General features: G+C 52.1%; 1 protein-coding gene across 1 annotated transcript; it reads left to right on the top strand.

Annotated features, from left to right (window-relative positions):
* The first annotated feature begins 30,663 nt into the window (after window positions 1-30,663).
* Window positions 30,664-115,091, top strand: NKD1 (NKD inhibitor of WNT signaling pathway 1). The gene is made up of 10 exons (XM_065899311.1): window positions 30,664-30,688; window positions 30,811-30,843; window positions 31,525-31,658; window positions 86,244-86,310; window positions 101,086-101,192; window positions 104,965-105,060; window positions 111,300-111,447; window positions 111,935-112,019; window positions 113,351-113,478; window positions 114,499-115,091. Exons 1-10 carry the CDS (start codon window positions 30,664-30,666, stop codon window positions 115,089-115,091), a joined length of 1,416 nt encoding a protein of 471 aa, XP_065755383.1.
* Window positions 115,092-141,687: the final 26,596 nt, after the last annotated feature.

Raw genomic sequence — 141,687 nt, forward strand, 5'->3', positions numbered from 1 at the left:
GCTATGTATAGGATGTTAGAAGATGACCACTAGGGGCTTCCCTCCTGGTGGCGCAGTGGTTGAGAGTCAGCCTGCCGATGCAGGGGACGCGGGTTCATGCCCCGGTCCGGGAAGATCCAACATGCCGCGGAGCGGCTGGGCCCGTGAGCCATGGCCACTGAGCCTGCGCGTCCGGAGCCTGTGCTACGCAACGGGAGAGGCCACAACAGTGAGAGGCCCGCGTACCGCAAAAAAAAAAAAAAAGAGAGAGAGAGAGAGAAAGAAAGAGAAATGATGGGGATGGGGTGGGGTTAAGGGAACTCAGAATCTTTGAGCAAGAATAATGCTAGACAAATGGGAAAACTGAGGTCCACAGAGAGGACAGAACCCATGTCTCCTAGTCTGGCTCTGAATTGTAGGCCTTCTTCTAGGGTTTGAATCCCCCACAACCAAATAAGGCCAGTGAGGGCAGTATACTGAATTCTTCATAAAGCTTTTTATTCTGAGTCTGTCCTTCATATTTTTGGTGTTTCAATGTCCGTTCTTTTATGAAATCCTGGTGATAATGAATAATTGCCGAGTTCCCTTTTCAATGGACTTGCTTGGCATAAGATTTAAATGAAAAAATTGGCAACATCAAATTGATAAGCCAAGTTTGGGGGAGATCTGACTGTTGCCCAACAGCCAATGTCTGCGAACGTATGCCTCCCAGCACTCTGAGAAAACGCAGACCAGCATTTGCTGAATTCCTCTCCTGACAGGGAGCTCCCTACCTCCCCTGCAATGTGGTTCCACGGAGCACAGGCTTAGGGAAGCCAGGGCTCACAGCTCTCACTGGCCCAGACCCGGGCCTGCGGGGGTACCCAGAGCCCCACTGCAGGAGGGACTTCACAGTTGAGCCCCAGTCACTCTGATTCCCAAGGCCTTACGTCACTGTGGGTCAGAAAAAGAAGGACCAGATTTTTCCAACTCATTCAGTGATCATGAATGATGTTTCACTTTCTTTGCTGTGTTTTACTATTGTCTGAATTTTACAAGGAGCAGAATAACTTTTACAGCCACCTCCGATAAATCATCTCTAAATTGAAAAAACTTAAGCCCGTAAACCTTTGCTCTCCAATTTTAAAAGTAATAATTGCTCGTGGCACTGAACTGGAACATCCAGGGAAGGATCATGAGAACGACTCCCCCCGCCCTGCTCCCACAGGAGAGAATGGCCAGGATTTTGGGTCTCTCCTTTCCATCCTTAGGACCACTTAGAAATGGAGGACACAATTGGCTGTTCTGTGGATGGTCGTGCAGGGCAGGTAGCAAACACCTTTGCTCTGGGAGGACCCCGGTGCCGAGATTAGGTTTGCTCCCTCTGGGGGCTCCCCTCTCTCTTCTGCTCGCCCACCCGTCCTCCACCGACCTCCCCGGACACCGATGCCAGCGCGGCAGGGAGCTCTCCTGCTGAATATTTGTGGAGCTGAATAAAGAAGCAGCAGAGAAGAGCTAGCCCTCGAGGTGTGCCGCCACTCCCGGCCCCCAGGAGGACTCTGAAGGACTTTGACAGACAGGGGTTTGTTTCTTCACGTTGTTTAGCTCAAAACAGAGCTAAGAATCCTAATCGTCTCAAATGACCTGAAATGGTTTCCCAAGCAACCTGGGCAGACCCTGGGGGGTCCAGAGGGCATTCAGGGGCCCTGGGCCTCTGGGGCTGGAGGCCTGCCCGCCCCTGCTCGGCCTGACACAGATTCCAGAAGGGCAGCAGACGCCTGGTGCCGAAGGGCTGGGGGAGTGAGAGTGTGTGCTCCTTGGTGTGGGGAAGGGCTAGGCGGGGAGCAGGGGCTCCAGCCTGGGCCCAGGGCATTGTCTGCAGGGGCAGGCAGGAGGAAGTGGCCTGGGGTAGCTGGGAACAGCGATGAGCCAGAAGAATGGGGTCATTCTTCCAGAAAGTTGAGTGCTCAGAGCTGGGGTAACTCCCAGGGGTGGGGGGTCCCGGCCACCATTTGCACCGGGCAGGGCAGGCTGGGGGTCAGCACCAAAGCATGGCTGGGGGTGTCCTGCTGGAGCGGCCGGTTCCGGAGTGGAGGGGGAGCTGGTGCTGGCACCCCATGTTGCTCTGGGACCTGGGAGGCCTTGCAGTGGTCAACAGGGTGGGGAAGCTGAGCCCCAGGGAGGAACAAGGACTCTCCTCATCTCCCTTATGAGTTAGTGGCAGAGCTGGGACGTTAAGCCCAGAGATGCTGGAGATCTGGGTTTGAATCCCAGGTTGGTGGCTTATGAGGTGTGTGTGTGAACCACGGGGCCTCAACTTCTCTTTCTGCAAAATGGAGATAATTACAGTCCCCCAAGGAGCCGATGCAGGACGCAGGGCTAAGGTGTGCGAGAGAACTTCCTTGCATGCTCTTTATAACTGACTCCGAAACCTAGTCTCCACACTCCTGCTTTGTCCTTAATGGTCCCTCACAAATGCTCTTTCCTCCTCCCGTCTCCTCCGTTCAGCTTTTCTTGGGGACAATGGTTCTTCCCCTGTTCTTAGTGGAGGACTGGTTTTTCTCACCTCCCTACTCACCTCCAGTCTTTGTGGTTGCCCTTTCAAAATGTATGGCTGGGACAGAAGCCTTTCTTCCAGTTCTGGGAAGGGCTGATCAGCTAGGGTGAGAAGCAGAGCGACTTCCCAGGGACCGAGGTGACTTGTCACCTGGGTTAATGGCTGCTGTGCGTGGGGGAGTCTCCGCGAGGGAATCAGTGTCTCTGTGCACCAACCATGTGCCTGCCACAATAGGGTCATTTAAGCCTCACAGAAGCCCTGTGATGTTCATGGTATGTATCCCCGTTTTACAGATGAGGAAACTGAGGTCTGATTTGCCAGAATCACTTTCCTTTGGATGTTTTGTATCTATTTAGCCTGAGTCCTCCAGGCCTTGTGCTGGCACTCTGTCCTGTTTCTCACCTTGACTCGGCAGGGCCTGAGTGCCCTCTTACTGGCCAGAACTGACACTAGGCCGGTTCAACACCAGTTATTGGTGAGAGAAACAGAATTGGCATGATGGATGTAGACTGGTCAAGATTCGTCCTGAAGGTGAAGTCCAGACACTCTCTAAGATCCATTACCTTAGACCTCTACCCTGAGGAAGAGGAGGGAATCTCCCTTATGTATCTATCTATCTATCTCAGACACATACACACACACACACTTGTTTGTTTGATTCATTTTTAAAGCACCTATTTAAAAATTATTTTTAAAATTCTGATTCTGGTGCCACCCCCGAGATTCTACTTAATTGGCTGGGTCTCACCTGGGCTTCAGGACGATTAGCAGCTGCCCAGGAGATTCCAACATGCAGCTGGGTTGAGGATAGAACATAAGACACCTGGGCTGGTTCACATCCCCACGACTACGACAGCCAACACTCAGTATTATTTTCCCCTTTGCCGATGGGGTGGATGAAAAACAGTACCTCCCTGCTGTTTTAATGGGCATTTCTCTGGTTACTTCTGAGGATGAGTACCCTGGTGTCTCCCCGACCCCATGATTTTCTCCCCACACCCTTGCCCATCTCATCCCTCCCAGAGCCAGAGCCCTTCCATATTCCTGTCTCACTGGGTCTCCTGGGGTCCCTGAGGTCCAGGCAGCAGTGTAGGTCCATTTCTCATTTTAGAGGAGTGGACATAAAAACCCAGGAAGGACCAAAGGACACATAGGGTGGATAAGAGGCAGACGTGGGTTCACACCAGCGTCTTCACACTTAGGTCCACCTCTGTTTTCAGGACGCTGATAGTTTCTGAAAATTTTTACGTAAGGAAGGAATTCTTTTTTGACATCTTACGTGTAACCCTAAGTGAAAACCAGAGGAAAGGGCTGTCACTGGGGAGCATGGTTTAAAGTGTTGCCTCTCTGTCTCTCTGCTCCTTGAGGGTAGGGGCTGGGTCTTCCATGGCCCCCCTTCTGTTCTCCATGACGCCCAGGACAGGCCATGGGGCTGGATGTGACTCGTGGTGCTGCTGCTTCGTTTGGCCCACAGAGTGATTTTTGTTTTATTCGCCATGTTTTATTAAGGTATTATTGTTTTATAAGGTATAATTTTATTATACAATTTACATAGAGTAAAATTCATATGGTATATAGTTCTGTGAATTTTGACAGACTACCGCCATAAGCAATGCATAGATCATCTCCATCACTCCCCAAAATCCCCCGCATGCCCATTTTAGTCTATTCCTGCCCCCATCCCCAACCCCTGGCAACCACTGATATGTTTTCTGTCCCTATACAGTTTTGTCTTTTCCAAAATGTCATGGAAATGGAATCCCACATTAGGAATCTGTTGAGTCAGAGCTCTTTCACTTGGCAGAATGCGTATGAGATTTCGCAATTTTGTCGCATGTGTAGGTGGGTCATTCCTTTTATCGCTGACTAGTACACCACAGTTTATCCGTACCCAGTTGAGGGAACATTTGGATTGTTTCCAGTTTGGGTGATTACAGATAAAGCTGTTATAAGCATACACTTACAGAGTTTTGTGTGAGCATAAATTTTTATTTCTCCTGGGCAATACCTAGGAGTGGGATGTCTGGGTTGCATAGTAAGAATATGTTTAACTTTATAAAAACTGCCAAATTGTTTCCAGTGTAGTGGCACCACTTTGCATTCCCATCAGCAGTGTTAAGATTTCTAGCTGCTCCACATATTTGTCAGCACTTGGTATTGTCAGTTTTTTTATTTAGCCATTCTAGTGGGTGCGTAGAGTTATCTTATTGTGGTTTTAATTTGCATTTCCCAAATGACTAATGATGTAGAACATCTTTTCACATGCTTATTTACCATCTGTATATCTTCTTTGGTGAAGTGTTCAGATCTTTTGTTTAATTTGTTTTTAATCAGATTTTGAGAGCAATTTATATATTTGGGTATGATATAAAGCGTTTCGAAAAATCAAAATTTGTTTATAGTATTTAAAAAGATTTCATGTAAAAGTTGCATTTCCGGTTTAATAAAAAATTGGAAGATCTGGCAAGTTTGAGCCCTGTATTCCATGAGGCAATAGTGGCTGAGGCTGGGTAGTGCCTGCATCTTTACATGGGCTGCATCCTTCAGTCTCCTGCCTCTTTTACTTGCCAGCCTGGTTCCTCTAGGTATTTGAGTTTGAGACCCTCTGAATAACATGGTCTTTTGTTTGACCTGTGATGTGTTGGCCACATAGACAGCGCCCCCTAGGGCTGAGTTCAGGTTTTGCACTGTTTTTCTTCTCATCTTCCCAATCACCTCTTGCCTGGGACGGAATCCCCAAAACCCACGTATTCAGGTGACCACAAGAGCCCTCCTCATGCCCCCTGGTTCCTTGATGTTCCCCACTTGGTCACCATGTTTTGCCATTCAGGTGGTAGTTTATGTGCATGGCGCCCTCTGGAGTTGTGCAGTGCACGACCCACACTGCCATACATGATAGGCAAGTCCTTTGTGCCCACCTAGCCCAAGACTCAGGTGTTTATTGTTTGCTCTCCAGGTGGGAGGATGCCATGCAGCTGAGACTAGAGCCTGACGTTGTCTCAAGACAGTCCCACTTTCTTGGGTTTTGGTTTTAAACTTATTAATTCACTGTAATGATTATACTGGACCAGTGGTTCTCAAACTTTAGCATCCATTAGCATCACTTGGAAGCCTTGCTGAATCGCAAATTGCTGATCTCCACTCCCAGAGAGTCTGATTCAGCAGGACTTGGAGGGGCCCAAGAATTTGCATTTCTATCAAATTCGCAGGTGATGTAGATGCTGCTGGCCTAGGACCACAGTTTGAGAACAATTGTCCTAGATCATTCCAGAGTGAAGGAGTGGGAGGACAGTGATTCTGAGTGGGGGAGGTTGATTCGGGGAGAGGAGGTGATAAGAGGAAAATTAAATTCCCTGAGGGAGGAAAGGGCTGTGTGGAATTCTCAGGTCCTTAAAGTAACAGGACAGAACCTGGGGACAGGGGTATGGTAGCCCCTCCGAAGGAAATGGCCACAGCTTGGGCTGCTGGACTGAGAGACTCCAGACCTTGGCCAAGATCCCATGCCCAGGTGTGGCTGGAGGCATCCGAGCTGCAGCCTCTGAGGGAGTCTTTGGGGTTGTCCAGCTCTGCCTTGGGATGGGGACAGCAGTGACCAGGGACAAATTTCTAGTCAGGCTGCTGGGAGGGTGCTTGGAATCATGTTTAATTTGATTTTAGAAGAATAAAATAAGAATTTTTTTTTACACATCTAAGATCATGGAGTAAAATTCACACCTGCTCTAGATGATTTAGTTGTAAGCACCTCTGTCTCCACGATTGTAGGGTTTTGCTACTGATAAATAATTCCGTCTTTCCTGAGCATATGCAGAAACCGATGATGGAAAGACATCAGCGGACAATAAAAACTAAGTTGTGGATACTCTGCAAAGTGGAATAGTCAATAGTTGGTTGAAATTACTGCTTGTTCTCCTCATCACTAAAGATTTCTAATGTAATGTAACAATGATGATAAAAGCTCTGGCCAGGTGCTGGGGCTCTGCTGCATTAGGTCCTATGTACAAGGATCTCCAATTACATTATTTATTTTGAATCTCCGAAAAGCCCCATGAGGTAGGAATTTATTTCTCCCGCCTTATAAATAGGAGAAACTAAGGTTAATAACCTGTCTAAAAGCACACGGCCAGGGGCAAAGGCAGGATTAAAACCCAGCTCTGTCTTACTCTGTTTACCTGGGGGATTATATGGCTGTAAGGACAGATAATCTCTCAAATCACCTTAAATATAGAAAGATGCTCCACAGGAAGGATACAGGGCGATGTCAAAGGGCAAGGGGCCGGTGAGGCTGCAAGACCTGTACACAGAGAGCAGAGGCTCCTCCCTCCGCTCTCTGGGGCCATCTGGGCTCAGCCTCTGTTTCTTTCTGCACATCAGCTTCATCCTTCTTTCCTTTCAGACATTTCATCATCTTGCTTGCCTGTGGTCCAGTTTTGGTCACCTCAGCACAGCTTTTCACAACTGGACTCCAATCTCCTCTCCCCAGGAGGAAGGAACTGATTGGCCCAGCGTGGGTCAGGTGTCCACTTCTGGCCCAACTGGCTGTTGCGAGGGAGGGCATAGTGGGGGGGAGACAAGCAAGGCTGCGGGTGCCTTGGGGGTAGGGAGGTCCAGTCCTGGGTGGAAGGGCTGTCCTCTGTGCAGGCAGCCCCCATATTATATAGGAGAACCAGAGGCTCTGAGAAGTAACCACGCAGCTCATGGTGAACCCAGAACAGAACCACTCAGACAGGCAGACCTGGGTCTAACCATTGTACCCCCTGGGTAACCTTGGGCAAGTCCTTGAGCCTCCAAATACTTAGTTTTCTCAGTTGTGAAATGTAGAAACTATAACTCAGCTCATACGATTGTCGTGAAGAGTAGATGATGCCTACTCAGCTCCTTGCACAATAATACACCCCAAGTGTTAACCTCAAGCTTCCCTACATTACAGGAAGACGCTTTCATTGTGCTTTTCTTTTCCAAAATAGTTATATTGGCCATAATATCAAAATAAGAGAGGACAAATAAGTGTTAATTCCCTTTGTCTCGTAATTTCTACTTCTCAAGCCTATCATTACCCATTGTGTGACCTCAGGCCAGTTATCTGAATGTCACAGGGCCTCAGTTTTCCCACCTGTAAAATGGGCACAACCGTTTCCCCACTACACCCTACCATCTCCACAGACAGGGCTTAGATTCTGGTGGGCCCAGGGATACAAAAGCAGGAACTTCAGGGGAAACAGTAGTTTAAAGCAACAGTTTAAAAAAAAAAAGTCACCTGAAATGCCCCATGGATGCCGATAGGATGAGGGAAAAACCTTTAGAAAGCTGGTTAGCTCACTCCCTCTGCAGAGGCCCAGTATTGCCAGGTATTCTGATCTTTAAAAGAAAGGAAATAGAAGGGAACTACTCTATTTGTTTAAGAAATACTTAAGCATCTGCTATATTAAAATTTTTTATATATTTGAATTAAATATTTAAATAAAAAGTCACCATGGGGGTCAAATAAGACCTTCCCGGGGGGCTGCCAGTTTGAAAGCCCTCCTCGGAGTCAGGCAGGGAGGTTTGGGGTCTTATTCTGAAGGCCGTCCCCCACTCAAGCTCTGGTCCAAGCCTCTGGCCAGGCTACAGCAACCCCTCCCCAGACCCCCTCCCCTCCTGGTGCCAGGGATGACTTCAGCTGGAAGACAAAGGGGCCTTCATGTTCAAAGGCCGGCAAGACGGTTCATCCTCCGTCCTCCACAAACAAACAGGGCGGCTTTGATCTGGGCGGGGGTGGAGGCAGCAGCTCCAATTAGGAGATCAGCCCGTGACTGGGCTAAAGAATGTTTGTAATAAAATAAAAGATCTAAGTGGCGGTAATGAAGGGTAATAGAACAATGGTGTCACTCGGGATTCTCCCTGAGCTGTCCCATTTGAAGTGGATTAACTGACTGGTACAGGACAGGACAAGGGGCCAGTGCCCAGAGCCCATCCCGAGACTCCGCCTCACCCCCAGTCGGGGTGGGGTGGACCCTCCTGGGTGCGTACGGAAGGGCACCCAGAGGAGTCTATTTTCTGAAGCACGCCCCTCCTCACCTTTGCAGACACTGCCCCTTCCACCCAAGTGACCGCCTTCCTTCTGTCAAAGTGTGGGAGTCCAGACCTTCTCTGGTGACCTTCCTGTAGAGAAGACACCTCTGTCTTGTCCCAGCCTTGTCCCCCTCACCTGCTGTGGGTTGCTTCGCTCTGTGGGGCCTGACCCATGGAGTTTGGTTCTGCGTTACAGCAGGACTTGGGCTATTTCCTGCTAGAAGCGTTTGTTCCTTGAGGGCAGGAACCCTCCCAGACTGGAGATGGCCGTTCTTCCTCAGCGTTGGCATCCGCCGTACTCATTACGGAGGAAGGTGCACAGGAACGACTTTGAGTTCAGGCTGATGGTTTGGTAGGTAAGCTTACCCAGACGGAGGCACATGGGTGGTATCTCCAACGTGCCAACTGTTTTACGTTCACCATCAGGGCCGCCGCAGACGGTTGTTCTGACTGTGCACTGCACCATCCTAGGGATGCCATTTACAGTCTAGGGATTGCCTGTTCCCACCATTCCATTTTTCTTCATGATAATGCTGCAAAGCCGTCGTTTTGATTCTCAAATGAGGGAGCTGCGGCTCAGAGGGGTTGAATGGTATCCCCCAAGCTAGATGACTGAGCTGGGAATGTGGGTCCTCCAGACCCTTGAAGTCCTTATGTTACCACATCAGGATACGACACTGAAGATGACAGCCTGGAATAGGTATTTATTCAGTAGACACTATTCTAGGGCTCTATGTATATGAGCCCACTCAATCCTTACACATCCTGACGACGTGGTTACTATGATTATCATCTTCATTTTATATATAAATGAGGAAGCTGAGGCAGGGGGTGGACTTCAAGTAACTTGGACATTTAGCAAACAGAGTTGCAGGTATTTGAACTCAAGGAGCTGGACCCTCAAAGTCTTTGATGTTACCCACTCCACCATCCTGTCATAATTACTACCTTGCGTCTGGCTACTTGGTCTGATTTTCTGGTCTTGGTTTTTTCCCCCTTTTAAATTGGTGATTCCATTCACCTGAGAAAGCCTTGGGGAGAATATTTCTTCTTTCCTAGACCAGGTTTCTCCCTTCCATGTGGGCAGGGACCCCTAGGCAGGAACTACCTGGGGTGAGGGGTCTTCCTCCTTCTTGGCACCCAAGCCATGAAGCGTGCCTCTCCCTGCTCTGTCCCTCTCCTCCTCCCTCCCTGAAAGAAGGTCCTACTTCTGGGGAAAATGCCCAAGGACAGTCTGGATTTATCTACAGTCTATAAAATGAAGGCAATCCTTTCCTTGACACGGAATTCCTTTAGCTTTTATTTTCCTTTTTCAGTTTCTAATTATTAACTTCAACTAATTTGGTATGACTTGATATCCACTCCATTACCGGTGAGTAGATGTAATGGGGATATTAACCTTGTTCCTGTTTCCTCCGTGACATGAAAAGCAACTCTTTAAGAGTTTAAGGCAGCTGTCTCCCATCCTCCTGGTGGTGGAGGAGGGAGAGGGCTCCAGGGAGGCAGTTCTGGAGTTGTGACTCTGATCTAGCTCTTGAAACAGAGGGGATTTTTGAGCCTGTGTGGTCAAGCCAGTTTCTCTCTGAGCAAGCATAAGCAAATCCAGGAGGTCACTCTGGAGGCAGCTTCCAAAAGACACATATGTGTGTTTTTCTTCATGTGGGTCACAGATTTTTTAAATCCATCAAACTTTTGAGTTACGTTCACAAAGTCATACCTCTGCCCACTCACACGGCAGCCACGTTGCTGAGCGTAAATCCAAGCAGACTCAAAGCACAGTGAAGAGGGTCTCTGCCCTTTCCAGGATTCTGGGTGCATAAGGCTCCTTTGCTGGCAAATTCCACCTGGCATTCCCACCCACATTAGTCAGGGCAATCTGCCTTACTCAGTCCCCACCCCCCGCCCCGATTCAGATGTTAATCTCATCCAGAAAGTTCCACACAGACACACCCAAGCTAGTGTGTGACCAAATGTCTGCACACCCTGGAGCCCCGTCAAGTTGACACATGCAGTTCACCATCACCGCTGCCCACAGAAGCCAACTCTTTAAAAAAGAGATGGACATTTGTCCCTGTACTCGCTGGCTTGGCATTGCTGACGGAAAGGTTTGTGCACAGGGAGAGACTTGAGCCATTCTGTGTGCCGCTGTGGGAACTTTTGAGGGTCAATCCAATTTCACCATCCACTCATGAGACCTTAGCACCCCCTAAACTGTACTCCCGCCCCCCTGGTTGTTGTGCTTTCCCCATCCCACCCCTCAGGCCTGCAAGTGCTCCCCCTTACCCTCACATCCAATCCCAGAGCCTCGACCCTGGGTGGTCCCAGCCGCCCATACCTCCCGGTTGACACCCCCCTCCCCTCTTGCCTCCCAGAGGCCTCCTTCTCCCTAAACCTCCCTGGGCTGCTTGGGTGGCTTTCAAAATGCCCTTCTTCCATTCGTAGACCAGTGTGGTTATTGGAACTGGCAGGGTCTTTAGGGATGGTGTATCTTCTCCAATCCTCCTCTCCTTCCTTACAGCTGGGAAGCTGAGGCCCGGGGAGGGGAAGGGACTTGCTTAGGGTGGCTGCCCTGATCCCCGGGCCATGGTCTTCCTGTGTGTTCCCAGGAGGCAAATGCGGGAGTAGTGAGGAGAGGGCTGTGGGCCTGATGCGGAGAGAGGATGTAAGTAACGTGATTAGGGGTGGAGTGGGGAGTATGTGAGTGTGAGGTGGAGGTACGTGACACATACGTGTGCCGTGTGCACGAGTCGGTATGTGAGTCCGTGCAACTAATACAAAGTGACAGTGGATGCTGGATGGCGGGGGTAGGGGTGGGGAAGGGAGATGGGCAAGGGCCAAGCAGTGTCAGCTAGTTAATAACTCAAACCGATTCTCCAGGAGGCTCGTGATGGGAGATCTTCACCCCCTTCAGACACAACCCACTTCCACACATGCCTCACTGGGGGCTTCCAGGAGGGCTATTCTGCTCCCAGATCTCCCAGGAGGGATGGGGCGGGTGTAAAATCTTACCTGGGGTCCTCCTGCCAGTTGGTGCCTGTCTGGAGGCCAACCCAGGGTCCAGCCCCATTGAACCATGCTTAGCTGTGCCCCTGCTAGCACTCAGTCCTCTGGGGAGTAATTTCTCTCATCTGTACGAGAAGGGGTGTGTCAGGCCGGAGGCGGTTTCTAAACACCCGTCTTCTATGCCAACATCTGCCCCCTGGTCTTGGCAAAACCAGAAAAGGACAGCGCAGTGAGCTGTTCATAAATCTAAATGCATGGAGTTTAATGGGCTATCCTTTCTTCTGAGATGACGTCCTTCTTCTTTTTGATATTCAAATGCCCTTTTAAAAATCAAATGATAGAAGCTGTGAGTGTGTGTGTGTGTGTGTGTGTGTGTGTGAGCGCACGTGTGCACATTTGTATGCTTATGGAAAAAGCCAGTGAAAGTGAATAGTGAAAGGCAGTGCGTATCAAAGTGTGGTCTGAGAATGCCTGGGTCCCTGTCAGGGAGTCTACAAGGTCAGAACCATTTTCATAAGAATACTGAGATGCCATTTGCCCTTTTAACTGCTTGGACATTTGTGCAAGAGCAAGGGTGGGTAAACCTCCTGGCGCTGGAGCATGAATCAGGCTGTGATACACTCATGGTAAAACAAACAAACAAACAGAAAAAAAACAGAAAAAGAGACAGTCATCATGTAAGAATGTCCTTGAAGCAGGAAACTTGATTGATCTGTTAATTTCTTGACCCTTGAGTACAAGCCGTTTTCATGTTCTGTGTGACCAAATGCATAAAGCATTTCTCCTGCTGAAGTACAGTAGTTGTCTTGAAAAGAAGTACTGGGGCAATGGTTTGAATTGTGAGCTGATCTAACTGAACTCCATTTTTACTTGGGAAAAAACGACTAAAAGAGAAATTATGGTTATTCAGACTTGAGTATTGGAGACATTTTCCCAAAAAGGAAGGAAGCGTGCCTGTCACTTCAAGGAAAAAAAATGGACAGTATTTGTTGTCAGTGATGTAATTCAAGCTTTCAAGATAATGGATGCCTGGACCAGAGCGGGTATGCAATACATGCTAGCCTTCCCTCTTCCCTGCCCCCAGTTCTCTCCTTCTTTTCCTCTCTTTTTGGTGGGGATTAGCTCCTGGGCCATGGCTGGCAAAGTGTCTGAGGATTTGGTATGAACTGGAGGAGCTGTCAGTTAGGGCACAGGTACGCGGCTGTAAGAACAGCACCCCCATATATGGCAACTTAAACTAGGTAGAAGGTTATTTCTCTCAGGTAAAACTCAAGTTAGGAGGTGGTCTGGGAGTGGAGGACAATTGCTCTCCATGAAGTGGGTCAGGGGCCTAAACAACTTCCATCTTGTTCTCTGCCCATCCCCATGGCTGAAGCTGGATCTCTACCCCATGTCTATGTTCCAACCTGCAAAAAGAGGGAAGGACAAGGTGAAGGGCAAACACACATCCCCTCTGCTCGTGTGCTGCTCACACAGGGCCATGCTTAGCTGCAAGGGAGGTGGGAAAATGGTGTCTGGAGCTGTGCGGCCATTCTCTTACTAAAGCAAGTAAGGGAGAGTGGATACTGGAGTAGAGATAACTCTTTCTGCTACAGTGGGAATGGTGTAGGATCAGGAGAGAAGAATGTGGGAAAAGCAAGAATATGGCACGTATAGGCTCTCGGACACGAAGAGATTCTCAGGTGAAAGCCCAGAGAGGCCTATGTAGACTCAGCACACGGGCATTACTAACTCTCCTTACCTGGTCGGGCTCTTCATGTGATCTAGGCCAGGTGCATTCATGTTTGCCCCAAACATCTGAACCTGTTGGATTTAGAAGAGACCTCAGAGATACCCTCCATTCTCTAAAAGGGGAGCTGAGCCCCAGAGGGGGAAGACTCTTGCCCAGTGACTCACAGCGAGTCAAGGGTGTCACTAGAACCAACTGTCCTCCTCCTGGCCTCTGGCTTTCCTGCTGAGCCACTCAGTTCTCTCTGTGCCCTCCTGGACACATCAGGTGACTCCCTACCTGAGCCGACCACCTGATTCCTTGTTCTGTGTTACCTTGCAAAGGACTGACGTACTTTAAGTAGGAAAGGAATGAAGCAAACCTGTAGCACACAATCAAAAAGAACGAGCAGAGAGATGTGGCTGAAGAAAGGTCATCCACGGAAGGGGTTTTCCCACCCTGTTTCTCACATCTCTCAAGATCTGCTTGGCTTCAAGGGCAAAAATTTCACTCATACTTGCTTACATAACGAAGGGGCATTTATTGGCTTGTATACTTACCAATTCCATATATATATTTTTTTTTTTTGCGGTACGCGGGCCTCTCACTCCTGTGGCCTCTCCCATTGCGGAGCACAGGCTCCGGACGCGCAGGCTCAGCGGCCATGGCTCACGGGCCCAGCCACTCCGTGGCATGTGGGATCCTCCCAGACCGGGGCACGAACCCGTGTCCCCTGCATCGGCAGGCGGACTCTCAACCACTGCGCCACCGGGGAAGCCCCCAATTCCATATTTTAATGGAAATTAAATTAGGTCACTTTCAACACCCCACTCCTGGTAACAACTTCTATGTCACTCCAGGTGTCTTGTTGATAAAATGGAGCAATGGGCTCTGGCTAACCTGAGCCTTTTGGGGACTTTTATCGGAATAATCTTGGGGTATTCTCAGAGGATTGAAGATGGGGCTGAACAGCTGGATCTGGAAGTTCTATCTCAGAGGATGTCAGCAACAGGAGTGTCTGTCACCTGATGTTTCTTCTGCAGCCACCTTCCACCCCTGAGTTCAAGGGCCAGGTGGGCGGATAGGAATTCTGATTGTATGCCCACCTCTATCTGATACCAGAAAAAGTTGGGGTGAAGAGGGGAAGCTATGCCTGACAGACAAAAGCAATCACCATCACAACTTCCATCTCCTGTAGATGTGCCCTATTATCCATGTTTGTTTAATGGATTGGTTATGGCTTTTTTCCCTCAAGTTTAACTTATAGATATGTGTCTAGACCCTACTGATGGCATCTTTCTAATGGAAGGCAGTACATATAGCAGTTAGAAAGCTTGCTCAACACTTATTAACTATATAACCTTGGGCAAGGTACTTAACTTCTCTGAGAGTCAATTTCTTCATCTTTAAAATGGGGACAAAGATTCCTTGCAAGGTAGTTGAGAGAGTTAAAAGATAATTCACGAGAAGATCTTGAAGTAGAGTGAACATTCAGTAAAGGACAGCTGCTTTTCATTGTTTTAATTTCCCTCCCTCTCTTCTCTCTTAGGTCGGGTTCCCAGAAGCAGATTTCAAAAGAAGGAAATGTGTAGGGGGTTAGGTAGGTGAGGCCAGGAAGGGAAGGTATCAGGGCACAGATACCCAAGCCAGGACGTATTATCTAGCAAAGGTGTGATATCAAACAAGGTCCTCCAGAGGGTAATTTGGGGCCACTCCCACAGAGGAGATCTGTAGTCATATGAGCTGCGTGAGCTGGGGTAGTGATACTCCCAGACTGACGGACATTGGCTGAGGTCTCTGGTTGCCTCTGGGTCAGAGCTTGCCCACCCTGTGGCTCCAGGACTCTCCTCTTGGAGCTGCCGATTTGCAAAGCCCTTCCAAGTAGGAGGTGACCTGTGCTCAGCTCAAAAGCTAGCAGTACTCGTTTGAAATCCCAGCCTGAGAAATTAAGGATTTAGACCCAGAGGTCTATCGCACTGTGGCATTTCACTAGCAAGCCCTGGGCTGGGCCAGGCTGCATACGTATATTAGCCCAAGCTCAAATGGTGTTCCTGCTTGCTCACATGTTGAGGGTTTAGAGGCAGTTGGGGCTCTCACAGTTGGCAAAAGGCTCCCTTGCTCAGCCATTCTCCCAGTACTTCCTCAGCACCCACCAGGCACCAGGCACCGGCCTCAGTGCCCGGGAAGACCTCAGGCCTCACAAGGTCACGGATGACTTCAGGTCCTGCCCAACATCAGAACAGAAGGGCAGATCAAGCGGGTTGGGATGCTGAGGAAAGAGATGCCACTTCCCACCTGGGGCTTAGGGAAGGCCTCAGGCAAGGATGGCTTCTGAGATAGGCTTGAAAGTATCTGAACTTGCTGAACTGGGAGAAGGCAATCAAAAAGGCCTGATTTAGCCCATGGCCTAGAAATTATATCTTTCAATATTTATTTGAGAAACATTCATATGGCACTATATGCTAGAAAATTTCAAGAGCTTTGCAAATGTGAACTCATATCTTATTCACAGGGAGTGTGGAGGTTCAGGGGATGTCTGTGGGGATTTGGATGCCTAGAATCTGACCTTGTCTTCTTTAGGAGTCCCGCCTGTTCTTTCTCTAGTATCAGCTAAGGTGTGGCTGCACCAGCAGGGTGCTTCCCTCTCTAAAGAAGCAGGAGAGCCAAAGATTCCCCCTCTGCAAGCAGTGGCTTAAAGATCTAGTGCCCAGAGTCCAGGTAACCGGTGGTGCTCCCATTTTAACTATGCCTCTTCTGACCTTGGCCCAAGCTGCCTGATTTTCTTGCTTTCTGCTCATTTTCTCAATCTGATTTTACAGGTACCTCTGAGTCCCTTTACTGTTAGGGTTCATCAGGATTGGATTCTGTTTTAGCACCCAGAGTCTTGACTGGTTCAGAAGAGGAAGCTGGGAGAGAGGCCAGAGAGATAATTGGGAGTCAGACCAAGGAAAGTCTTGAATACCAGGTAAACATTTGTGGCTTTATCCTTCTGGCCAGTGGTTCTTAACCAGGGGTGTGCTTCAGAATCACCTGATGTATTAGTTAGCTATTACTGCAATAATGCTGTGTAACAAGTGACCCCTGAGGCATACAACAACAAAGATTTATTTTTCTCACTACAGGTCTGCAAATCAGCTGGGGTGACTCTGATGAACTTGACTGGAATTCGCTGAGCTTGAGTCCACACTGGGGGTTGGATTCAGGTCTGTTCCATATGTCTCTCATTTGGGGGCCCAGGCTGAAAGGGTAGCAGCTATCTGGGGCATACTCTTTCATGGGGAATGGCAGGAGTGCAAGAGGGAGGAGTGGAAATATGCAGTGCCTCTCAAGGCCTTGTCTTGGAACTGGCATGGTGTCGCTTCTGTCCATATTCAATTGGGCAAAATAAAAAACATGGCCAAGTCCACTGGTGTGGGAGCATTCCCTCTGCTCACTGGGACCCATGGTACAGGTAGGCAAGGAAGAATCATTGGCAAATAATTTAATCTACCACACCAGGGGTGTTTTTTCACCATCTGATACCCTGATTCCAAGCCTTTGCATGAAATACCTGTATTTTGATAAAGATGCCCTGGTAATTCTGACATGCACTCCCTAGGGCTAAGTACTATTGTTATGGCCAGTGAGAAGCCGTTGAAGGCTTCTGAGCAGAAGAATGACACCCTCAGTCCTGGGTCTGGAAAATAGCCTTGGGAAATAGATGGGTGTGGAGGCTTCGAGATCAGTTAGTTAGCAAATAATGCCAACAGGAAAGATGAAATCTTGATCCTGGTGTTCAGGTACTTATTGCTGTGAAACAAACCACCAGAAAACTCAGTGACTTAAAACGACCATTTTATTATCTCTTGTGATTTTGAGGGTTGAATGGGCTCAGTGGGGTAGCTCTTCTGCTCATGTGAGGTCGACTGGGACTGCTGTCATCTGGGGACTCTTTCATGCTAGACGTCCAAGATGGCGCACTCCCATGGCTGGTAGTTGTTGCCGGCTGTCGGCTCGAAGCTGAGCTGGCGCTGCTGACTTGCAGAGATACATGACCCCTCCATATGGCTTGGGCTTCCAGCATTGCAAATGGGTTCTGGGAGGGAATGTTCCAGAAGTGAGCATTCCAAGTGGGAGAAAACAAAAGCTGCCTGTCCTCTTAAAGTCTAGGTCCAGCACTTGCAAGGCTCACTTCTCCCACACTCCGTTGGTTCAACAGTCACAGGGCCAGCCCAGACTCAAGGAGGAAAATAAACACCTGTGCTCCATAGGGAGAGTGACAAATCATGTGTGGCCATCTTTAATCAGTCACACCTGGACAGTGGCAGCGTGGAGGGAGGGGATGCGGATCTAAGGGAGATTTCAAAAGAATGGACAGGAGCTAGCACCTCATTGGGCATGGAAGGAAGACTTGGGATGCCCAGAAACCCTGGCAATGAGGATTTATTGAGGTGGCCACTTCAAACCCTAGGGCCAGCCTAGGGAACAATCCCTCTGTCATGTATTAAGTGTGTCCCCTGGGGAGGAAAGGCGATTGGCACTTTTCCCTAGGACAACTACTATCATTCCAGCGGCATCAGATAGATTAGCCGGGCTCCTGGTAGAGCACTAAATGAAGAGGCCACAGGAGAGGTAAGTTTGGATAGCAAAAACGTAGAAAAGGAAAAGTACTGGATGCTCCTGGGAGAAGAGGGTTGCAGAAACCTAAGATGTAGTGTGAGCGGTTCAGGAAGAGGGACAGAGACTGGCCTCTGATTATTCTGAAAAGTAAATTTCTTGCCTATATCACGAGAGACTGAATTATTTGCCCTCAAGGGTGGCACCTGGCTTCCTCCCGGCGGTGTCAGTCGACCCAGGTGATCAGTTTTGATGGCAACGTCCACTTCATCATTTTCCTCCATCTTTGGAGGCCCATGCTCATCTGGAGAGGGAGGGCTCATGGTCCTACTCGACAGGAGAGAATCCAAAAATCCTCTTTCTCAACATCGAGAACAGGCCTCGGAGGGCAGCCCTGGGTCAGGTATGATATATATTTTTCTATCCTTTTTTCACTAAAGTATTTTTTCCCCCTCTGGTTCCCTCACCAAACCGGCTTTCCTTTAGACCTGAGGATTCTGGTCTCCAAGTCACCTGTTTCAAGGTCAAGGAGAGCTGCTAACCTGCTCTTCAATTCGCTCGCTCTCTCATTCCTGTGTCTCTACTATCTTCCCTCTTGCTTTCCCAGGGGTCAATTTCAAGAGGTCGAGTTCACCCACTTAAAAACTTTTCCAGAGATCGAGCTTGGCTCTGGACACAGCTGGGCTAGCCCAGGCAGGCAGCCAACTACGTTGAGGAAACGTGAGTGCCTGTGTGTGGTCAATCTTTCTCTTCTTCCTGAAGAAAGAAAGGGATTAGATGTGAGGAAAACTATGGAGGCAGACGTTCCTAGACTGAGTCCCTGGGCCACCACTTACAGATCATGTGACGTTGGGCAAGTTATTTCATAGATTTGAGACTCACCTTCCCCATCCATAAAGTGAGGGTAATACCTCTTTGACAGGCCCTGAGTTCATGTATTGGAAGGGTGGAGTTCTGAGGACATTCTGACTTCCTCAGGTAGGATAATGTCCCCTTTTCCCCCTTCCTTTAGGGGACTTGCTCCTTCTCATCCATTGTTGTCATGGAGATGGAGCTGCCACTCAACTCCATCTGGCCAAGAAGTTGGCCATCGGACGCAAGTTGGACCCACCAAACTCCTCTAGTGATTGGTCCAGGAATGTGTACATGACCCAAGCTAGACCAATCAGGGTCCTTCCCCAGGATTTTTCTCATCTGAGCGGGGGGAGAATAATTCTTTTTTTACTCTCAACCCAAGGTTGTCAGGTTATAAATTGAAGCTGCCCATGATCTGTCCTCCCAGAACCTGGGTTATGTGAGCCCATAAAGTTCCTTTTTGCTTGGATTAGTTTTAGTGGGTTTCTGTCCCTGTCACTTACAACCAAAGAGTCCTAAAGAAAACATTCTTTTTTGGTGTCCTTATAATAATAATGACGAGATCCCTTGTACCGCATGTCTGCTATTTGCCAGGCTCTGTGCTAAGCCTTCCCATACCTTAGCTCATGAGTCACCTCCATCCATGCTCTTGTGTGCTCATCTCCCAAGGTTGGGTTTGTCTCAGCACTGCCTAGAGCACCCAGCATGGTGCCTGTCCTGCACTGGGTGTAGGGCAGCCTGATGACAGCCCCCTCAGTGGATCACCTTGAACTTAGCATCCAGTGTATGGTGGGTGGGGTGGTCAGTGCAGACACCCTGTCACCACACGGGTTCCACAGGCTACATGGAGTTGGTCCTCTGGCCAGGAGTTGGTTTGGGACTCATCTTCAGAGGGTAGCCACTTAAACGTGGGATGGATCCCCATTCTTTGCTCACCCTGCGAGCCCCAGCCTCGGCACTTCCTTTCTGATTAGTATGTTAACAGCTGGCCCCAGAATTCCATCTGGGGGCTGTGAGAGTTGGGGGTGAGTAAGTGTGTTATTAAGCCACTTGGGTCGAAGGAACGAACTCCCCAGGGCTCCAGCTGGGGACTAAGACAGGAGAAGGACTGCTGGTTTATAGAGGAAGAGGTGACATCCAGGCTGGGGCTGAAGGATGAGCAGGTGGCCGGAGTGGGGACAGCAGTGAGTGGGGCAGCAGCGAGAGGACAGAGTCAGGAGGCCACCTGGGTGTCTGAGGAGCTGGCCAGAGGCTGGAGCTCAGGGAGGCCTGGGCAGATGAGAGGGAGAGTGGGCATCCCAACACTTGCCTCTGGCATGCCGGCACATACTGCTAATTTTTAAGAACAGAGAAGCTGGCATTTTTCTTGGCATTTAAAAGTTTTTGAAAGCTGAATGATTTTCGTCTGAAGTTAGAGATATTCAGAATATTACATGTGCATTAAAATGTTGACTTGTGTAAAGGGGGCACCGGGTTTGAGAAGGACGACAGCTCTCCTCTGTTCAAATCTCTTTCAAGATACTCGATTGCTGTTTAGCTCCCATTCTCCAGGATTTTAGTGAGGCCGAGGAGCTTTTTAAAGGTTTACTAGCCCTCTGCATGTTGCCTGAACCATTTGGGCCCCTGAGAGCATCCTCCTACAGAGAGGGAGGTTAAGGGTTTAGGGGAGGAGCAGGGAGCAGAGGGCGAGGGGTTTCTGGGCCCAATTTTCAGCCTTTCCCTCCTCTCTCCTTTTCTTTCTGAGGCCAGTGGCCTGACCTGCCAACCTTGGATAAAGGGTTTTGACCAGCCCTCCTCCCCAGCGTCCTCCCTGGAGAAATCCGAGGCAATGGATGGAGGAGCCTCAGCCCTGGCCCCAGCCCCCCTGCTCAGGGGAAGAGCACCCCAGGTTGGAGGGCAGCTGACACGGTGGGCCCAATCCCACTTCACCCTGTGTGGGAGCTCTGTCACATTACTCCTGTGTTGCAGACGTGAAAGGTCAGCTGTGCTGGGCAGCCCAGTGAGTCCTTGGAAAGAGTTGGTCTGATGCCTGATGGGAGCGGGAACCATGGGATGCTTTTATGCGGGATGGGGGCATGGCCCCTCCGGAGCATGGTCCCGGTGGTGGAAGGTCACAGAGATGATGATGATGACAACAGTTAGGCAACATTAACGATGGCTGATGCTTACCGAGAGCCCACCCTGAGCCGGGTGCCGTCTGCCATTTTATAGATGGAGGAAGTAAGGGTAAGTAGCAGGTCAAGGTTACCCACCTGGCAGGTGAAGAAGGCAGAGCTACCTTGTTTAGCCTAGAATCCCTCTCCAGTTGTTTCAGGGATGTTAGAATTACTTCCTAGCTATAATCTCCATTTACAGATGAGAAAACTGAGGGCAAATATTGGAGCCAGGAAGTGCTAATGTTCTGCTTTGCTTCTTTCAGGTACCCATGGAAGGTGGAAAGTCTGGGCAAAGGAGGAAATTTTTTCTTCTCAAGGAGCAAGATTTGTGCTGGGAAGAGGTTCTCAGGGGAGGCCCCAGCCTCAGCATTCTTGGGCTTTATATATACTTTGATGAACACTTAATTTGTTGTAATTTGTCTGTTCTACTACAGGGTTGGCATGTACAGTTGCACAGGTTACACACTGCACAACACCAAGAGTTATGTGGCATAAACCTGGGTGATCCATCTTGCAGGTCAGTGTATAGTAGTGGCCACAGGCAAGGGCTCAGCTGGCAGGCAGTGGGGAACCTAGTCTCTGTCACTTTGTTGAGAAGTTCTGTTATTCTTCTTGAGCTCATTTCCTCATCTATAAAGCGCGGATGGTAATCATCGGTCCCTCCTCCCCAGGGGGTTGTAAGGATTCTGTGAGGTAACGAAATGCATATAACCCTTCACACAGAGCCTGGCAATAGTGAGCCCTCAGCAGCACAGCCTAGCTTGCCATACTTCTGCCTGCTTGCCTGGACTTACAGAGTCCTTTCTGATTCGTTCCTGTATTCCCTGCACCCAGCCCAGTCCTGGCACATTGGAGGGACTTGGTACCCATTTGACGAGAGATTGGAGGAATAATGCTGATGACAGAGAGGGTGTTTGGGGGACACTGGGGCAGGAGGCACCACTCTGCCTTCATCTCCCCTCTTGTCCCCTTTTGGAGAGAGCCTGGGCCTGGTCTGAATTATTGCCTTCCCCCCACCTTGCCTGTCTCCAATGTACATTTTCTCTGGATGAATCTACCTAAGCAGAGGGTGAAGCTGGTGCCCAGGGGCTGGATCCTAGGAGGAACACATGTTTCATTTGGCCTACACTATGACTTAAAAAATTTTAAGTTAGCTGCCGATATTTTAAAATTTGGAGATTTCACTTAGAAACCTGGATTTGCAGCTACTCCTGAAAAATCAAAAGCTCCAGCAACTATGGGCCCTTGGGCTGGCGTTGAGCTGCAGCTGGCCCTTTAGACTAGGCAGATGCCACCAGCTCTACCTGTCCAAACCCCTCCTTTGTGTTTCCTGACCTTCCCCTGGTGTACCTGTGGCCGCTAGCTCTGTGGAGCTCCTGGGCAGTCCCGGTGACCTCTCAGGTCTGGGTTTGGCAAATCATGGCCGTGCCAGGGCTTTTGTCCGTGTAACAAGTGTACCTCACCAGACAGACTCAGCAGAGGTTCTCTCCGAATGTGTCAGCCAATGTGCTGATGCTCACGGCCAAGCCTCCGCGGTAACCGTCCTGCTGACTTTCCCTTCCTCTGCTCCCCGCGCCCCCGCCCCCCTCCACCCCCGGCTCCATCCATCCAGCGAGGCTGCTGCATTGTTTTGGGACACAAACATACACACGTTATTAGAACCCCAGATCAAAGGCGGCGTCCCATGGCCTGCCTCTCAATGGTCCCTTTGTGCAGACGGAAGCCTGTGAGAAAGAATCAGAACCCAGGGAGAGAGGGAGGGGCCGAGGAGGGGGGCTCAGTACAAAGATACTTGTCACCCAGAGAAGTCCGCAGACAATGATGTTAAAAGAGGCGCCAGGTGGAGGATGTACCCCAGCTCTCTGTTGGAAGATGCAAATGGAGACTTCTCCTTTCTGTGGAGAAGAAAACCCTCATCCCAGTGGTTTCAGAGAGATGGGATGATGGTGGTGGGGTGTCTGAGCACCTCCGTGGGCCTTCCTGCCTTGGCTGGGGGTTGCTGTGATGCGGGTAAAAGCTGCTTGGAGCAATAGAGAGCCAGCGACCTTCTCTTGGGCACCGAGTCAGAAGAAACAAAAGTGATGTGGGAGGGGATTTTGGAGAACTCCGGGAGATGCCGTGGGAGACAGTGTCATCCCTGGTCAGACGGGCCCGTTTGCTCAGTCATTCTTGCCTACGGTGAACATTTCTAAAGCCCCAACTGTGGGCCAGGCCCGCGGTGGTGTGAGGCAGTCGTAGGCATGGCTGACTTGGGGAGGGCAGGGTGCCCTGCTCTAAGTACCTCATCAGAGACAGCTGGCATCCACCGTCCCGAGCTGGACGCCCGGAGCGCTTCACGCACATTGTCTGGTTTATCTCTAGGGCTGGTTTGAACAAAGAACTGCTTTGAGACTTGAGATGCTGAGCCAGGAATCCTGCCTGCTCTGGGGAGCGGGGGTGGGGGTAGGGTGGGGGGGATGGGTTAGGGCTTCAGGGGTGGGGTGAGCAGGTGTGAGAAGGATTTACCGAGCAGGGGGTTTTCTAGGAGGGCAGCCCATGTAAACTGGATGGGGGTCAAGAAGTTGCGGAGCCACTGAGATTCCGAGGAGATGGGCAGATACTTGCCAGTCCCTGAATTTGCTCTATCCTTGGCCCTCTTCTGTTCTCTGTCTGCACTCATTCTCCTCACGGGATCTCATCCAATGTCAGGCTTTAAATTCCCTCTCGAGGTTTAGGACACCCAGGTGCAGCTCTCCTGCCTGCAGCTTCTGAACTCCAGGCGCATGGATCCAACTGCCTACTTGATCTGGCTGCTCAGATACCCAAAAGGCCTCTCAAAATAACGTGTTCCAACTGAGCCCCGAGCTCCCCTGCCCTGCAGACAGCTCCCCGCACAGGCTTCATCATCTCAGTTAATGGCAGCTTCTTTCTCCCAGTGGCTCAGGCCAATGATTTTGGCAATTTCCTTAACTCTGCTCTTTCTCTCCCACCCCATGCCAGTGTATTAGCTACTTGTTGCCACTAACTTCCAAATGCATTCAGCCTCTGACCTCTCACCTCCTCCACTGCCATCCCCCTGGTCTAAGCCACCATCACGTCTTGCCAGGGCTGCTGCCATCTCCTCTTGGCTGGTCTCCTTGCCTCTGCCTGGTCTCCTGCCACCAGCCCCACATCCACACTCTGCTCTCAACCCAGCAGCCCCTTCACTCCCGGTCACAATCCTCTAATGGCGTCTATCTCCCTCCAGTAAAGCTGAAGCCCTTGCCAAGGCCCACAGGGTTCTTATGATCTACCTTGTCACTTCCCAACCTCATCTTCCCCGCCCCCCTCACTTTCTCTGCTTCAGAGCCACTGGCCTCCTTGTTCCCAAAATATTCCTGGCATGTCCCCACCTCAGGACCTTTGCACTTGCTGCTCCCCCTACCTGGACCTGCTTTCCCCTGGTGTCCTTATGGTTCCTTTCCTCACTTTCACATTTTTGCTCAGAGGCTACCCTCTGACCCCTCTACCTAAAATTGCAACCCCTCCCCTGGTGTTTCATCTCCCTCTTTCTTACGTCGTGATTTTTCCCATAGACACGCTGTATATTTCACCAACTTGTTTTTGTCTGTTTTGTTAACATAACAGCATAGTGTAAATTAGGCCCTCAACAAATCTTTGTTGAATGACTTAATTAATAAAAGAGAACACCTTTATTTCTCAGGTCCCTCCTCCCTGACGTCTGTCTCTCCTTCTCCTGCCCAGTACTGCTACTTACTCAATGAAGAAGCAAGTTCTATAACCCTAGTAGCTGCTGAGAAGCCTTCACTTTCTAGAGCTTCGAATGCAGTCTACAGACCAGGAGCATCAGTCTAATCTGGGAGGTTGTTAGAAATGCAGATTCTCAGGTCCCGCCCCAGACTGCATTTTAACACGACCCCAGGGGATTCATATGCATATTAAATTCCAGGGAACTTTCATCTTGGTTCTTTGACCCCAGCCTAAAACAGAGGGACCAAGGGTCTCTCAGGGACCCAAGATCAGAACAGAACATACAAGGCAGAACTAACAAGGCTAGGAGCTGGGAACAGGTAGTATCAGGGACCAAGACAGTCTGTGTGTCTGTCTGTCTGTGCATCTCTCTCCACCTGGTTTACTGTCTCTGCCCGTCTCTGACTGCTTCTACTCCTGCTTCTTTCTGCTTGTTCATCAGCCCACATGGACTCCCCGGTAGCTGCTCCAGCCTCTGGGATTATGGAGCCCTTCAGCTTCAGAGACCACCAGCAAACAGACCCCAGGCCCTGGGCCTTGCTCTTCAAATTCTGCAAAAAGATCCTGATTGGTCAGGCTCATGGGTCAGGCATCCAATCAGCTGTGGCCAGGGAATGAAGAGGTCATGTGGTACCAACATGGCAGCAGGGCCACCATGAAGCTGTGCTCTGTGGGATGGAAGGAGAAGGTGGTGGTGGTGGTGGGGACTGAGGAGGAGGAGGGGGAAGGGGAGGCTAAGCTTGAAGGGAAAGCAGGTGAGGCAGGCAAACTGACCATGAGCTTTGTAACAGTGATGCTTTTCCTTCTTGCCTTGTGCTTTGGCCTTAAGAAGCCCCACGTGGAGCCTCATGCGTGGGAGGTGTCTGATTGCTCAGAGGCCTGGAGGTAGACGTACGCGTTCTGAGACATGTTAAATGCACATCATAAACACGCGGGTGTACTCCTTCAGGGAGCCTCCCCGCACTGGCTTTGTTCCCAGTGAACTTTCCTTCCTGTCACCCTCCTCGGCTAGGTCCCTGGATTTAGTACTTGGAATTTCAGGTTAGAAGGAAACTTAGAAGCCACCTAGTCCAGCATTTTCCAAAGTATGTTCCATGAACATCTGTTTTCACTTGCACCTCTTATAAAGGATTCCCCGGTCCAGTGAGTTTGTAAAACACTCCTTAGGATGCCCTCCTCTTGGAGAATCACAAAGCTTCGCTACTCACTGAAGGTTCTGACAAGTCCTGCAGAAAAGGAACCTGTCTCCCTTTTCTAGGCCAGGGCTGCCCAAAGTTTCTTACGGAGCCCTTTCTTTCACACAATAAGAGCGTCTCACTGGAATTATGGTGTTCACTGGAACCCATTTCAGCAAATGGTGAATAGTGCTGGACACTTCCTTCTATTTTGTGGATGTGCAGACTGTGTGCATCTGGGTGATTAGGCCCAGATGGTAACTGAAAAACAAAGCCTTAAAAAGATGGGAGTTTCTTTCTCCCTCTTGTGAAAGAAGTTGGGAAGTAGACAGAGTGGTGCTGTGACTGGAAGGGCTTCTCAGAGGAGCCTGGAGAGCAGCAGAGAGGCAGGGACTGGAGGAGAGCAGGGGCAGGATAAGGCCGGGCTGGCTGTCTCCCTCCTCAGAGGTCACCTGGGAAGCCTGCATTCTGAACTTGCTGAGACACCCTTGACCTGGGATGTGTCGGTGGCACAAAAATTCAATTCATTTAGGCTCAAGTAGCTGTCTTTGGGGAGTCTTTCCTCTAACACCTGAACAGAGTGGCTTGAGGACCCTACCCCTTGTCCTGGGGGAAGCCCAGCCTCCCCCCACCCCATCTCCAAGGACTGATGCTGGGGCTGGCGTTCCTCCCGGCTGCCTCTTGCTCCCATCTTTTCCTGCTGATGAACATGTCCACTCGGAAGACTGTGACCTGTTGCCCTACGAAGGATCTATGTTGGGCTCTCTTTCTGGTTCCTTCATTCTGTCCTCTGCCACTACCCCAAAGACGTGGTTAGGATTTTGCCAAGATTTGGAGGGATGAAGGGCGATTACAGAACAAAGCAGGGCAAGTGACAACTGCCAATCACAGTTTAGACTTCACTGTCCTGAAAATGAATTGGCTGCCCCTACCTCACTGGATTGCCCCTTCTTAGGCACTTATATTCGTCACTCTCTACCCACACGCTTTCCCTTGCCACTCTTCCCTTCCCTTTCCTGGTTGCCATCTTGAAAGTTCCTGTGACTTTTTCATGCAGGATAGTTTAACTCTCCTCTTCTCACCCAAACCAGGTTTGGCACTTAGCAATGCCGAAACTCACCAGGGACCTGTGGAATGAAGCAACGCCCGGGACCTAGGGGGAACCAGCAAAATGTGGGCATTCATTATTTCTTCAGTATACCCCAGATCATATTCTTGGAAGCCCTCCCACCCTCTTACTGATCACAACGCGTCACAGGGTAGAGATGGGACTGGGCCGGTTCCTCCTATGGGCAATGCTGGGTACTGCATCTAGAGATGTGAGTCAGACAAGACCCCCACCTAAAGGAGCCCAAACTCTAGGAGGGAAATTTAGCTCCCTCCTTAAAAAATAAGGAGTGTCAAGTGGAGAGAGGGGAGGGGACCTTGGCTCTTTCAGAGTGGTCAGAATTCTTCAGATGGGAAGGTCAAGGAGGGCTTCCTCTAGGAAGTGGCATTCGAAGGGGGCCAGAGCAGATGGCTTATCTTGGGGGCAAGCGTGGGGCAGCCAACCAGGGTGATTTTTTTTTTTTAAACCTCCCAACTCCACGTCTAACAGATTTCACCTAAACCAGCCTTGCTAAATCTCAAGCCCCATGAAACCCGTTTCTGTTATAATCTCTCTCTTATCTCTTCCTTGCCTTCCTTCCCCATTCTCCTCCCCTACAGGATGGGAAATCTTCAAAGAAAAAAGATGTGTCACCGTAAGTATACAGCCCAAGAAGTGGGCCAGATAAATTATTAAAACACATAAAAAGACAGTGAGTGGCGCGGCAGGAAAACGGCAAAGGCCGAATAGCCACCCCAGGTGGACAGTGGGTTGGTGGCCCCTGGGGAGCCCCTCCTCAGAGGCCTGGACAGGCTGAGGTTTTACCACCAGGCCCACCTCTCCTGTGTCTCCCCCCAGGGCCAGGTTGGTGGGGGTGGGCGTGTCACGATTCCAAAAGCAGTGAAGTCCTAGGCGCCTGCTGGGCTGGGAAGGGCCAGGCTGAAGGTGGAGGGGGGCCTTTGCGTCTGGGCTGGACATTTGGGATTTACTTCCCCCAAGACTTAAAATGGTAACTGCAGTTTTAGTTCTTGCTTTTATCTCTTTTTGAACTGTAAAAAGAAATTCCCAAGGGGAAGAGGGGATACTTTTTTCTCATGCAAGAAGAAAGCCATGACCGGTTTAAGGAAGTAACCAACTTTCTGAGCACTGTGAGAAAGACCGCTCAGAGTTTTGCTTTGATTTAGATGCACCCTGGCGCTGGCGGAGGGCGGGGGTGAGAGAGACAGAGAGCACCCCCAACCGAATTCCATTTCCTTTGGAGGGGTCTGCAGGAAAGCTCCTACTGGAACTCAGACACACAGAGCCCCCCACCTCCCTCCTACTTCTGGTCCCTATCATCCTGCTCTGCGTTTCCATTTCCCTGCAGCTCAGGGGTTCTCACTTTGGCACTATTGACACCTGGGGCTGGATCACTCTTTGTTTTGGGTGGCTGTCCGGTGCATTGTAGGATGTTTAGCAGCAACCCTAGCCTCTACTTGCTAGATGCCTTCAGACATTGCCAAATGTCCACCAAAGTGCAAAACTGCCCACAGTTGAGAACCACTGCTATAGCTGGTGATGCCTTCTAACTTACCATACTGTTTGCCCGTTCAGTTATGTTTCTTGTTTCTTCTCTGTCTTCCTCCCAGTAGAGTGCAAGATCCATGAGAGTGGGGATTGTTTGTTTTGTTCACTGATATATCTTAAGTGCCTAAAACAGTGCTTGGCACACAGCTGGCACTGAATCAGTATTTGTTTCCAGATGGGTGACTCTCTCTCTAATGGTGGAATGTTAAGTTTGGACAGTGTTGGGACAGCCTGGTGTAGTAAAAACAACATGGGCAATGGAATCAAGGGGCTTGGGTTCAGTTCCTAATCAGGTCATTGCCTAGCTGTGTGACCTTGGGCACGTGACTTCACCTCTCTGAGCCTAGTAGTTCCCTCCTTTGTAGAATAAGTACGAGCCTGCATCAAACAGTGGTTGTAAGAGTTGTATATGACTTAGGACGATGGCTGACACACAGTAGGTACTGAATAGAGAACTGCGATATAAAATGGACAATAATAATGTTTTGGGGGGGTCCCAGCACTCCTCAAATGAAACCAGCCTGCTATGAGCATTAATGTACCTGCTTATAAGATTAACCTTCATTTCCACACACATGGGTGTGTAGAAAGCAAGTTTGGAGAATGGAAGTAAGACACTGTTAGGTGAAGGGATTTATGACTCTGGAGGGCCACGCAGTTCCCAATATCCTTTTGAGACATGTAGATGCCCCCGAGTTATGATGTCCAATACAGTAGCCACCAATCACCCATGGCTATTGGTCACTTGCAGTGTGGCTCGTCTGTGTTGAGATGTGCTCTAAGTGTAAAATACACACCAGGTTTTAAACGGTGCAAAACAAAGAATGTACAATATCTCATTATAAGTTGAAATTAAAGCATTTTTGATATATCAAGTTAAAGAAAATATATTAAAATAAGTTTAATGTTTCTTTTTGACTTCTTTTAAAAAATGTGGCTACTAGGAAATTTGGAAATTACATATGTTGCTCACATTATCTTCCTTTTCGGCAGTGCCCCTCTAAGGAGTTGGCAAGAAGGGCAGAATTGAGCCTCCATTTTACAGACCATAAAACTGAGGCTCACACAGAGAATTCAGTCCTAGCACAGAGTTTTCTTTCCCCACGCCTAGGCTACCGAGTACCAGGACGAACTTAACAGGCCCACAGCGTCCCTAGAAGAGCAGGCGTTCTCTCTGAGAACCACAAAGGTGGAGTGGAACCCCTTGATGTCGCCCTCCCCTCCGCAGAGACCTCCCCAGACAAAACAAACAAGCCCTTGGTCTGGCGAACTGCAGCGGGGAGCGGAAACCAAGGAAGATCAAAGACCCAGCGGTTACCCCCTTCCGGGCTGCACAGCTGGCAGCGCGCCCCGACCCCCGGCGGGCACCCACGGGCCCCGGGATGCGGGGACAGCGATTGGCTGGCAGCTCGTGGCTTTCGGACACTTTTAGCCGCCGGGAGTTGGCTGGGTCCACAGCTGGCCGGAGGCGCAGTGGGGGCTTCTCCGGCACAACCAAATCAAAACGTAGAGAGTCGGAGGAGAAGGTGGGCGGGCACGGGGCGGGTAATAAGCGAACACTTTCTGCAAAAGTCCGATCGTGCAACGGAAGGGGCAACGCTGCGGGCGCTCCAAGCAGCGTCTCTTCTCCGACCTCAGTTTCATCACCTGTAAAGTGGAGCCGCTGAGTCCTCCTGTCCGCTGCCAGAAAAAATAGAGCGGAGGGAACGCACAGCCCCGCGAGCCAGAGGAGCGGTTATTGCAGAATGGGCAGGACCCAAGAGGGTGTCTGTTCCAATACTCCTCTTGGCCAGAGCTCCTCCGCCTCCCATCACCCCCCCACCCCCGGTCCCCAGTCCCGGGTCCCCAGCCCCAGGCCCGGGTCAGAGACCGCAGCCTGGAGGGGGGCGCTGTGTCCAGCCCTGCAGCGTCTCTCCACGCCCCGCCCCCAGCCCGCCGGCCCCGCCCCCAGGCTTCTCCCTCCGCGGCCCGCCTCGCCTTTGATGCGCCGCGCCCGGCCAATGGGCGCGCGGGGAGGCGCAGGCTGCGGCGGCGGGCTAGGGGTTCGGCGCGCCCGGGCGTCAGTCCGGCCGCTGCGACGGCGGCAGGATCGTGTCGCGGCGACCTTTCAGGATCCGCTCAGCTTCGGGGCTGCTCCAGGAGGAGGAGAGCGAGGCGCGGCGAGCCGCAGGGCCCGCGGGCCGGGCGCATGGCTTAGGGACGCCCCCTCCCGCAGCGCCCCCAGCATGGGGAAACTTCACTCCAAGCCGGGTCAGTGTCCCCGCCCGCGTGCCGGCCCCCTGGTCCCCGCCGCCCTCGTCCCCGCGATTGCTAACTCTCTGCCTCTCCTTTCTTTCCGGCTCCCGCCGCCGCCGCGCGCGATGTGCCTGCAGCCGCCGTGTGCAAGCGCAGGGAGAGCCCGGAAGGTAGGGGCGCGCGGGGCACGGACCGGGGGGGATAGACTGGGAAGCACCGCGGACGGCGGCGGAATGGCCTAGCCCGCGGATCTTATTACCAGGGCCACCCCCACCCGCTACTCCAGTCACCAGTCCCACAAACCCTCTCCTTGGAGCAGACTTTGTGTCCCCTCCTCTGTCCATCCTACCCCCTCCCCGCTATCCTGTGCTCTCTCTTCTGACTCTCAACCCCTCCTGTTGCGGTACCCCGACCCCGCACTCACTGCACCCCCTTTTCAGGCTCCTAAGCCCCTTCTCCAAGAGTCTGCGCCCTCTCTTTCTGGCCCCCAGCCCCCTCTCCCGAGATCTTGGCTTCTGCGCCCCCTCTCCCGACGCTCAGTTCCCCTCTTCCCCTCACCCCGTGTTCATCCCTCCCCTCCTCAGTCCTGGCCTCTGGCGCTCGCTCTTCTGATCCCCAGACGCGTCTTCCTGGGGTCCTGCTTCCCCCTTGGCTCCGCTCTGGATCCCCGCTCTTGGGGCTTCGCTGAACTCCCTTCTCCTGATTACCTGCGTCCTTCTCTCGGATTGTGCGCGGCTCCCAACACCCTCCGGGTCCCTGCTGCCTCTGCCTCGCCCACTCTTTCTCTCCTCTCTCGGGTAACTTTCAGCCTAGGGGCCAGACTCAGGGGCTTCGTGTCGTCCCCGCCTCAGGTGACAGCTTCGCTGCGAGCGCCGCCTGGGCTCGGAAAGGCATTGAGGAGTGGATCGGGAGGCAGCGCTGCCCGGGTGGCAGCTCCGGATCCCGACAGCTGCGGGCGGCTGGCACCGTTGGCAGAGGAACGCGGGTACGATCCCCACCTACGTCCCTTTCAACCTCAGAGATGCTTCTCCATACCCACCCCCCGAACCCCAACTTTTAGCACCCTCTCGGCGCAGCTTCTAAGTCCAGAAATCCCTTCTCAGCTGCCCCTGACCCACCAATATGACCCTGTACACCCCCTGCCTTGGGGAACCTTATTGGTGACACAGGTGGCAGTCTCCTGTTCAGTTGGGGGCAGAGGGCTGCCGTGGGGCGGGGGGGAATGTCCTAGGTGATGTGGTGGTGCAGGTCCAGTTGATGGGGAAGCTTGTCTGCGCTGGAGGGATCTGGGGGCCTGCTCTGACTTCTACCTTGTTTCTGTGGCCAGCGCTCAAAGGTGGATTTGGAGTTGGGGCTAGGGAAGTGGGAAGGCATCTGGGGGTGTCTGGGTGGAAGGCAGGACTGTGCCGGCCTCTGAATGTGTTCCAAGTGCGTGACATTCCTCAGTTCTATCTGTCCTGCAGCCCCAGTAGAGCCGGCTGTGATCTGGTGGCGGGCAGAACTTGGGGGGTACTGAGATCTGGGAGACCCCTTGGCTTGGCCCACAAGGAGAGAGAGGGCCTCATTCTGCTGTAGCCTGGGCCTGCCCCTAGCCCTCCCCCAGTGGGTCCCTGAGGTTGGAGTTGTTCCTAGGGGAGCAGTAGATGTGACAGGGGAGTGAGTGAGTCCAGCCTCAGCTCCTGGCCTGGCACTGGTGTTCACAGATGTCCTATGGGCTCCAGAACTCTGCACAGGGCTTTCAGATGGTCTGCGTGGAACTCGAGCAAGCCAAGGATCAAAGGATGAATCAACTTTTTGATGTGACATTTAATTTTTTTTTTTTTTAACTTAGAGGAGAACAGACTGAGTCTCAGGTCTGGTTAGTTCTTTGGTCTTGTCCATGGGCTGGGGAGGGACCAGTGGACTTTTCAGATGTGTGTGTGTGTGTGTGTGTGTGTGTGTGTGTGTGTATGTATTTGGTGGTGGGACCTGGACTGGGTGCAGCCAGTTGGAGGAGGTGAGCCTGTGGATAAAGTCGACTCTTGTGCACGTATGAAATAACCCCTGCATCAGGAAGAAGCTCCCATCTCCTCCTCCACTGCCACTGCTGAGCTGGGGGCCTTCTCTTCTCCATTTCTCTTCATCTGTTGGCTGGGTTAGAATTGGAGCTGCTGTCCCCCGGGAAAGGCCAAAACTTGGTGGGCGGGGGCACTGCAGTTGGGGCCCTTTAAAAACAGAACTACAAACTTCCCTTTCTTCCCCCACCATTTCTAGTTTTTGATCTCCTTATTTATTTAAAGCCCAATGAAAATGATCCGATTTAGCCATATGAACAAATGCATTTGCAGCTGAAGACAGAGGCCAACTGAGTGGATTTCCATTAATCAAGTTTTGGGTTTTTTCAGCCTGTTTATTTTTACAAAGTATTCCTGCAGAATGACATTTATTTGCAGTCCCCCCTGCTTTTTTTTTTCTTTCCTAAACTGCCAGGGAGCTTGCTCCATGCTTTAGGGGAAACTTGAAATACAGCGAGGGCTTACTTCAATTGACTTTTATCTTCAAAGCCATAACAAATGTTACCCGCATGTTTTTGGTAGGTCTCCTTGGCATCCAGTCCTGGAGGATGGGAGGGAGGAGGAAGGAAGGAGAGGAAAACAAAAGTCTGTCGTTTTTAATTAAATAGTAGTGTTCCCAGCAAGAGGAATGTGAGCCAGTAAAAGTTGCCATTGGGGGAAATGAGGGAGGGGAGGGAGGGGGCCCCAGCTTAGGACTGTGGCTTTGGTAAAGTCACGGAATTTTGTTGCCTGGTTTCTTCCCCCATCTGAGGACAGCATGGGATGGTGCTTGCCCCCTCCTTTCCCAGCCCCCTCTCTCGGAGAAATGCTGAGGGGTCATTAGTGTTTGTTCAAAGCACTTTTGAAGATGTGAGACACAGAGCCATCAGCATGACATATGTTGGGTGGTGGAGCGTGGGACCTGCCATCCAACATATTAAGGGGAGGGAATCCCTGCTGCCTTGAGAGTTGTGCTTGGTGACTGGGACCTGGATGCCTGGGTTCCCACCACCGCTGGCCTCACTCCTGAGCCTGCAGAGGTGGGGATGGCCCAGGGAGAAGTCAGGGTGAGCCCAGGGTGTGGGGCTGCACCGTGGAGGCCTGTGAGGTGATTTCAAGTGGTACCTGGAGGAATATTTCTTATCTTAAGAGTTACATTTTTTTTTTTAACCAGAAAAAAATAAATAACTGGGACATAAAACCCTTGAATTCGCAGATATTATTGCTTAGGAGGGAGCTAAGTGGAAAGAGATAGTCTAAAGTCAATTCTGAGAAAAATATTAAGTACAGCTGGTCAAAATTGTGGATGAGAACGGAATGCCCCACATTTGGGAAATGTTGAGATACTGAACAGGATAGCAGTAGGCAACCCCCGGTCTGTTTAATTTCTGTGATTTCCAGTGGCACGGAAAGGGTGGCTCCAGGTTCTTCCATTATCTCATCAGGATGTAGGAGGGCGTGGGCTCCAAAGTGTGCTGAGTTCCAAGGACTGGCAGAGGTCCCCTCACCAGCCCCAGACCCGTCCTGGGGTTGGCCTCTGTGTCCACTCGGTCACCCGGCCTTTCACCAAAGTGGCGGGGGGCACATTCATGGCTCATCCAACCAGCATTTTTACTGCAACAGTAACTACTATTTATTAAGCGCCTGTGTGTGTCAAGCACTTTGCTTACATTATCTTAATCCTCCTCATAACCCTGTAAAGTTGCCAGCCGGCTGGTGTGGACTCTGGTTTTCTCCCATTCTGGAGTACTTTCTAGGACAGTGGAAACCATGTGTGGTAAAGTTCCACACGAGAACATCTGCCTGGAGGGGGTCGCACTTATTCATTCCTGAGAGGTGGCACCCTGGCCGGCTGCCGAGTACTTTGGGATGAGGCAGGCTGTGGGGCAGGCAGAAGCATGAGGGGCCCCTGCTTGCCCTCTTCCTCTCTGAGGGAGCCCGAGTAGCTTAGTAAATGTTTAAATTGGGTCTGAGTTTCATGCAAGATCCTGGGATATGAGAGGGTGACCTCACCGGCAATTTAACCCATGCCTGCCCTCCCAAATACAAAACTAAATGAGGTCAGTCTCGGCCACAATAGCTTGTCACCTTGTATAAGCCATTTTACCTTTGTCTACCTTACTTAGCTCATCTAAAAAATGGGTGTAATAACACGGTCATCCCTGGCAGGGTTCTGGCAGATAACTCTTCACTGAAAGTAGAACGTGGGGAGAAAAGTACTGGCAGGTTCCTGAGGCCCTGGGAGAGGTGGAGATGGGGGCCCATATTATGAAACCAGAGGCTCCCCCTCCCCCATACTCTGTAGCCTCACTTGGAGGGACACAGGCTAGAGCTTCTGCCCTTTCAGTGGGTACACGCTGAACTTCAAGGGAATATGAGCTTGGCAGAGAAAAATAATGAGAAATGTGACCTGTACAAGTACTGCAAAAGATGACTGATACGTGAACAATTTGTATGCCAGACAACAATATGCTAAACAATTAGAAATTAAAATAAGCATAATAATCTCAGAGATAAAGGACAATATCAGAAACACGAAGCCGCAACAGGCAGTTACAAAAGAAAACCAACTGGAAATGTTGGCTCTGGAAAATATAATGGGTGAAGTTAACAAGTTTAGTAGGCGGATGCAGGAGCGTAATGGACGCAGAGATGTCGATAGGAGAACACGCGGAGAAGCAGAAGCTGCGTGTCTGTGTACGCGCCTGCAGCGTGTGCACACGTGCGCATATATGAATGTGTACAACTGGATTTGAGACCCTCCCCTCCCCCACCCCCCAGTTTGGTCCTTTTGTTCTTTTATGGCAGAGCCGCCTGAAGAAACAGGCTGAGAGCTTCGGTGCAGGCAAGTCTGCCTCTGGATCAAAGGTGGCTGCCAGGCGGTTCGGTAATTTGATTAGGGGGCACCTAGTGCATTTTGATGTCTAGGGAAGATTGGGAGGGTGCAGGCCCTGGTGGAGCCCGTGGGGACGTGTGGAGCTGGGTGATGAGATTGGAGGCTGGCCCAGCTGCTGCCTGGGTGCCGGATTCCAGGGGAATTACCCTTGAATGATACCAGTTGGCACAATTAGAAGGCCCCATGTCTTCACCATATGGAAAGTGTTAGGCCTCCTTACGTGGTTTCAAAGCTATGTGCCGGGAGGTGGACTTGACATTTGAGGTAAGGCATAAATTAAATATTTGGTGTTTCAGAATTAAAAGATGATTTGCTTTGAGGCCAGTGGAGGCGTTTGGACCTCCGCTCACTGGCTTCTTTGAGTTCTCCACGGAGGGTGCCCTCTGCCCCTGGCACCCAGGCCAGCTTCATAGCCCCACCTGGCAGCTTTCCGGACCCCTGGGGAATGGGGAGGAGAGCTGGGGCAAGCTGGAGCTGGGCAGAGTGCCAGGTGGGGCTTCTTGTTTCTGGTAGGTCTGGATCCCTCAGGAAGGTGGGAGGTGGGCAAGGGTGTCATTCTGGGTGCTTTAATGCATCTCTGTGATGGGGTCTCTGGTAGAGGTTCGAGGAGTGCCTTATCCTCCCTTCGAAACTGTTCTTCTTTGAGAAGGACACTGGTTCCCCGAGTCAGGCTGTGTGTGTGTTGTGTCCCTCGAACTCAGGAACAGACCCTCTACATTCATATCTTGTACAAACTGTCACAAACTCAGGGGGAACCTCAGCATGTCCCACAAGCTCCTAGCCTTGGGGAAGGTTCCATCCCCTCACCCAGTGGGAGTGTCAGAAGTGAGGAGAGGAGGTGGGTGATAGACAGACAGAATGAATTCCTCCTCATAACAGGAAGCTTGGGCCCCTGGGCTCAGGGGCCAGACTGTCCCTTGGAGGGCTTAAAACAGCAAGGCTGAGCTGTCAGCAATGGAAGAATCACTTTCTGAGGAGTCCATCTTCCTTGTGACAGCCCTGGGGCACATGGTGGGCTCTCATGATATATTTGCTGAATGGATGGAGATAGAGTAGGTCACCATCCCTGCCTCTTCCTCCCCAGGTTCTCTTCCCCAGCCAGGTGGAGCTGGAAGTAGGAATAAAGGGAAGAGTGGAATTAGGCCTTTCCTTTCAGACACTCAGCTATTAATTAATTATGATCAATAATGAATTGTTATTAATTATGGATTCCCTAGCTGTGCTGGGCGTTGAGGCCACAGTGGCAAATCACAGAGCTGTGGTGCCTGTCCTCCTGTAGCTTCCGGTCTGATAAAGGAGACAGAGAATAAGCGTGGTCACGGCACACTGGCAGACATTAACACTCCGGAGAAGCTGAGGCAGTGAGGGAGAAAGTGTGGGAAGAGGGGATGGGTTTGTGCAGTGGGAGCTGGGGGAGACCCCTCACTCGCTAGTGTCCATGGACAATGCGTGGTGCTTGGGTTGGGCCCTTGAGAAGGGACTGTGGGCTCCAAGTGGCTCTGCAGCCTGTGGGGTCTGGAACTCTCTCTGGTGCTCATTCTTTCTGCAAAGCCCCCCATGTTAGTGGCTCTTGGCACGTGTGAGCTACCTTCCCCTCTGGACAGGTGGGTGGGGCGGAGCCAGGCGGGCAGCCACCAGCGCGCTCTGTAGGGCTGATTTGCATGCAGCATCACGCCCAGGGACTTGGGGCATTACTCCAGCTGTTTGGGTGGAGGGGTGGCCCCTGCTGCCCTGCGGGGGAGGAGGGTCAGAAGCCCAGCCATGGTAGGATGTGGTAGCCTGAGCGGTGGGATTGGCAGAGGGAGGCACCCTAAGAACCAGGGGACAAGAGGCAGTGACAAGCCAATCCCAGAGAGAGCCCATCCTGCCCCAGAACTGCTGTGAGCCTGTGCCTGAGGGAGGAGGGTCTCCTGCCTCAGTTTACCAGATGTGTCTGAGGAAGGGGCATGCAGCCTGACTCTCTGGGCAAGAGGCAGGGGCCCACGAAGAGATCTGCAGGCGCTGGTGAGTCAGGGACCCCTCAGTCCTCCTTGCTCAGGGGGTTCTCGCAGCCTCACTCACTGGCTGTAGGTTCACAACTTTGGAATTTTTAGGTCGCTCGTTGGATTCCAAAGCAGGCACTTCCGGCTGCCTCCCTGACTTACCGCTCTCTTTTCCACTCACGCATGTTCTTTTTGTGGCTCTTGTCTCTCACAGACATTCTTTCTCTTCCTCTCGCTCTCTCTCCCCCCTCCCTTCCCCACCCCCTCCCAGAGGAAGGAAAAAATTCAGACTCTCACAAACAAAATATCTGCCATTCCATCCGAGGGAGAACTGAGGCAGAAGCCCAGAATATCCTGGAAGAAACGCCAGAGAGAGCTGAAGGCCTCAGTTGTTTAATCTGGAAGGCAGTCTTTGATGTCACCGTGCTCCGTTTATCCTGGGAAGCTGCCTGCTTCTTTATGGCTGGCTTCAGACTCTGTGCATGAAAAATGGCCGAGTCCCTTCAGGAGCTGGAGGGAAAGCCTGATCCCTCCCCAGAGGGCAGGCCTGGTGACGCTGCCGCTCCTGCCAAGCCCAGGTGGGCTGGAGAACCTTTTCCAAACAAGCATTTCCAGAGACATAAGTAATTCTTTGATAACTTCCCCGGGAAAGCAGAGGAGGCTCTTTATCCATGTGGGTACCCGTCACGGGGCTTCGCGAGGGAAGCCTCAGGTCCCTCCACTGAAGTCATCCTTAGCCCCAGAAGGGCGGCACACAGGAGCTCTCGCCAGACGGCTCTGCCCTCCGGGGTGCGTCCTGGATGTGTGTTTTTTTAGAGGGCTCTGAGGAATTGCTCTGGGCTTCACTTTCCTTACTTGTTGAGCCATGTGGGCTGCGGTTTGTGTGTGGCTGACGCCTTTCAGAGGATCCCAGGGTAGTGGGTGGGCTTCACAGTGGTGTGGCATCAGCTGAAGGAACCCCCCCCCCCCCTTCTCTGGGCCTCGGATCTTCTGGCTGAGAAGTAGGATAAAATCATTTATTATAATTTAGAAACTATGTAGTAAATGCATTCTATTCAAGTCATTCATGCATCTGTGCAATAGATATTGAGTACTTACTTTAGGCCAGTTATACATCTGCTCTGTCAGTAGAGCATGGTCCTGGTTTTCATGGACCTTACACTCTAGTAGGAAAAGATAAGCATTTTTAAAAACTTACACAACCTAATTACACGAGAATTACAAGAATTACACAACCTAAGCTGTGATTTATGCCTCAAAGGAGAAGTGCTGGGTGCTTTGAGAACATTTAATAGGAATCGGACCTAATCTGGATGGCTGTTCATTCTACAGATATTTGAGCATGGGTAGGATGTTGTAGAAACTATGAGGAATAGAACATAGTTCCTGCCTCATAGAACTTGGAGTTTAGTGGAACTAAACTTTCATCTTTGCCTCTCATCTATTTTTCTTATCTTATTGCATTGGTTAGAATCTCCTCAACAGATTAATAACTATTAAGTATGATGTTCATTGTTTATCTAGTTAAGAAAGCTTTCTTCATCTCCTGGATTGCTAGGATTTTTAAAACCAGGAATAATTATTGAATTTTATCAAATGCTGTTGGGGTGTTGATGGAGCTGGTGATTCTTTGCTAGTATAATGTATGATTTGTATGCATGATTTACATAACTAGATTTCCTAGTGTTCAACTTTCTTTGCACTCCTAACTTAAATCCCTCTTTGCCATGATAGGCTGCTGCTTTAAAATGCTGCTGTATTTGATTTGCTAATATTTTACTTTGCATTGATATTCGTGTTTGATTGGCTCATGGTTTGGGAAGGTAGCTCTCGAATAATGAGGACAATGTTCAGGGAATGTTAGAGGATGCTCTGGGGGCTCTAGAGCAGGAAGTACCAACTGGTCCAGGGTCAGAGGTAGTCTCAGAGGAGCTGTGATTTAAGGCCAAAGGTGCGTGGGGGGAGGGGTGGTGGTGAGCAGGGCAAGGGGAGAGGACATGTAACAGCCATGAGTGTTTGCCGGACCGACCGGACACGTGTGAGAAAGTCCTGTAGAGAAGAGGGTGGTTCATTTGAGATGCTGGTTGAAGTTCAGTTGGCTGAAGAGAGGTCACAGCCTGGGCCTGGGGCCCTTCTCAGCCATGTTATGGAGCGTGGTCTTTGTCCAGAGGGGAGACAAGTGTGTCAAGGGCCTGTGTGAGGGGCCAGCAGGAAAGAGGTGAGCCCTGTGATCTGGGGGGAGAAGGAATGTGGTGATGGGCTCTCCCTTGTAAAAATACTTTGGAGGATAAAGAGGAATCAAGTGACTATATTCTGTGGGCTCAGTGAGAGATTCTGGAAGGTCTGCATTGGTCCAGGCACAGTGCTTGGTTCTCGAGTGTCACCCAGGGGACTCTTGAGGAGGCCATAAGCAGGTGAAGGACCAGGAGAAGTAGATTAGGACATCAGGCGGTGTAGGGTGGTGCTTAAAGAGCAAGAACTTCGGAGCCCGATGTCTTGGGTTCAGACCCTGCTGCACCATTTTCTAACTGTGTGACCTTGGGCATAGTGTCGAACCTCTGACCCCTAGCCAGGGGTCTAGTGGGAAACAGATGCACTCCAGAGAGTTTAAATGAAACTAGCTTCCAGAGGTATGGGCAGGGTTCAGGGATACTTTATGGGGCGTTGAGGTACCCAGGGACTGATGGTCCCTGGCAACAGTGGGAAGCTGTTACCACCCCTAGGGCAGAAAGGGCCAGGGGAGGAAATGTTGAATATTTTAGATTGCATCCCTGTAGGAACCACAGCTGACGATGGGTGGAGACCAGGCAGAAGCTATAAAGATGGAGGATTAACCACAGTCAGAGACATGGTACAGAAGTAGTGAGGGAGTGGAGAAGAAATACCCTAACTCCCATCTCGTATCCTCCCGTTTCCTGCCGGGGCTTCGCATTGGCTGAATTCAGAAGCCAGAGGCCAGAAAGCTCCAGTGAATTGGTCCACAGGGTCAGCTTCCTGGAGGCACGGGGCAGTACAGAGAGGGTGGGGAATGGATGGGGGTGGGGATGGCAATAGAATAATCAACTCTGCTTGTGTTTCCTCATCTGTAAAGCAGGGATGATAATAGTACCTGCATCACAGGGCAGTTGTGAGGACTCAAATTGCAAAACAGTTGTAATGTCAGGCGCACCGTAAGTGCTCAGGACAAGTTCGCTCTTACAGTTATAAGACCAGGAAGAGACACAGGGTTATGGAGATTCGGGGAGGTGTTTCTGAAGGAGGTGGCATGTCAGTATGGCTCTAAGGACGGTAAGACTGGGACCAGGGCTCAGAATCTAAAGGCCAGAGAAGTCATATTCGTGAACGCAGCAGGCTGGGAAGGAGACACCTGGGAGGTGGGGGGACTAGAGTGCCCTGGGGAGCCCATGTCCTGAGTCAAGAGAACAGCGTCCCTCAGCCCCAGCCAATTGTTGTCACGTGGGAATGTGGCCCTGGTATTGCCATTCTCTCGTTAAAAGAATCCCAGCTACCTGGATTTTTATGTGAAATTTTTCTAATTTAAAAAATTATCATCAACTACATAAAATTTTTCAAAAACAGTTTTTTAGGTGGACCCAGACAGCTGGATTTGGCCTGGCTTGTGATTGTTGATTTAGACCTACAAGATTTTGGTGGGGTATGAATGTCAGTGATAATAGTACATACAAGGGAATATTAAAAGTGCCTAATGCTTTACATGTATTCTTTACATGTATTATTCACCCCGTGTACAGACGAGGAGACGAGCTCAGCAAGTTAAGTCCTGAGCCCAGCCAAGGGAGAGCGGATTCAGGCTGCCTCCAAGGCAGAGGGTACAGACCAAGCCAAGGCTGGGTGCTGGGGAGTCGTGGATAGTATGTTTCAGTTTCCGGGGAACAGGATGGGAGGGCAGGTGGGGTAAGTACAGTATAGATGTGGTTTGGGCCACTTTATACTGAGGCCCAGCGTGTGCATGTAGTAGGTGTCAGGAGTGTGTTTAGAGCTTTCAGAATCAGACTTCCTGGGTCCACGTTCCAGCCGCACCTCTCCCCAGCCAAGTGGCCTTGGGCCACGTGACGGCTCATTGCTGATCCTCAACTTTCACAGCTGGTGGAACGGGTAGTCATGGTGGCTACCTGATGGAGTTGTTCGAGGATTGAAGTGAGTTCACTGGCAAATTAGGGAGGATAAAGCAGACGTCACCCCTTGTCTTGCAGCTTTCTCGTGTGGTTAGCTAACGATCACCCAGATGTGCGCTAAATGTGATGAAGGGGAAGAGCAGGGTGTGGTGAGAGAGAATGAGGAGGGTTCTACTTTGCACTGGGGAGTTAAGGTGTTGAGACCCAAAGGATAAATAGCCAGGTGATGAAAGGTTTAGTAGAAACATCTCAAAGGGTTTGGGAAGTGCAAAGGCTAGGAGGCACCACTGGCAGTAGAGAGTCTTCAACCCGCTTCTGGGTGTCTGGCTTAGGACGGAATCCAGTCTCTGAGGTGTTCAGGCAGACGTACGCGGTCCGGCACCGGGGGTGGGTAGCTCTTGGGGGTTGCGGGACGCGATGCTCTATGTTGCAACCTGTTTTGGTTCTTCGTCCACCTGCTGCAAATCTTCCACAGTTTTATTTTTATCGATGTCCGATCACTCCAGCTTCTCTCCTTTCTGGCTGGGTGGGAGGTTGGGGAGAACCTCCTGGTCCCATGAAGCAGTGTCAGCCAGGAGCTGATTGGCTGGTCTGCCATGTGCTGCCCAAGCCCCTGGCCTTGAGCTTGAGTACAGAGCTGGGGCCCTGGAGAGGATAGGGCAGAGCATAAAAGTCCCTGTCAGCAGGATGGGCCTGGCCACCATCAGGCTACAGGTGAGGCTGGGGAAGACCGGAACCTCCCAAATGGGCTCAGGCCTAGGGTGTATCTCTAACTGCAGAAGTCTGCGCAGGCTGGTGGGCCCCTCTGACGGAGGCTTTGGCTGACGGCGCTCCACTGTGTAGGTTTGGGGGTGCTACCTTGGGGTACTGAGGCCACTCCAGGCCTGGCTTCCAGAGGTAACCTTGTTACAGGGCAGTTTTTGACCTCGACTTTGTTTTACCCTTCTTTCCCCTACGGATCTAGATAGACTTCAAAAACAAAAAGATGATGTCAGAAAACTACTACAAACCAGGAACGAGGTTGCCTTTTTAGTGCATGGTGGGAGCACTTATCTTGCTCCCCTGCCCGGGAAATCCCAAGGAGCCCACTGCCCCGGTCAGTCTTGGGTGTGTGCCTCCTTTCTCAGTGTTCTGTGGTGGCAGCCTCAGTGTGACTGTTAAGTGCCTGTGTATGCTGAGTCCTGTGCTGAACTATAGGTGCAGCATTAAGTATCTGCTATATGTCAGGCCCTGGGCCAAGAGCTGTCCCTACCACTCAGTTCTCACAACACCATTACGAGGCAGGTACTATTATTATCCCCATTTTACTGCTGGGGAAACTGAGGCTTTAAAAAATTATTTATTTATTTTTGGCTGTGTTGGGTCTTCATTGTGGTGCACGGGCTTTCTCTAGTTGTGGTGAGCAGGGGCTACTCTTCATTGAGGTGCATGGGCTTCTCGTTGCGGTGGCTCCTCGTTACAGAGCATGGGCTCTAGGCGCGTGGACTTCAGTAGTTATGGCTCGCGGGCTCAGTAGTTATGGCTTGTGGGCTCTAGAGCGCAGGCTCAGTAGTTGTGGCACATGGGCTTAGTTGCTCTGCAGCATGTGGGATCTTCCCAGACCAGGGATCGAACCCATGTCCCCTGCATTGGCAGACGGATTCTTAACCACTGTGCCACCAGGGAAGTCCTGGAAACTGAGGCTTTAAAGAAATCTACCATCTTGCCCAAAGTCACTTGACTTGGAAGTGGAATCTTGCTCTAGGAAGATTCAAATTCAGATCAGTCTGATTTTAGAGCTATCTTAAATCATTATAGGTGAATTTTTTTTTCCCTTAAACTGTATGTTATAACCCCATTCAATGGCTCATGAAATCCATGTAGTGACCAGCATTAAAAAAAAATGAACTAGACAAAAATAAAAATATAAGAGAATATCCTATATAGTAATAGTAAATATTGCTTTGTGTAACTTTCTGTTTAGTTGATAGGTGTGGATAGCCATGTCTATAGATGATTGATAGATAGATATGGACATGTAAACATGGGTATCCATACTGATAAATAGATAGATCTATTTATAGATAGATATGTGTATATCTAAACGCACATCTATACCCAAACCCATATATACAGAGGCCCATTATAAAACATAATTCTTATTGTGGGTCACTATCAAAGTGTTAGAAAACACTGGTGTTTGGTCACTGGTCTAGACTCTGAGTCTGAACACCTGGTTTCAGGATCTAGCTCTGCTTCTCACTAGCTGTGTGACCTTGGGTAAGTTCCCTAACCTCTCTGTGCCAAAGTTTTCTTTCTTGGCTTCAGAGCCTTTTGGTTTGTTGACTTTTTGGCCAGAACAGATTGTCCCAGGATTGCCATGTTGCTGTCTTGTTCATCAACTCCATTTGCTTAGGGCATGAAGAGGGCTCTTGGGGACCTTGATGTCCTCTCACCTTAGAAACCAGCCTCTGAACATGACAAGCAGCAGTTGCATCCTGGCAACTAAATCTTTCTGGACAGAACGTTGTTTTGGGAATCCTGAGCCTGGGGGTGGCTGCAGCTTAGCTATTAGGTATCTATTGTGATCTCTCCTGGCTTTTGCTTCCTCCTCTCAGAATGTAGTAAAGAAAAGGTGGCTGTCTAGGTTATCCTTTGCTGTGTGACAAATTATTCCAAAACTCACTGACTTGATATTTTATGATCTGCTTAAGATCATGCAATTTGAGCAGGGCTTGGCAGGGGCAACGTATCTCCAGCTCCATGTGCATAGTTGGGTTGGCTCAAACAGCGAGGGGCCACCTGCCACAGATCCACTTGGCTTATATGTCTGGGGCCTCAGTTCTCTTCCAGGTGTCCTCACCACTGGTTAGCTTGGGCTTCCTCGTAGTATGGCGATCTCAGGGTAATCAGACTTCTTACACTGTGGCTGGCTTGCCAAGAGTGCAAAAGTGAAAACTGCCAGGTTCTTTAGGTTTAGGCCTGGAATTGGCAGTGCTACATTCTCTTTGTTAAAGCAAGTCACAGGTCCAGCCCAGGCTTAGGGGAAGGGATTACACAGGGGCATACATACTGGGAGGTGTGATTGATTGGGGGCCATCAAAGTAGTGTACCAGAGAGGATGTGGTCTTCCGGAGAGAAACGGCTGAGAGACTGAGTAAGCAAAAGGACTGAAAGGTGTCCATTGGATTTAGGGTCCTGGTGGTCACTGTCCGGTTTGACAGGAGCTGTCGTGGTGGGATGGCAGCCGAGGTGAGACTGGCATGGGTCCTGAAGGGACAGGGGAGCACTTACACGGGAGTGGATGCACATACTTGTAAGAACACCCACGGCTACGTTATTTGGAAGAAGGAAAATTTGTAACAACTCAAATATTCATCACCGGGAGACAGGCTACTAAACAGTGGTGCAGCCATTCCATGGATCTCTCTGCAACTGGTAAAACCAGGTTGAGTGAGGGCCACGGGCTGATAGGAAGGAGGCCCTGAGATGCTGTTGAATAAGCAAAGCAAGAGCAAAACATCACTGTAATGTGGCCCCATTTTCTGCACTATACAAAGGTCTGTTCAGGCCTGTGTCTCTATATATTTGCAGGTGCACATGGAAAGATCTGGAATACTACACTGTCAAAGTCCGTTTCCCTGAGGAGTGAAGTGATGGGAGGTGGTGAGGAGAGAAGGAATTTCACTTTTCACGTTATATATTTCTACATTGTTTGACTTTTTTTTTTCTCAATGAGCATGTACTACTTTTGTATTTTTCAAAGAACCAGTACATTTTGTTTTTAGTTTTTTAACATCTTTATTGGAGTATAATTGCTTTACATTGTTGTGTTAGTTGCTGCTGTATAACAAAGTGTATCAGCTATCCTTCTCGGGACAAGCTTTTCTGGAAGGGGTGGAGAGAGAAGCCGGTAGCTGGAAGGGGACGTGGGGCTGGGATGGACTCAGGGTATGGCCCGAGGACCACCTACATCTGAAGTTCCGAGTGCTGTTTAAAATGCTGAGACCTAGGGGCCCCTCCCACCGCAAGCCCTCTGAATCAGAGCCTCTCTGTGTTGGGCGACTGGACCCTGTAGGAAAGGTGATGGTGGGAGGGAGCTGGAGGGGTTAGGGCGGAGGGAGGGATGGTGTTCCCCATCTGTAGAAGGGTGGGGATCGAGTGTGCGGCCCAGAGGAGAAGCCGGCACAGTTCCTGACTCATGACACGCTCTCAGTCAGTGATTCTGTCTACTGTGCAGTTCCCTATGGCTGTGGATCCTGACCCCCTATAAGTGGATTTAGAACTTTGCTGACAGTTATTGATAGCTGGCCTCTTTTTCAAGACCGGCCAGGCCCCTCCTTTTATAACTGGAAGGAGGGAGATGTTAAAGGGCTATCTAGCCTAGTGATAGAACTTTCTGTGATGATGGAAATGCTCTATGTCTGCACTGTCTGGTATGGGAACCATTAACCACCTGTGGCTACTGAGTGCTTTGAATGTAGCTACTGGGACTGAGGAGTTGAATTTTAAGTATATTGTATTTGAGTTAATTTAAATGTAAATTTAAATAGCCACGTGGGGCTAGTGGCTTCTGCCTGGATAGCACAGCTCTGGACCAGTGGAGGAGATGCAGCACTGCGGAGCATCAGGCTAACCCCCATCCCGAGGCGGGTGGGAGGGGCTGTTTGCAGCAGGTGATGGTGGAAGGTGAGCTCTACCCGCAGGAGGCACTGGTGAAACCCTCCCTGGGGCCTCTCCAGACCCTGCTCCTGGGAGGCACAGCTTCCCTTGAGCTTAGAGGGAGGAGGCCCAGGCTGGCCACTGCTGTGGTCAGTGATGGGAAGGATGGTGGGTCTCCCAGGTAGGTGGATTGGTACACCTTCTCCTGGTGTCATAAATTGGGGCCTTCTTAGCCTTCTCAACCTTGGAGGGCCTGCTTGGCATCTGCTTCTGGGGTTCGTGGGTGAGGACTTGTCCCCTTGGCTCTGGTCTGAGGAGCTGGAAGGCAGAACCCGTTCGTGGGGCTGGAGCTCAGCACTGAGTGGGACCAGCTTTTCCCCAGGAGTCAGAGGCAGCATTCATCTCGAGCTTTATGGTTGGCAAAGCCTTACTCGCAGTGATTTGTCAGGCATTTACTATTTGCAGAAACCTGGCCAGGGTCAGTATTAATACTATGGGGAAACTGAGACCAGACTGCAGAGTCCATGGGGCAGGCTCTGTGTGTCTCACTGCTGCGTCCTCAGGGCCTTTTGCACTGCTTGGCACGTGGTGGGTGCTCAAGGAACATTTGCCTGGTGGATGTGGCTCAGAGAGGCCTAGCAGCTTGGCCAGAGGGCACATAGCCTCTGGAGGTCCTGTCCCTCCAAATTCCACCTCCTTTTGGCCCTTGATGAGAGCCTCCACTTGCATCTCCCCTGCCTTTCAGAAAGGGGCCTCGCCGGTTTTCTTCCGGTAAATGAAGTCATGCACACGGTGAAAAACAAAAGGAAAAAAATTCAGAACAGTACTAAAGGGTATGTAATAAAAAGGAAGCCTTCTTCCCACCTCTGCCAATACCATTGGCCTCCTAGCACCCCCCTCCCAAGGCATCTGCTTTTTCTGGTCCCTGGAGGTGCTTCTAGCCGTGCTCTGTGAGTATGGGCCCTTATCCCTGCACAGACAGTAAGCAGTCCTCTTGGCCAATAAGACTGGGAAGCATTGGTATTTGTAGGTTAATTGAAAAATTCATTTAAGGTGGGGATGCATAAAAAAGTGATAGAGACTTTATTTTCTTTTAACCTAAGTTGCATGTTATAATCTCGTTCTGCCCTTTGCCTTTTTAACTTAACAGTGTATCTTGGAAATCATTCCATATCAGCGCATATAATCTAATTGCCCTTCAATCTTATTGCTCTTCATGGCTCTCAAGGCCTTCCATTGTAGGGATGGACCATCCTTCATTGCACTGATTCCCTGTTGTTGGGCATCTAGGTTGTTATGGGCTTGTGCCTATAGTCTAAAGTAGACTATTAGATCAATGTGGTGCATTTCTGTAGCTGTGCTTCTGCACACACACTGCACACCTGATGTGAGCTCCAGGCATGGTTCTACTTCTTTTCTGGCAAAGCCAGAGTTTCTCCCGCAAGCCAGGGTCTTCAAAATCCAGGAGGGCAGCAGCTTCAGGGGGGGTCTGTGGTTAAGTAAGTGCGACCTTTCTCTGTGTGGATGAGTCAGAATCCTTTGGTTTTTAAGCCCATCTCAGCTGTTTTGTACAGAAGCACATTATTGGCCTGTGTAATGGGGAAGTTGGGAGGGTGAATTGAATTCAGGGACATCTGGGTCCCAGCTCCAACTCTGCCCTCAGCTCTGGTTTCTTTTGGGTCGGCTTCGTTCTTGGGCAGACTCTCCCCAGGTAGTGGCAGTTCGGCTCCCAGCGGTCTGGGCTTCCATCTCCAACTAGAAGAGAGAGTTTCAGTCAAAGCTCAGTCTGGCTCCCATTGTTTTGACTTGAGTCACATGTCCATCCCAGAACCAAACCCTCTGCCTCTGCCGGTTCTGGGTCATGTGGCTACCCTCGAGTGGGGGCTGGGATCAGCTCCCCCAAACCTCAAGGGCTGGGAGTGAGGGGGTTGTTCCCTAAAGAAAAACCACCTGTGAGGGAAAGGCTGCACAGAATGCACACTGGGTGGACAGAACCAACATCTGTGCGTTGTATAAGACTCACCGACCGTAGCTCCAGTCAGCAGCTGGCAAGTGTGGGTGGGAACAAGGCAGTCTGACAATTAGCTGACTGTCCGGGGAGAACCACTCCTTGCCATTGGATCTTGGAAGAGCCTGGGTGATTTGCTGCCTCCTCCGTGCAGCCCACATGGGTCACAGCTTTCCTTTCAAGCTCCTAGCCTCTCCATTATGATCATAGGTGATTCTTAACCCTTAGGGGGTAGGTAATAAGACCCTTTTGGGAATCTGCTGTATTGGATGGTGTCTTTCTCCTCAAATAAGTGCTCTTACACCTTTACCCCCAATTTCAGGGCCCCCAGGTTAAGAACCTCTGCCTCAGTTTGTAAGGATATTTTAAAAACCTCATTATTTAACGTTTTTTTTTTTTTCCTATATGGGTCTTATCTACTCCAGGGGGCACAGAGCTTTGGACCTGGTCTTCAGATCTGGGTTTGTACTGAACTGTATTCACTGTGGGCTTTAATTATTTTACCTGTAAAATGAAGGAAAAAAGTATCCATCTCTTGGAGTCATTTCAAGGATTAAGTGAAATAACTTATGTTGTGATTTAAGGCTTAGCATGCAGTAAGCACTCAGTAAACATACTCAGTAGTCCGATAAGGCCTCTGGAGCTGCTGATATGTTCTGGAAGATTCCCAGTGAACCCACGCCATCTCTCTGGGGCCCATGACAGTCTCTGGAAGGGGCTTGGTTGCTGTTTGATGGATGAAGAGGTTCAGAGAGAACATCTTTGTTCACTCAAGAGTTCCCTGGAGTGATTGTTTGCCATTTCCAGGTGGGCAAACTAAGGCCAAGGAGGTTTCAGTGACTTATCCAGGCATCTTGGGGTTAGTTTGGGTTAGTTGTGAGCACTTTTACATCCTGGTCTTAGGACACCCCTCACTGATTTTATAAACAGTGCCTCCTGCTTGGCCATGGACAGGCCACAGGTGACAGCTCACCTGTGCATGATGTCTGCCTGCAGGAGTTCCCTGATCTCAGCAGCGTCCTTTCCGGCCCCTGAGCCCCAGCCAGTGGCTCCTCTGCCCGCCTGGCTGGACACCAGGTCTCGGGTGGTGGGTATTGTTCTGTAGAAATGCAAACTGGTGCTTTGAGAGTATTAAGACGCACAGTCCCTGTGGTTAACAGCAAATTAATCACAGCGTTAAGGAGGGAATGTCTGGGTAGACGTGACTTCATGAGCTTGTCATAAAGTCTGTCCCTGCCATGTTTCACTCTCCAAGATTTTTGACTTTCAGAAAAGGAACCACAGATAGAGTTACCAAGTTTTACAGAAATATTTTTACTGGGCAGAAGATTGCTTTCTGGTGAGAGCCAGCTATTTCAGGAGACAAGCAAAGAGCCCTTTATTCTCACGTTCTGTGGGAGGAAAATATTATGCTAGGAAGCCCGCTTCTTGGATGGGCTGTTTGAGAGGCCGGGCTGCATTTCTGGAGTTGGGAGTGGGTGACATGAGATGGTGTGGGTGCCTGGGGGGGCTGCTGGGTGTGCCTCCCTGGGGATTTGGGGCTCGTTATATGGGCATAAGGGAGCCTAAGCTATAGAGCAGGGAAGGGAGGTGATCAGACCTGGGCTTTGACCTGGGAGTGCATGGCAGAGAAAGGAAGAAACAGGGTTGTACGCCAGTGTGGGAGCCCCCCAGCTGGAGAGCAAGCCTGGGGTCAGCTGGCTCTGCTATTTACCGGCTGTGTGACTCTGGGTCCTCACCCCTCTGAGCCTCCATTTCCATATGTAAATTGGGGATAACGAAGTTATCCACCACATGGGCTTGTGTGAGTGTTAAATGAGATCATCTATGTCAAGCACTTTCTCATTTACTCAATCTGTGATATCCAGTGGTGACTGTCAGAGGGAGGGAGATGGACCTTCCTCCTCCACATTCCGGAACCAACTCGTCCTGCAGCTCATCCTTTGCTGGTGCCTTGGAGTGCAGTGGGCATATTTCCCGGTCCCAAATGTGACTTCCGGTTGGATACTGTGGTGGGGATTGGAGATCTGGGTCCCTCCAGCAAACTGGAGATCTATGAGCCTCATTCCTTGAGCTCTAGTGTGTACTTCAGCTCGCGGAAGGAACTGTTTTCTCCTGGAAATTAGGGGGAAACAATATGGGCTTGATTGTATTCAAGGAGGATGGGTTTGACCTTTGCGGATTAAGACTTTGTTCCCCCCTCCCCCCATGATGTGGAAGAAGGATGCCTGCCAAGAGTTTTGTTTGTGTCTGGAGCAGCCATGTGTCTGATAAGGAGACGGCATCCTTGCCCTCTTCTTGCTTCTGAGCATAATCCCTTTTAAGTTGGGCAGTTGGAGAGGGTTGATTTATTTCTTTCTCTTCCTCACCTCCCTGTCGTTATTTAGAATGTGAGGGAGAGTTTATCTTGCTTTCCAGGAGATCTATCGTTTCAGCTTTGGAATGGTACCCAAGTTTATAGAATGGAGTCTGGTGCCCAGAGCCTTCTGGTAAATATTTTGGGAAGTGGGATTCCTCTGGCATTATAGCCCGTGAGTTGGGCAATGGGTGCTTTTCCACGACTCGAAGATCGAACTTGACCTCTTCTCATACAAAGCCCTGCACATGGGCTACTTGGGGCTACTTGCTAAGGCATCTCAGCGCCCAGAATTCCTGCCTCTTAGGGGTTCTCTTGTGCTGTGCCTTCCGCCAGGAATCCATGCATTGCTTCTTCATTCCTTGCAAATGCACATGCCCCTTCTTTATCCTCAGAACCTGGCTTCCTTCTTCCTTCTCATGTAGCCATCGTTCATCATAACCCCCCCCAAAGCCTTCCCTCAAGGCTGCCCTCCTTGTTGCTAAAAGCCTTTCCATTGCTTTGCTGATACCTCCTGTGTTCTGCCCTGGGTTGGCCAAGTCAAATAGGATGGCCCTGGACAAGATCCATGTTCTTTCAATCTGTTTCCTCATCAATAAAATGGGATGGTAATATCGATCCCCCCGCTGCCCCGGAAGAGTGGAAGGATGAAAAGATAATGAGTGGGAAGACTCAGGGCCTGGTGTGCAGTAGGGTTTGGTAACTATTTCGCTCCCCGTCTTAAATTATAAGCTGCTCGAGGGCAAATGCCAGTTCTTGGTCATCTTCATATCTCCTTGAGAGCATCTTAGCCTGGTGTCTTGTTCATAGTAGGCCTAAGAACACAGGAAGTAGGACCCACTGGTTAGGAGTGGTGGTGACCCTCCAAAGGGTTCCTTGGTTGAGAAAGTCTCTCAGAGCAACATTTTCAAGGCTTTGGGGAAGATAAACAATATTGCTTTAGCTGAGGGGTTAGGGCATGGGGGTCACTGTCCACTATGTGGCCACTAGCCTCACATGGCTGTTGAGCATTTGAAATAGGGCCGGGCTGGGTTGTAAATACCCAGCAGATTTCAAAGACTTCGTGTTAAATCAGAGAACGTAAATTTCCCCTTAATCATTTTTACATTGATAACAAAGAATGATGATATTTTGAAATGGCAAGATTTTTGATATTTTGGCTTAAATAACATTATTAAAATTAATTTCACCTGTTTCTTTCTCTCTTTTTTTTAATGGGGCTACTAGGAAATTTAAAATTACACATATGGCTTGCATGCTATTCCTACTGGGCTGTGCTGGTCTAGATTCTAGTCCATTCTCAATGGTGATGATATTGCCCCCAATATATGTGTGTGTGTGTGTGTACACACACACATACATACACACAAATGGACAAACAGTATACCTATGGTATACCCAAATTTCATGTTGGGGTGATTAGGGAAAAAAAGTGTAAATAGGCTCAGTGTGGGGTAGAGGCAGATAATAAAGAATGAGAAGTGTTCCAGAGACAGCCAGACCTGATGCAGTTGCTGGCTTTGCCACTTACTAGCTGTGTGACCTTGAGCAAGTTCCTTAACCTCTCTGTGCCTCTGTTTCCTCACCCGTAAAATGGGAGGAGAAATGATACGTACCCCACAGGGCTGTTGCGTAGATTGAGAATGCCCGTGAAACACTTAGGACCCGACACACACAGAGCAGGCAATCAACAGGGCGTTATTACCGTGGTTCATATTGATATGTAGTAAGCGAGCCCTCTGGAGGCAGAACGCAGTAGGACTTCCACTTCCAGAATTTGTAGTGACCGTAATGTTTGTTAGCCTCGGTTTTTCCATCTGGAAAACGTGTCGCTGCTGGGGGGACTGTAACATCTGTGCAGCACTTCATGCTGAGCGAGGAACATGGCTGCGGAGTATTTGAATGATGTGTTCCCCCTACTCCCAACCGTACCAGCACCGTGCCAGGCACTGAGGGGTTTCACACCGAGGGCTGGTCACCGGTGGTCTTCTCCGGGCTCCCGGCAGACCCTTCTGGCCGTGCGGGTGTGCAGCTGTCAGGGCTGGGCCACGGCTATGCTGGGCAGCTCCTCCCTGGGGCTGCCTTCAAAGGGAGAGCTGGAAGGAAGGTGGAGGGGGAAGGAGGGGCTGCCCATTGACTGCCTGACACAGACAATTGGATTAAAGGTCCCTTTCAAGGCCTTGGAAATTGTCAGTGACACGGGCCCTGGCTTGGGGACTGCAGATGGCAGCCTTCCAATAACTAAACCAAGTTCCCTCTTCTGAGATCATGATTTTGAGAGACACAGTTGCTGAGGCTCTGCCTTCCGTGGGAGGAGGTGATGGAGAGAGGCCGGTCAGCAAGGCAGCTAGGATGAGGATGACCAGCCGTCTGCACGGCTGGGTGGACCCAGGCTGTATGTACATGGAGGCTTTGGGGGTTGCGCGGGGGCCTTGGGAGTTTCAGGTGGACTGGGACCTGGGTACCACTGCTTGGTACCTCCTCTCAATGTCACTCACGCCTCCAGACATAAGCTGTCTGAAACTACCCTCTTCATCTTCCTAGGGAACCTGTGAAGCTTCCTAGGGACCTCCTTGGCCCAGTGACGGGCCCTCTGTTCACCTGTTGCTCAGGTCAGAACCTGGAGGTCATTCCCAACTCTTCCTCCCCTCCCTCAACTGAATAGCCAACAGGTGGACAACTTTTGTCAATTAACCAGTGCTTTTTCTTCCACCCTACATGTTATTTGGGGGCTGGAGGTTGGGTGTTGCAGGGTCATGTGCCCCACCCCTTTCCTTAGTGCTCTAGCAGGGCAGGGGCTCAGGGAGTCTGCAGTGGGACCGTGGAAACAAAGAAATCCTCTGGGCACAGCTAGCCCATCCCTAACAATGGGTGCTCACCCCGCCCCCCCACCCCAGTTCCTCTTAACCAGCTTAGCGGCCGCGTGGTGTTGGGGCCCAGGTGTGCCTCTGAGTCAGGCAGAGCTGGACCCAAAGCCAGTCTCTGCCGAGCCCAGAGGCTGTGGAGGTTAGAAGGGGTGCTGGCGTGCCCATGCAGAAGAGGGTAGGAGAGTGGGCTCTGGAATTGCATGAGTTTGAATCTGGGACCTGTTACCTACTAGTTGTGTGGCCTTAGGCAGCTTTCCTAATCCTCAGTTTCCCCACCTGTAAAGTGGGACTACCAGTTCACCCTCCCTCTTGTGGTTGGTGTATGAATTCAGCAAGGTCGTGAACCCGCGTGGTCTGGCATCGATGGTGCTCAGTAAAGCTGCTCTTATTACAACTACTAACTATTCCCTTCAAGATTTCTTATGAGGGAGAAGGAGATAGAAGAAGGAAAAGTCTTTCTGGAAGTTTTTTCCCCTCTGGACAAATGTTTGTTATTTCCCTCCTTTCTGGAAAAGCCCCAGCCCTATCCTTCAGTACCACCCTATCCCTGTCCCGCCGCTGTCCCCCTGCACCCTGTCTGGTCACCAGGTAACTCCAGCTGGAGGGTTGCTATGGAGACCTCCTTATGCTGAAATTGCCCTGTGCCAGGGTGGATGTCCCCAGTTTCCCCTCTCAGGCCTAGGGGCTATGGTCAAAGGTTAAGGGGACAAGGGAAGGCTCAGTTTGGAGACTCTGGACATCCATCCTCCCCTTGATCTGTTCTGCGGGGTGAAGGCGGATCATGGGGGGAAGAGCCAGCGAGTACTTTCTTGGGTCAGATCAGAACTCTGCCTGGTCTCTGCCCCGCCGGAGCTCCCCTCGGGGACTCTCATCTTGGCTCAGGTCTGGGAGAGGGTCCCATCCTGACAGCCCTTTGGAATCTGAGACCCTTTGCAGATGTGCGGCTTCCCGGGGGGATTAACACCCTCTATGAGCACAGCCTCTGGGCCGTCTTGAGTTTTTCTGGCAGCTGTTCCTACCTCTTGTGCACCTGGGGAAATGAAGCAAATAAGTCACTTCTGGGTTCAACCCCTGGCAATCCTGATTCAGTAGGTGTCTGAGAACCCTTCTGGAAACAGGTCAGGCCCATAGCCACAGGGATTGAGAGAGAGGAGGCAGCAGCCCAAGGCATGTCAGGGTGCTGTTACCCCAGATGGGGGGAGGGGTATCTGGCCATGGGAAGGACAGCCGTCTTCTATATCTATATAGACATCCTCTATATCTAGGGTGCGGCCCAGGAGTCACTTTTTAACACATACGTACATAAATGTGTATGTATGTACATATACCTCTCCACATGTTATTTGTGCCTTATCACAACTTTTTGAGGGAAGCATTCTCACTCCCATTTTACAGATGGTAAAACTGAGGCTCTGAGTGACAAGGTGCCTTCCTCCAGGTCACATGGGTACAGCGTGCTGGGACTCTCTATTGGATCCAGCCTCAGAACTGCCCATGTTCATTCTGCCTCACCACTGCCTCTCTTGGGACTCAGTGTTCCTGCCTGTCAAATGGGTATCCTACACTGACCTTGACCACCTCCTGGGCAGGCAGCGCTTGGAGAGCGGGGCTGGGGATTGGAAACTGGCGTGTGTGAGTCAGCCCTCCCGGCTGAGGGTGAGCCTCTTGAAGTCAGGGCTTGGGGCTGAGGTGTCCAGGGAGGGCCTGTTTGGTTTGGTTGACATTTCTGAGGGATGCTGGGCCTCACTGGTGCTCTGGCTGAGCAGACCCAGCCGTCTCCCTCCAGGGACTAAAATTAGGATTCCTTGGCTCTTGGCTGGGCCTCCTCTTGTTTTTGGAAAGACTCCATTTTGTTACTTCTGCTGCCGGCGGCCGAAGCCCGGCCATGGCCAAATGACTGTCCTGCCTGGTCTCCACTCACACGCTCTGGCCTGCATTGATCTCGTTGGAGTTAATTAGCAGCTGGCCCCGCAGGCCTGGCCTCCAGTGGGCAGGAGGAGGCGGCGGGGTGTGCCAGGACCCGGGGGTCCCCTCCCCACACCCCTGCCTCGCAGCCGCCTCAGGCAGAGGCCCTCTGAGGGAGGCTCCGGGGTTTTCTTTGGCACTCAGGGAGCTAATGGCTCCCTCTCCCTTTTCTTTGGAGCCCTGTAAAAATAAAAAGTTAAAAGACCCTCAAGTTTGAACAGGAAAACCAAATACATGAAACCAAGCTGTTTCCACGTGGGGGCCACAGACTGTGAACACCCAAGTTTGAAACTTCCTCTCGTCGGAATTTATGGAAGCCTTGGAAGCCTTGGAAACTTTTCCTTTTCCCTTTAAACATCAGAATTGGCTCAGGGCATTCTTTAAAAGCATAACCCCTGTGCTGCTCACAGCTTGATTTAATACAGCTTGAATACAATAGTAACTTCTGAACCCGCTCTCTTCAGAGAGCGCTGGAAAGTTGTTTCATGACACCAGTAAGTAGGGTTTTTTTTTTTTTCTTTTAGCCAAAAAGTATATTCTAAGATTTATTAGATTCTCCACGTCCCTCCCCCTAGTAACCCAGATTTTCACTCGAAGTAAAGGAAACTTGCTTAGAACAAGTTCTTTAACTAGGGGCTACAGAGCCCAGTCCTCTGGGGGAATGTTGGCACTAAAAGATTCACCAGTGCCCAGAGGCTGGTTGTTGTTATAGGTGGGTGTTTCACATGTATCTGCTTCATAGACCAGAACCACACAGGGCCTGGGCTCTAGAAACATCGGCAGGAGGGTGATTGTGTTTTTTGGAGAGAGGGGGCTAAGTCGGGGTAGGGACGTGAGTGAGGAACTTCTCTCAGTTTTTCTGCAAAGGGAAACTGTTCTTCTGGGGATGGTTTGTCAGTCTGTGTTCCTGGGAGAGGGTGTTTGCAAAGCGGGTGAGGTGGTGACATTATTCCCCCGGAAATAACTCGATTCCTTGTCCGTCTCCACCTTTGGAGGAGGAGAGGGCTCTTCCAGGCTGTGGGGTCTGAGCTTGGCTTGTCGGGAGCTCAGGGCCTCCAGTGTTGGGAAGTGGGTTATGTCCCTTCTCGCTGTCCTTCTAGATTTAGCAGAGGCTCGGCCGGTGACCTGCACACATGTTTTTTTGGCTCTCACAGCATAAGCAGATTCTTTTTAATTAGTTAGTTGCCAAAATTTAAACACTGGGACATTTCACGTAAGAATCCAGGTATGAGAAGATGGAAGATCTGAAAGCACGAGGCTTAAATTTTGGCCTGGCCACCACTGGTCACAGCCTAATTTAGAGCAGCGTTTCTCAATGGGATCGCGGACATTTGGCAATGTGTGGAGGCGTTCTTGATTGTCACAGCTTGGGTGGGTGTTGCTACTGGCATCTGGTACGTAGAGGCCAGGGGTACTGCAGGATGATCCCACAGCAAAGAATGATCTAGCCCCCATAGTGCCATCGTGCTGTAGGGGGCATGTGGGCTCCACTTGGCTGCAGCGTTCCCACCAAACCCACCTCTGGCTTCTGGACAATTCTGAGTGCCTGAGATTGGTCACTAGCTTCTGGGCTTATTCCTGCCTTTTGTTCAAAGTTGGAACTATGTGGTAATTTGCCCTCACTCCCGCCCAGGGCCCTGCTCCGGCCCTAGATAAATGGCTGCTTGGTGGCCGGCAGATGTGCGTACTGCTAAGCATGCCCCAGAACTGGTGGGAGAAGCAGCTTTCCCTAGCCCCCACGTCAGATCACATGAAGACAGCTGGCCACTCACCCCTCCTCCCCTCCCCCAGGCTGCAGAGAAGATGCGGACCCCCCACCCCAGTGATAATAATGCCTGGTTTAAATATTGATAACTAGTGACTAATAAGATTGTTGGCAGAGCTGGGTTAGAGAGCTAGATTTGGATGTGAGCCTCCCAGGTAGGCTCAGGAGACACCAGACTTCGGCCCGAGAGACTGTGGGTTGACACGTGACTCCCAGCAGTGACTGTTGAGGGCCCCCCCGAGCACAGTGAGGCTGCATGAGGCACGGCCTCAGCATCCCCTTTAGGAGGTACCAAGTGTGGTGGGAGGTGCACAAAGTGATTTGTGGGAAAAGGTGTGAAATACAGGAGGGCTTGATGGAAGGAACAGTGGCTTAGGTCAAAGCCCAGCTCTACCTCTCCCAGCTGCTTGACCTTGGACCTATCATTGCATCTCTTGACCCCATGGTCCTCACTTGTCGATGGAGATGGTGGGAATACCCTTCCAGCAGGTCACTGGGTGGGTGGGCTGAATATACTCGGAAAATAGCTATTGTTTTTTTCCAAAATAAGTTTTCTTAAGGCATTTTGATCAAGGTAGTAGGTGTAATTAAGCACCCAGGGGTCTTGAAGTTGACCTCTATTTGGGGGCTTTCAGGAGGGCTGCATGTAGGAGGAGGTGGCTGATCTGACTTAGCAAGGTGAGTTTTTTCTGTATTGCTTTGGCCTTGAGCTGCTCACCCTGGCGAGGATCTCTTTTCTCAATCCATGGCATTTTCCTTTCTTTCTTCCTTCTGGTTTAGATGCGGTAACCTAAGTTGTTGTAGCAAAAATGTAAACCTTAATATTACAGTGGCTTAACACATAAGAATTTTATTTAACACTCATGTACCAGTCAAAAACACGTATCTTAATTAGAAGTTGACTGTCACCCATGTGGTGATTCAGTGTCCCAGGCTCCTTCCATCTTGTGGCTCATTCATCTGCTTCTCTGGTCCTCTGCTTCCAGCTAGTGACAGGGAATGAGAAAGTGGAAAACTGTATGCACTACTTAAGATCCCTGGCTGTGAGACGGCGTGTCATCACGTGGTCCCATGATGCAAGGGGTGCTGGGAAATGTAGTCCTGTCTGGGCAGCCACCTCCCACTGACAACCCCACACTGTGGAAGGGGGAGCATGACTCTTTGGGCACAGACGTCCATCTCTGCCACCACCCCAGCTTGAGTCCTGTGCCCTTTGCTGGGGCTGGTGGTGCCTGGGCCTCCTTTTCTGCTGATTTCCTCACCTGGCTGTATCTAGCTCTGTGCTCCAGAATTTTCTGCCTCTTTTCCCATGTGGAGTGGTGTTGCCCCTGGGGGGCTGCTAGCGCTTTGCGGAGAGACCCATACTCAGGTTCCAATTGGATGCCCACTCTGTATGCATTTCTTGCACTGCTGTGGTTGTCTGTCTGATTCTGAGAAATGTATGAGATGAATATACCTTCCCTCATGGCTCAGAAAATGCCCAGGAGGCCTCCTACAGGCCTGGGTCCTCCTGGGCAACTTGGAGAACCAGCCTGATTGCAGCACAGGCTGTGTCTGGTCACTGCTTTCCTGACGCCTCCACACGTTGGGAACGCAAGAGTTGCCATGTCCCTAGGGAAAAGTCATTTTACATCCACGGGCCTCATCTGTGAAAATAAGTAAATAAGCATTCAAAGAAAGCCCTGGCTATGTTATCGCATGGGCCGTTCTGAGGATCCAGCAAGCTCGTGGCTGTGCACGTACTCCTGTAGTCTGACCTGCTACACCCAGGTTTTCTGTCTGTCCCCTGAGCTAAGCCTTCCTTTGTTAAGTATTTCCAGGTGGGCTTTTTGCTTTTATTTTTGGTTTGAGAATGGATCCCGTGAAGGGTCCTCTCGATGGCCCGGCCACTCTGGGCTCCCACTGTGTGCTGGGTTCATAGCTCACCCTTGCCGCATATGTCAGGGTGAGCCCAGGCAGAGGAGAGGGCCCGGGGCTTAGGGTGGAGCCTGCGCAAAGGCAAAGCCCACATCTTTGGGAGGCCTTCGTTGCATCTGGCATAAGAGCAGGTACACATAGGGAATGCAGTACACGTGCTGCGTAAACGCAAGGGACAGCACCCAAGATGGCAAGGACGCTCAAACCCTACAGCTCTGCTTCCCAAGGGTGCCTTAGCCAGAGAAGCTTGGGAAACAGGTGATAGCACCAGGTTGATGAACATTTTGCTCTCTTCCTTTTGGCAGAGATTGCAAATTGGTGGCCCAACTGTAGCCCCAGGAATGTTGTATTTGACCCACTCAATTAAAAAAGGAAAAAATAGAACCAACATCTAAAAATGGGGGATTTCACTTAGAAGTCCAGATTTCTGACTTCTTGTTATTTTTTTCACTTTTTAAAAATTGAAGTATAGTTGATGGACAGTATTACATGAGTTACAGGTGTACAACATTGTGATGTGGTGACACTAGCATCAACTTCTTAGCCTGGCAACATTCAGCTGGAGCCGAGAGTGGCCGGGGCTCTGGGGGGCGCACGCCAGAGACCAGTAGTGCCCACCAATCCTGTTTCTCTCTCTCTTGCCCTTTGTCGCTGCTCTTGCATATCTTTGTGGGCTTCCACAGAGCTGGTGACTTGTTTTTCTGATCCACGATGATGTTGGGCAATTTTGCAACAGCTCTCTGTCTCTGTGAGCCTACAGGGCTGGAGGAGTGCATTCTGGGGAGGGTGGAATCGTGGGGGTAGGGAGATTGCCTGGTTGACCTCCCTGAGCTGTGCATGCTGTAAGGTGTATTTCTTACCCAGTAATGCATTTGTCTCTTTGCCCAGCCAAATGCATTACATGGCAGCTCGTGGACCAGATGCCAGCCTTGATCTGCTGAGTTCCCTGGGATGTTTCCGAGAAGGCCAGAGTGCGTTGCCCGCCCAAGGATGTCTCAACTAATTAGTCCATTTGCGCCGATGCGCCTCAGATCATGAATTTGGAGCTGTCTGCTAATTATGCCTCAAATGTGATTTTAGTTAAACGATTAAGGACTCTCCCGGGGCGGCCCTCCCTACAGCAGTCCCTCAGGCCTCTGCCTAGAGCTCTTGCCAAGATGAGATTCTTTTCTGTCCCAGGGCTCGAGGGAGGCTAGGTCTTGCAGGTACCCCTTTCCAGACTGAGGTCTTTGCAAAGAACGTGGTGGCCTCATACCTTCCAGATGTCCCTGTGTGTATGCAGGGATGGGAACGGCCCTGTTCACGGGTCATCTCACTCATTCATTCTGGACAGGACCTCAGGGGCCTCTGGTGACGCAGCAGGGATTCTGGGGTCCAAAGCCCGCTGCCTTCACCTTGGTGTTCTTTCCAGACCTGCCTGTGGTTCTGGTGGGAATGCCCATTTGCGTATTCAGTGTATATGCTGCAGACCCGTCCCAGGCCTGCTGCCCAGTGTGGATGAAGGTATAAGATGTGTGGCCGCTGCACTTCAGGATGTGGACTGCTGCTGGCCTGGGTGTTGGGTTGAGTGGGCCGCGCGTAGGAGGTTGTGATGGATGAAAGTGGCTGCAACTTCTTTGTCACCCGCCCCCCGCGCCCCGACAGTTTATTCTCCTACCCTGAATCTGCACAGGCCCTGTAACTGCTTTACTCGGTAGAAAGCACTGGAAGGAACACCTAAGAAGGCCTGGCAGCTTCTGCTATCGTGCTTTAGAGAGCTCCAGGCTGCCCTGTGAGACGTCCGGCAGCCCGGCTGGAGAAAGCAGGTGCAGAGGTCACACAGAGAGAGTGAGGCTCGGAGGCAGAATGGAGCGAGAGAGAAGGCCGGCTCTGCCAGTGTCTCAGCTGAGCCTGGCCCTGCAGCCATGCCCGCCAAGGGGCCAGACACGTACTCACGGACTGAACCCTTTTACGTGCTCCAGCCCAGTGGATCTCCCAGTGACGGCAGCCGCAGCCTCCATCTGCCAGCAGCCACGTGAGAGACGTAGATACGATCAGCAGAGCCGCCTGGCTGAGGGCTGTCAACCTACAGCATCACGAGAGATAAGGAACCGGCAGTTTTAAGCTACTACGTTTTCGGCAGTTTGTTCCACAACAGAGAACCAAAGCAGAGCTGTAGCTTCACATCAGCTTGCGTGGGAGAAAGCCGATGTGTCCCCCGGCACGTGCTAGAGCACTGCCTCGTGAGTGTGGAAGAGAGCAGGGGCGGGGCAATAAACGGTTCCACCTAGGGGACGCGGTGCACAGGTGTGATGGAGTGACGAGGGTCACGGCTGCAGATGTGGCCTGATCCCTTCATGGGTGTTGTCCAGAGTTCTAGACTCATCTGAAAACAGAAACTCATGGACAGTCCCTCATTTAGCATCAACCCCTTGATTTAAACGGGTTTCTCATTCACAGGGGTGTCACTGTTCACTTTGTTAATCTCAGGAGGTTTTTTCCCTTTGTCAAAGAGAATAGGCAGTAAGAGAGAATATGTATGTGTGCATATATATATATATATATATATATATATAGTGAGCTATTGCTGTGTAACAAATCACCCTAAGGCTTAGTGACTTAACACAACCATTAGTTATTCCTGACGCATCTATGGATCGGTTGGAGCAGTTTTATTGATCTGGGCTGGGCTGGGCTGATCTGGATTGGGCTTACTTGTGCTTCTGAGGGCAGTTGGCCGGTTAACCGGCAGCTGCCTGGTCTAGAAAAGAACTGTATGGGACGAGTTGACTCCCCTTCAGGCGCATGTCACATTCCTCCAGCGGGCAAGCCCAGACATTTCTCATTATAGTGACTGGCATCTAAGAGCGGAAGTGGAAACCCCAAGGGCCTGATCAAGTCTGCTTACATCATGTTTGCCACTGCCAGAGGGGGTGCATGCAGGGGGCTGTGAACAAATCGGGCCATTAATGCAATCAGCCTGCCACAGCTGGGCCGAGGCGTCTTTTCCCTGCCTACAGGCCCCGGAGTTGCCACTTTCTAAATGTATGTGTAACTTTCGTCATCATTCAGCCTGTGTCTCAGTCTTTTCATCTATAAAATGGGCATAATAACAGAAGGGATGTTGCAAGGGTTTAAAAAGAAGGTAAGTAGAAAGCATGTAGCACAGTGCCTGGCACGCAGAGTAAGCACTTAACGAGTGTCAGCAATGATCATAATTATCGGGCAACTTAGAAGTAACCCTAGGTCACAGGCACATTGTAATTGGTAGCGACTGGGGCTGGTTGGTTTCTCATCTTTGACCTCCATGAATGAACGAGTGGTCTGTTCCACCTAGGGTGGCCCCCGCTGAGCCCATCTGTCCCTGACTGTGGATGGCAGGGACCCTGTGACACCCTAGCCCCCATCCTGCAGCACCTGTATCCCTGAGGGCTCTGGATTGTCATCTGTAGATGGTAACAAGTCCCAGACACCCAGACTGAGCCCCCAGACATGGGCCTGGGTGCACACGGGCTGGCTGCACAGAGCCTCCTGGTGAATGGACCTGCGGTGGGACCAGGTGGTGGCAGTTTCCTTGGCTCCCTTGAAGAATCACGGACAGTGGTAGATTCAGCCTCCTGCTCTGGATAACAGAGAGGGTTCTTTTTCGTTTCTTTTTCCTTAAAACTTGGCCTTTCATGGGATTTTGTTCCAGGGTGGGGATACCTGTCTTTAGATACCGATTTTGACCACATGGTGTCTGCCACTGTAAAGGCACTGAGGGCTCAGGAGGGGCGGCCAAAGCCCCTCGCTGGCGTTTGTACCAAACATGTGGCTGAAGCAGGGCCTGGGGACACTGGCGGTTCCAGTTCGTCCGCTCAGCAGCTGGCGGGACCTTGGTGGGAGTGCAGGAGAAGGCGCCCTAGCAGCTGGGCTATGTCAGCCTCGTGGAGACGAGGTCCCTGCCGGCCAAAGAATTCTGGGCCTAAGTCTGAGATGAGGCTGCTTTGGAAGCACATCCCGGGCCCTGGAAGAATCTGAGCGCCCTGGGCAGTGGGCCTGACTGGGGACTTAGGGCCGGAGTGCCGGGAACTGAAAGCTGGCCTGACTTCTAAGGCCTGGGGAGCTGGCTCTGTGGAGGCCTCACTGCCTCCAAGATGTAACCGCTCAGCTCTTACCCAGGCAAGGCCTTCCCCTCCTCCCCACGCTGCCTTCCTCAGCTGTCAGGGTCTCCCATCCTTCCTCTCTGTAACCCAGCCCCCTGGGCTGGACACTGTGATCTGTGTTGATTTTTTTCTCTTCTGTCCTTTGAATCTAGTAATAGTAATAAAAATGACAGCAGCAGGATCTGCGGTGATAACAGCCACCGTTTACGCAGAGACTTCTCTATGCCCTGACACGCCAAGTGTTTTTGTTCGTTATTTCACTGAGTACACTATTTCATGAACATACCCAGTAAAGCTCACCCTTCCTTTGCATTACAAGGATGTTTTGGTCCACTTTTTTTGTGTGTGTGGTACGCGGGCCTCTCACTGTTGTGGTCTCTCCCGTTGCGGAGCACAGGCTCCGGACACGCAGGCTCAGCGGCCATGGCTCACGGGCCCAGCCGTTCCGCGGCATGTGGGATCCTCCCAGACCGGGGCACGAACCCGTGTCCCCTGCATCGGCAGGCAGACTCTCAGCCACTGCGCCACCAGGGAAGCCTTGGTCTACTTTTTTGTGTTTGTGTTTCAGCGCAGTGCTTACTGTGTGCCTGGCACAGTTCTAAGTGTGTTTCATGTGATAGATGCTGTTACTGTCCTCATGTCCCAGACAAGAATCTGAGGCCCAGAGTGGTCCATTCACGCGGGGAGCTGTGACTTCAGCTCCAGCAGTCAGGCTCTGAGCCTCGGCCGTGCTGCCTCCAGACCATGGTCTGACATTTTTAGGAGATAAGTTCCCCTCAGGGTTTAACATTTTCACCATGTTCTGTGAGCCAAGTCCAAATTGCAGTTACTTGAAGATGCCAGCGAGTGGGGTCTGCTTACCTATGGCCTTGGCTCATGGGTGAGGGAATGGGGGCTTCTTTCCCAGGGTGAAAGCTCGAATCACTGAGCCACAGAGGTATCGCCTTGCTTCAGAGTAGGGGTAGGGTGTATCCCCACGCCCCCTGCCATCTCCAGCCAGCGGTCGGTTAGCTCTACCTGCTCTCTGAGGACAACCATTGCCACATGTCTGGAATCCAGGATGAGGAAGGTGCTTGGGCCAGAGGGGTAACAATAGGTCCCATCATCTGTTCGGACTCCTAAGGCCACAGAGACTTCCTAGGTTCCCATGGATCATTATCCACAGCCAGCTGTTAGTGGGGAAGGAGGGCATTCTCACCTTCCAGTCCTCCAGCAAATTTAGGAAACATCTTCCTGGCCTTGGGATTAAAGAGGAAAGTCCAAGCCAACAAACTTGATTCCTTCATGAAGTAGGAATCCTCCCCAGTACACTTTGGACAGAAGGCCACCCAGCCTCTGCTTGAATGCCCCCCTGTGATGGGGAGCTCACCACCTCAAGTGGCCTCTTTCTTTGTTGGATGGCTCCAGCTCCTAGAGGGATAGAATGTTTGAGTCCTTTCTGCCATGAGTTCTGCTCTGCCTTTAAGAGGCACCCAGAATTGACCTTCTCCCTCTACTGAAGGGAGGAAGCCAGACTCTCCCTCCCTCTCCTGCAGGTCAGCTTGAGTTTCCACCTCTTCACCATTGTGCTGTCAGCTCTATCACTCTGACGCTGTGTGCTCTGGAGTAGGTTACTTAGCCTCTCTGAATCTTAGTTTCTTTATCTATAAAATGGGGATTGCGATAGTTCCTACGTCAGTTGCTTGTGAGGATTACTTGAGTTAATATTGTAAAATACTTAAAACAGGGCTTGGTACCTGCTAAGTAAATAAATATCAGCTCTAACTATGCAGTCATCTTTCTGGTTATCATTAGACTAGGGCTTCCTGAACTTGAAGGTGCATATAAATTGCATAAGGATCATGAAAAAAATGCAGATTCTGATTTAGTAGGTGAGGTGGGGCCTGAGACTCTGCATGTCTAACAACTTCCCAAACTATGTGGAGACTGCTGGTCCTCAGGCCACCCTTTGACTAGCAAGGCTAGTGTACCCATTTCTTCACATATGAAATTTCATTTTCCAGGCAGGGCCTATCCTATTCTAGTGATAGTAGAATCATCACCTCCAGTGATCCAGAGGTAATACTTCTATTAATGCAACCTAACATTGTATTATGTAGGGGGGGAAAAGCATTATCTTGAATATCAAGATAGCTTTAGTCCTCTGGCTTCTGAACCTGAACTAGTGATTTATAGAAAAATTGTCCTGCAGTTTGCATGTATCTTGATGGATCTGAAAGAACCTGAGGATCTCTGAGAGACATGACTTGCTTCTGGACATCCTTCTGCTCCTGGGATGTGTCATGTGAATAAGCCCAAAGCTAAATCAGTAGAGGGAGTCCCAGAGGGTCCAGTAGAGCAGATTTCCTCAGGGCAGGGGTGGCCACCTCAGGCGGGTAGTGAGCGAAGCAGGCCCGGTGTGGGTGATGGGGCAGCACCCTGGTGCTGACGGGATTCCCTAATGTCCCCATGACTTGCGTGCATGGAGGGGCGGCACCCACGCCCATTCATACTTTTACTGCTCAGTTCATTCAACTTACATGTCTAAGCGAAGAGCCAAGTTTTCTTAAAGATTTAAATGCTAATTTCAAGTTGAACTGCCATAAACAAGTGGGGCTGAGAGTAGACAGTAGAATGACAGATCAGATACCCTAATAGTGGATATCATAGTTACCAAATTTTCTCTGCACTTAAAATGAAATCCGTTCCAAAACTATGGTGACACTACAGCTTTAACCCATTGTTGTTTGTATATCTGAGCTTGCTGGACCACGATCTGCTCTGGGCTGGCATGGAACAGCAGTCCAGTATGGTGGTTAGAGCACAGCCTCGTGCACCACGTGGCCTGGGCTGACACTTCTTAGCCACTTGCTCAAGTTTCGTAAGCACTTCAGGCCTCAGTTTCCTCGCCAGTAGAAAGGGGGAAGTAGCAATGTCTACCTCACGGTTGTTGTGATGGTTAAATGAGTTAGTCAGTGTGAAGCTCTTAGGATGGTGGCTGGCTCACAGTCAGTGCCACACAGCATCTAGCCCCTCCTGTTTTGCTGTGATCTCACTGTGCCTAAAAGAAATCTAGCATCTTCTCGGAACCCAGCATCACAGGACCTTGGTTGTTGACTCACTGTTGCCTGGTGAGCCTTGGGCCTGGCTTCTTCTCCCAAGAGGATTCAAAGTCATGCTCTTAGTCTTCAGGCTAAGCTGCCCTTCCTCCCAACCTCTCAAAAAGTATTCATGGGCTTCCCTGGTTGCGCAGTGGTTGAGAGTCCGCCTGCCGATGCAGGGGACGCGGGTTCATGCCCCGGTCCGGGAAGATCCCACATGCCGCGGAGCGGCGGGGCCTGTGAGCCGTGGCCGCTGAGCCTGCGCGTCCGGAGCCTGTGCTCCGCAACGGGAGAGGCCACAACAGTGAGAGGCCCGCATACTGCAAAAAAAAAAAAAAAAAAAAGTATTCACTACAGAAAATTTCAATACACAAAGTAGAGAGAATATGGAAATGAGTCTCCTTGAACCAGTCACCCAGGTATACCAAACAGTTAACTTTATTGACTTCCTTTTTAAATATTATACTTTACCTGTGGCTTAATAGGGCTTTTAAAGAGGTTTTCTTATTTATTTACACCTTAGACAAACTTTAAAATTTTTATTTTATTGTGGTAAGAACACAACATGAGATCTACCCTCTTAACACATCTTCAAGTGTCCAATCATACATTTCTGTTGGCTGTAGGTACAGTGTTGTACAGCAGATCTCTAGAGCTTATTCATCTTGCTTTACCGAAACCTTATGGCCGTCAATTAGCAGCTCCCCCTTTCCCCCTGCCCCAGCCGCTGGCAATACCATTCCACTCTTTGATTCTATGAATTTGCCTATTTTAAGTACCTCATATAAGTGGAAGCATGCAGTATTTGTCCCTCTGTGACTGACATTTCACTTAGGATAATGTTCGTATGTGCGGCTCGTCTGTGTTGTTGCATATTGCAGAATTTCCTTCTTTTTAAAGGTTGAATGAGATTCGGTTGTATGTGTGTATACTACACTTTCTTTATCCAGTCATCTACTGAAGGAAATTTAGGTTGTTTCTGCATCTTGACTACTGTGAATAGTCCTGCGATGAACGTGGGTTTGCTAATATATCTTTGAGATCTTGATATTTTTAAAGTGCTGAAGGAAAAAAAAACCTGTCAACCAAGAATGCTATATCCAGCCAAACTGTTCATCAGAAATGATGGAGAGAGAAAGTCCTTCCCAGACAAACAGTAGCTGAGGGAGGCCAGTAGACTTACCTTATAAGAAATGCTAAAAGGAGTCCTTCAACACCATAGCATAAGAAAGTATAAAACTCGTTGGGAAAGATAAATACATAGCCAAATACAGAATACTGTAATGACAGTGGGTAAGTCACTTTAAATTCCAGTACAGAAGTTATAAGACAAAATATTAAAAATACCTGTCACTAGAAAATATATGAATAGATACACAATATAAATAGATGTAAATTGTGACAACCACAATGTTAAGGGTGGTGGTGGCGGAGGTGGGGGAAGTGTTGAGTTTTTGTATGCTTATGTTTTCAGCAACTTAAAATAGACTGTTATAACTGAGATATTCTATGTAAGCCCTCTGGTAACCCGGAAGAAAATACCCAGAGGAGCTACACAAAAGAAAAAGACAAAGGAGTACAAGCTAACAATACGAAACTTCACACCAAAATTCACCAAAACAGGAAAGAGGACAGCAAGAGGGGAAAAGATGGGCAAAAGACTAACAGAAAACAGGGAACAAAATGGCAATAGTGAATCCTTCCCTTTTGATAGTTACTTTAAATGTAAATGGATTAAACTCCTCAGTTGAAAGACACAGAGTAGCTGAATGGATTAAAAAAACAAACAAAACAAACAAAAACTATGTGCTGTCTACAAGAAACTCCTGGGGTTTTGTTTGATTTTGCGTTTCTGCAGTCCAGTGTGCCCAGTAGTGCTGTGTGGCAGAAGCCCCTTGTGACCGGGGCTTGCAGGCCCCTCCCCTAGTCAGGGGCGCTATGAAGGCAGGGCTCTGCCTTGCTAGCACCATCCTGTAATTAGTGGAGCTACCTTGAGGGTTCATCTGGGAGGTGGTGGCTACAGTCTGGGCCATTCCTGCTCCCCTGTAAAGGGATTGCACAGGTGGCTCACGTGGGATCCCTCTTTTGACCCTGGCATTATAAGTAACCTCTCCTGCCAGTCTAGCCTTCCTGTTTCTGGAAGAGGCCCAACCTTTTCCAGGACTGTTGGGCCCAACCTCATCTCCCCATATCGATCCTCTTGTGCTTGTACAGATAATACAAGAACATATCAGTACCTCATGTAAGACCGGCATACACCCAATGGAAGAAGCAAAATTATCCACGGACATTTATACCTTCCTATACGTCAAAGCCGACCAATGCTAAAGATATTCACAAACAGTTGTCCTTTTTGGTGGGGAGGGGAATCATCCTTCTTTTCTATGACGAGTACCTCTTTATGTATTTTATTGTAATCTTTGGTTTTATTTATTGAACAAACCTTTATATAAGAGCTTCCGATGAGCCAGGCACGGTTTTAAGTACTTTACAAATATTACTGAATTTAATCACCACAATGACTGCATGAGGTAGGTATTATTATTTCCCTGTAATTCAAAAGTGGTAACGGAGGCACGGAGAAGGTAACAAGTTGCCCAGCATCACACAGCTGGTAGGTGACAGAGCCAAGACCCAAACCTGGGGAAGACCGGGCGAGAATCTGGGCCCCAGCCCACTCGGCGATGCTGCTGGTACCTGTGGCACCGTCCGAGCTCATGGCCGTTAGGACTCAACCTATCGTGAGATTAACCTTGATAAGTATTATTTTTTGAGGTGCACGTAGGCTGAGCTGCTGGGGTCCTGCCTTGGGTGTTTCATGTGTTTGCTGTTTCTCAGTCTGTGAGCTGTCCGTTTCTCACTCCCGGGGCAGGATATGTGGGGCTGGGGGAGCTACGTGCTGGGCTGATCCAGAATCTGATTGAGGGAAGCATTCAGATCCCACAGATCCCCTTCCTTCTCCTCAAGGCACTTTCGCTCCTGAGAGAGGCGGTCCTGAGAGCTGACCAGTGGCTTTGCAAGTGGGCAGTAGCCCTTCATGGTGGCCTGAAGAGCAGAGGAAGGACGGAGGTCAGGGCCTGGCTGGATGGGCCCTATCATGAGCCCATGGAGTCATGGACTGTTGGAGCCCCCTGTGTACAAATGGGGAAACTGAGGCAGAATGCGCCGCTCCCAGGCTAGTATCCCCCCACGCCCATAACCACTTGTCTCCCAGTGAGCAGGACTGAGGAGGTAGGGCAAGACTACAGCAGGATTTGAGTTGGTCAGGAATAGGGAGACGTTGAGGGCTGTAGAGCGGGGAGAGGGAGCCTGTGAAAATAAAGCAGTGGTGTGCCATCTGAACGGGCTGTGAGTCAAGGAGCTAGTGTGGCAGTGTTCTCCAGGTAGCTGACCTCAGGCTGGGAGCCTGGCTGGACCAAGAGATCAAGTGAGGAGGCCGCCCCGGGGTAGGTCAGGATTGCTGCGTGGGAAGGGGCTGAGCAACCCAAGGGGACGCTGTCTGCTCGTGAGTGGAACAGGGCGGGCTGTGTGTGGGATGTCACGGCCTTGGTCTCTGGTTGGAGAGGCCCTTTGCACCTGCCCGGTTTGCATTCTGGGCAGTGACTTGGCTGCCGCTGCCGGGGACAGAGCTGGCCGGCGCTGCGGGGAGACGCCGGGCCTGTGTTTTGAACAGGAGCCAGGGCTGGATTTCTGGAATAGGCAACCGGCCTAGGTCCAGTCCACGCTGGCCCCAGATCAGTGAAAGCTGTCGCAGGGCCAGTGAGCTGCCGCCGCCACCGCCTAGGGGCTGCCGAGCTGGGTGGGGCCTTCTGGGACTGCTGTCCCCAGGGTCACTGGCTCTGAGGTCATTATTAGCATGTCCTGGCCGGTTGGGGGCAGGCCGTGCCCCTGCCCCACACCCTCCCTACTCCGTCATCCTAGTCCCGTTGGGCCCTGCTTGACATCTCACCCAGGATGGTTTTATCAACGCGGAGAAAATACAGGATCTGCAGAGAGGAGAAAAAGGAGGGTTAGCTGTTTACTTTTCTGGCTGTCGTTTTATGTGTTCCAGGCACTGTGCCAGGTCTGTAGGGCCTTCAGTAATGAGGAGGAAATGTACAGTCCCTGTCCTTGATGGGTTTAGCCACGAGGGGAGACTGGCCATCCACAAGTAGTAGTCATACAGACCACTAAGGGCAACGAGGGTGTCACAGGCGGCCGGGGGACACTGAGTGGGGGACCATACTGAGTCTGGAGGCCTCAGGGTGGCTTCTCCAAGAGGGGACATTAAAGATGAGGCAGAAGTAGCTAGAAGGAGAGAGTGGGGGGAGTGTCCTGGGCAGAGGGGAGGGTGGACAGGATGGAAGGCATTGACCGTGGGTCAGGTGGAGGTGGGTAAGGTCAGCTGTAGGTCAGGCTACCACTGGCCTGTTTACCCAAGTCAGTTCCAACCACTCCTATTGTCCTGGCCTGGTTCTTAAAATTGCCCCCTTTTCACTCTCAAAAGTGTCCTGGTTTGGGCAGTTGAAATTATATGGGCATGGCAGGTATAGGTGCTAGTATCTTTGCTTTACAGATGAGGAAACTGAGGTTCACGAGCCTTGAGTTATTTGTGCAAGGTCCTGGAATGAGGCTGGGACAGCGCTGGGATGGGAAGTGAGCCTGCCTGACTTGAAAGCCCAGGCTTTCCCATAATCCCACACGACCTTGCACAGTAAGGTGTAACGTTGCAGACATATGCAACTGAAATACTCTCTGATCACGGGCTCTGTGCCCAGCGTTGTGCCAGGGGTGGGTAGGGTGAGAGGAGGCTGAGTTGAGCATGACTCATTCATGACAGAAAACAAGCTCAAACTGGCTTAAGCAAAAGGGGGACATTTAGTGGCTCATGTAACTGAAAGACTCGGGGAAGCACTAGCTTCAGGCATAGTTTGATCCAGGTGCTCAGACAACATTGTCAGGACACGTTTTCTTTTGTTTCACCTCCTGGTTCTCTTTTCCTCTGTGATGGCTTTTTTCTTAGACAGACTCTCCCTGTGAGGAGGTAAAACGTTTTCCTCAGTGTCAGATCCCTACCCTCACATCTCATTAACGTCACCAGAAAGAGAGCAGATGTTCTGGGCAATCACAGAACATCTCTCTGGCCTTCTTGGGTCATGTGCCCAGCCTTGGCCAATCCCTGTGGCCCGGGATGTGCAGAGTTCTCATTGGTCAGGCCTGGGACATATGTCCATCCTTGTCGGGTTAGGGGGAAAAATCAGCCCTGTCCACACTTCTTGGATGAAAATGGTGGAGGGCTAGGGTTTCCAGATAACATACGGGGTGCCCAGTTCAATTTGAATTTCAGATAAATAACACATTTTTAAAAATATAAATATATCCCAAATACTGCATAGTACATACTTATACAAAACAATTATTGAATCTGAGATTCGAGTTTCACTGAGTGTCATGTGTTTTTATTTGTGAAATCTGGTGAGCCTATGGAGGTGTGCCTCTCCAGGGGAAATCAGAGTGTTGCCAGAAGAAAGAGGAGTGGATGCTGAGGGGAGTGGGGGGAGGTGGTTCAAGTCACAGGTGCCCAGTGCAGAGGTGTTGAAAGGGACGAAGAGCTTTCCTTCAGCCTTGGACTCCCCCTGAAGGCACCATCTGTGAAGGCTGCCCTGAGAGCTGTGGGTAGTCAGCAAGAGAAGTCCTGGGGGCGGGGGGGGGGGGGTGAGGTGCTCAGAGAGGGCTTCCTGTACTTGAATTAGGCCTCAAAGAAGGGGAGGCTTTCTTGAAGTGGGGGTGGGGTGGGTGGTGTGTGGGAAAAAATGTCTGTCCTCACCTGCCTGCCACTCAAGCCTGAACCCTGACATTAGGGCCCCTGGTACTTGACCTTGCTGGCCTGGCCATGGGGTGATGCCTTTGTCCGAGACTAATGGGCCTGTCTGCTCTGAGGAATTCACTAAATGTGTCGGGATTCCTCCAACCACCCAGGTAGTTCAGTGGAGAGATGGCTTAGGTCCACAGGTACCATGGAGGCAGAGCCTGAGACGAGGACTGTGTGCCAGCGATTCATGGAGGTCTGTTCTCTGTCTCTCCCAGGACAGGCCAGTATGGGAGGGGAGGAGACAGGACAGAGAAGGGGAAGAAGGCAAGCAAGGTGCAATGGCAGGCAAAGTCTTGGTTTTAGCCTGACCCTGTGGGGAGCTCTGGACTATAAACTGTGGCTCAGAGTCAGTCCCCACTGGAGGTGTGGAAGCTGGGCTTTCATTCTGCTCCAGGCAGTCACTGGCACAGGGCTACCTGGTGGGGGCGGGCTGTGGGGTTTGGGGTTCTTTGACCCCACAGACAAAGCCCTAGGGCTGTTCTCTGAAGAAACCTCCCAGGTGTGGGCTGATGGCGGGGACTGCACACTGGAGGAGAGGGTTGGGGGGGTAAAAGAGACTGAGAGGTGAGCCTACATCAAAGGATCTAGAGGAGTCGGGGAAATCCCGCATGTGGTGGACACCTTGAGGGGTTTCCTAATGCAAATAGTCTATAAAGGCTTGAGAAGTTCCCCAGCAGATCCCAGGATCTTCCCCAAACTACATGGACCATGGAACCCGGCTCACGGAAATGCTCACTCCCCGGCCTCTGGTGGAGTTGAGGGACTCTGGTCTTTATTTCCGGCCCCTGTGGGGGCTGATCTTTTGCTGCTGGTTTTGGATGCTCTGGATCTGATCATGGGTCTGCCACTCTTCAGCTTTGTGACTCTGGGCAAATCCTGTCACTTTTTGAGGCCTCAGTTTCTCCATCTGTACTCTTGAGAGTCCTTAACCTAAAGTTCGCAAAAAGGTTCAATGTGCGATTTTATCTGTATGGAGTTTTTCTGGGGGGACATTCTTAGAGGGGTTTGGACCTTTCTGAATGAGGGTTCCAGTCTGGCTCCAACATCTGTGGTCCAGGAGGCTGTGTGTGTGCGTGTGTTGCAGGCTTCTCTCCCGCTACACACAGGCACACACCAGGTGTCCGGTCCCGAGAGCCTTCCTCCCAGGAGGTCCTGTACCTCCCAGCTGCTCACATTCTCACCTCCTCTCTCAGAGCCTCAGTATCCTCATCTGTAAAAGGGGGTGATAGCTCCCTTACTGACCTCCCAGGGTTGTTGGGTGAGTCAGATGACCCAAAGGCTGCAGAGGAACGAGGTACAGGTGTGATGGAGGAAGTCACTGCCATGGATGCCTTCTTGCCCCCAGACCCAAAAGCATCCTCAGACCTTGGATGCTGGCCACACAGCATCTTCCAGACCTCCATGGACTTCCCAGAGGACCACTCTGTAGCGACAGTAGTCCTAGACGTGGGTTGCTGACCAGACCAGCAGGGGCTGCCTTCCTGATCCCCCAAACCTACATTTTTTCCCCCCTTCCCTCCCTCCTTCCCTTCCTTGCCTGAGAATGGAAACGCAAAATTTGGTGTGCAATGGTTGAGTTGGGAGGAGGGAGCTGCCACCCTCCCCCACTCCCGGTGACAGCCCAGTTTGACATGCTCAGCTGGCCTCATGGCATTTCTGGAATCAAGGCCTTGTCTGCATTACATGACCACAAAGAGGGGTCTTGCCAGCCCCTCGGCTTCCTATGCGTGCGCAGCCTAAGGCGCTGGGAAGTGGCGGTTTTCTGGCAATGGTCTCTTCATGGTTGGTGAGCATGGCGTGGCTGGGGGAGGGAGCAGTGGGGTCTGGGGTGCAGAGAAGCCCAGCGCCTCCACCTTCCCTCCCAGCTAGGACCAGGAAACCACCCAGTTCACTGGAGAGTTGCAAACCTCACCATCTGCTGCGGCCAGGACGCTGCTGGCACACTTCCGTGTGCCAGTCCTTCTAGAACCGGCTCGTGGGCCCATTTTTGCTTGCTTTCATGTGCTTTCTTCTAAATGCCTTGCTATTACTTCTGATCGTAGAAGTCCTCATGCACGTTGATGGCAAACAACGGACGACCTTGAATCCGGTGCCCAGGAACAAACCTCTGGGAATGTTCTGGTGCCGGTCTCTCCAGATGGGTCTCTCTGACTACATTGCATGGAAACACATGCAGATAATTTGAGCAGATGCAGTCGGGTTCTCTCTACTCTTTGGCAACTGCTTTTCTCTTTCAAGAAAATGCGGGGAATGTCTTTCTGAGTCAGTAAACACAGAGCCGCGTTTAGTCGTCAACATGTATTCGTTGCATGCCTCCTCTGTCAGGCACTGATGTGCGTGTCACATGGCGGTAAGTGCCCCAGAGAAAACCGAGGCAGGGAAGAGGGTGAGGGGGTGGAGGGGACGCTGCAATTTTAAATAGGGGGGTTTGGGACTTCCCTGGTGGCGCAGCGATTAAGAATCTGCCTGCCAATGCAGGGGACACGGGTTCGAGCCCTGGTCCGGGAAGATCCCTCATGCCGCGGAGCAACTAAGCCCATGTGCCACAGTGACTGAGCCTGCGTGCCACAACTACTGAAGCCCCTGTGCCTAGAGCCAGTGCTCTGCAACAAAGAGAAGCCACGGCAATGGGAAGCCTGCATACTGCAATGAAGAGTAGCCCCTGCTCGCCACAGTTAGAGAAAGCCCACGCACAGCAACAAAGACCCAATGCAGCCAAAAACAAACAAACAAACAAATAAATAAATAAACAAATGGGGGATTTGGAAGCCCTCACCCAGGTGATGAGGTGATGGTGACGAAAACGTGAAGGAGGGGTGGGAGGAGGGGATATTTGGCAAAGGAATTCCAGGCAGAGGGAACAGCAAGTACAAAGGCCCTGAGGTAGTGCCAAGCATGTCTGAGCAACAGCAAGGGGGCCTGGGTGGCTGGGGAAGAGTGACAGAAGTAACAGATGAGGGTAGGGAGGTGATGCAACAGATTAGGTGGGGCTTTGCGGGGCTTTAGGAGGACTTGGAGAATGGGGTGGGAGGTGGGTGCAGAGAATAGAAAATGATCGTCATCATCCTGGCGAGGGAGGATGGCCTCTCTGCATGGCCTGGAACACAGGGTGGATGTGGAGGAGGTGAGGACCTGGTGTCAGGGTACCTTTTTTTTTTTTTCTCGCGGTACGCGGGCCTCTCACTGCTGTGGCCTCTCCCGTTGCGGAGCACAGGCTCACGGGCCTAGCCGCTACACGGCATGTGGGATCTTCCCGGACCGGGGCACGAACCCGTGTCCCCTGCATCGGCAGGCGGACTCTCAACCACTGCGCCACCAGGGAAGCCCCAGGGTACCTTTTAAAGGCAGAGCCAACGGGATGTGTGGTGGATTGAACAGAAGGGTTGGAATAGACGTGGCAGGATGACTGCCGGGTTTCCGGCCTGAGCAACAGGAAGGAGGAAGCTGTCCCAGTTGGACACAGGGAAGAAATCGGGAGCGGGGCTGGGACACGTGAGGTCTGAGATGCCGGCCCAGCGGCCTGATGGAGCTGTCAGGTAGGCAGGGGAGCCGTGTCATTGTTCTTCATGGATCAAGTTTAATTTAAAAATGTAATTTCTTTCTAGTAGAAAAACGTCGCATGTAGGGAATTCCCTGGCAGTTCAGTGGTTAGGACTCTGCGCTTCCTCTGTAGGGGGCACGGGTTTGATCCCTCGTCAGGGAACTAAGATCCCGCAAGCTGTGTAGCGTGGCCAAAAAAACCCCAAAACAAAAGCAACAGCAAAAAACCATTGCCTGTTCTCGGTTTAAGAAAGAGAAAGAAGAGAGACAATACAAAATCCAAGCAGTCTAGAAAGCCGGACTGCTGGAGGGACAGCTCCTCAGCTCCCCAAGAGTAGCCACTACTATTGAGTGTCCTTCCGAAACATTCCGGAGAATATGCCTCTTTTCTTTATAAAGACAATGGGATCAGACTCTAGGCTGTTCCTCACCTGCCCACCCACCTGACAGCAGTATGGACCCTGGGACCCCTCACTCCCAGTGTCTTTAACTCTTCTGTTCTTTCATGGCGACCTCTTGTGTGACCCTCAGGGCACTCCTGGGTCACAGGCCCATTTTACAGATGTGGACACCGAGGCACAGATTGGGCGACACATCATCAACTAAGATCCTGAATGAACTGAGTCCTCTGGGAGTCCAGAGGGGTGACCCTTGATTCTGCCCCAGTTCGGTGGAGTGGGGATGTTGGGAAGCAGCAGTCACGCCAGAGCAGGGGCAGGGGTAAGACTTCACCCGGCAGTCAAGGGGAGAGGGCTCTCCCTGCAGAGGAAAGAGCATAGGCAAGGTTTGGAGGCCCTGAGGCAGGCGGTCCAGCCGGTGCGAGTGATGGTGAGAGGTCGTCAAAGCTGGGGTATGGGGGTGAGGTGAGGGACCAGGAGAGAGGAAGGCATGCCTGGTGTCAGCTAGGGTCAGAGGGACAGGAAGATGACTCCTGCAAGAACTTCAGGGCCAGATGGGGTGGGCTCTGTGTGTGTGTGTGTGTGTGTGTGTGTGTGTGTGTGAGAGAGAGTGAGAGAGAGAGAGAGAGAGCCTGTGTGTGTGTAGCAGGACGGTCCCAGAGTCTGGCCCACACCATCGTTCTCTGGTTCTCTCATGAAAATGACAAGGACTCGGGATATTCGAAACAACAGGATCTTATTCATCTATTTATTTAAATTAGCAGAAGCAAGAGCCTAAGCGTCTCACTCTCGAGGCTGAGACAAATACCACACTTCCCTGGGTACCCTGGCCGCACGGGGCCCCCAGCTGGGCTGGCCTTGGCCCCAGGGAAGGGCACACAACCTTTCCCCACAACGAGCGGCCCGTGGTCTGGGGAGGCCCCGTTTTCTGCTCAACAGACGACAGCGCCGTCTGTCATGAGCAGCCTGGCTCACGGCCACCCTGCTCGGCAGGGCACACGCGCTGGACCCTGGCAGCAGACCTGGGGCCTGTCCCAAGGCCAGGAGCTGCTGGCAGAGGCAGGCCCAGCTGCTCCATCAGAGGCGCACCCCAGCCCCTTTGGCCTCTCCCGTTATCAGCGCTCGGCTGTGGGGCACGGCAGGCCGGTGGCGTGGCAGGCCAGTGGTGTGATGACCAGTGGCACGGCAGACCGGTCGCGTGGCAGGGTCAGCTGGCGGTGGCACGGCTGGCCAGTGGCCAGGCAGGAGGCAGAGACTCTGAGAGGTGCTGAGTGCAGGCAGCCTGCCGGGGATGCTGCTTGAGGCCTCGTAGGGTGACTGAGGCCCTGCCGGGTCCGGCTTTGATCAGCTGTACGGCGTCCCGAAGACAGCGGGGGTGGAAGAGGATGGGGGGGCAGAGAATGAAACGGGGCCCAGAGAGAGAAGGAACAGCTGTGCTGACGACATGCTGACTGCCTGGTGTGTGCTGCAGTCTTCCATCAGTGCTCCCATTTCCCCTCTGCAGCTGCCCCGCCGGGGGGCGGGGAGGGCGTCGTTTCCATGTTCAGATGGGGAAACCGAGGCACAGACAGGTGAAATCATTTGTACAGAGTCACTCAGTACACAGCAGAGGAGCCAGGGTCAAAATCAGACCGTCCAGTGAGCCACTTAACCTCTCTAAGCCTCAGTTTCCTGGTGGCTGAAGCCGGGCGACAGCGGCACCCAGCCCTTAGGGCTGTTTGGGGCGTTTAGCAGCGCACGTAACGTGCGGAGTGGAGCGCTGGCACGTGCCGGGCCCTAACCAAAGAAACGCTGGTTATGATTATCACTGAGTCCTTTATATTCGTGACCTCAGTTACTCCCACGCCCCGACAAGCCCGTTGGATCCTGATTTCCAATGTAGAAACTCCTTTGAACACTGACTTGTAGGAAAATTCCACTCACGCAGCCGCAAGCCCCGTTCTCCACCCAGCCTGGACAATCTGCCTTGCGTTGGGTCATCTCCTCCGAAGAGCGCTGAAATCCCGGGGGCTGGAGGCTAGGGCGCCTTCTGGGTCATGCTAAACTTTGCCATTTTCTGCTGGCATCAGCCATTTTCTCCATGTCCAGAAATCACATTCCAAAAGCATGAGCTCTAGAAGGAGGGCCTGTGGTTGGGGGGGCGGGGGGAGGAGCATCTGTTGGGCCGTGAGAACCTTCTTTCATCCAACCTCACCAGCTGCTTGCCTCACCCGCCCGGTGCCTCCCCTCTTCCCACCTGTCAGAAAGAGACTGATGGCTCAGAGTGGAGGTGGGCACACACTTCAGCTTTGGGCTCCTTAAACCTTGTGGTTCCCAGAGCACGTTCCACATTCTGCTGGGGGGATGGCCCTTGAGGTCAGTGGTGGACATCTTGTATTTCAATGGTCCTGTATTTGTTTCATATGCATGTTTTTTTTTGCGGTACGCGGGCCTCTCACTGCTGTGGCCTCTCCCGTTGCGGAGCACAGGCTCCGGATGCGTAGGCTCAGTGGCCATGGCTCATGGGCCCAGTGAGCTCTTCCCAGACTGGGGCACGAACCTGTGTCCCCTGCAACGGCAGGCGGACTCTCAACCACTGTGCCACCAGGGAAGCCCCTGCATGATATTTTTTAAAGCCCAACTCTAACTAGGACATCACACCCACGATTTTATTGATCTTCTTGCTTACGGCAAGACTAGTTTTAAAAAAAAAGAGAGAGAGAGAGCCAATTTAAAGAAACGTATGAAGTACTCGTGGTGGCCCATGTGGGACCCGGTTCCGGGGGAAGTTGGGACGATGGCTTATGGATGCTGACAGCTCGCTGGGGTGACAGCCCAGGGAGTGGACTTTGCTGGCTCTTTGCTGCCTGGGGCCGGCTGTATCTCCAGGACGGGACAAACCCATCTCTGGGGATTATTTGTACCCTGTAGGGTCTAGGACCTGGGGCTCAGAGGAAGGGGATGTGGTGGCTCCAGAGTCTGGCGCCAAGGGTCAGAAGCCCTCCCCGCCATCCCACTCCCTGCCCACTGTCCACCTTCCTGAGAAGCAATCCTTCAAGTCCAGGAAGGAAGCTCAGGCTGGAGTCCCTGGGATGTGGGCCCAGGGATTACACCTCGAGCAGATTAAAAGCAGCCAGGGAGAAATCTGAGGAATTTTAATTACTGCCGCGCATCCCTGGAGTCCTGCAGACCTGGTCCTCGCGGGCCAAACACGCCGGCCAACTCTGCGGGCCTGCCTTCCCCTCCTCCACCCAGCTCGCGGGGCTCCCGCAGTGGGGCTGGGCTTGGGGACACTCGTGGATGTGCTGCAGTAAAGCAGGTGGTGGCAGCTTCCTCCCTCTGGCTTCCAAGCTTGGCTGGGAATCTTGGGCTGGGGTTTTAGGAGACTGTGGCTTCGTGCTGGGGGTTTGGGGGGTTGGAGCTTCCGGCTGTAAGTAACCTGAATTGGTGTAAACAAGGAGGGCAATTTAGTGGCTTCTGTAACTGTCCTTCCCCAGGAAAGGCCGGTGAGGGTGGGCCTGACTCAGGATTCATCCAACAGATATTTATTGTCTACTCTGCATCAGGCACTGTCCTAGAGCAAAACAGACCCGGATCCCTGCCCTTGGGGAGCCTACTTGTTACAGAAGGCTGGGCCTGAGGCCGTGAGCGAGCGCCCTCTCCCAGCCTTGGCCTCTCTCTGTCCCTGTGGGAGCTCTCTCCTGGGGTGGGCCTTCTCCAACAGCTGGAGAGGAGATTAGATGCAGCCTTGGCACCAGAGAAGACGTCTTTCCCGCCAGCTCCCGTGAGAAAGATCCCGGGGATGACTCCACTTGGCTTAGCGGATGCTGGGGGACAGGTGCCGGACCTGTAGTGCCCACGGGTGACCTGCGACCACGGGAGGCTGCGGTGTCCTCAGGGGAGTGGCTGAGGGCTCTGCCCCATTTTGCTCATTGGAGAGGAGGTACCATTTCTCTTTGGAAGCTGCCCCTTGAGATCTGCTGAAATCAGGTCCCGGAAGAGTGAGTCTGTTTCCCTTCCATCCCTGGGGAGGAGGGAATCCCCAGCCCTGGAGCCAGGGCCCCCAGAAGCCCCCCCTAATGCTGCTGCCAGCACCCTCTATCCCTTCCTCCCGCCCTTGTGGGTAGAGCAGACTTGGGAGGCCAGAGAAGGCTCTCAGGGGCAGAAGTATAAAAGGTCCACAAGTTAGAGGCATATGTTGGAGTTGGGGACATTGAAGCCCAGAAAGTGGACGGCCCTGGTTTTCCTCTCACTCTTGATTCCTGAGTGTAGCCCAAGAGAAGGAGCCGGCCCCCTGCTGGGGGAGGGGGCTGGAGCCCCAGAAGGTCTGTGCTTGAGGGGACCACGAGAATCGTCGTGGCCTGCTGCCCCATTCTCAAGACAAGGAGCCTGGGGCCTGGGGGCCCTAGCCCAGCCCTGCCACTTTTCTCTCCTTAAGTGACCTTGGACCAGCCACTTAATCTCCTGGCTGATCCTCAGTCCCCTTTTTTGTCAAGTGGGTTATTGTGTGCGGTTTTGTTAAAGCAGGTTTTAATGACCCAGGTGACACACGAATATACTTATCTTAAAAATTAGAACAATTCTGATGAAGTTGAAGTTTGTGACTCCTATTTCCCTCCATCTCGTCTTCTTCCCCTCCTTGGGGGTAGCCATGGATGTTGGGTACCACGGGATATTGGGATGTGGGTGATCTCATGGTACATGTGTGTGTTTGGTGTTCTCTTGGGTATGCACATAGCGTCATACCCTGCGTGTCTTCCATGTGGCGTGGGCTCTGTGTGTCAGTGTGTACAGGTCTGCCTGACTCTTTGGAGCCACTATGTGGTTTTCCACTGTGTAGATCTAGCATACTTTCCTTTGATGGGTGTTCGGCGTGTTTCTGACTGTGGGTTGATAGGAACAACGTTGCCCTCCACATCGCTGAACTTGAACATGCCTCCCTGGTGCCCACACGTGAGTGTCGTCCCAGGGTAGACACTGAGGCATTGAATCACTGGGTATTGGGGTTAGGCTCTTCTGAGCGCGTGGCAGGAGTAGGGTGCTACAGAAGGAGGAGAAAAGTCCATGCTTGTGTTCCCACCTTTGCATCAGACACCATCCTAGGTATTTTGTCTGCGCTTTCTTACGGAGTTCTCTTTGACATCGAAATCCCCGTTTTACAGAAGAGTAAAACGGGGCCCAGAGGGGTTAAGTAAAGCATCTGCTATCACTCAGCTCCCAAGGGCGGGCAGGCAGGCGCCTGCCTCCCAGGTCCGGCTGGGTTCTGGGAACGGAGCATCCCTGCCCTGACCGGCCAGAGCTTGCTCTCCAAGGGCCCTGCCCACAGCAGCGGCAGTTCCCCAGGAACGCTGTCTCTGTGCAGTGTGCTGGGAAGAGGGAGCTCGCCAGGAATTTCCTGGATCAGGTCCAGGGCAGACTGCTTGGATCTAAGGGTTACAGGGTGGCTGGGTCCTGCCTCCCACTCTTCTCTTCCCCCGGCATGTCCCAGCCCTGTGCATTCTTGGAATCTATAAGTTGTGCCGTGTTCTGTGGGCACCAGGAGTTTCCTTTGAAACCCCGTGGCACTAACATCTGTTAGCTCTTAGAGAACAGAAAGATTGACAAAGAACTGCTGGGGCAGGCAATGGGGAGAGATATTAAGCTCAGGGTTATGAAGTCTCAAAGACAAAGAGGAAAAACCCCAACCGAACTCCAGCCCGCTCCCCAAGGCCCTGTTTTGATGTGGGTTCCCGTCTCCGGAGGCCTTATAAGGCATTGTGCCTGCAGTTCTGGGCTCTGGGCTGGTGCTGGCTGCAGTCTCGGCACCCGGAGGAGCTGCCCTCTCTTCCTGGGGCCCAGCATGGGGCAGAGGAGGGCAGTGCTGGGACTTGGGAGGGAGGCAGGTCTGGATCCTGTGGCCTGAGAGGCCACCAAGCCCGGCCACTAGGCAGGAGGCAGCCTGGCACCAGGCTGGGTGGGGCAGAAGGTCTGGGGATCCAGGAAAGTCTTTGATGAGAATTTGGAGCAGAGGCTGAGTCTGACTGTCCTGGAGGCCAGAGCAGAGGGGGCCTGGCACCAGGGGGCCAGAGTGATGGTTGAGTGGACAAAGGGAGATCACTGCATACCATGCCCCGAGTGTGGGCTTCCTATAGGGCAGTGGTGAGGGGTAAGGGCTGTGGAGCCAGGCAGCCTGCCTTCAATCTTGGCTCTGACACTTACTAGCTGTGTGACCTTGGGCAAGTCACTTAACCTCTATGTGCCTCAGTTTCATCATCTGTAAAGTGGGGATAATAGTGGTTCTACCTCAAAGGACTGCCCTGGGGATTAAATGCAAAGCACTAGAAATGTGCACCAGGCAGGAGAAGAGCGTGTTTCTCGGTGTCTGCAGGGGCACTTTGGGTCTGGTGAGCTTTGCCTAGCAACGTTCTGGTAGCCATTTGACCATAAGAGTCGGAGTAATAAACAGTAAATACTGTCTGTCGAGCCGCCATCGTGCTATCAGCTGTAATGCTAAGTACTTTTCATGCAATGGCTTGCTCGATCTTCACACCCACCCTGAGACAGTGTGACTGCTCTCATCCCTGTGCACAGCTGGGGAGACTGAGGCACACTGGAGATAAAGCTCCTTCCCCCAGATGACCGGCTTGTGTGATGCAGAGCTGGAATTTGAACCAAGGTCTGAGCAACGCCAGTTCCATGCCCTGCACCCTCCATGCTAGGGTTCCCACTGGGGCTCGTGGCTGTCGAGGGGTACAAGTGCCTTCCTGCAGGATGGTCCTGAGGGCCTGGCCCCAAACCCTGCATGCAGGGCTCCCGGCTGACTCTTGGCCCTTTCCCAAATCTACTGGGGAGGAGCCGTGGGGCTTTTGAGTCCTGCAGGACAGATGGGAGTACTTGGCCCCTGACCCACTGGAGCTGCTGGCTGGGCTGTTTTCTTGCACTTCTTTAAGCGTGATTCTTGGTCCCTGGCAAGTGCCAGGACCCTTGGCCACCTCTGTCCCCATGCCCACAGGAGCCCCGATTCCACTGTACAAGCTCAGGCCAGGCACCGGAAGGAGGTGGCTCAAGTCTTGGCTCTGCTGGTGATCCAGAGCCAGTCGCCTGGCCTCTTGGAGGCTCCTCCTTGTTTAAAGCCAGGGCTATTGGGAGCCCTGTTCTCCAGAGGTTCTGGTGAAGATTCCAGTTGGTCGGTGCCTCATACATCATGAGTGCTTGGTGATGTAAGTGACTGTCATTGGCATCATTTTCCTGTCTCATTCCTTGAGGGTTGGGGCACTTTCTTTGTAGAAAAAAAACAATAGCAATTATACCTCTCACTTTACAAGTTGCAAATCAGTTTTTTGAGCATCTGTTCCTTGAGAGATGGAAAGAGCAGGGCTGCTATGATGATAAAGGGCGACAATATAAAGTGCTCGGCACACAGGAAAGGCACGGTAAGCGTCAGCTCTCTTCTTGTTGTGGTTTATCACCATGCCCATTTTACAGGTAAGTAGATCGAGGTTCGCAGAAGGCAGTGGCTGGCGCCACATCCAGGGCGAGGGCGGCCACGGAACCAGGATGCGATCCTGTGTCTGGCTCAACATTTTACGTTGCCTCTGGCGCAGTGATTCAAAGCTTGAGGACCACAGACACGGCACTCCTCAGGCCCCGGGCCGTCTGGGTCAGTGGAGGAAATGAATTTTTGCCAGAGTTGGGCACCTGCACTGCATTGTGTGTCAGCGGACCACGGCGCTGAGGAGCCTTCGATCTGTTATACAGAGCAGGGTAAGGTTTACCGGAAGAGACCGACCCCAGAACTTGCCAGAACTCTGCTTTAATATGCAGAGACATATCTTTAATATGTCAGAGAGCTGGGTCCTCTCAGCTGACAGTTCTTCTCAGAGAGCATTGAAGCCGTCATCAGAGTGATGACTGTGGGTGTGTTATACACACCGCGAGGCATCGTTACAGGGCTTCCAGACGGCTGCTTTGCTGCTGGTGACATTTGGAGTCTTTAAACTCCTCTGAGTGTGCCAGTAAAAAGATGCAGGTGCCCCAAAGTTTCCACCTCACGGGTCCTGTCGGCCTTGCCAGGAGTGGTCAGGGTGGCACAGAGGTCAGCGCCAGCTCCCAGCCTCCACAAGGCCCCAGCACAATCAGGTGTGTCGTTTCCCTTGAAGATGGTCGCCCGCTCCTGTGAGGAAGCGCTGCCTGCCAGCCTTTCCAGGGAAGCGGCATCCGTCTTCCACTGGCATGAAAGATCGACTCTAATTGGCTGCTGGGGCATCCCAGCCATCTAATGATGCCAACCGAGTGCGGCCCTTTCCTGTCACCGTCTCCCAGTTCCCCTGTCAACTCCAGCTCTGTTAACACAAACAGCCAGTTTACAAGCCCAGGAAGTGTTCGGTGATTATAATAATTGGCAGAGGAGGAGAGAGAAGACATCCTGACTCGAGGAATAAAGCAGCTTGGTTTTGAAGTCCATGGGACACCAGGAGTCTGAATGACCACATTTGAACAACCTCTGAGGAAGAATGTGTAATGCCCCAGAACGATTTGAAAGAAGAAAGAGAACAGAGAAAACCATCTCTAATCCATAAAACGTTAGCTGTTCATCTTTAAAAAACATACATGCAAGAGACTTATCTCCAGCTGTGTCCAATTGATAAGATCAGCTATACAAAGCATTGTTTTTCTTTTGTTAATCAAGGCGAGCTCTGGTTTTTCTTTCAAGCATCTCCAGTGCAGGATTTTTTTTTCTTCTGATTTTTCAAGAAGAGGGTGTTTTTTCTTTTTCTTTATACTTTTTTTCTTTCTTTTTCAAAAGGAGAAGTTGGTGAGAGCTGCTGAGTTTGGGCTTTTTTATTGCTTGCCTTTTTGTGGTTCAAGAAGCACTGCCATAGCATCCTGTGGGCATTAAAAAAGATAAAGCAGTGTGACACCCCGCCCCCCCCAACAACCTCATCTCTCCTCCCCCAAAGAGGAGCATTTCCCAACGTGGGTTCCTCAGAACACAAATCCCATGTGATGCTTCTGAAAAACAAAACTTCATGGTCTAAATAGGTTTGAGGGATGCAGCATAAGCTACTACTTAGATATCTGCAGCATCCGTTACCATAGTAAGTCCTGCAGTAAGGGGTCTCGTTTACCTTTTTTTAAACAGTCTTTTTTGATCACTTTACTCCTCCTGGCAGAATACCAATAAGTGCAGAAGACGGTTTGACAAGCGCTAGTCTGTTCTCCTCTGTACCTAGAGTTGTCCTACTGGGGTGGGGTCAGATAGATGGGACCTTTATTGCCATCCCAGAAATTTCCCAGCCTCCCAGCCTGTGGACCAAACAAACTTCCCTTGCCAGCCTGACAACACCTGAGTGGCAGCCTCACCACTGATTGGGAGCAGCTCTGCTACGTGGGATGAGACACCGGACATTTTTAACTCATGCTCGGGGACCAAGGCAAGGCATGTGCATGCAGGCCAGTAGCTGGAAGGTGTATGTGTTGGGGGAGATGCGGGAGGCGTGATTGAAGGTCAGTTGAAGGCGGAGCCTATAGCTTTCTAGATATTGTGCTGAAGAGTTTGGGTTTGTGTTAGGGAGCCCGCTCTATAGCACACCAGGTCCTCTTTATAAACCCACCAAGACAGCCCACCTGGGACCCTCTGGTAGAGGAAGGATCCAAACTGAGGTCTCTTCTTGGGACCCACAGGGGTGACTGTGGTCCCGAGTCCATCAAGTTGGCTCAGAGGGATAGAGGAGGGACATTTTCTGATCTCATCTTTGTCTTTTTCCAGGGTGGAGGGTGGAGCTCCCTTTCCGGGGGAGAAGTGTGGTCCTGTGTAATGTTTTGTGGCGGGCTATAAGCTGAGAATAACTTAGTTCCTAAAAAGTAGTGCAGTAATTAACTTTTCAAGTGTGATAGGATCTACGTAGTTGACCTAAATTCCAATCAGAACAGGGTCCCTGCTTCTTTGCGACCAGCCACACACACGTTCACAATGCCACCTTGACCGTAATGATGCCAGGTTCCTACCTGACCCCAATACTCCTTTAATATCCCTGCTTTTTCTTCCTATAGGAGCTCGTGGGCGAAGTTTTCAGAGAAACGCTCAGTGAGGAGGAAGAGGAAGACTTTCGGTTAGAAGGTATTGGAGTCCATTGCTTTCTTCCCAAAGGCAGTGAGGTGGGGAAGGGCCATCTGGTCTACCTCATGCCCCAAGTACCCTCCAGAAAACTGGCAGACCAGGTGGAGGAGGACAGGACTCTGACTCTCGGTGGGGGTGGGCTGGGAGCAGGTGGGGTGAGAAGCAAGAGGGAAGTGTAGCATCTCGTAGGTCCACTCCGGGAGTGGATTCAGACCACCCAGGCTCACATCCTAGCCCTGCTCCGTGTTAGCCGTGGGGTCTTGAACAGGTTGTTTGACCTCAGCTTCCCCGTTGGCAGTGAGCATAGTGACCACTCATAGACCCCTCAAGCAGAGTTAGGCATGTAGCGAGCACTGCATGAAGTAGCCCTTGTGTTTCTCTGCTTGTGTCACTCACCTGGAGCACACGGGTATGCGCACACCCACGAACACCCCCAGCCCCTCCCCCACTCTCCTCTGTAGCTCTCACTCCTTTCTTTCTTCAAGGAGAAGCACTGCATTGTAGAAAGAATTAGGACACTCGAGCAGAGGCCCGGCCAGCCACTGGCATGCTGATTTGACTTTGGGAAGCCATGTACCCTTTCGGAGCCCAAGCTTCCATGTTTGTAGAATGGGAACGAGAGCCTTTTCCTGCCTGATTCCCTGAGCTGGTGAAAGGACCGGATGGGATCAGAAAGCATTTGCTGAAAGGGATAGCGTTTCCCTTTTTTACTCTGAATCAGAGGAGAGCATCACTGAACTGGAGCAGCCTTGTGACAGTAAAGCCCTCTCTGCTGGGACCAGGACAGGCAGCTGTTAGGATAGCTGGGTGCCCAGGGGTCTCTGGGGGGAATCTAGGCCTTGGAGGGCTTGTAGGGCCTTGACAGGAGAGGAGACTGTGCCGGGAGGTTCTGGAGCGGAGCCTGGGCCAGACCCGAGGACTGTGGCCACGTGGGGCCTGAGAGCTGTGATAAATGTAGAATCCCTGGCTCCACCCAGGCTACTGAATCCAGTCTGCCCTGCAATAGGCTCCCCCGATAACTTGTATGCTCATTGTACTTTGAGAAGCGCTATTTTGAGAGATTCGTTCAGTAGCCCGGGAGCTGGAGGCTGGCTGGAGACCCAGATATCTCTCAGACTTTGCTTAAATTCGAGCAGGTCCTGAATAGAAGGGGAGCAGACAGCTCCGTCCAGGCTCTGGGGTGTTTCCCTTGAGCATGTTTGCCTGTGGATCTGGTGACTACACTCAGGGATTCAGTGGCTTTGATTCTCATTGTGCCCTGGGCTCCCCGGAGCCTCAGCTATTATCCTCAGCTCCATGGAAAGACGCTGGGGCTTGGTACCTAGAGTAGATCTGGGGAGTCAGGTAAAGGTCTGCAGGATGTAGGGTCTGGAGGCTGAGGTGGGCTTCAGCACTCATTCCATTTTCTATTCATTTGCTCATTCACCTGGTAACTTAGCAAGTTCATCCTCTTGTTCATTCATCCTTCCATCTATTCCGTCCACCACCTATTCACTATCCATCCAAGCACCCACCTGTCCACTCATCTGTCTATCCATTCATCTACCCATCACTCACTCACCACCCACCCAATAATCCATGAGCTACCCCATCCAGCACTCATCCATCCGTTTGTTGCTCCCCCTGTCACCCAGCCATCACTGCCTATTCATTCATCTACACCCATCCATCAGCTGGCCAGCCTTTATCTATCACCTAGCCACCCATAATCCATCCTCTGCCCATCTCTTCATCATCCATCACTCATTCCTTAACCCATTTAACCATCCTCCAGTTACCATCCGTCTATCTCACCATCTGTCTATCTCTTCATCATTTATTGGGTCCCTGGTCACTACCCCAAATGAGGCACTTCTCTGGCCATTGAGGCTCAGTCTGAAATCATGTAATTGATTTCACATGAGGCATCTTTCCCTGCAGACATGAAATGGCCTGCCCACAGAATCCGCCTCTCTCTGCTTTGTTTGATCTCTCTCGGCAGAGCGTGAGCCCTGTTGTAATGAAGTAGGAAGAGCACTTGGCCTAGGAACCCATAGACCTGGCTCCCCTGCCAGCTCCTGCAGTGACTCGCTGTGGCTCTTGGCCAGGCCCCTCCCTCTTGGGGCCCCTTCGCCCTCTGTGACATGATGCGTGGGGACGTGGACTCTGTGGCTGCTCAGAGGACGTGGGTGCCTTGCAGGGAGGATGAACTGCTGTGGGGTGGTACTTATAAACATTGGTTGATGGATGGGGGATAAATAGGAGGTGCCCGAGGGTCCCAGCTCCTGTCGGGGAAAAGTGTGGAGATTGGTGGCACTTGGTCTGTCCCTACGGCCCACCAGCTGCAGGTCGAGCTTTGAGGGCAGCCTGGGCACCTTGCCAATCACTCATGGTGTCCAGGCACATCAGTGCCACCACTGACGAGGGGAGGGGTTGGGAGCCACTAGCCTGACTCAGTTTCCCAACTGAGGGGTTAGATCAGGTTGCTGGTGGTCAAGTTTCCAGCCCTTTTCTTCAAACAAAAGCTTACACAGAAGCACAAAAGGTAAGACGGACCAGGTTGCCGAGAGATGCGGTGTGTTATATTCAGTATGTTATCTTTTATGTAAAAAAGGGTACCAGACAATACTCTGTATTTCCTTGTATATATGAATGTACACCACATATGTATGTATACTATTGTGTAGCTAGAGGTCTAGACGGACAGAAACAGTAGTTCCTTCTGGACAGGGGAGGAAGAGACTAAAATTGGAAAGCGTGGTCAGAGGATCGTAGTATTAACTGTAATTCACGTTTTACGTTTTACGAGAAGAATGTGATCATATATTCCTTTGAAATGAAAGACTAATAACAGAATTAAAAAGTGAAAATAGTGTAAATATAGCAGTAGGGTGGGACTGCTCTGGGCCTGCCTGTGTGGCCCCTGAGACTCCTTGGAGGTGATGCTGGCCCCAGTGACCGTCTGTGGTTCTCCGGCCACCGTTGGCGCCAGGTCCGAGGCGCCCCCTCCTGCCCCAGGATGAAGGACATGGCTGTGGACGGCAGGCCAGCCCATGGCTAAGCCTGGTGAGAGTAGCTCTGCCGAGTCTGGCCACGGAGAAGCGTCCACCTGGCCTGGAGCTGGGGCTGCGGGCATCCCTCTGTGCCTCGGGCCAAGGGAGAGCAAGCTGAATCCTGAATCTCTTCTTTGTCTTCCTGTCGACCAAGTTCATTGCCTCTTGGCTGGCTGGAGGGCTGTTAAGGGAAAAAAAGGCCATCTGAGGCGTGAAGATAAAAAGAAGTCTTTTAGCCATCCCAGGAGAGGATGGCTTTAGCTCCTGCGTTGTTATGTAAAGCCGGCCCTAATCCAGCGTCTTAACTGCCTTAACTGGCCAGCTGGGAGCTCACGGGATGGGAGATTAAGGCTGGGCTTGGAGCTAGGGCTGGGGCTGTGAGCTCCTTTTGAACTGTGCAGAGAACAAAGTAAGCATGAAAAGTCCCGCGCTCCAGAGCTGGCCGGGTGTGGAGGGCGGGACCCGCGGCTTGGGGGCTGGGGGGTGGCGGGGTGGCCAGAGGACCTTCTTCTGCTGACCCAGCAGGGCGCTGAGGACTGGGGAGGGTCATCCCACACTTCACTCCAGTGCCCACCGACGTCCCCACCTCCCCAGTTGGGCAGGACGACAGGTGGTGGCAGCCTGTGGCTTGTGGCCCGAGGTGGACATTGGTGTTAGGCCTCCGGGAAGCACTGTGTCTGGGGGTGTCCTCCCGACCCAGCAAAGACTGAAGTACTGTTCCCGTCAGGAGGGAGAGACCTGTAAATGGTCACAGGCCCCTTCTCTCCAGCGTCTTAGCTCTCTCCCACCTCTCACCCTCAGCCTCTGCCCTCTGAGTCTCAGTATCGTGGCTGTTTCTTGTCTGTTGACCTCTTTGCTTGGAGGGGACAGCGGGCAGAGTGCAACCAGCTTGGCATCTTCCATAGAAAGTTGACTCCACAGAACCCAGTCCTGCCTTCATTAAGGACCAAAAGCCGCTGAGTCAGGCGGCCCTTCCCACGGGGACCAGGCCGTCCCTCCAGGCTCCCAGGGCTGCTGCCAGGCAGGCCTCCATTTGGCCCAAGCCGGCTTTCTCCTGGCAGAGTCCGTGGGGGTCTCTGCTTCCCTGGCCGTGGTCCTGCCGAGCAGAGCAGTGGTGTTGGGACTGAGACCCGGACGGCTGAGCAGCCCCACTGTGAGTCCAGGGCCTGTCCCAGTCTGCATGGCTCAAACTTTGTCTTCCTGCAACCCCATCGGAGCGCATGAGAGGCACCCTTCTCCCTTTATTCTGAAGTCAGACCCCAGATCCAGCCTGGCTTTACCACCACTCACTGTGTGACCTTGGGAGAGTCACTTAACTTCTCTGTGCTTCAGTTTCTTGTTGGGGGCAGTCATAGTATTCCTTCCTCAGAGTTCCTGTGCAGATGGCGAGGTTATATAAGCCCCGAGAACAGCCCTAGTTCAGAGTATGCCCGTGTCTGTGAGCTGTCCTGACTCTTGTCTCGTGGGTTCCTCTTTCTTGAGGGGGAGCCAACTGGTGTTTGTAATTATTTACTAGTCCAGATCAAAGAAGACCTATTTTCAAAGCTTCTTTAATCCTATTAGACTCTCTGAGTGTCTCCTATCACTCTCAGTGCACAACATAGCCTGGCAGGCCATAAGTGCTCAATAAATACAGATCTTCCTTGACTTATGATGGGGTTACGCCCCGATAAACCCATTGTAAGTTGAAAATATCGTTAGTCGGAAGTGCATTGTGTACAGCTAACCTACCGAACGTCATAGCTTAGCCTTGCCCACTTTACATTAGCCTACACTTGGGCAAAATCATCTAACACAAAACCTATTTATAATCAAGTCTTGAATAGCTCCTGTCCTTTATTGAATGCGGTACTGGAAGTGAAAGACAGAATGGCTGTCTGGGTACAGAATGGTTGTAAGTGTATGGATTACTGACCCTCGTGATCGTGTGGCTGACTGGGACCTGGGACCCACTGCGGCTGCCCAGCATCACAAGAGGGGTTGTACTGCGTGTATCGCCGGCGCGGGAAAAGATCCAGCTTTGAAATTCGGAGTAAGTTTCTACTGATTGTGTATCATTTTTGCACCATTGTAAAGTTGAAAAATTGTCAGTGGAGGACGTCATGACTGTGCTCACAAGAAGAACGAGGCCAACACCGTGAAGTCACTGGAGTCAGGCCCCCAGGCAGGCCCCATGTGCCCCCACTCCAGTCCATCCAGGCTCCCAGGTATGAGATGTTAACCATTCACAGAGCAGAGGAGCCCTTGGGAGGCCGTTAGTCCCCTTCCTTTGCGGTAAGAAATCTGAGGCCCAGAGAGGGGATGTGACCTGTCCAAGGTCACACAGCAGACTGAGGACAGTCTCTTCCTCACTCAGCAAGTATTTACTGAGTACCTGCTGCAGGTGTGGGGCCTTGCTGGGCTCTGGGTTCGAGCCACCCACGAGGTCGGCAGACCTTGCTGTCAGGGTGTCGACATGGAGGAGGCAGGGTAGTGGATATATAAGCCAGGGAGTGAGCACACAAGGCTCTGGGAGTGGCGCTCTGTGAGGAGGTGACACCCAGGGAAGGGTGGAGTGTGACAGGCCTCTCTGAGGAGGTGACATTTCAGCAGACATGCAGGTACCAGGAACGAGCCACCACGGGAGAATGTGAAGGGTGAGCCGAACCCCAGATGGGAGGAACGTGGGGCTTAGGGGAGCACAGAGGGGAGGCCCATGTGGCAGCAGGAGACCCGGGGGATGAGCATAGGACCACGGGCTTGGGTTTCACGCTGCTTTTGGAGAGAAACTGTGGGAATGTTTGAGGCAGAAGAGTGCCAGATTCTGACTTCCACATTCACCAGTTAATTGTGGCTCCTGGGAAGGTTGGGTCATTCCGAGGAAGGAAGGAAGCAATGAAAACAGGAGGTGATTGCGATAGTGCAGGGGAGAGGTGATGGCCTTGGCCTAGCCTGGGGCTGAGGGGCTGGAGAGAAGTGGATGGGTCTGGGGGAGAGGGGGGAGGCCTGGGAGACAGGAGGTGGACGGTCGCGGGGGAGGGAAAGAAAGGGATCCGGGCACACCTTAGAGTTTTGGCTTAAGGAACTAAGGAAATGTTGCTGGCACTTCTGCGGTGGAGGTATTGGCAGGTGACAGTCAAGGCTTTTGTTTCTGGATATGTCAGTTTCAAGATGCCTGTTTGACCTGCAGGTAAGGGATGCTGAGTAGACAGTTGGACACCGAGTCTAGGGTTCAGGGATCATTTGGGGAAAAGAGAGAGAGAGACAGAGAGCCAGAGAGAGAGAGGGAGAGAGTGAGAGAGTGAGGACTTCTCAGGAAGTGGCCACAGATAGCTCCATGGGAGTCCTGGGTGAGGCTTGTCAATTGGTGGGGCTGGCCGGTGGTTCCCATAAGTCTGGGAGGAAGGGGAGTTCACTGCAGAGCAGCAGGGACCCCCAGACAGAGGGGGCAGGCAGGCCACACCCCGCTGGCTTCTCTCCCTCAGTTCAGAGCCTGTCCTGCCGGTGAGTGTCAGTCGCCCAGACTCCACTCCAGTGCAGTCCCCCCAGAAGCCCGGGCTTCAGCCGTGACAGCAGTTTCTCTCAAGTCTGTTCTTCATAAAAGCTCAGCTTGAACAGTGGAAATTCTGACTGGTGTCAGATACCGAGGAGGCTTTCATAGTTTCAAGTAGCTCGGGGTTAGATTTTAAAAGTTGAATTTCATCACATGTTTTAACTTGGGCGGGGATGGGGGAGAGTGGAAGGGACATGATATTTTTAGCCCAAAGAAGGCTTTTTTCCCTTTCCCTCTCCCTCTCCCGGCGTTTCCCCCTCCTTCCCCCAACAGATGTTTCGTCTCAATCCTATTCAAACCTCAAAGCAGAGTGGCCATCAACCTTATGCTCTGATGAGAAAAAAAGGCCAGAATGCTATGTGTTGGGAAGGGTTTTTTTTTTTTTTTTTTTTCCCCTTTCTTCTTTCCCCTCAGTCACAACTGGCCCTTAAATAAAATCTACTTACAGAAAAATGTAACCTGGGGAAGCAGGAGTGAGGAGAAAAAAACCCAGGAAGGGGTAGACACCTGCTGGTGGTGCCAGAAACCAGCTTCGAGAGTATTTCACTGGGTCAATTATGTGTTGCTGTTGGTTTTGTTTTTCCTGAAAAGCAAGGGCTCCAAGTGATGGACAGTTAAGTCAGGATTCTTTGGGTTCTTTTGGATATGCAACCCAAACTCGCTTAAGATCTGGCTCATGAAATTGAAAAACTCTGGGGTAGATCTTGCCTAAGAAGGGCTGGTTGGATCCAGGAGCTCAAACCATGTCATCAAAACACACACGCATACACACACATAGTTCATCCTCTCTCCCTCCATCATCTCTCCCTCTGCCCTCTGTTAGTCTCTCCCACTAAGGTGGCCAAGATGACTACCCTGATCTGGGTGCTCACAACCTACAAGCTGAGCTATCACAGGTGAAAGAGAGCTCCCAAGTCCATTATTTCTTGCAGAAGTTTGATTCTTACTTTACTGGACAAAGTAGGTATAGATTTTGTGGGACCCAAGCTTATCCAGTTTGGCGGGGTCTTCTTTAAGAAAAAGAAGACATGCTTCTCTTTCATAACTATGAACCAGTTATATACAAATATATGTATTTATATATTACTGTTTACAATATCTTTCCCACTAAACCTAAATAAATATATCCCCAACTCACCCTCCCCTTAGCGTGATTCCAGAAATGCTCGTGTTCGCTCCAATACCATGTGACACAAGGGGACGTGTGGGAAGTCAGAATGGGAAGAGACAGTGTTCTTAACCGATTGAGGATAAAATATCTAATTTTGAAAGTGCCACAAAAACAAGCAAACAACCAATGTCAACACATTCCAACTTGGAAGAGGCCCGTGCAAGCGAGAGGCCCAGAAGCTCTAGCTTCATTAGCTCCACGATGAACTGTCCTTTGCCACTGAGCTAAGCCACAGGGCCATCAGGATGAAATAAGCTGGTCGGGTCTGGGTGCTGGGCGCATCCCGGAAGCTCGGAGTGGGATCAGCCCCTGGTAAACCAGATGGATTGAGATGGGGGAGGGGTGGCCCCCTAGAGAAAACCCAGATGCTATTATCAGAAGGGGAGAATGGTTGTGGGACAGGCAGGAACAGGTGTTAACTATCGTTGTGTGACAGAATGGAGAGAACAGTGGCTGGGGGGGGGCAGGAAACTGGGATTTTAGTTTTCTGTTCCTACACCGTCTGCGTTCACATCCTGATTGTGCTGCTTCCTGTTGTTTCATTTTGATGGCGATGATGACGAGACACTTCTACGTAGGGTGACAGGCACTGTAATGTATGTTGGAGCTGCAGCAGGAGTATTCAGTCAAATGAATAATGAAAATAACAGTATAATCGGGGATCACTGAGCAGGGAACTCTAACCTAGCCCCTGAGGGCATGAGGGCATTTCTTCTCAGAGGTAGGGACGTTTACAGTGAAGACCTGAAAGGTGGACGGGAGTTGGAGAGACAGAAAGAGTGTGCTCTTGGTGGGGGAAAAGCAGCTCCGTGGAGAGATGGGGCTGAGAGACAGCAGCTGGCAAGTGGCTCAATCAAGTTTGCTTTTTACACTTCGTTCCCTCTTGTAAAATGCAAACGGTAACACACCCCGCATGGTGCTATTAAGAGGACTTAGTGGAATAACGTGTGCACCCACTAACTTTACCAGCTTCCACGTACAGCCCGCTGCTGTGTGCAGGGACAGATAGATTTGTGTATCTCTAGACCCTCGTTCCCCGAGGAGCGCCTCATGCAGATAATGCAAGAAACCATTTGGCCTGGAATGCACATATGATATCTTTCTCTTTTTACTGGCAGTAGATTTACCCTCCTAATTATATTTGGCATAGGCTAATATTAAAATTCATCTGCATTCCCTCTAACAGCTGCTTTCGGAGGGTTGGGGAGTCAGAAACATCCTGGCAAGCCACCCTGAGCCTAAAATATTTGTGGCAGATAATCTGCATGTGGACAATTGAGAAAGGCCTGTGGCTACATTAAGGCCAGGGTCCAAACTCCCGCCAGAAGCTCTGGCTTGTGTTAAATCTTACTTACATTGTATCAACTGAGAAGAACTTGCCAGGTAACCAGGCTAAGAGAGGTGTGCACCTGGCATTTCAGCGTTAGTAATTTCTGGTCTTTGGTGGGGTTGATTTAATCATACATGTTTCAAATTTGTCTCTTCTTCCAAAGTTTAATACCAACCAGGCCTTTCTGGATTGTGTTAAAATAAGCTGGCATTGGCTGATATCATCCAGGGTTTGGGTTTTAGCCGACGTCTGGGATTCAGGAACAGACCTACCCTTTTTAAACCACCCCCTTTCCCATGCCAGTTCGCAGTCTCAATCACACCAGAATTCATGGTGTTTGTTATGCAGCCTGCCTTCCGTCCACCTGTGGGTGGGGTTTGCTGCAGTGGACCTCGCTGGGATGGAATATCTGCTCTGTGCACGTACGGTACGTGCTAGGCACTGTGGGCAGCCCAGGAGGCAGCAGCTAGCAGAGCCAGCTCTCTCGAGAAACTTGCATTCTGCCTGCGTGGATGTGACCGGCTCCCATGAAGCCATCAGGAGATCCCAGATAGGACTGCAGACTGAATGGGTTTAGACAGCCCTCTGCTAGCAACAAATGCATTTGTACAAATTGGAAAAAGGAGCCCCTCCTCCAGACATCTTTCTGCCATCTGTCCGAAAACGGTCACAAGCAATACACAAATCTAGGATGTCCGGCATGTGAACAGCGCCCCCTTGAGTTGTACCGTGCACAGCCGGCTTCTTAGAGCCGGTCTCCCAATGACCCCAAATGACCCTGACCCCAAGGCCAGGAGTGGGGGAAGAACCCTGGGGCGCTCGTCCTGCTCAGGAGGGTGGGGCCTCAGGAGGCTGGATCTGTTTCATTTCACAGCCCTTCTTCTTCTCATGCTTGGGCGGCGCCAGCTGTCAACAGTTCAGGCTGGGTGGGCTATGCCATCCTGCTCCCTGGGTCACTGCTAAACAGTCCCGAGAAAGTGACCGTGGCTCTCCCAGCGTGAAGTCCCAAATAAGCCTCAGATGCCTCCCATTAGGTCCCTGGGTGGGTGTCAGGGACCCACGATCAGAGTTGCGCCCATTCCGGCATTTCCTACTCTCCGCGGTGCTCAAGCACTCTCCTGTTTCTCTCTCTCTTCCGCCCCACCCCACCCCCTTTTTTTAAACTGGGGGAGGGGAGAGGGAAGAGACTGTCTTTGATCTCAGCGGAGGAAAAAAGTCTGTTCTGTTCAGGCTTTTGGCTAACACAACAAACAGTGTTTAAAATTTAACTTTGCTTAATTAATTAGTAATTCTGTTTAATGCTGTCTGATCTCCCTCCAAAAGGTATTTTGAAGCTTGAGAAGGGAACATCAAAGGGAGCCGGGTGAAGATGGTCAAGTAATGCATTTAATCTGGCAGTTGCTAGGGGTGGAGAGATGCCAGGCTGGGAGCTAATGTGGGACAGAGCCATCATCTGGTAAACACAGACGGCCGGCTGGCTCCTCGTGGCTGTGGCCGTGGTGAGAGGAGGGATAGGGAACAGCTTCCAAAGAGAAGGAGCTCCACACGCTGCCCCAGACTTGTTTGAGCTGAGACCTGGTTTTAAGAAAGCAGAGTTGACGTTTTCTTTCTTCCATGGCTACTGTGTATGGTTGGGCAGGTTGTGGACTGCACAAGGATTTCCAGTCAAGCAGGTGAGCAGCAGGTGAAGCCTGCACCCTGCCTATCAAGGATGTATCCTCGTAGGTGTGCAGAGCTGCACTTAACCTAAGGCACAGTCCACGTGCTTTACTGTAAAGGGCTGGGAAAGTACATGTTTTAGGCTTTGTGGGCATTAGAGTCTATGTTGCAGCTACTCAACTCTGCTTCACCATAGACAATGGATGTGAGTGTCTCTGTGTCCCAGTAAAACTTTATTTACAAAAACAGGCGGTGGGTTGGCTTGCCTCTCGGGCTGTAGTTTGCCAACCCCTGCTCTAGGTCACCAAGGGTTCTTCATAGGCGAGTGAAAGGCTTTGGTTCCTCCTCTCTCTGTCCCTTCCCTTCCTTTTTCTCCTACCCCTTGCACGGCTTTGCTTCCTGCTTTCAAATTAGCAGTGTTGTTACTGTTGCAATTGAAGAGTGATCAGAGTCCCCCTGAAACTATGCCCCGCAAAAGATCACCTCTGGGGGCGGGGCGTGGGAAACCTGCTGGGCTGCCCAGGAATAGGAGACAGGGAATGCGCTTGGACTCTGGTGCTAAAACCCATCTTGACAAAAATATCTCCAGTTGATTGGACCCAGGCAGCCTGTGGCGAGCCCCACTCACCCTTCTCCCACCTGCCCATGTGCCCGAGGACAGATGCACGGAGGGAGGGCGATTTGTTCCGCACAGGGGTGGCTGGGGCAGGTGGCGGGTTTTCGTTGTTTGCTTTCAGTGGGTTATGTGGATGGAGAAGCAGGGTCCCTGAGTCCCAGCCCAGGCCTCTGGCATTGGGGTCTGCATGGCTTGCTGACTGGTTATCTGCCACCTCTTCTGGCCGCTGGGCAGGGGAGAGTGAAAGAGAGAAAGACTTTCTTTGGTGGGGACAAAGGGGCGCTGACTGTTCCTGGCCCCCAGACCCCAGGGCAGATGGCTTGCAGTCAGTCCTACTACCCGGCTGTACCTGTCCCCATGCTGAGAATCGGCCCCGGCTGGGTGTCCAGGTGGTTTTCTGAGCTAGGGTGGCATGAGGGATCAGACCCCCCTGGTGAAGAAAGGACAAAGCCCTGGTCTTTGGAGAGGACATACGATGAGGATAAGGGACGGAGGGGGATGTCCCTCTCCTCCCTGGGAGAGGAGAAAGGAAGGCAGGAGGGGAGGACCTGAGGAAGGACCGGGCTGTTTGGGTGTCAAGGGGAGGGGTGGTCCTGAGAAGGAGAGAGCAGGGACAGAGGTTTCTTTTCTTTGGGTTTTATCAAGTGGAACTTGAAAAGCAACATTGAACCTGAAGGTGGTTTTCTGATAACTTCCCTTTGAACTTGAAGTTTGGTTTCGATAAGCCTGGCCGGCTTGCATCTCCAGCCAGGACTTCGGCAGAGGGAGGCAGCAGCTTTGAAGATGGAGCTGGCCTTTGTTTTTCTTTCTTCTTTTTCTTTTTCTTCTTCCCATGATGGTGGCAGCTCTGGCCCAGCAGTGCACTGATAGATTTGAGATGGAGGGATCAGGGTGGCGCAGGCCGTATGCTTGGCTGTCCTTGGGTTACTGGCCAGTCTCCCACCTGAGTTCCCTGGGGCTCGGCGTCACACCAGAGCGGGACGCCTTCTGGCCCTGGAGGTGTTTGCTTTGGAGGAGCAGGGAGGGCTGGACTTGGTTTCATCCACTACCCCAGGAGCGGTCAGCACCAGTGACCTTCCCCTTGCAACTGCCCCAGTGATGAGGATGCCAAGTGCCCCCACCCCGGAGGAGCCAGATCTTTTAGGTTTATTCTCATTGGCCTCATTCTGTGAAACGACCAGGGAGGAGCCAGGGTCTGTGACTGAGATGGTATCTCTAGCCAGAGCCCCTGACAGCTCTAGGGAGTTGTTGCCTTGCTGCGGGGAAATGCAGAGCCGGGGGCTCCCTGCATCCCACTGGGTGTGAAGAGAAGGACAGGGACACCCGGCAGTGGCTGCCTCAGCCCCCAGGCCCAGCCACGAGGGGAGCTGTGATGGAGCCGGGTCAGTCACTGGCTGCCATAGCCTTCCTGTCCCCGCCTGTCTGGCCTGTGACTGGAGCATCCTTATCTTTATCTCCTTCCCCCCTGCCCTGCTCCCTACCCAGGCTGATATGACACTTTGTGTCTGTTTGTATCCCAAAGCCTCAGTTTAAAAAAAACTTAGCTGCCCACTTCATGATTCCTAAAAGATTAAACGTGTCGGGACATCATTCCCCAGACATGACTACTAATGGCTGGACCCCGTGTGCTGGCCCTGGCTGGGTCTGTCTTTGCCCTTTCGGTCATAGCTCCTTGAATCCACACAGGAATCCTCTGGGGAGGGGACTGTTATCATCCCCATTCTACAGTTGAGGAAACTGAGATGTCTAGAGAAGTTACGTGACCTGGCCAGGGCCACACACGGCGTCGGGAGGGTCAGAACCCAAGCAGAGACTAACCTGTCCCTGGGCTGGCACCAAGTCTCCTGAACCAAGCCGGGAATGGCCTGGAGTGGTCGAGAGCATGAGCCAGGTCGCTTGGGTTCAAATCCCAGCCCCGTCAGTTAGTAGCAAAGCACTTAGCCTCTCTGTGCCTCAGTTTTCCCATCTGGAAAGTGGAGCTGATAGCAGTAGCTGCCTCACAGGGTCGCTGTGAGGACCGAGTGAGCCCCTGAACGGTGTAGTCAGCACTGTGTGAGGTCACTGCCTCGTCTTCATGCACGGAGGCCACCAAGCTGTGCGGGGCCCCACGGGAAGTGCTTTGGATAGCTGCTGGGTCCACGGGGCGGAAGTGGAGCGGGAGGGCTGGGGAACTTCCCCAGCAGCCACTCCTGGGTCCTGGTATGCAAAGGTGTGTGAGTGCGGTGTAAGGACAGGTCGGGGGGGGGGGGAGGCAAAACCCCCCACCTAGTTTCCTGGCCTGGTGGCTGCATTTCTCCAGGCTCCTGACTTCCCAAGAAAGTCCACCCATGGTTGGGGCCACTGCCCAGTCATCTCAGCTCCTTACATGGCCCTCCTGGGCCACCCTGAGTCAGGCATAAGGGGACAGTTCCTCAGGTGGGAGCCAGGCTCCATTTGCTCCCCTGTAAAACAGGACAACAGAATCACTGCCCCAGGGCAGCTGAGGGAATCTAAAGAGAGGAGCAGTGAGGCTGTTTTGGAAAGCACATTTTTGAGCAAACTTGAGTCCCCTTTATCAGGCAGAGACAGAAGGGGCTGAAGGGGTCTTGCGGGACTTTCAAGATCTGAGGGAACCTCGTGGGCTGGGTCCTAGCTCAGAGATGATGGCTGCTCCCCTGCACTGTTCTCCTGGCACCTGTTAGGGGTATTCACGGGAAAACGGTGTCCACAGGCCCCGGGCTTTCATGCCCACCTTCCCACTGCTCCTGGGAGGACGCACAAGGACCATAGAACCCTCTGCTCAATACCTTTGGCAGAGGGAGGACCCTCTAGGTGAGCAGAGGCAGAATGAAAGGCCCGGGGTGAGCCGGCTCCTGAAGATACCATGGTGTGCCTGCCTGCGTGTCTGTGTGCGTGTGTGTGCTCGTGTATATGCCCCTCGCCTACCCCAGTGAACTCCATTTCTATCACTCCCCTTTTCTGTCCCTCTTCCTGACCACCCACCAGTGTGCCCAGGCAGGTGGCATCTTCGAGGACACCACGATGTCCTCCTGGAAGGCAGAGACTGCAGAAAGTGGCTGTGGTCCAGAGCGCCCCCTGGGGGCTCCAAAAGCACCTGTCTGCCTTCATTCACTTGCCCTTTGGCCCAGCACTGCCCTGGGTGGCCTCAGAATGCAGAGAACAGAGGCCTGAGAGGCCCACTGGGGTGACCTGAGCAGCGGGCAGAGAGGCACCCTGGGAAGAGGGTCTCCCCTGGGGCAGCCCTGGGCATTAACGGGGCCAGAGGACAGAGCAGTTGGACTGCAGCAAACCGGCAGGGCAGAATGGGCCCCACGCCATGGCGAGGACATCCTCGGGACAAAGCCACAGGGAGCTGGTGGCCCCGCAGCCCGGCACCTGGGCTTGGGAGGCTCGGGACCCACCTCCTCACGCTTTCTTCCTCGCCTCTCCCTGCAGTGGCCCTGCCTCCCGAGAAGACGGACGGGCTGGCCAGTGGAGATGAGAAGAGGATGGACAAGACAGGCGAATCCTGCCCGGGCTCCAAGAAGCAGCTGAAATTCGAAGTAAGTTTCCTTTCCTGGTGCTGGGCCCTGGATGGAGATGTTTTCTCTTCTCGGTGCTGCTTTTCGAGGAGGGAAGCTGAGGCCCATCCAGATTTGAAGGCCCCTCCCCTCCTAGGTGAATAGCCGCCCTCTGGGAGAGGTTTCTACTGCTACCTCTGGGGCCGCCCCAGCTCAGCTCAGGCCCTGGGGACTCCCCTCTGCCCTCCCTTCTCAGCTTGGGGCCCCTCTCAACATGGAGTGGTGGCCAGAGGATGCCCCTGGGCTGTGGCCTGGTGGCCTGGGGGAAGGACAGGAGAGTGAACAGGGGAGACGGCACCCTGGCCCTGGTGCTGCTGTTACTGCCTGGGTGACCACCCTCTTCTCTGGGCCTCAGCTTCCTCATTGGTGAAAGAAATCTTTGCTTCTAGCTCCCAAGGCTGTTCTGGGGAGCATGTGGGGACTCCCAGGTGGGGTGTGGACGACCAGGAGACCTTCAGCAGGTCCCTGACTCTGTCTGGGACTCAGGTGGTCAACACCAAAGGGGACATGCGCGCCCAGAGCCCACAGTCTGTCTGTCCTGCCTCCCCGAATGGAATATGAAGCTCCTTCTGTGTACCAAGCACAGGGCCAGGTGCTGAGAGCAAGACCTAGACCTGCCCTCAGGGAGCTTACCGGCTCCTCCCCGCCCTCCTTTCACCCTCACCTCCTTCCTCCTCTGTTCCCTTCATGAGATCACTAGGGCATAGCTCTGGGGCCAGCAGGTGGGGGACAGTTCCCAGCTCTGCCGCTGCCTCACTTGCGCCCCCCACGCCGTGAAATGGCGATATCTATCTTATTGGGATGTCGGAAGCATGCATCTCAAGTGCTTAAAAGGGTGTTCAATTCAGAATGAGTACTTCCTTTCCTCCTTCCAACCAGTGTTGATTGACAACTGCGGGTACCAGGGAACCCGGCAGTGAACTGGACATGGTTCCTGCTCTCATGGAGCACAGCATGGCAAGGGGGACAGATGAGTGACCTGGGCCCAGTAACTGCACAGTTGGTGACGTGGTGGGGATCTGGGAGCATGGAGGGGGACAGGGAGGTCACCTAAGTGAGGCCGGAGGGCTGCGGGGTGATGGGCATTTTGGCAGTCCAGACACTCGATGCAGTGCCCGGAGGAGGGAGCCGTGGCTGCAGGCAGAGGTTGGAGGGGGCGAGTGTCGATGCTGAGCCTCTGGGCATAGGAGCACGGGTTGGGAGAGGTGACGCACGGGGGGTAGCCTTTGGTCTCAGGAGGACACTTCTGGTGGAGGGAAGAGCACGGCAGAGTCCTGGAGGCTTGGCAGGGCCGGCGGGCTGTGCGGGACAGCAAGCTGCATCGTGCAGGGAGTCGGGGGGATGATGCAGGGGTGTGGGTAAGACAGGTCGCTGAGGGTCCTGGATGCGGGAGCTCAGGGGTCAGGTGGCATCTAGTTGAGGAGCTGTGGGTGCTAAGCTTCGTCCTGAGCTCCCCGACCCCGGGTCCCTGCAGGTCTTCTGGGGGTGCTCGGCAAAGCCAATGCCAAGCCCAGAGGCAGAGGGAAGGCCCAGACCCAGACGTCTTCCCAGGAAGCCCAAGTGGGTCCGCTTCCGGAGTGGGGCCGGCTGTTGCCTGTGACTCATCCATGGTCCCAGAGGAAGACTCACCTGAGAGGTCCGGGGCTGGGGGGACAGGAAGGTGCACGTGACAGAGGTCACGGGAGGTGGGGGTAGTTACTTAACCCGTGTTTCTGAACTTCTAACCCGAGCTGTCTTTGGAGCCAAGTGGAGGGGCTGGGAGAGGGAAGCAGGTAAACACCGTGTGTGTGTGTGTGTGTGTGTGTGCGCGCGCGCGCGCGTGTAGGTGTGCGTGCATGTGCGTATGAATGTGTGTGTGCACGTGTATATGTATGTACGTGTGAGTATGTGTGTGTATGCGTGGGAGTGTATATGCATACGTATACGTGTCCGTGTGTGTGTGCTCGCAAGCACGCACCCGTGTACAGGCATGTGTGTGGGCCGATTGCTGTGTTGCACGACACGGTGCCTCAGAGAGCAGAGTGGGCACTTGGCAGGTATCAGACAGGCGTGTCACAACTGAGGGAAGGCCGACTTTGAACTCAGCGGGGGCTGCCCAAGAACTGCTGGAGGGAGCCGGCTTGAGCTGTGGAAGCCAGGGGCAGGGATGCCGTGCTGGGGCTCACTCCCACCAGCCTTGGGAGGCCGGGCACCTCCGCTCTCTGGGGGCTGAGCCAATTCTCATGCAGAAGGAGAGTTGGGCCGAGGATGGTCTGGGGGTGTCGTTGCTTGTTTTCATAGAACTGTGGCTCTCAAAGGCCGTTTTTGGATTCTCTTTCCCCAAACGGCCATCCTTTCCGGATCTCTTTGTCTGGGGTTCCGCCGGCCCCCGCGTACGTGCCGCCAGTGACAGAGCCCCCGCTTCCCAGCTCCAAGTCCCTGTGGTCGGACACCTCGGGTTGTGGGAGTGACGATGACATCATCACTATATTAACCATTCCAGCAAACACAATCGCAGCTACTACCATTAATTAGGCTTTTCTCTGTGCCAAGAGGCATACACACTGGTTTCCAGTCCTCCTAAAGCCGACCCTGAGACAGGACTTGGGAGGTGATCCCAGGGGGTAGCAGGGAAGCAGGGGCGCCCGTGACGGGGGGGTTGATGGGCGGGTCACGGGCAGCTCGGCTCTGTCCGTTGGGGCCCCTCGGAGAGCAACTCCGAATGTACTCAGGTGTGTCCCCCGGCCTGGCCCCTCCCTGTTCAGGTTGACTGCTTGGGGCTGCCTTCGGACAGGGAAGCCGGGCGCCTGAGGTGGGAGGTCGGAGACTGCCCACCGCAGCTACAGGGGAATGTGGAGGGGGCCGAGGGGACGTGGGACAGAGCAGTTAATGCTCCCAACAACCTTCTGAGGTCGATACCATCATTTTCCATAATTTATGTGAGGGGAAACTGAGGCACAGAGAAGAGCAGGGCCATGTCCAAGGTCACGCAGCTGCGGAGGGCCAAGCCTGGGCTGGCACCTGGGGCAGACTCTTTAACTCTTAATGCCCCTCCTGTCCTACCTTCCAGGTCAGGTGGCCACCCTGGGAGTCCCGTCACGGCTCCCTGAGTCACCCCTGCATCTTCCAGTAGCGTCTAGCCCTGGGTCCAAGTGCATTCTTCTTGAGGCCACAGAGCCTCCTCCCAGAGGCCCCCTTGTGTGTCCTTGGCCTTTGAAGACCCAGAGACTGTCTGCACCTGGCAGACACCTCTCCCCAGACCCACGCTCCCCTGCCCGGCTTGGCCTCTCTCCCGGGCCCGTCACGTCTTGGTCATCACGCTCTTTTTTTTTTTTTTTAATAAATGTATTTATTTATTTAATAAATTTATTATTTTTTAAAAATTTTTTGGCTGAATTGGGTCTTCGTTGCTGTGCACGGGCTTTTCTCTGGTTGCGGCGAGCGGGGGCTACTCTTCGTTGTGGTGCGTGGGCTTCTCATTGCGGTGGCTTCTCTTGTTGCGGAGCACGGGCTCTAGGCGCGCAGCCTTCAGTAGTTATGGCGCGTGGGCTTCAGTAGTTATGGTGCGCGGGCTTCAGTAGTTGTGGCACGTGGGCTCAGTAGTTGTGGCTCGCGGGCTTCGGTAGTTGTGGTGTGTGGGCTCAGTAGTCATCACGCTCTTCTTCACACAGAGTCTGGGGAGGACAGGGGGAGGTGGCAGCCCCATGACGTGGCCTATGGGTGTTCCAGCCTCCGCGTGATCAACCACGTTCGTCTGTTGTCTGTTTGTGTCCAGGAGCTGCAGTGTGACGTGTCTGTGGAGGAGGACAGCCGGCAGGAGTGGACCTTCACTCTGTACGACTTTGACAACAATGGCAAGGTCACCCGTGAGGTGAGTGCACCCGCCTGGCCTCCCGCCAGGCCACGCCCTCGGGCGCAGGCCCACGATGAGCCGGCCACTGCTGTCCCTTCCCCTTCTCCTAAGGGTAGGTGGGGAGGGCAGGAGCGAGGCTGCTGGGAGCTTCACGGAGACCTGTGAATGGGGAGGGGAAGGGCTGCCGGGCTGCTCTTGGCCGAGGCACCGTTCCTGCTGCAGAAGGGGCAAGAGGCAGGCGCTGAGCCCAGGCCTCCCTAGAGGAGGACCCTGGGCCCCAACAGAGTCCTGTCCTGCCTCCTTCTCTCTCTGGTCCTGGAGCTCTGAGATCACCCCAGGCCCCTTCCCACCTCGGCCAGTCTGCCCAGGAGCTGGGGTGGGCTGGACAGACAGAGGCCAGGCAGCGCCTACCCCCACTGATGCAGGAACGAGCAGCTCCAAGGGCCCGGCCAGCGGCTCAGTTCACAGGCCCGTTCCTCCTCCCCCTCCCCTCCGCCTACATGCCTGTGTCTCTCTCTCCCTCAAATCTCAAATCTCCCCACATCTCTTTCCTCCCTCGGTTCCTCGCGCCCTCTCTACATACCTGAGTCCGCGCATGGCGCACCTGCTGGGTGCATCTCCTGTGTACTGGGTGCACAGTGGGCAACAGCACAGACGCAGTTTCTAGCCGTGTAGCTCCAGCAGTCCGCTGAGGGAAGCAGAGCCCGAACAGTCACAGGGTCATCGTAAGCTGTGACGTGTTCAGTGACGGAAATAAACAGAGTGGTATGAGCGAGATGGGCAGGAGTGTCCAGGGAAGCCTCTTGGAGGGGGTGACGTGGGCGCTGAGCTGGGCAGAGCCATGGGCCGGGGAGAGTGAGGGCGCTCAGGGCATTTAAGGAACCAGGGGAGACTGGTGCGGTGGCTGCTTATCCAGAGAGACAGGGCTGCAGCCGGGAGCCGGCAGGACAGCTCGCGCAGGGCTTCTCAGGCTCCAGCCAGCATCCTGACTCTGATTCCAGGTGTTACGGGAAGCCAGGGGAGGGCTGCTTTAAGCTGGCGAGTGATCTGATCTGAATTATTGCCGACTGTTGCTGCCTCTCTTATGCCTGGGTCTTGGTATCATCCCTTCTGCCTCCTTATTGCCTCTTCTGTCCTGTTTCTCTCTGACATCCTCTCCCTCCCCAGGAGGCCCTGGTGTTCAGGTGCGCTACCTGTAACAGATCTGCATAGAGAGAGGTCTGAGATGAGCATGGCTGGCCCCACGCCCACCTCTCGCCCAACACGTGAGGGCCTCAGGGTGTTCCCAGGGAGAATTGAAGCTTTGCTCTCTTATCTCCCTGTCCCAGTTCAGGGCTCAGTATTTTCTTCTCTGTAGACAGTGCAGGAAAAGCTGCCAGAGGGGAGACCTGGGTGAAAAAAGCCCACCTCTTCCGCAGGCTGTGGTTTGGGGGTTGTTAGAACAGGTCGGAGGAAGAAGCTGTGAGTGAATTTTAATCATTCAGGACTCTTTGGGGAATCAGTGACAGAATCCCAGCACAAACTACAGTAAGAAAAAAAAAAAGAGGACTATGTTGGCTCATGTAACTGAAACTTCAGTCCACAGGCACTGACTTCAGGCATGGCTGGATCCAGAGGCTCAAGGTCTTCAGGACTAGCTGTTCTTCACGGTTCTCTTTCCTCTGTGTTCCTTTATTATCAGGCCTGCTCTCCGCTTGGCAGTAGCGAGATAACAGCTGATAGTTTCAGTCTATATCCCATGCTCTTTGCAACCCTCCCAAATTCAGAATGTCAGCTGGAGTTCCAGAACCGAATCTGACTGGCTTTGATTGAGTCACATGTCTGCTCCTGAACCAGTCATTTTTGCCATAAGTTTGTGATGCTTTTAATGGCCAACTCTGGGTCGATGTGCTCATTCTGGAGTCAGGGGAAAGTTATTTGACCCGTGAGTCACAAAGACTGAAAATGGGGCGAGGTGGATTTGGCTTACAAAATAAAATCAAGGTGCTGTTATTAGGGGAACAGAGAATGGATTCTAGGGAGGCAAAGCCCCCAGAGGGACCTAGGTGTTTGGGAAGCAGTGGAGACCCTTCCTGGTTTGGGACCCTGGGGAGATGAGGGATGGTTTAGGTGAGACCCCCAAGTGCCCTCCAGCTGTGATGCTTTTTGTTGGGGGTTATTGTTTTTCCATAGCGAGGAGCCCCTGTTTCCCACCCCCCTGCCCCCACCTGTTAGGGAATGGAGTCATTATCTTCACAGGGGAACACATTACAGGCTTGAAGCCTGCGTAACAGAACTGAATTGGGGTGGCAATAGGGGGCAGCCAGGCTGGGCTTCTCAGAGGTGTGGTGGCCTCTCCCCTCTTCTAACACGTGAGGTGGCCCAGACGACGCGGCCTCTGGTAGCCGTCCTCTTCCTTTCTAGCTCAGAAGAGGCCGAGGGAGCCTCAGGAGCTGACTGTAAAAGGGTTTGTCCCCCACCTCGGAGACCTTACAGAAACCTTGCAGGCAGACACTGCATTCTGCTTTCCTTTACCCCTTGCTAACAAGATGAATAGAAAGGAAGTGAGGCTTTCCAAGGAGGGTGCCCCAGCTCGGCCCCTGGGGTGAGCCTTCACTGGTTTCTTTCTCCTGCCTAGCAGCAAGGAGGTTGGCTTCCAGTCCAGGGAAGACCCAGCCTGGTGTTTCTTTGGGTCTATTTTTAGCCCCAAAGCCACTCCTCAAATCTGGCTATAAGTACGGTTCCCCTACACACGCTCTGGCCATCAGCATGCATGTTCCTCTGTGCTGGGGCAGACGCGCTTCCGCCTCCCCACAACCACAGCCTACAGCTTCCCAACTCGGAAGAAAAAACCTGTTCATCCTTCAGGTGTTCACTTGTACAGTATTTACAGGCACCTACTCCTCTCCGTTCCGGACCCTGTGCGGTCAACAGGGCTGATTTTCCAGCTGGGATAGACAAAGCACACATGTTCCTAGACCCCGAATCAGCTGGAACGCTCGGGGATCACACACCAGGGCCCCAAGCCTGGTATATGATGCTTAGGTGATGACGTTGGTGGACCTCACTTTCCTCACCTGTAAAATAATGACACCTCCTTCACAGGCTTCCTAAGATGATGAGAAAGAGTGGGCAGTCATGGTGGTGCAGAGCAGCTCAAGGGAAAGAGAAGGGGGAAGAGGGGTCCTCCGTGGGCCTTGCCAGAAGAGCTGGGATCCCCAGGGAGCCAGCAAGTGAGTAGCTGGAGCCCAAGTCTCAGACTGGCAGCCCCACCGTCCCAGGCTAGCCCTCAGATGTTCTGGCCCAGCACAGGCAACAAAAGCAAAAATAGATGAATTGGACTACATCAAAATTAAAAACTTCTGCATCAAAGGACACAATCAGCAGAGTGAAAGGCAACCTATGGAATAGGAGAAAATATCTGCAAATCATGTGTCTGAGAAGGGATCAATGTCTAGAATATATAAAGAGCTCCTACAACTCAACAACAAAACAAACAACTCGATTAAAAAATGGGCAGGGGCTTCCCTGGTGGCGCAGCGGTTGAGAGTTCACCTGCCGATGCAGGGGACATGGGTTCGTGCCCCGGTCCGGGAAGATCCCACATGCCGTGGAGCAGCTGGGCCCGTGAGCCATGGCCTCTGAGCCTGCGTGTCCGGAGCCTGTGCTCCACAACAGTGAGAGGCCTGCGTACCACAAAAAAAAAAAAAAAAAAAAAAAAAAATGGGCAAAGACTAACTAGATATTTCTCCAAAGAAGACACACAGATAGGCAATAAGCACATGAAAAGATGCTCAACATCACTAATTATCAGGGAAATGCAGATCAAAACCACAATGAGATAGTACCTCACACTGTCAGAATAGCTGTTATCGAAAGGACAAAAAAATAACGAGTGCTGGTGAGGATGTGGAGAAAACAGAACCCTTGTGCACTGTTGATGGGATTATAAATTTGTTCAACCACTATGGAAAATAGTACGGAGGTTCCTCAAAAAATTAAATATAGAATTACCATCTGACCCAGAAATTCCACTTCTGGGAGTATACCCCAAGGAAGTGAAGGCAGATTCCTTAAGAGATACTTATACAGCCATGTTCATAGCAGCATTATTCACAACAGCCAAAAGGTGGAAGCAACCCAAGTGTCCACTGATGGGTGAATGGATAGGCAAAATGTGACATATCCATACAATGGAATATTATTTAGCCTTAAAAAGGAAGGAAATTCTGACACATGCTACAACACGGATGAACCTCGAGGGCATTACGCTACGTGAAAGAAGCCAGTTACAAAAAAACAAATGCTGTGTGATTCCTAGAGGTTATCTATGAGGTTCCTAGAGGTAGTCAAATTCATAGAGACAGAAATAAAATGGGGGCTGCCTGTGGCTGGGGGCAGAGGGGAATGAGTTGAAAAAAATTACCTAGTTGCCAGTATCAAAGATTCTGAAGATTTAACAAGAGATTCTGGGTTTCTGGCTTCTCTGGAATGACCCTCAGCCTGCACTGCCACATTACAAATCAGTTGAGCTGGGTGGCTGCCGCCTCCTGTGGGTGGGAACAGTACCCCAGTTGGCCCCAGCATTCCTGGTCATCCATCCACCTACCCGCATGGCCATGGCAGTGCTTGGTGTCACCTCTGCCCAAGGGCTTATGGGTGAGGGGGCAAAAGGGGGCTGAGTCTGTCTGTGTTCATGAAGAGTCTCTGGGCAGATAATCGACCATCTGTGAGCCTGACCTATAGAGGGCAGATACCTTTTCCAGAGTTTTCCAACATCATTCAAAGTGGGAGGCCTCCCCTCAGACCAAGGACCTTAGCAGATGCCCGGTACAAAGGGAGACCTAGTGAGGGGAACCTGCTTCCCCCTCCGTCACCCGATCAGGATTGGAGAGCACTGTTCTGGTTAAGGGGGTAGCTGAGGCCCAGAGAGAAGATGAGATTTGGTCAAGTTCTCACAGAATAGTTTATCTTTGTGGACGCATCCACTTTTCCATTTTTCATGCAGGAGGTGCTCATCAGACCAGAAGTAGATGCTGTTGACGCCCACGCCCGCAGTATCTGAGGCCCTCCTCCAAGTTTACCTGTTAGTGCCCAGCATAAGAGCTTTCTCTGGTGCCTGGGAGATGGCTTAGGCTTTTCAGTACAGCCTGGAAGTCTGGGGGATGTAGCGTCCCTGGTGCAACTCTCCACCCATAGCATCCCTGGGGCAATTTTCTACCCCTGAGGGATGATGGTATTTTTTTTTTTTTTAACATCTTTATTGGAGTATAATTGCTTTACAGTGTCGTGTTAGTTCCTGCTGTATAACAAAGTGAATCAGCTATATGCATACATATATCCCCATATCCCCTCCCTCTTGCGTCTCCCTCCCACCCTCCTTATCCCACCTTTCTAGGTGGTCGCAAAGCACCGAGCTGATCTCCCTGTGCTATGCAGCTGCTTCCCACTAGCTATTTTATATTTGGTAGTGTATATATGTCAGTGCAACTCTCTCACTTTGTTCCAGCTTACCCTTCCCCTTCCCCGTGTCCTCAAGTCCATTCTCTACACCTGTGTCTTTATTCCTGTCCTACCCCTAGGTTCTTCATGACCTTTTTTTTTTTTAGATTCCATATATATGTGTTAGCATATGGTATTTGTTTTTCCCTTTCTGTCTTACTTCACTCTGTATGACAGTCTCTGGGTCCATCCACCTCACTGCAAATAACTCAATTTCATTTCTCTTATCCCATTGTATATGTGTGCCACATCTTCTTTATCCATTCATCTCTCAATGGATACTTAGGTGGCTTCCGTGTCCTGGCTATTGTAAATAGAGCTGCAGTGAACATTGGGGTACATGACTCTTTTTGAATTATGGTGTTCTCAGGGCATATGCCCAGGAGTGGCACTGCTGGGTCGTAGGGTAGCTCTATGTGTAGTTTCTCAAGGCACCTCCATGCTGTTCTCCATAGTGGTTGCGTCAATTCACATTCCCGCCAGCAGGGCAGGAGGCCCCCCTCTGGGATGAGGGTATTCTGAAGCAGCTTCCACGGTCCCTCCAAGCTCCCCGGTGTCCCTGAACCCCGCTGCCCACGGCCCTTCCTGTGCACTCAGGTCATTCACTCTCCCTCTCCCTCACTCTTGCTTCCCCTTCCTGTGAACCCCTGACATCCTAGTGTTTGCCTGAGGCTGGGCTTTGGGGGAACCAGGGAGGTTTCGGCCTTTCAGATTCCGAGGCCCTCCGATTCCTTTGTTTTAAACGCACGTGGGTCTCTGCTTCCCTTGCCATCCAGGACATCACCAGCCTGCTGCACACCATCTACGAGGTGGTCGATTCCTCCGTCAACCACTCCCCGACGTCGAGCAAGACGCTGCGGGTGAAGCTCACCGTGGCCCCCGATGGGAGCCAGAGCAAGAAGACCGTCCTTCTCAATCATCCCGGTGAGGGCTGGAGGGCCACGCTGGCCACGGGAGTCGGTCCACTCCCAGCTCTCAGGGAGGGTCAGAGCCCCACCTGGGAGGAGTGGGAGGGAGTCCTGGGGCCTTTCCTGCGAGCTGCTCTGTGGACAGGTGGGATTTGAGTGGGTCCTTGAAGGTTGGATAGGGAAGGAATTCCAGATGGAAGGCCCTGCATAAGCAAAGCGCTGGAGGTGGGCCTGGGCGTGGCCAGCAGCCGCAGTAAAGGCTTCTGTGATGGGGAGCGCAGGTGGGCGGGGCCTCGAAGGCAGCTAAGGAGTCTGGGGAGGAGGTGAGTCCGGGGGAGGCATCAGGCAGGGCAGGAAGCCGCGAGAACCCTCCCCGCAGAACCATTGCGAAGCTGCTGTGGGCCAGTTTCAAGGGCTGTGTGCTAGGCAGCCTGGGTGGGGCCGGGAGGCCCACGGGTGCAGGAACAGGCTGCTCACCGGGCTGTTTCTCTGGTTGGACTCAGACCTGCAGAGCACCAGGCCCAGAGCAGAGACCAAGCCCGCCGAGGAGCTGCGAAGCTGGGAGAAGAAGCAGCGGGCCCTTCTCAGGTAGGGCGGGCGCGGGCAGAGCCGACCCAGTGCCTCTGAGCACGGATTGAGCCCCAGCTGTGGACCTACCTCTAAGGGATTCCAGGCAGGAGGCTGCAGTCTACATTCTCCTCGGGGGCAGGGCATAGGGGGGTGGGCAGTGATTTCAGAGGTCAGGTTCGCAAATCAAACTCAGTTGCCCAAAGAGCTAAATGGAGGTCCACGTTGCTTCATCCAAAATGCTTTGGGCCAGATTTGTTCTGGAATTTGGCATTTGTTGAGTTTTAGAAAGGTGCTCCCAGTGTATTTCTATCTGGGATCTGCACAGCACCCCAGGATTTAGCACATAGATATTTCTGCAGGGACACATATAAATATTCATGCTAAGTGAGAGAAAGACTATAGCTACCTTCGCATCTGTTTAGAGCAAGCTTGGCTGCCAAATGGGTTATGGAAGATCTTTGTTTTCACGTGTTTTGGATTTCAGAATTGTGGATAAGGGGTTGTAAAGCTGCAATTCATCTTTCACCTGTTGTTATTTAACTGCAAGGAAGGAAGTGAGGAGAGGAAGGGAAGAAAGGAGAGAGACTGGGTAAAGCAAAGTGCTGAGTAAACAGTAATATAAAGTAACAGTAATGTGGGACAGTATCTACTGTGAACATGGAGAGGTAATGACTGGGATTTGAGAAGCAAATAGGGGAAAGAGAGAAGGTGGTCCAGGCGGGGACACAGCATGGCGTGGGGAGAGGGCTAGGAATTGGGGGTGCCCAGGCTGGCTACAGATGTGGGGGGCTGCCCTGGGGGAGCAGGCAAGCTAGTGTGGGCAGATCACAGAGGCCCTTGAAGGGGAGAGGCAGGGAGCCCAGAATCCCGCAGTGGGAGAAAGGTCACCTCTCTCCCCCGCCCGCCCCTCCCTGCACCTCACACCACACCGGGAAGGCCCATTCTGAGCTTTGGGCAGGTTATGGAGTGTTCCAGCCTCAACTCCAGTGGCTTGGGGGCTTCTGTTCTCCCCACCCCGTGGGGAGCCAGGTGGATGTTAGGAACACATGGTTTGAAGCCTGGCTCTGGAGCATCCTTAAGTTTTGACCAGTTACCTTCTCCTTTGCTTTGGGCCTGTTCAAAGCATGGTCCCTAACCCGTCCTCCCGGAAGGCCCAGGGAGGCCAGGCAGGGGAGGAAGAGGAGGGACAGAGCGCCGACGTGCTCACTCCCTCCCGCCCCTGCTCCCAAGACCCAGACAGAAATTAACAGAGGATCCAGAAGGGTTTGTCCTGGTGGCTTCCCAGGAGCTCGTGGGACCACTCCCACTGCGAGGCCAGGGCCCACCCTCTCGCTTGCCTTCCCTGATAGGTTCCAGGGTGACAGCCGTCTGGAGCAGTCCGGCTGCTACCACCATTGCGTGGATGAGAACATTGAGAGGAGAAACCACTACTTAGATCTCGCTGGGATAGAAAACTACACGTCCCAGTTCGGGCCTGGTAAGGGCGCTCCTTCACCAGTAAGGGCGGCCAGGGCAGGGCGTGGCGGGGCGGGCAGGTGGGCTGGTGGGGGAATGTGTGTTCGCTTGGGCTGGGGGAAGGCCTAGCTTTTACTGGACAGAGTGTAGAGTCTTCTTGGAGGAGATGGCATTCAAAACATTTAAGACATTAAAGTAAAACATGCACAAAGTTGAACAAAATCAAGTAGTATCCGAGGGTTTATAATTCAATGAAAACAACAGTTCGGTGCTGCACCCCGACCCACCCCTCGTCCAGTGAGGACCCTGGGCTTCGTTAAGCAAAACAGTGCTCTTTTTTTTTTTTTTTGCGGTAAGCGGGCCTCTCACTGTTGTGGCGTCTCCCATTGCGGAGCACAGGCTCCGGACGCGCAGGCTCAGTGGCCATGGCTCACGGGCCCAGCCGCTCCGCGGCGTGTGGGATCTTCCCGGACCGGGCACGAACCCGTGTCCCCTGCATCGGCAGGCGGACTCTCAACCACTGCACCAGCAGGGAAGCCCAGGGCTCTGTCTTTATCAGCCCTTGACATCTCAGCTCTTGCTAAGATAGATGAAGACACAGTCCACTTAATTTCACTCCCCACAACGCCCTTCTCCCCTTCCCCCCGCCCCCGCCCCATGTTTAATTCCTCTCTGAGTTACCTCTATAAGTTAAGGAACATGCTTGTAGATTTCCTTTGTGCTCCAGTGACCTTAGGCAGTTTTAACAATGTCCCTGTCTCCTCTCTTTCCAAGCTCTCAGAAGGAGAATTAATTATTTTTAAAGACCTAACACAGAAACAGTTTTTCCCACTTAGCAGATGGCAAAGTTCCATTCCAGAAAAGTTTCCTCCAAGGCAGAGGGAGGAGCAGTGGGCGGGGCGTCGGGGCATCGGGTTAGCTCTGATAAGGAGCAGCTGCCTCTATCAGCCTGGGAGAACCGGGGGCGGAGTGGTTTCCAGGGCACCGTGTGACACCAGCACACAGTAGGTGCTCATTAAACATTTGTTGAATTGGTTCCTAGGCTCCCCGTCAGTGGCTCAGAAGTCAGAACTGCCACCCCGCACCTCCAACCCCGCTCGATCTCGCTCCCACGAGCCAGAAGCCATCCACGTCCCACACCGAAAGCCCCCAGGCGTGGACCCTGGCTTCTTCCACTTTCTTGACGCCCCATTCGCCAAGGTCTCGGAGGTCCAGCAGCGGCTCCGGGGTGGTACCCAGGACGGGAGCAAGCACTTTGTGAGGTCCCCCAAGGCCCAGGGCAAGAGCGTGGGTGTGGGCCACGTGGCCAGAGGGGCAAGAAGCAAACCCCCCATGGGACCTGCTGTCCCCGCGGTGTCCCCATCCGCCCACCTGGCCGCCAGCCCGGCCCTCCTCCCCACTCTGGCGCCCCTCGGGCACAAGAAGCACAAGCACCGTGCCAAGGAGAGCCATCAGGGGTGCCGGGGCCTGCAGGCGCCCCTAGCCGTGGGCGGCACCGTCGTGGGGCGGGGCCACGTCAGGGAGCTGCCCGCGGTGGTGGTGTACGAGAGCCAGGCCGGCCAGGCGGTCCAGAGACACGAGCATCACCACCACCACGAACACCACCACCATTACCACCACTTCTACCAGACCTAGAGCCCCGCCCCCGCCCTTGCCCCACCATATGAAGGACCCCCTCCCCCTGCCCCCAAGGCATTATTATTCTATTAATTATTGTTATTATGACGATTATTGTTTATTAATAATTATTGTTACTCCACTAATATTCAGCTAGCCTCCATGTAGAAGATATATGGAAACACAGAACTAAACTTTTATTTATATGTCGTGGGGACTGCATAACTTACCCAAGAAATGACTCTGGGTTTGGAAGTGGCCTGTAGTGGCAGAGGCTCCCTGGGGCTCCGGAGCTGCGGTGTCCACGCAGGCCATTCCACACGCTTCCCAGCCCCGGGCAAGCCCTCGGCCAGAGCTCTGCCCCATCCCAGTCTCTTCCAGGAGAACACCCTTCCCTGGCCCGGCTTCCAGAGACCCTTGAAATCTCCGAGAAGATAAACAGCTGCTACCTCTTAGTATCTGATTTTATTTTGCCCTTAACTGATTGTAATGTGTTACAAGGGATTTCAGCGGACTGCGCGACCTTCCCAGCTGTTGTGTTTTTATGTCCCAACCTAGAAAGCTTAGCTGTCCTTTCTGGAGTTATCTTTCACACCTTTGCAGTGGGATCACGCCTCTGCCCCAAACCAGTCCCATCTTTTCTGTCATGCGCAACATGAAAATACATTTCTCTTTTTTCTCTCCTCCTCCTCTCTTCTTTAGAAAGATACACACCCATATTTAAAGACTGCCCCTGAAACCAGCCTTCTCATTTTGGAAACCTCCGGAGAGGGAACCAACCACACAGACAAGTGTGGTTTTCCCAGATCGGGCAATTGTGTGTTGTTGGTTGTGACCGAAGATGTGGAAACCTGGTGTCCTACCATTGGCAAATATATACATACCTACGTGGTTCTCTAAAAGAGCTTTCTGTATCTGTAGATAGATGCCATCTGTCCATTTCTATGTATCTTTCTATAAATATACACTCTCAGGTACCTTTTCTGGTGTGCAGAAGTCCATGCTTTGCTTCTCAAGACACATCCAGAGAGAGCCCAGACGTGACCCTGTGTGCCTCCTGTTGGGGCGCTGTTCATTAGATGCCAGTGGCCACCTGATCTCATCAGGGATCCTTCCTCGAGGGTCGGGATCTGGCTGGTTTTGGAGAGGACTGTTGGAGTACAGAAGCGTGGAGGGAAACGGGGATAGTGGCCAGAGCTGGGACCCTGGAGCAGTGTCCTCTGTAGAGCAGAATTTTGTTTGATTGAGACCCGGGGAGGCCAGGAAAAGGACACCTGTCAACTAGTCAGGGACGCCGGGAAAAACTGATGACAGACACACTCTAATTGGGTAATGGGGTGAGCTTAATAAAGGGAATATTTACATAGTGTGGGCAAAGCCTCCTAAAAGATCCTGCGCTGGCACTGTGGTGCCCCTCCTGCCCCTGGAGTGGAGGGTGTGGGAGAGAGTCATCCTCAGCAGACACAGAGGGGTGGAGACACCTGAAGGAGCCGTGACCTTCACTGGAAGGACGCAGCCAGCCTGTGAGGACCCTACAGGGAAATGACTTCCTGACCTCACTCTCCTGCCCGCCTGTGTCCTGCTGAGGCAGCGTTGGCTGAAGCCACCAGGAGCCGGCAAGTGAGGGAGCTATTGATGGGGGTCACACAGGCATTCTGCCGGGGAAGAGGAGAGTGGAGGGTGAATCTGGAGGGACACGGGAAGAAAAAGTGGCTCCAGCTGTCTGCCTTTCTGCTACTTGGTCTCCCAGCTGGCACCCCCTTCTCCAGAGCCTCTGGTGTTGGTTTACCATGGTTGGTAAGGTGGGTTTTTTTGAAGATAGTGTGCTGAGTTGTTGTCGCTGTATTAATTTTATTAGTTACTGGTGTGCCTGGGACTGGATTAGTGCAGTTAATCCTTATGACAACCCTGAGGCAGCCGGTGGAAGCTCAGGGAGCACAACAGGCTCAGGGAGGTTGAGTAACTCTCTTGAGACCACACAGCAGGTGGCAGAAGTGGGATTCTAGTCTTTCCCAGGATCCCTGAACCAGTGGATTTGGGCTTCCCTTGTTTAGGGCTATGGGCTTCTGTAAGTCAGGAACCAACTCAAACGGACAGGACTGTAACCAACCCAGGGAAGGCAGGGAGGGAGCTGGCTTTGAGAGGACAGGATGTGAATGAAGCTGAGGCTCGCTGGTTCTTATGGCTCCCTTTCTGGATTTCTACTTATCCCCCGACATGCTTTGCTGTGGTGTGGGGACTGCCGGCACTTTGGCCCGCACAACCAGATGGAAAAGGATTTTCCACTAGGGCAAGCCCAAGGAAGGATTCTAATTGGCTGGGCTTGGATGTGGTACCCATCCCTGGACCAATCACTGTGGCTCCTCTGGAGTCACACGTCCAGCCTGTGGAGTGGGGGAGGGGCCTGTACCAGAAGAAGGAAGAGGAGGGGTGCTGAGGAGACCAGAGCAGATGGCACCCCAGGAGAATTGCTGCAACCATGGAGACAAGCCAGGCATTGGGTCCACGCAGGGAGCCTCTCTGTGGCCTGGTGGGCTGAGAGCGTTTCCGAAGCCTCTGAGAGGAGGTCCCCACCATCTCTCCCAGCTCCACACCTGTCAGGGTTCTGTTATTTCTTGGTACCTGGAATTTATCTAACTTTAAAGAGTAGTAACGTGCACGTGTAGAATATTCAGTTAGTACACAGAGGTGTACAGGAGGAAGTACACATCCCTCTGACCTCCCTGACCCCAGCTTCCCGGGGCCCTTTGGATGTGGCGTGGTGGTGTGAGCACAGATGTCGGTGTCCAGCTGCCCGGTGCAAATCCTGACTCCTTCCCTTAGTAGCCCTGTGTACTTCTCACGCCTCAGCTTCCCCTTTATAAGGGGGAGTGGGGAGGTCAGAAGAGACCTACCCCACAGGGTTGTTGTGAGAATTCAGTGAGTTAAAAGGGTGCCTGGCCCACAGGAGCACTATGGAAGTGTCACTGCCAGTTTTTAAATAAGAATAAATACATTTAAATGAGATCTCCCCATTTAAATTCTGTTGATTTTTTTTAAAGACTTTTTTTTTCAGAGCAGGTTTAGATTTACAGCAGAATCGAGAGGAAGGTGCTGAGATTTCCCATATACCCTCTGACCTCTGCATGCATTGCCTACCCCATCGTCAACATCACTCAACAGACGACATTTTTTTTACCAAGGAAGGACCTATATCAACACGTCATAATCACCCAAAGTCCACAGTTTACCTTGGGGCTCACACTTGCTGTCATACATTCAATGGGTTTGGACAAATGTATAATGATGTGTATCCATAGCTATAGTATCGCACAGAGTATTTTCACTGCCCTAAAAATGCTCCATGTTCTGCTTATTCACCTCTCCCCCACCCCTAGTTTTATTTCAAAAAATATTTCAAAGTTTGAAACAGAGAACCGTGTAACCGTGAAACTCACCACCCAGATTTTACAAATGCTGACATTTTGCAGTATTTATTTCAGATCTATTTTTAAGAAAGAAAACACCGCAGTTACTGCTTAATCCTCTTCCCAACACACCCTTTTACTTTTACCCAAGGAGTAGCACAGTATTCATACTTAGACCCTTTTTCTCTGTGACCTAATGTATTTGAAGAGCTCCCCGCATCCATTCACAGAGCTCTGCCCCCTCCTCTCTAACAGCTGCTCAACCCCCTCTTGGTCCAAGGCGCTGTCGCGGGCTTGCCCATCCCCTCCTGCAGGCAGGTGGGTCTCATCCTAGGCCATGGCACATCCTTGTGCCCGGGTTGTCTCAGTGCCCACAAGCCGGAGCACTGACAACAGACTGCCAATGCGGAACAGCTGAGTTCAACAGCATGTGTGATTTCAATGTTGATTGGTTGTAAATGAGCTCTAAAAGAAGTTGTACCGAGTAATTGGAAGTTGAAGGAAGAAGAGAGAAAAGGAAGAGAAGGAAGGAGAGAGGAGGGAAAGAGGAAAGGAGGGAGGGAGGGAGGGAGGGAGGGAAGGAGGGAGGGAGGGAGGGAGGGAAGGAAGGGAGGGAGGGAGGGAAGGAAGGGAGGGAGGGAGGGAGGATGGAACGAACGAATGGTCAACCATGCTTCTTGGTGAGGTTTTGAGCACATTTTCCTGCAGGCTGGTGGGGGTGAGTTTTGTCTTGTGTACACATCTGACACCCACTGCGCAGGAACTGCCCCTGCTTCCCCAGGACCTGAGCTCTGAGCACCGGGGCTCCCTCACTTGCGGCTCTGCCAGCCACACGCACGCTTGCACAAGGCACTGGCTGGTTGCTAGGATGCCCAGTTCCGCTGATCTGTCACTGGCACTGTGGACGTCTGGTTAAGGCAGCCAGCTGGGCCGAGGCTCTCCTCACCCAGGGCGCGCTAGGGATCGGGGAGCCCCGGGGGCCTGTGCGCTTCACACCCAGCCATGCCAATTACACTTTTTGGCAAAGGAAACAGCTGGGAGCAGTTTCTTTTACTCTCCCCCACCCCGCCCCACTTTATTCTCAGGGTTTAGATGTCAAATCATTACTGGGCCAGAAGGAAGGCAGCCTTGCAGGTGACAGGAGGAGGGGAAGCCTGCCTGCCCTAATAACCCGGCTTCTGTGAGACCTGTCAGCGCTCCTGGGGATGGAAGGGGGCCCCGGAGCTGTGCTCGGTGCCGGCGGGCTGTGGCATCCCACCCCTACCGTCCTCACCTCCTCACTGAAGGTAGGGCTTCACCAGCACGTACAGGAGACTGCAGGCCCCAAAGACCCCAAGGCGGGCTCGCCCCTGGTCCAGCCAGCCCCAGAATCCTCCCTCCCAGCCCCTGCCTTTGCTCCCCAAGGCCCGCGGGTGTAGCCCCAGCCTCAGCCCTGCTCCCTATGTGTTTTGCAGAACCAATGCAGGTGGTTCAGCCGAATGCCTTATAGCCCCTAAAAGCTGTGTATTGACTCCTAAATGCTGTACAAGGGCACCCTCTCCAGTCATTAAGGCTTCATCACTTCCTACAGTCACGCCACTTATTTGGGGGCTCTGATCTGGCTCTTGGCCTTGTCACCCTCTCCCAAACCAGCAGGCCTCTGAACCTGACCCCTCTTCTCAGGGGCTCACACCCTTGAATAACTTTACTGGTTAATGCATGTCCCTGCCAAGGGCTTTCTGCACCCAGCATCTTCCTTTAGCATGAGAAGGGCGGATGGGAGTGAGGTCCATCTCCTAGTAGCAGAAGGTGACCTCAGAAGGGAAGGAAGTAGCAGAGGCTGGCCTAGACTCCCCGTCTCCCACCGAGCACACCCCGGCCCCCGCAAGGGGTTTCCTCTCCCCTCCGCGTTCTCTCCATAAAGCAGAATTGTGATGCTCCAGTCCATGAGCCTGACAGAGACAAGAGGATCTCCACCTCGACCGAGACCCTCCAGACTTGACTTTGGCATAGGACAGCCTGTGGGTGGGAGCTGGCAAGCTCCCGTGTGGCCAGGCTGAGAGCCCAGATGACCTCAAAGGGCTCCTTTGAGGGCAATACCTAACTTCAGGGCCCATAAGAATCTCCCAGGGAGCATGTTCAATGCAGAGACTCAGGCCCACCCCCAGAGATTGAGATTCCACGGGCCTCGGGGTGGGTGCAGGGATCAGTGCTTTGAACACGCTCTCACCCCAGGAAATGATGTTGCAGCTGGGCCCACAGAGCACAGTGTGAGAAACCCGGGGCCTTGTCACAAGCAGCGTGGGACCCCAGTGGCCTGGCCTCAGGGAGTATGTGCACTGAGGTATAAGCGAGACAGAGAGAGCTCCCCAGGCCCCTGTCCCAACCCCCGGAAACCTCCAAAAAGCCTCACGATGTTGGGGCAAGTGGCCATGACCATGCCAGAGGACAGGGTGGAGACTTCAGTAACAGCCCTCCCGGGGTGAGCCCAGTTCTTTTCCTAGCTGCCCTGCCTCCTGGGCCCTCAATAATCTACCACCCTCCCCTCAAAGCTACAGGCGCCAAAGAGACAGATTTAGCGGGACTCAAGGCCTGTGCTCCAACGAGGGCGGGTCCACAGTGAGCCCTGGTGCGGGGATCACGTGCTGTCCTTCCTCCCTCAGCTCTCCAGGGAAACGCCAGTGGGCCCTTCCCAGTCTTCCTGCCTTGCTTTGAGGCCCTTGCTCCCTGGGGAGGTACTTATGCAGCTGGTGAAAGCCAGCCTTGGGAAAGGGGGCCTCCGTGCAACCACCTAGCCGTGCTGCTTTGCTGTGCTACAGACGAGCGCTTGGTTCGCGAGCCTACAGGCGCCCTGCTGAGCCCCTACTCAGGCCTGCTTTGGCTTGGCAGACGGAATTTGAGGAGGTGACGGGATCCAGTAGCCAGACCGCAGAACGCAGGCTGGGGGCCTCGGCTCAGAAGGGCAGAACCGCTCGTGGTTGAGAGTATGGACACTGGAATCAGGCAGACCTGAAGTGCGTCCTGGTCCTGCTACTTGCTAGCTGTGCCACCTTGGACAAATGACCTGGCCTCTCTGTGCCTCTGTTTCCTTCTCTGTAACATGGGACTAATCAGAGTATCCAGCTCACTGTTAGGCTGTTGTGAGGATCAGATTCAATGATCTCTTGGGCCTGAAGCGTCCAGCTCAGAGCCAGGCAGAGCAGACCTTCAGGACGTGGCTGCTACTGTTATGAGAATCTGGCCCCACCGGGCTTGTGGGGAAGGAGGTAGAGTCCTGAGTGCTGAAGGGTGCAGAGCCCCTGTGGATCAGCGGCTGCAGCGTGCCACCTCCCCACCTGCCTTGTTGCTTTTCCCTTCCACATTCCATGAGTTCACTCCATTCCTTCCAGCCCCAACCTGCAGTGTGAACTTGGGCAAGCCCCGGCCCACTCTGGGCCTTAAATCCCGAATCTGCATAATGAGATTGCCCTTGGCTCTGACGAGCTGGGCCTTGCGATGGCAGCTCTGTGCCCTAAAAGGATGGGGCAGTGAGTGGTGGCACTGGCAACCTAAGAGCCATGCCCAGCAGCTCCTTCCCCCGGGTGCGGGGGAGCCCCAGGAACAGTCCTTGGCTGTCCTGCATCTGGGCCTCTCCTTTGTCCTCCAGGAATCTGGCCCAGCCCCTGGGACCAGGCCCTGAGCCCTAGGACTGCAGAGAAATCTAAATCTCCACACCTATCACTCACGGAGCCCTTGTACGTTCAGCCTACATTTGCTGACATCCTTAGAAGAGCCTTGTGAGGAAACAAAGGAGGAAGCTGAGTTACAGTCCAGCTAAATGACTTAGCAAGGTTACCGCTAACGTGTTAAACACAGTGTGACTCCTGTCCCTGGAGACAAGCTGTTAGTCACTCAACCCTCCCTTGCCAGAAACCTGTGGGCACTGACAAAGATTAGCAAAGACCAGTCCTACCCCTCCTCTGCCATCACCCCAGTCAAGTCCAGGGACATGTGAGTGCAAGGAAGGTCTGGGAGATAGGGCTGCTGGTCTGGCTCGAGGCCCCAGCTGTAGCCAAACGGTGCCCACGCTTTCAGGGTGCCCTGCCGCTCCCCTTCACTCACAGTGTTGATTCCGTTTGTTATTACAGCAGATCTCGTTACTCACGGTATTTACTCTCCGTAACGTTATTGCCAACACTGATTTAGCCAGGTCTCAGCGGAAATATAGGGTTAGGTTCCTGCGAGCCTCTGGTCACAACGTCTCCATCCACTTTGTTTTGTGTTTTTGTTTAAAGACACCTGGTTTATTCTACAATGTTGATAGGTTAACATTGAACTCAAGGCCCTCAGCCACAGTAACCCATGCCTGAAGGAAGCTTGTCTAGCACACATATTCATATTTTCTCCGTAAGGCACACCACAGCCTTCCTGCTCGTAGGGACACTAGACAGCCCTTCAGCCATGGCTAACACAAAGCACAAAAAATGCAAAAAGCACAGCGCTGAATAGGCCACAGAAAGAACACGTTTATAGTACGAGAGCTGAAGCGGAAAGGCAGAGGGTTGCCTTGTTTGATGTCAGCTGAGAACGCACACGACTAGTGGCTCAGATTTTTCAGTGCTCTGCACGTGACCACGAATGACCATGAAAGCGCCATGAGTATTGATTTTGAGGTTACAAATAAATTTTAGTGAGTAGGCGAATTCACAAATAAAGAGTCCGTGAGTCATCAGGATCGACTGTATAAGCCTGCTTGTGCCTCTGATTATTTGGTTAACATCTGTTTCCACTAAAGTGCTATCTTGTTCACCAAAGATTATTTTGTAATCCCAAAGGCCCAGCAAAGATAGGTGCTTGTTAAATGTCTGCTGAGCTCCGGAACGATAGCAAGTTCCTGGCCTGCCCACCCGGCCCCGAGCCAGATCTAGCATATGGCCGGCTCTCGGCACTCAGCACATCTCTGTTGATTGGATTCATGAGGACAACCAGGCAGGGGACACCCTCTCACAGGGTCCTGCTCAGGCTCCTTGACGTGCTGATTCAGCCTCCAGGAAGGGGTAGCAGCCTTTGGACAGACCGAAACCCAGGGATGTGCCAGGGATGCTCTGGGTGGCGCAGAGCTGAGGGGCAGCATCCCTGGGCTTAGCCAGTGGGCTCCCAGCACAGACCAGGGACATGGGTCTCAGGTGACTTTGAGTGGCTCTGTCCCCAGGCCAGATCCTCTCCTGATGGAGAGTGTACTTGGCCATCTTAACAGAGGTCACCCGATTCCATTTCCTCAGGCTCCAGTCTCAAAAAGCAGCATCTGATTGTGATTTGTTCAGAAATTCCTAGCCAGAATTCTAGAATATTCTAGGGTGGTCCATAGGACCTTTTTTTCCTTCCTCCTGCCTCCCTCCCTCCCTCCTTCCTTCTTTTGTTGTGGAGAAAGAATCTGGCATTTGAGTACCCCTCTCAGTCTTGCTTTGCGGTTTGGTGACTGCAAGTCAGTCTGGGGTCAGACCACCCCTGTGGTGACAAGGAGCGGCCAAAATCAAGCCCGGTCAGAGCAAAGGGTGACCCAAACTTGGTGCTCATTGCTCAGAGAGGTCCTTCTCAGGTCCAGGTGGCCTTTCCCTGGTCCACACCTGTCTCATGTTCATCACCAGATTCCCCTATCCATTCATACTCTCAGTTACTTACTGATCAACTGCTACGTGTCAAGACCATGCTCAGCACGAAAGAAGACAGGCCTCCTTCCTCCCTCCCTTCAGAGCTTTCAGTCTCCTCAGGAGACAGCTGTCGCACCAAAATTATACTGTTATCAACTGTGATCACTTTTGGGGAGACGTGTGAGGGAATAACAGAGGGGGCGTGATTGAGATTGGGGCTTGGAGAGGGCCTCTCCTGGAAGCCACATTTAGGTGGAGACCTCAACAATGAGGAGGAATTAGTCTGGAAAGCTAGAGGAAACAGCTTGTACAAAGGCCCTGAGGTGCAAGACAGGGTAGGCCATTGGACACATGGTTGGAGGCCAGAGAGGCTGAGCACAGACTAGAGAGAAGTCTAGGGTGGGCAGGGTCTGGGGGGCCACGGTGGAGAGTTTGCTTATGACCCTGAAGAAACATCAAGAAGTAGGAGGGTCAACAATAGGTTGGAAGGTGGGCACAGAATATGACCATCTGGCCGCTTAGTGGAGAAGGAACTGGAGCCAGTAGCCTGGAGAGGAAGCCCTCATCATAGGACACAGGCCAGCCGGGTTCATACAAGTTGCTTATGACATTCTCACCCATAAAAGTGCCGGGGATCCACTCTTCTGTCTATACCCGGGTTCAGCAATACCGTCCCTGCTGTTGAACAACGTCGTAAGTGTGAGAAGGAAGAAAAAGTAAAGTTGGGAAGTACGAGAGGGCAAAGACAGAGAGAGACAGAGGCCTCAGATTGCTGAATTGGCGCCTGTGAAGGCAGAAAAGGAATGGCTGACTTATGTCCCTCTGCCAGGAGAGGGGAAAGAAGGGAGGCATGATATTGACTTAAACATGGGGGATTTAAAAGGCCCCTATGTTCCCACTTTGTGCTTTGCTTCTAACAGACAGCCTGGGACCTTTGAAGTCGGTCTGGCCCAGTGGGGAGCAGGCTTCTGTGGAGACAAGATGCTAACAGGGGCGGGGGAAGGGGGCCAGGGGGCGGCCGAAACTCTATTAGGCATGCTCTAGCAAAAAGAAAGGCAAATCCAATGATAATGTACATCTGTTTCAGGGAATTTATAAGCTTTGAACATTTTTTATGGGCAGATAAGTGGGTCCTTTTCTTACCATAACTTAGAACTTCAAAGCTCAGTGTGTGGATAATGCAAATTGCTGAAATATGAGATTTTCCCTACAAAGAGGTTTCCAAAAAAGACGAGGAAGCAAAAAAAAGAGACCGAGAGAGAGAGAACGAAGGCTAATTGATGCCACAGTCTTTTATGTAGATGGCAAAAACGGGACAGAAATTGATTTTTATGAAAAAAGAAATTGATGGGAAAGATAGGGCGAAGAGGAGGCCACGAGGCAGGTATGGGGGCTGAGACGAGGACCAGCAGGCTGGCCTAGGCTGTGGCTTGGCCCAGGCGACACACGACCCCTCCCTCTAGGAGTCCTCACTCTTAATGGGGAAGACGAGACAAACAGACACAAGGACACTTCAGAGCCATCCTAGGCAGTGTCAGCCCAGGGCCTGATCCATCCCAAGTCCAACGGGACTTCGGGGCAGGGTAGCGCCTGGGGGCCTGGGGAAGTCAGGAAAGGCTTCCCGGAGGAGGCAGGCATGACGGGGCTGTGGGGGGGTGTGGGGGTGGGATTCTAGATGGCGAAGCAGCTGAATCAGGGGACCCCTGGTTTATGCCTCGGCCACCCAGCCCCCATCACACTCAGCCCTCTGTGCCTTTCCTGTCTCCACACCTCTGCCCCCAGCAAGTAGCCTGTGCGCTCCTTGAGGGCAGGGACGAAGTAAATAATATACGCTGGTTGAATGAACGAGTCAGTGAATGAATGGCATTCCGAGTCAACCAGCTCCATCTTTTCAGTACTTCACATCTATGGTGGAAGACTCAGACTGGAAGGGAAGATGGGGGCGTGCTTTGGTCCTTGTGATTGACCCCAATATCCTTTCTGCCCCTAGGTGATTAGTCTAAGCCAGTCTTTTTTTTTTTTTTTGCGGTACGCGGGCCTCTCACTGTTGTGGCCTCTCCCGTTGCGGAGCACAGGCTCCGGACGCGCAGGCTCAGCGGCCATGGCTCACGGGCCCAGCCGCTCCGCGGCATGTGGGATCCTCCCGGACCGGGGCACGAACCCGTGTCCCCTGCATCGGCAGGCGGACTCTCAACCACTGCGCCACCAGGGAAGCCTGCCAGTCTTTTTTTTAAACTACATTTTGGTTCTAATAATTAGAACATAACCAAAAATGAATCTTTGACCTTGTAAAGTTGTTCTTTTGACATTATACATTTGAGTTCTTTTTCCTCTTTTTTCTGATCTTCTTTTCTTCTCTCTCTACTGCCCCCCTCCCATTCCTCCTCTTCTTCCTTCTCCTTCTTCTTCAACAAATTCACAGATGTAAGAGGCCTTTTCTATTAATCGTATTGATGGTCTCGGCCAGTCTTGGTAAAGCCATCATCCCCTTTGCCAGTGATGGGTTCAGGAGAGGTCACGTGACCCTGTTCTGGCCAATGAGACCTGAAGGAAAGTCTCTTGAGGGGCCTGTAAGGCGTCATGATGACAGCCGTCTGGCCACCAGCCTGAGGTCCACAGAGCAGGCACGGGGCGAGCCCGGGCCCGAGAGGATGTCATTGAGCTACTCCTTGTACAGTACCTGGTGGCTTCTCGGCATGTGCACACCAGTTGTTTGGCTTTTCTCAGGAGAAGATCGTGAGATGGGCATTTGAGAGCAAGTTGTTTATTTTGAGGCAATCCTGGGAAGTGCTGGTAGGGGAGTGAGGAAGGGGACAGGGCAGGAAAGATACCTAGAGCTTGATTCTGCTGGGAACCCATGTGAAACGCCCATCAGAGTTACCTACCCTCAGAGCCAGGAAGCTGGGGTATTTATCCACCCATTCCCACCAGTCTTTAGCTGAGGGCTGCTCCCACCACAGGCAGGGGGAGCTCCGGTGGCCAGACGGAGCCTTCCATCACAGGTGCTGACAGTTGGGGAGCGGACGAGCAGACACAGAAATGCCTCACGTGGGGGACTCAGGGCCAGGCACTGGCGTTGTCTGTTCCTTGGGGTTTCTGTTGCTGACAGCCTCTTAATCAATGCTAGGTGATCATGGAGGGCCTCAAAGGAAAAGGTGAGGGCTTTGAACATTTTCCTGGGAATCCAAGGGCAGATGTTCAAGGTTTGGGGCCATGTCATGATGACCATGAGAACGTTAAAGACTTGGAGGGGTGGTGTGGAAGGTGCCTGGGTCTTCGCTACGGGAGCTTGGCATCTGCCTTTACCTGACATCCAGCCAGCATCTTAGGGGATTTCAGCACTCACCTAGATCCAATCTCTAAATTTTGTAAACCAACCCCCTCCCGGAAACAACCTCCTTTTTTTGTCTTAAGCTGCCCACTCCTGAGTCCCACTGTGGACCCAGAAGTACCCAACCCTGGAAGCCACAAAAACTGCTACCTCCCTCTGTCCTCACTCCTGTCCTTCTCACACTGGGTCCCTCTCGGTTCTTCCCGACTAGCTCCCTTTCCCTCCCCCATCTTCACTTCCTGCTTCCTCTCCCATGGCCTGTGGTCTGGATTTCCACCACTCTCTGTCCAATACCCTCTACTCCATCACCTCTGTCTTTCTGCCCCACCCATCTGACAAAAGCCAACTCTGGAAAAAGTAAAGCGCTCAGGATCAAGAGCTCTGGGGTCAGACGGACAGTTATAATTCTCCCCACCAAGTTGCCACTGATTTTTTTGTCCTAAATCCAGTGGGAATTACAGTGGCTACCTTTCTTGACTTCTTGGCTGTGTTTCACGATGGTGACCATATCCTTCATGTCAGAACACCCTCCACCCTTGGATTCTGTGCCCGGGATGCTAGTTGCTCCCCTGTACCCATTCTCCCTTTGTTCTTGGTAATAGGATCTCTGGTTTTGAGTTCAAGAATAAAGATGACACTTTTCAGACTATTTTGTCACTAAATTTTGTGACTAAATTCTAGTCGGTTTTATGTGGCAATTCCTGGAAATCTGCCTTAAGAGCTGCCTTGTTTATTCCTATCATCCCTTTTATTCTCCATTCCTTCTTCCATTCTGCTGCCTGGAAAGCAGGTGTGATGACTGTAATTCTAGCCAACATTTTGGACCATGAGGACAAGTAGAACACCCCAGAGATGGTGGAGTGGCTGACAGAAGCCTGTGTCCTTAAGGGTTTAGAGGACCAGGGCTTTTATTCCAGACCTGGAATCTACACTTAGACTATTAAATGAGGAAGAAATCAACTTCTCACTTGTTTAAACCACACTCCCTTGTAATCAAACTGAATCCTAAGTGAAATTGCTTCCCTGCCATCAAGCCCTTTTGGATTTTCTCCAGCCTTTCTGAGCTGCTTTTAGCAGTCGGCTTTGCCTAATCCTCCTTTAAAAATCGCAGCATTGAAACCGAGTACATGGGACCTCTCTGTACTATCTTTGCAGAATCTGTAAGTATTTCAAATAAAAAGTTTTTAAAATAGTGGCATTGCTTCAATCTCAGTTTTGGCCTCCGTGTCTCCTCCACGGACTCACTTTCGGGGATCTCATCCACTACCACGGCCTTGATGGCCGTCTCTAGGCTGTTGACAACGAGTTCCAGCTACATGCCCCTGAAGGAACTCATCATCCTACCTCAAAACTTTACTGTGGAGGTGGTGGACCTCCGGGAGGTGTACGGAGCGCTCCCGGCGTGTCCACCTGCAGGACGAAAGGCTGGAGCATGTGTTCACTGGTCCCAGACTGTGTCTCAGGGTGATGCCTCCTCAATTCCAGGCTGTGTGCTTGCAAGCAGACTCCCAGGGGACTGGAGGGGGCCCCAGGAATTTGCAGGGAGGCAAGCCTGCCGCGGCAACGGGAGTCTGTGCTTGCTGGGCTGTTCCTCAGAGTTGCAGCTGAAGTTGTAGGTGGCCTTGGGTCTGTGGTACATCTGCCCCACTCCCTCTTCGAGACCTGGCTCCTCTAGCAAGCCCCCCTTGACCCCAAGGCTGAGGCATGTGCCCCTCCTGAGCCATCCACGCTCCCCCCACATCACAACTGCTTGTCTGTAAACTAAGGCATACATGAGATGCGGTGATAGGGCTTAAAAACAGACTGTGGAAACAAAGTTGGAGCAGAGGCAAGGAACTGTAGAGATCCTTTAAATTTATAGAACACTGTAATAGGGCTTTAACAGAATCTAGACGGGCTCGGGGACCCACGGAGTTGGGGTGAGGAAGCAGCCACTTCCTCTAGGCTCTCTGAGGTGCCATGGTATCCAAATCCCACTGGAGGTAAAGCACTGCCCATTTAATCCTCATTTTATAAGCTAGGTTTTCTATCATGTCTGTTTTACAGATGGAAAAGGTAAGGCTATGAGGTTATACAATTTCTCTAGGGCATTTGCCCCAATCGTGTTGCAAAGCCCGTGTTCTGTGATATTCTCCCTCTCTCTTCCTTGCCCTCCCGCCTCCCTTTTTTTCCCTGAGCATCTCTTGACCATCCAAGACGCAGGGGCTGTGGTGGGCATCACATCTGCTCCCATCCCATTGGCCAAAGCAGGTCACAGGTCCAAGCCAAAGGCAATGGGGCGGGAGGGCACCCTCCACGCTAAGGGGGTGATGGGGAGGGAAAGCTGCTGGACAGTCGTGCCAGCTCTCATGCCTGCAAATAGGGTGAGGCCGCTCCTGGGGGGTTAGACAACCAGCGTCTGAGTCCCAGCCTGGCTGCCGACTTGCTCTGCAGTCTTGAGGAAATCATTTCCCCTCTGTGAGCCTCAGTTTTCCCACTCATGCAATGGGGTTAATAATACCATAAGTGGCTGGCTAGTGTGACCGGGAAGGGGGGCTCCACGGCTGCCGGCAGTGAGGATGAGGACAACACACAGTGGTTCAGAAGGTGGTGACCCCAGTTTCCTCTCCACATCGCCCCCCACCCCGCCACCCCACACACACTGATTTAAATCCGGTTCGATCCGACCTGGGGTCCAGCTTGACCAGGTGCCGGGGGGTGGCAGCCGCCCCAGCCTCACTTTCACCACCATTCTCTGGACCCCACGCCTGCTCGGACAACCTGTAGGAATGCTCTGGAGGCCCGCGGTAGCTTCCCGTCTCACGGTGGAGGGCGGGCCCGGGGGGGTTGAGATGGCCAGGGACAGGCAGGCAGGCTGTCCCATAAACAGTGGGCCAAGCGTCACGTGCCGCCGCCAACGGGTGGCTCCAGATGCGGGGATTATGAGAAGAGAGAATACAATTTCCTGATGAAATAGAAGAGGCGATTAAGTTAATGAAGGATCATTTTGCTGGTTTGAAAACTATAATTAATGGGCATTAATTGTATATTTAGAAGTTTAGTGTGGTGTGGGCTCGGGAGCCGTCGTCAAACACAATGACAAGCGCTGCATGATGAAGATAGGGCCCAGATGGTCCTCAAAGCCCCTAACGAGAGCTCTGCGAGGGGCTGCCGTAACGATAAAAGATGCCACTTGCTGTCCTGCTCTTCCTTTAACGACATCCTTTCCGAGATGATGCGTATCATTTGTACTTTCATCTTCAGTTAAATAGCATATGGCCCCGGCTGATTAAAACCCCCTCCTGGTTTTAATCAGCAACTGGGGATCAGGTTTCTAATGGTGGCAGTGGTGGCCTTGCTGGTCCCGTGGTAAGCTTTTCAATCGCATCTAAGTCTGGAGAAAGAGCAGTGGGGGTGAGGGGCTTGGAGCTGAACTTGTCCATGGCCTGGTGGGTGGGAGAGATGCTATGGCCCTTCTGGAGTGACCTGAGCCAGCAGCCGGTTTCAGGGATGCCTCGGAGGTCAGGCTGGGTTGCCTCAAGTTATCTTTGGGGAACCACGTTGGCTCGAGGCCAGGCATGGCCAACCTTGGCTTTGGCCAGGAGGCTGGGCTGTCAAATCCCCTCCTTATAGAAAGTTTAAAAGCGTGAGGGAAACTCTGCAGGGGCCATTCACCCAGGGAGGTCTGAAGAGACCAGAGCCACTGAAGAGGCTTGAACCATGGAATCAGACTGATGGTGTCTGGATCCCGGCTCCACCGCCCAGGGCTGTGAGGCTTCCCCAGTCTGTAACTTACTTTTCTCATTGTAATTGGGTGACTTCTGTTACTCTCTTATTATCCCCATTATACAGATGAGAAAACCGAGGCTCAGTCAAGGGATGAAAGCTGACTAATGTCAGGACGGAAGGTGATGCTGTAACAAAGGGGACACAGAAATGGGGTCCTGGGAAACTTCGATGAGGGTCTGCTTGATCTTCCCACCCCACCCCCTGTGAGCTCCTTAAGGACTGGGACCAAGTCTGTCCCATTCATGGTGATGGACCCCATGCTGTGCACGGGGCAGGTTCTAAGTCATTCCTCAATAGGTGTTTGGTGACGAAATGAGTGATTCCAGGGAGGTGGCAGAGTGGACCACAGCTGGGGGTGTCTGAGAGTTTCCCCTGTGTGTCCCAGCCCCCTCGCAGCTACCTGGGGCCACAGGCTGGTCCTTGTTGATGGATTGCCAGTGGAAGTGACCTGGGTGGAAGGATTTAAGAGCTTGTGCCCATCCCCCCAGTCCTCCCTGCCCCCTAGAGCCTTGTATTGAGATGGCAGAGCTGCAAGAGCAAAGCAGTCTGGTTTGCTAAGATGACGTTGCAGGAAGAAATCCATCCTTGAAAGTCACCTGACTTGCTCTGGACTTTGCAAGAGGAAGAAAGTAATATGCGATGTACAAAGCCACTGAGAGGTCAGGTTGGTGTGTTACTGCCAGGATAACCCAGCCTTATCCTAACTAATATGAGGTGGAGTTACTGAAAAGGAGTTGGGGACAGAGCGAGAGCTGTGGTCAGGGATCCGGCCGGCATCTGCTCCTAGCTGGTCTGGCTATGGGTCATCTGGTCAACCATGGCCCAGTGCTCACACCCTCTGGGCCGTGCCCTCCTCTTCATATGCTGGGCCTGGCAGGATGCTTCACGGGGTTTCTTCAGTGGAGGAGGGTCCCCAGGAGGAGGCTGAGGCAAATGGGCTTGGAGGGGTTTGGAGGTGGTGGCCATCCCTTGCCTTGCCACCTTGCTTGGTGCAAAAGCCTGTAGGAGAGGCATGGAGCCACTGTACTGGTATCTATAACTGCTAAGTGTCCCTGAGACGCTTGTGAACAGGAAAACTCAATAACTGGGCTCTGGGCTCAGTTAAATGCACTGAGCGCATTTAATTTATTGAAATGTCCAAACCAGTGGTTCTCAAGCTTTGTTCAGCAGGAGAACCCCCTGGAAGTCTTTTTAAAACACAGATTGCTGGCCTCAAACCCAGTTTCTGATTTAGTAGGTCTGAGGCGGGGCCTGAGAATTTGCATTTATTATTCCCAGGTGATGCTGCTGCTGCTGGTCTGGAGACCACACTTTGAGAACCATTGGTCTGGGGCATCTATGGCCCCAGTTCTTGGAAGACCAGCCCCTCTCTCAGGGGCACCTTGCCCTGGCATTTGTGGTTTCCTATGCATCCTGGTCTCCATCATGTCCCCACACTGCCAGCCTTCCCTCCCACTGCTTCCAGGGGCTCTACTCCACCTAGATAACTAGGGAGGCCCATGAAAGGTGAGCTTCCTGTGACAGGTCTTCCTCCTGACCTCTGGGGCTGGCTGGATATAGCTGTTCCCTTGGTCCCATGACACACAGCCCCTCAAATATTTGAAGGCAGCTATATAATCAGGACTCTTTTGGTTACAAGTGACCAAATCCCAACTTAACCTGGTTTAGCCTAAAAAGGATTTATTGGCCTTTGAAAGATCCAAGAGGTAGATCTAGGGCCTTCGGGCATGGCTGAATCCAGGATCACAGTCAACGTCAGCGCTTATTCTCCCTCTCTCCTAGCTGCAAGGTGGAGGGTTAAGTGCTGAGTGTGTGTCAAGATGACGAGATGAGAGTAGGAGTGTCAGATGTTCCTGGCCCTGGCTGCCTCAGTCCCTGAACCTGGAAAATGGGACTGTCATGTTCAAGGAGTGTGAGTGGCAGGAGTCTCTAGGCTTTGATCCATTCCTCTGGGCTATCTCTTGGGTGGGAAGATACCCAGGCAGGGACAACCCCGGAGGTGTGACCCATCCCAGGAACTCTCCATGTGGTATCCTACCTGAGCGAGTCCCAGTTTCCACATCTGGACTTGTGCCCGCTAAACGAGAGTCTTCCAGTGTTGGTGTGTGATGAGCCTGGAAGGGGCTGAAATTGTGTCTGGAAATGTAGGGAATGGAAGAAACTGGATTTATATCCTTGGGCATAAGAATTTGTATCCTCACTATAGGGAGTGAGGTGCTTGAAGACAAAGGTTCGGATGATAAAAGATGATCATGAAATGGCCATCTGTTGTCAGAATGAAAGAAAAACGTCAACAACTTAAGCAAAAAGGGAGTTTATTGCCTTCGTATTCAGGTACAGTTTGATCCAGGAACTTAAGATCATCAGGACTCAGTGTCTGTCCACTTCTCCCTCCACCTGGGGGCTCCATTTGCTTAGTCCCTCTTGGGCAAACTTCCTAGCAGCTCCAGGCTTACAACCCTGTCCCACCAAGTCCAGCCGGAAGAGCTGTCTTCTCTCCCAGTAGTCGATCCAATTGGAGCCCCAAGATCGCTTCTGCACAGTTCTGATTGGCTGATACGCCCACCACAATACCAAGTGCCAGGGCCAGGAGAATACAAGGTCTAAGTCCCGCACACAGCCTGTGGCTGAGGCTGGAGCCAACACCTCCTGAAACAGTTGAGGGTGGAGGAAGGGTAGTTATCCTAAAGCAAAATTGGGATGCTCTGCCCAGGAGAAGGGGAAATGCATGCTGGGAGGCGCACCCAACCGATGTTGGGCAGCCAAATGATCAGCCTGCCCGAGGTCCCCTCCTCCATCCCTGCCTGTAGCCTCTACCCTTCTCCCTGCACTCACCCCCCAAATCCTAAATGCCACCCAGCCCCAGACGCCCTGCGAGCCTTCTTCCCGCAGGAGAGAGGAAGGGGGCGGCCACCACATTCTCTCGTTAGTCTCTCTGACAGCTTTTGTCACCTATCAGGGGAACAAGCAAGTGCTTTGATCACAGCAAAAGGCGAAAGAGTATTTAAAACACCGCCTGTGAAGATTCGCTGAGCGTAAGGTGGGAAAGGCAGTCGGTGGCAGTTTTCAAAGCAGAAACGTGATTTCCAGTCTTGCTTGTCTGAGGATTGTTAAGGAGGATTCGCCCACAGCTTGGGTTATTAAATGGGCCAGGAACCCTGAGGCTGCGGGGATATGGGGGGTCCCCAAGGGACTTGGTGGAAGGGAGTTTCTGGGAGGAAGGCGGCAGCCCAGCCTTGGATTCATCATGAATCACAGACCTGTGAGGCTGACTGGTCAGCTGGAGGGGAGAACTGGGCAGGGAGCCCAGAGAACTGGCCTCGCCACTAGCCTGCGTGGGACTCCAGACACGTCCCGTCCCCAGTCTGAGCCTCCGTGTCCATTCTGTACCAGGGCCCGGACCAGAATTCAGAACGCCCTCCTTCTTTTTCTCGGGACCCGCTGCCATATGACATGTGCCAAACATGCCAATTTCTGCCATATCCACCATCACCTGGCCATTATTCACAAAGATTCCCTTTTCCTAACTTAAATGCATTTTATTTAATAAGGAACAGTTATGTCACCAACATAAATGGGGAAAAGAATGAGACAGTATCAGGTCCATAATAAAAAAAATAACCCTAAAAATAAATACAGTGAAACACAATGTCAGTAAGTTCTAGCCAGACAGTCTTGTCCACCGGAAGCAACAAGAGGAGAGCAGCCACCTCTTTGTTTTTTGGTGTGGGGGGGGCGGTACACGGGCCTCTCACTGCTGTGGCCTCTCCCGTCGCGGAGCACAGGCTCCGGACGTGCAGGCTCAGTGGCCATGGCTCACGGGCCCAGACTCTCCGCGGCATGTGGGATCTTCCCGGACCGGGGCACGAACCCGTGTCCCCTGCATCGGCAGGCGGACTCTCAACCACTGCGCCACCAGGGAAGCCCAGCCACCTCTTTGTTAAAAGCAGAGATGGGCAAGAGTTGGGGAAGTGTCAGGGAGGCTTTCTCCTGTCCATAATTAGAGGAAGAGAAAGGGGATTGACGTCTGACTCTGGGGTGCAGGTGGTTTAAAGGATGGGGTCACTGGGCTGGCCGCACGTCCACTCTGGGAGAGACTGGTCTGGATGAGCCAGAGGGCCCTCCCCGTGCTCCAGGTGTGCACCTGGCCGTCCAGGTGTGCCCCGCAGAGTGAGTGAGTTCATTGTGTTAGTTCTTGAGTGGGGGACAGCGGGAAGTTTCCTGCAGCCTGTCTCTCCCTTCCCCCCCACCCAGCTCCGCAGCCCTATAGCCCCTCCTGGCCCCAGCGCTCTGCTGCTGCTGTTTCTGAGGTGTCTTCAGGGACCCAGGGACAGAGGCAAGGGATTCAGATTGACCTTGCCTCCTTCCCCACTTCCTACCTTGCCCATCCCAGCAGTCTCCCCCTTTCTGCTTCTCTGCTTAAGTTTGGGTAGGGTCCTGGCCCAGCCTCTCAGAAGGAGATCTGCAGGGCATGGGGTCTGCCCCCCGCCAAGGGGTGCTGTGGCATCATTCGATAATTATTTATGGAGTGCTTTCTCTCTGCTGGACACCAGAACAGGTTGCGTAATTTACCAGGCCGGTGCAAAATGAAAATGTGGGACCTTTTTTCAAAAAGTATTAAGATTTTCAGGTCCGTGACAGCAGAACATTAAATCAAGCGTGTGGCCCTTGTAGGCGTGGGGACCCATGGGACTGCAGAGGTCATACGCCCATCATGCTGGCTCAGCCAGACACCCTTCTAGGTACCAAGGGCGGGGGCCTGGTGAGCTGGGCCCCAAAGGGACTCATACTCAAGGGGAAGAGGGGCAACGAGCTGACCCCAAGAGGATTTTTCCTGGGGATGTGAGCTGTTAAAGAGATAAATGGGAGGAGGCAAAAGAGTGGCGGGTCCCCAGCGAGGGTGTCCTGAAGAGCCATGAGAAGAGCACCCCAAGCTGGTGGGCCCGCAGGAGCAAGGGCCCGATACAGGAAAGACGCTGGTGTTTCTGAGGATCAAGGGGGCCCACGCAGTGGAGGGGGAAGGGCAGAAATGGGACGAGGAAACAGATGGGCCAGGTGTGTAAAGGAGGGGAGAAGATGGACCTCGTAACACCTGTGATCTTATTTGGAAATAGGGTCTTTGCAGATGTGCTCAAATTAAGATGAGGCCATACTGGCTTGGGATGAGCCCTAGTCCAATGACCGGTGTCCTTATAAGAAGAGGGAGATTTGGACACAGACACATACAGAGGAAGGTCATGTGAAGATGCAGGCGAAGACTGGAGTGATGTACCCACAAACCAAGGCATGGCAAGGATCGCCAGAAGTCACCAGAAGCCAGGAGGCGTGAAGCGGGTTCTTCGCCAGAACCTCGGAGGGAGCGTGGCCCTGCTGACAACTTGATTTCAGACTTCTGCCTCCAGAACCGTGAGACAATTAACTTCTGTTGTTTTAAGCACCCAGTTTGTGGTGATTCGTTACAGAATCCCTAGGAAACGAATACAACTTCCCCCCCAAACTACATGGATGGGAATCAGGGAGGGGTGGCTCCCAAAGGAGAATGACTAGACGCTGTTTCCAGAAAGAGCCAAGCAGGCAAAACCCAGAGACGCCCCATGCATGATGCCCAGCTCCTTCCCTGGCCTCTCTGGCTCCTCCTGGACCTGGGGGATGCTCTGGAGCATCTTCTCACATCTGCAGACACCTGCAGCCTGATTGTCACCCCAGAAAGTAGAAGAGGTTGGAAAAGCAGCAGGAAAAAGCTGCTCTAGGGGTAGCTGCTCCCTAGGGAGCTGGCTAAACAAGGGCTGTGCAGTGAGATGACGGGAGAATGATCAAGGCAGGTGGTCCTGGGGAAAAGGGTCCAGGGTCCCAGTGGACCCCAAGCTAAATATGACAAAACAATGAAAAAATAAGTTTTCCTGAAATTTGTTGACTGAGCTATTCATGACTAAGGTGAGATGCCAAGGGCACCCCTTTTGAAAAATGGATGTTAAAAGAAATCAGGTGTACGCCTTCCTTTCGGGATGAGTGTTTTTATGCCTGAACACTTGGAACAGAAGAGCAAGCCCAGGGGCGGGAGGCAGGAGATCTGAGTTCAAGTCTTGGTTCTTCTACTCTAGTGCTCTGTGACCTTGAGGACATTTCCCATCAGCAAAGTGACCTGACGGGGCCACCACAGTGGTTCTCAAATAGTGCTCCACGAAGCCCCAGGGGTACCACCGATGGGCCTAAGGTAGAGCTCCCAGACCTCACAGCCTGAAAAGCTTGGCTTTGGTCTTCCTTCTGTGTTCAGTTTCTATATCACATTTCATTTGAAGAAGACTCTGTGGCTTTAAAAATGTCTGAAACTTGGACTGGATTAGCTCTGGAATTCCCTCCAACCCCAATATTCCAAGATTCCCCATCAGAATGACAAACTCTGTTCCAACACACTTCATCCTGTTTAGAAGTTGTTGCAAAGCGTCCTTTCCACTGATTGTTTCCTGTAAACCGGCCTCTTGTTTATCTACAGGAACCATCTTCTGCTAGGACAGGATTTCTGCTCAGTACAGTCTTCACGCCGGGGACCTGGTGGCCCCGAGGGAGAGGAGAAGGCAAACAGGGGGGAGGCTGACCTTCTTTTGAGAGTCTAGGGGCTTGGTGTCCTGCAGTTGGGGAAGATGCTCCTGGGGGAGCTGGCTGGGATGGACAGGCAGGATGACACAGGCTCTGAGGTCAGATCTCAGCTCTAGTTCTTACAAGCCAAGGTCCCTCGGGCCGCTCATCTAACCTCTTGTCCTCAGTCTCCTCATCTGTCAAATGGGGATGGTAATAGTGCCTACCTCATAGGGCTATTGTAAGGGTTATGTGAGTTAGGTGTGTAAAGTGCTGAACCAAGGGCCTGGCGTGATAGATTCTCTGGAGGCAGGCATCAGTAGCCTCACTGGTAATGTTGACATGGAGGCTGCTCGGAGCCTCAAAGGGAATCCAGTGAAGGAGGGGGTGTTGGGCAGACTGGCATTGATCACCCCCCATCCTGGGCATCTCCTTTCTGGAACCTCTTCCCACAAGTTCCTGGACTCCACAGTTGTCTACAGACAATGCATCAGTTAGCTATTTCTACGTAACAAACAGCCCCCAAAATTCAGTAGCTTAAAACAACTTATTATTTGGGTTCACGAATCACATGGTTGAGAGGTGGCGGATCTTGATTGAGCTCTCCCTCGTGTCTGGGAGTCGGCTGTCTGTCAGCTACTCTTGGTTCTGCTCTATGAGTCTCTCATCCTCTGGTAGGAGACCATGGGCATGTTCTTCTCATGCCGATGGCAGAAGCTCAAGAGTGCAAGCAAAACACAGAAGGTCTCTTCAGGCCAAGGCTTGGAACTGGTACACTGTCCCTTCTGCCACATCATGTAGGCCGAAGCAAGTGTCCAGAACAACCAGGACTCAAGGAGTAGGGAAATTGACGCTGCCTCTGTAGTGGAGGAACTGCAGTGTCACAGGGCAAATGGCATGGTGACAGGGAGGCATAGAGAACTGGCGTCATCCCTGCAATTCACCACACACTTTATTTAAATGAGGCATCTGTAAGGATTATTCCTGAATGTCTACCTTTCACGATTTGTTCCTGGGGTTTAAGGAAAGTGTGGATTTGGAATCCGAGCCCCACGGTTGCTGGGTGGGTGTGAAGTATCTTGGTCTGCATCGTTCACTAGTCTGAGGCCTGAAGTTCAGGTAATCACATCCCCTGACTCCCACCCCCTCCCCACAAGGCAGAACAGGCTAGGGGCAGAAGACTTGGGTTCAAGTTCCAGCCTTGAGTACTGCATTACTTGGTGCACGGTAAATATTGATCTCATATTGGCTGCATCCATTCATTCTTTCAGAAAGTGCATAAATGCACTGGTATAGCTTAGCAAATTATTAGAGCAAATACCCTTGTAACCATCGCCCAGGACTAAGAATAGAAATTCCCATACTGCCGAGATGCTCTCCGCTGCCTCCTATCAACTGACCCTTTGTCCCTCAGAAGTAGTAGCCACTCTCTCAACTTTCATAGCAACCCTTTCTGCTTTTTTTTTTTTTTTCCTTTTGGGAGTTTTGCCATCTCAGTAAGCATCCCTAACCTCTATCGTTTAGTTTCTCCTCTTGAACTTCGTTCAATGGAATCACACAGGCTATATTCCTTTGTGTCTGACTTCATTCACTCAGTCTTGTTTGTGACATTCATCCACGTCCTTGTGTATAAGTGCAGTTTGTTTTCGTGGCTGTATAATATTCCAACATATGAATGTACCACCATCTACTTCTCTGTTTGACTGTTGATGGAGATTTGGGTTGTTTCTAGCTGGGGAATATTTTGGGGAGTAGTCCTGCCCTGAAATTCTAGCTCATGTCTTTTGGTGTAGATGGTGTCTCTCTACCTATGGGGTATATTCCCAGGAGTGGAATTGTGGGTCCTCAGAGAGCTGTTTATGTTCAGCTTCAGTAGATGGCGCCAGATGGTTTTCCCCAGAGTTGTACCAATTTACACTCTAACAAGCATGGTAGACTTTTCTTTATCCTCTCACTCTCTCCCCTCTTCCTTCCTTCCATTTACTTACTCATTCAACCCACGCTTTACCAACAGTCTCGAGACCGGGGGCCCAGGTATTTAAATGGTAAAAAGAAGTCACATAATGCTGCCCCTCTCTCTCCTCCAGTTCCGCAAGCAGATGGATGGGAAGCTCCCAGCACCATCTAGGTCCTCAAGAGATCGGAGGTGGGATCTGGGGAGAGGCGTGACACCCAAGGCCTCCCTCCTGGAAAGTCACGTGGCAGGGCTTTTGTGGGTGCCCACGCCCCCACCCCCATATTGGAGAAGGACCCTCCTCCCATATGGAGGGAGGCTTAGTCCAGCCCTCTCCGTCGGAAGCCAGCGGACCAAACGTCGGGCCACAGTGGGTGCGGTCCTGCTCCTGGAGGCTCCGCGCGCTGCTGCTGTTTTCATGCGGCCCATTCTGTTAGGAGTTGCGGTTTCACTGCCTCCTGCTGATCGAGGAGGTGGAGGGGCGGCGGCGAGGAGGCTTCCTTCCGCCCCTCTGGGTGTGTGAGCCGGGGGAAGAGGATGAGGGAGCAGAAATCGAGAAGTGACGTCCTGAACCGCAAGTTCAGGGGGTCGCCCGGGTACCCCAAACAACACGAGCCGGGGGGAAGTGCAGTGAAGAGGCAGCGAAGCATCAGCGCTTTCCCAGCAAAGCTCTTTCTTTTCAGCATTATTTCAGATCCCTTCCAACGGTTTTTCAGTCTTGTTTTTCTCTGTTGAAAGAAACGCTCAATTTCCCTCCTGTTTGTTTAAATGCCGTTTCTCCAGCGCAGCCCCGCGAAGCTTTCGGTGCCGCCAATGCGGCAGCGCCATCTGCTGGCCATTTTTTTTAAAAATTGCGGAATAGATCCTCCCCAGGTCCCTCCTCCTTCCAGAAGTGACTGATGGAAAGGGGAAAAGAAACAACTTTACAACTTTCAGCACCATAAAAACGACCGGGAAGCCTAAGAAAAATGCTCATACTCACCAGAAAGGAGGAAATGCACATTAAACCGTGGAAACCACTTCTCATTATCGCATTGAAAATAGTTTAAAAATGCTAACATCCAGTGTTATGGAAGATTCAGGGAAATGGCATCTCTCTTTCACACTTAGCTGCTGGAGGGGTGGGTTAGTACAGACTCTAAGGAGAGAGAGAAATTAATATTATCAAAATCACTAACAGTGTTTATGATTCAGAAATACCACTGCTAGAAATTGCCTTCAGAGAGCACAAATACGAAAAAGACACTGGATCAAGGCATGGGCTGCAGTGGTGCCTGTAGTTAGGAAAATTTGGAACCTTACAAGACAGTTAAACCAGCGGTGATACATACGTTAGAAATCAGTGTTATTAAAAATAGCATGGGAAAATATTATATATTCCAGGAGAATGCTCACGGTATACAGAAAAAATTTAATCCTTCTCTAATCATACTTTATCACACTCAGTATATTATAATGGCGAATACATTTGTCCAAACTCATAGAATGTACAATACCAAGGGTGAACCCTAATGTAAACTGTGGACTCTGAGTGCCAATGATATGTCACCGTAGGTTCATCAGCTGTAACAAATGCACCACTCTGGTGGGAAGGCGATGCATGTGTGGGAGCAGGGGGTATGAGAATTATCTGTACCTTCCACTCCATCTTGCTGTGGAAACTAAGACTGCTCTAAAAAAAATTAAGTCTAGTCAAAAAAAATTTAAAAGCCGATTACAAAACAATATGTGGTGACCAATTTCTGGTGAAGGCGGGGGGAGTTCATTGTGATCTGCCCTGCCTGGGATCCTCAGGAAAGGGCATGTGGGTGGGCGATTCCTACATATCCTACAGACCCGGCCTTCACAGGAGCCCTGCAGGGGGCTCCTGTGGGGTGGCAGAGAAGGAGCATATGAGCCTGGCGCTGCTACAGCCATCTTGTCACCAGGAGGAGTGCTTGTTGAGAGAGAAGGCGAAGCCGAGGAAAGA

Source organism: Phocoena phocoena, chromosome 20 (assembly GCF_963924675.1).
Source record: "Phocoena phocoena chromosome 20, mPhoPho1.1, whole genome shotgun sequence".
NCBI lineage: Eukaryota > Metazoa > Chordata > Mammalia > Artiodactyla > Phocoenidae > Phocoena > Phocoena phocoena.

Coding starts and splice junctions, on each gene's coding strand:
- NKD1 (XM_065899311.1), top strand. CDS start 30,664: ATGGGGAAACTTCACTCCAAGCCGG. Junction 30,844..31,524: donor GCGCAGGGAGAGCCCGGAAG/GTAGGGGCGCGC, acceptor TCCCCGCCTCAG/GTGACAGCTTCGCTGCGAGC. Junction 86,311..101,085: donor GGAAGACTTTCGGTTAGAAG/GTATTGGAGTCC, acceptor CTCTCCCTGCAG/TGGCCCTGCCTCCCGAGAAG.